General features: G+C 37.9%; 4 protein-coding genes and 1 pseudogene across 4 annotated transcripts; 2 read left to right on the plus strand and 3 right to left on the minus strand.

Moving 5' to 3' along the window:
- Positions 1-14,112: 14,112 nt before the first annotated feature.
- Positions 14,113-28,940, minus strand: LOC125271868 (mucin-2-like). Its single transcript, XM_048196149.1, has 6 exons — positions 28,850-28,940; positions 24,763-24,834; positions 15,673-24,635; positions 15,452-15,513; positions 14,898-15,055; positions 14,113-14,737 (listed from the first exon to the last, which is right to left on the minus strand). Exons 2-6 carry the CDS (start codon positions 24,800-24,802, stop codon positions 14,616-14,618), a joined length of 9,345 nt encoding a protein of 3,114 aa, XP_048052106.1. The 5' UTR covers positions 24,803-24,834; positions 28,850-28,940; the 3' UTR covers positions 14,113-14,615.
- A 12,563-nt stretch (positions 28,941-41,503) lies between these two features.
- On the minus strand, positions 41,504-53,667 carry LOC125273132 (mucin-2-like). The gene is made up of 9 exons (XM_048198399.1): positions 53,654-53,667; positions 48,007-49,861; positions 44,500-46,143; positions 44,337-44,395; positions 43,870-44,021; positions 43,088-43,692; positions 42,772-42,833; positions 42,447-42,604; positions 41,504-42,230 (listed from the first exon to the last, which is right to left on the minus strand). The coding sequence occupies exons 1-9, from the start codon at positions 53,665-53,667 to the stop codon at positions 42,112-42,114; spliced, it is 4,668 nt and encodes a 1,555-aa protein (XP_048054356.1). The 3' UTR covers positions 41,504-42,111.
- Positions 53,668-54,868: 1,201 nt separating this feature from the next.
- Positions 54,869-72,219, minus strand: LOC125273133 (mucin-2-like; the record flags this gene model as incomplete). The annotated part of the gene is made up of 6 exons (XM_048198400.1): positions 72,155-72,219; positions 60,331-61,093; positions 59,686-60,132; positions 59,368-59,643; positions 58,149-58,511; positions 54,869-55,693 (listed from the first exon to the last, which is right to left on the minus strand). Coding segments are annotated over exons 1-6 (2,739 nt in total), but the record flags the coding sequence as incomplete, so codon positions are not given.
- A 3,813-nt stretch (positions 72,220-76,032) lies between these two features.
- LOC125273187 lies at positions 76,033-76,149 on the plus strand (annotated as a pseudogene).
- A 17,746-nt stretch (positions 76,150-93,895) lies between these two features.
- Positions 93,896-110,153, plus strand: si:dkey-121b10.7 (heparan sulfate glucosamine 3-O-sulfotransferase 6). Its single transcript, XM_048196150.1, has 2 exons — positions 93,896-95,053; positions 109,217-110,153. Exons 1-2 carry the CDS (start codon positions 94,566-94,568, stop codon positions 109,833-109,835), a joined length of 1,107 nt encoding a protein of 368 aa, XP_048052107.1. The 5' UTR covers positions 93,896-94,565; the 3' UTR covers positions 109,836-110,153.
- The last annotated feature ends 13,044 nt before the right edge of the window (positions 110,154-123,197 follow it).

Consider the following 123,197-nt stretch of genomic DNA (forward strand, 5'->3'; position numbering starts at 1 on the left):
TGAAGGTCTGGCTACACGAGACTAGGGCTGATCAGACCTACTTAACACTCCATTGTAGAGGCCTGCATTCCCGTGGCTCTCCTATGGGAACTGTGGGACCTGATCAGATTTCTTGCAGCGTGGGATTAAATATAAAGTTAAAGATGGTGTGGTCAGTAACCCTGGTCTACTTTGGACAGGAACAGGCAGTCTGACAATAGCCCGGCCACTCCCGATGTCCTTTGACAACAGTGTAACCATGCTTGAACTTGAAGTGAACAAACCTTTCTGCAGTGCCCAGATAGCATGGTGACATTGATACAATGTTGAGTTTTCCAAACCATCATTTTGGTTGAGATTGACATTTCAATGTTTAATGTATGTTGGATCAACATTGAAATTTTAATGAAAGCCGACAGCACACATGGGCGGAGACAGTGATATTGAACTAACAGTGATTTGTAGTTGATGACCACAATATTCTGCAGGTGTGTATCTCTGCAGAACACAAGTGGGTGTTTACCAATCAGTGGGGTGTTTTCAAACCACCAGGGGCAGACTAGCCATCTGGAGTTCCAGGAGTTTTTCCGGTGAGCCGCTGGACAATGTGGGCCGGCCTGTTGAATCGTAAATATATGAAGAATGATTTATAGTAAATTTACATCTATAGGCCTATAAATATACTCTGAATATTTCAGGGGGAAAAGCTTTTAAATGCCCTGGAGGAAGAAAATGTTCAAAATTGCTCTTTTTTATTTGTAAAAATTAGGGCTGTCAAACGATTAATCGCGATTAATCGCATACAAAATAAAAGTTTGAGTTTGTATAATATATGTGTGAGTAATGTATGTAATTAATATGTATATATAAATACAATTTAATGTATATATTTAAGAGAAATGTGTTATTCATGTACAAAAAATGTATTTATATATAATATAAATTATATAAAAATATAAATAAATACATATACTTGTAAATATTTCTCAAATATATACATGGATGTGTTTGTATTTATATATACATAATAATTACACACAGTACACCCACATATATTAGGCAAACTTTTATTTTGTATGCGATTAATCGTGATTAATCGTTTGACAGCCCTAGTAAAAATTAATGTAGCCATTTCTATTAAAAAAATCTAAAAATAGACTTATAATAACTGTAATTATTCAAACGGACAACTATAATTAACTGCTTTAAAAGAATATTTGACATAAAATGTCAATGACGCAAAATGACGTTTAGTGAAAAATGTTCTTGTAAATAAAAAGTAGATAAAAATAGCCTACACCTGAAAACCGGTTGACCTTCTGACATTGGAACTCACTATGATTTAATTTGTTTTCTTATTCAGTAGTCCTAATGTTCACCTAATTTGTTTGCAATTGTGACTACAGCCTATAGGCCTGTGTTTTTATTACATTAAAATCATTATAGGGCTATTGAAGGTTTCTGAAAAATTCGGTTTACAGGTTCGCAAGATTAGATTTATACATAATAAAAGCTTCCTTTTTAAAGAATCTTCTTGAAATGTGTCATTTGGTGGTAATAGGAAAACCAACAAATTAGGAAAGAAAGAAAACAAAAAGGAAAAAAAGAATTTGTTCGCTACTCCGGAGTGCAAGTCCACCTTCAGTGTTGTGTGGTAGGAAGATTTTTTGTGTTCATTTTTATTGTATATGCCAGTGTAAACAGCTCAGTAACTTTTTTATTTAAAGGCTGTTTATGCTGTTTAAACGAGTGTTCTCAGGCTTGTTGTGCTTCGCGGAGTTGACGTGTTTTATAGACTCGATATTGTTTCTTATTCATCTTTCCACACCCCTGATAATAAGTACAGTAATTTTATTTTAAGTGCCATCTTTTCTTATCAAGTCAAAAGAAGTAGTTGTCATTCTTCTCATTACAGTCAAGCCTAACACATGAATCCTTGGGTGTGGTGCATGTACAGGTGAACATCCAAAACTTTCTGTGATGCTTGTTGGAATGGAACACTTTCTGGAACTTAAAAGTGATGTTGTGTAATGTTTTCATAAATCTACGCAAGTGAGAATGTAAATAATAATAATAATAATAATAATAAGATTGGTATTTAAAATGACAAAACTGTAGGAATAAAATCCACATTCAAATAGTCAGTGGATTTTGGATGTCAGCGGATGAATTGATCGTTCACCAGCAAAATGTAATTCTTTCATCTATAGCAGCCAGTGTCCAAAATACTGAGTTTTTCTCTTTCTCAATCTTGCAGTAATTCATGAATATTTATTACAGTGGCAATGCAGAACTTTATTGAAATCCCACAATAAAGAATAACAGATTAAATTTCTACTTTTTCCATTCCTGGATTCAAACATTTCAACACAATTGGTTTTCCTTGCAAAACCGGTAGGCTATTCCCTTCAGGAAAATCAAATTAGTACAATAAGAAGAATATCAAACCCAATAATCATGATATTTGTATTTTCAGGCTCTCAAAAATCTTTCAATCAACTTCAACTTTCCTGTTTTGTTCCACACTTCGACTTGACCAACCAAACAGGATAACTGCAGATAAGATTTTAAATTAAATGACAAACCCGGAGATATTCAGGGAACAACATTTTGACTGCTGGTGAACTTGCACAATGCAGTTGGACTTAGAATCATGAAAAACTGAAAGGGCAAAGGTAGAAAGGCCATAAGGTGATCTAGGAAAAAGTGGAAGTGTTTTTCATTCCCACGCCTGGGCACTACTTTTTAAATGCATTTTTGCATAGACAACACCCTTATGGACTTTATGTTAAAAGTTCTCTGCAAAATATCCTGCAGGTTTTTGTCACAATCCATAAATGTGTATAATTGTGAATTAAAAAAAAAAAAAAAAACTTATGCTGCTGGTTTTGCAACATATGGCAATTAGAAAATTCATCATGTCATTGTTGTCATTATTCGCATTCTGCCAAGTGTCAGCCCTTTACATTTGTTTGCTTCTCTACTGCTACCCTTTTGCTCACATAATATATTTTAATACAGCGAAATTCCCAATAAAATGGTTTCATCTATATATTTTTTCTGTTTTTGTTGTCAGACAATATGAAATGACTGAAACGCATACCATTAAGATTACATACAGGGGTCAACATTAAGCCTTCTCATATGGATACACGTAAATCGGTCATTTTTGCGGTGGAAATATAAATTTGTTCTGAAGCAATATCCTTTCAAAATATTGCAGCTTATGTAAATCTGCATATTTTTGATTGATTACAACTGCATTAAATAATGTTATGTACGGAAGAGGATTAGGGCCAAGCAATAATAAAAAAATAAAACCATCTCGAGATTAAAGTTGTTAAATTTCGAGAAAAAAATCGTTAAATTTCGAGAAAAAAGTTTAAATAAAATGTTGAGAATAAACTCATTAAATTATGAGAAAAAACTCATTAAATTTCAAGAAAAAAGTCAAGACTGTAATGTCTGCTGTGTGTTCTCAAATGAAGAAGGGCGATGATCTAAATGCAAGCAGTTTATTCCACACTAAAACATTCACATGAATTCAAACTTGGTTCCAGGCATGACAAAGTAATCCACAGGTTTGCAAGGCATGAATCCAGGCATGGCAATAACATAAACTCCAGACAAGACAAGGCATGAACACCATAAAAGAACAACACTCAAACAATAACCAACAAATGCAGACTAAAACAGGGACCTATTTATACAGAGAAGGGTAACAATGTAACAAGGGGGAGGGGAAAATCGTCATGGCAACTAACAAGGGAGTGAGGACAAGCACAAGGTGAAGACAGACATGACAAGACAAGAATACACTTCAAAATAAGAGTCCTGAACTCAGACACGCCCATACTGAGTTCCTTACAGAGATAAAATGTTGAGAATAAACTCGTTAAATTATGAGAAAAAACTCGTTAAATTTCGAGAAAAAAGTTGAGATAAAATGTTGAGAATAAAGTCATTAAATTATGAGAAAAAAGTCGTTAGATTATGAGAACAAATTCGATAATTATGAGAAAAAAAGTCGTTATCACACCAATGTACATATTGTGCAACAGCAGATCAAAGTTATTAATTATTTAGGCTTTATTCAAAATAAACGGGTAGTATTATTTTTCTTCAAAATTATCCTCGAGATGTAATATAAGTCTAAGGTGTCCCCTGAATGTGTCTGTGAAGTTTCAACTCAAAATACCCCATAGATTTTTTTTAATAAATTTTTTTAACTGCCTATTTTAGGGCATTATTAAATATGCGCCGATTCAGGCTGCTGCCCCTTTAAATCCTCGCGCTCCCTGCCCCCGAGCTCTCAACTGCCTTAAACAGCATAAACAAAGTTCACACAGCTAATATAACCCTCAAAATGGATCTTTGTTCGTCATGCAACATGTCTAATCGCATAAGTATAGTATTTATTTGAATGTTTACATTTGATTCTGAATGAGTCTGATAGTGCTCCATGGCTAAAGCTAACAATACACACTGTTGGAGAGATTTATAAAGAATGAAGTTGTGTTTATGAATTAAACAGACTGCAAGTGTTTAAAAATTAAAATAGCAACGGCTCTTGTCTCCTTGAATACAGTAAGAAACCATGGTAACTTTAACCACATTTAACAGTACATTAGCAACATGCTAACGAAACATTTAGAAAGACAATTTACAAATATCACTAAAAATATCATTATATCATGGATCATGTCAGTTATTATTGCTCCTTCTGCCATTTTTCACTAATGTCCTTGCTTGCTTACCTAGTCTGATGATTCAGCTGTGCACAGATCCAGACGTTAATACTGGCTGCCCTTGTCTAATGCCTTGAACATGGGCTGGCATATGCAAATATTGGGGTCATACATATTAATGATCCCAACTGTTATGTAACAGTCGGTGTTATGTTGAGATTTGCCTGTTCTTCAGAGGTCTTTTAAACAAATGAGATTTACATAAGAAGGGGGAAGCAATGGAGTTTGAAACTCAATGTATGTCTTTTCCATGTACTGAACTCTTGTTATTGACTAAAATATCTTGTGTTCCAAAGATTAACGAAAGTCTTACGGGTGTGGAACAGCATGAGGGTGAGTAATTAATGACAGAATTTTCATTTTTGGGTGAACTAACCCTTTAACTAAACCGCAAAAGAAACTATGGGCATGCACTGTCCTTATTCTGTTGTAAATGAAGTCCAAATATGCGATTACCAAACATGCGATTAAAGCTGCCTCAAAACTGTGCATGCATGTATGCTGACATGGTTTTAAAGCTATTGATATCCATTTTGTTGGCCTTAAAATGTATTAAAATGCACATATGTACACCAAGGAAATCAAAATTTTCTCAGGGGACCATGGAGATTGGAGATTGTTGTTTGACCTACTGTATGTCTATAAATATGACCCCTCTTCCTGAATAAATCTGAGAATGCTTTGTACCACTTGATCTGTGTCTGCTTGGTCATTCTCCCGAGATCTCGCGCTGCTGCTGCCACACATCACAGGGGTTGAGGCGCCTGTTTCTAAACTGATGACTGAGACTTCTACCTATTATTGAGATTTTGATCTAACATCATGCTTCCCGCAAGTTACGTGAATACAGACGCCTCAGTAGAAAGCATATGTACACTGGCTTAATCGTTCCCTATCCCCTATAGTGCGTTTACCATGTAGAAAATAGTAAATGTGTGAACAAGTGACTGACAGCTTCAGTGTTTATTTATAAGGGCGGGGCACTTTAGATTAGTGATGTGTCGTTCTTGAACGATTCGTTCATTTTGAACGAATCTTTAATGTGACTCGGGAAGAACGAGTCGTCTCGGGGGGTGATTCGTTCAGTCGCGCATGTGCAATATTCTACAGGTTCTGCACTGCTAGTAGTAGTAGTTCACCTGATGATTCAATTGATTAGTTCATTTCATGAGTCTTTCGGGTTTTGAGTCGTTCCTTAATCACGTGACAGACCCATACGCTATGTTGTGTGACCCAAGCACATTATATTTATTAGTAAATAACGTTAACTCTCCAGTTTTGTTTGAGTTTGTGTTACAACTGTTAAAGCTGAAGTTATCATAACCTTGATGTTTTAAACTAACATTAATAATTCAAATTCAAAATGTTATTTGCTTTTAATTTATGTCATTATGTCCTTTTTGAGCAATCTTCTTATACATATATTAGACCAATATGTCAAGTCTGCCTAGGAAAAGCAATTATTATAACAGCAAACTCAAAATTGGAGTAAAAATGAACAAACTAGGCTATAAATACTTTGTATTGTAGGCTTGGATTATTATATTATTATATAGCCTAGTGTTTATTTACAGATAGACAGTCAAAAAGTCAAAATTAATCAATATTTTATTTATAACAGGGCTTTATTTATTTATAATAACACACCACAGATCCTCAGTAACAAAAACAGTGACAGAAATGTCAGAAATAGCCTATGGGTCTGTCACGTGATTAAGGAACGACTCAAAACCCGAATGACTCATGAAATGAACTAATCAGTTCTCTTTCCGGCTCAGAATGCATTGGTTTAGTGTATGGGTCTGTCACGTGTTTAAGGAACGACTCAAAAACCCAAAAGACTCATGAAATGAACTAATCAGTTCTCTTTCCGGCTCAGAATGCATTGGTTTAGTGTATGGGTCTGTCACGTGTTTAAGGAACGACTCAAAAACCTGAAAGACTCATGAAATGAACTAATCAGTTCTCTTTCCGGCTCAGAATGCATTGGTTTAGTGTATGGGTCTGTCACGTGTTTAAGGAACGACTCAAAAACCTGAAAGACTCATAAAGAGAACTAATCAGTTCTCTTTCCGGCTCAGAATGCATTGGTTTAGTGTATGGGTCTGTCACGTGTTTAAGGAACGACTCAAAAACCCGAAAGACTCATGAAATTAACTAATCAATTCTCTTACCGGCTCAGACTGCATTGGTTTAGCATGGGACTGCCTGTCACGTCATTAAGGAATGACTTAAACCCGAAGACTTGTCAGACAAGAGGTGAGGTGAGCTTAATCAGCTTGTCATAAACTGAAGACCCAGGTAATGAATTAATAATTTCTGAATCTTATAGCATTGTAGTTTTGTATTGTTTGTAGTGGGATCAGCGTTTGCATAAGTAGTAGATGTGTTGGGGAAGTAACACGTAACATTTTAATTACATTTTGCTAAAATGAACGAAATGAACGAAATGACTCGAAAAAAGATTCGTTCATTTTGTTGAACGAGACTCAAAAGTCAGAGTCGGTAAAATGATCCGAACTTCCCATCACTACTTTAGATGCTAGAGAGCATTTGATTGGACAAAAGATGTCATGTCAATGATGTCATGAAAATGCGTGGTCCATTTTAGCGGAAGTGAGTGACTTTTAAGTTTTGAATGATTATATCTCCTAAATGCAAATTTTGTCATTGTTTTGGAACACACCAGCTTACATAAATTCTTTGGGTGAAGCATCATAGCCGTGTTTTATCGTGAATAAAACACAGCTATTGACCAATCAGAACCAAGGACTGGAATTAACCGTTTTATAATCTAGTTTCTAGATATGGACAATAGTTCAAAATCAGTGAAACTTTATTGGTTTTACTCTCTGGACTGAAACACTATAAAAGCAGAATCTCCATTTTTGGCGTGAACCATTTCACATGGATGCAGACCCTCTGTGATTTTATGTTCTAATAGTTAGCTGTCAGTCACATATAGATTTACATGAGCGTTAGAATTTAAGGTAATAGTATAAAGATTATTCACTGGTGATTTTAACATTTGGGTGTAGCAGAGTGTGTATAATCTTTATAAAACAGTTCATTCTGGTTCTCAAATCTGATTGGCTGAGAGGTCTTTCCAGCCATGTGATATTCTACCAGTATCGCTACAGGAACCGTTTGACCATTTGAATCACTCCGCTTTCAGCATTCTCCCAGCGAGTGTCATGGCGGACGAGCACATCATATTTTTACAGATACTACTGTTATTTTGTCACAGAATGTAGTTTTAGGAGTTCTTCAGGTGAGAATGCAGTTGTTTAAACCTCAGATATGCTATGTATATGTAAACATAGCGTCTATTTGAAAATTTGTTTAGACGCTTTCGGAGATGTGAGCTCCAGGCCGCCAGCGGCCATTCAGCACTCATGTACCCGCAGAGAACAGCTTCATCTCGACCAGTTATTCGGGAATTTGCAGCTGGCTCTTATGTAGATCTTGTTTAACCATGAGGTATAATTCATTTTTGTTATATCAAATTGGCAATCTTAATCTATTACTTGTTCCAGAGCTAATAGATTTGGCTTAAGGGCTATATTAAGTTTAATAACGTTATATTTACATTGAACTTAAATCCTGTACTAACTAGAGCGCTTCTTTTGTACGTTTGAATGAACAGTTTGCTTGTGTTTATTTCCTATTGTACAAACTTCTTACACTGTTATAATGGCTATTGTTGTTCATTTAAATATTATTGTTCAGTAAATAATATTTTTTATAAATGACATGCCATATTTGGTATTGAGAAAGTGTTTGTTAATGATGATTTTCGACTTCAGTGAAAGTTACATTAATGCGCCATTACATGTCAGCAGAGACTGTCTCTATGAATGAGTCAGTTGCAAAGACTTTCATATTGAAAGGGACTGAAACAAGGACATTGTTTTTACTTTAAACAACATCTTACAAGACGCAGCTGACATGCATTGACTAACGCTGTCATAAGAAATCCCCATAAATTTTAAAAGAACAAAGACAAAGATATCACAACGGACTCCCTAGCAGACATTCAAACTGATTTTGAGATTATGAATATAAGATTGATGACCTGAAGAATAGCAGCTATACGGTGTTCATTTTAGGACATCCTTAGACCTCAGTCATACAACAAAAAGGCATCATGCCTCAGACTAAAAGGCTTTAGTCATTGGACAAACTGGCGTCGTGCCTCACACTGAAAGGCTTCAGGTCTCAGGTAAAAGATGTCAGGTGTCAGGTCTCGTAAAATTAGGTATCAGACGAAACAGCCTCAGGCTAAAAGGCATCAGATGAAACAGACTCGGACAAAAAGGCATCAAACGAAATTTTTCTTCTTTGTTTAGGGTAAAACAAAGTTGGAAATAATTTTTAGAGCAATATACAACATCCCAACCCCGCCCACACTACTTTCTATAAATATGTGCACACAACAAAAATGAAAGCAGCTCAGAAAATATCTGATCATAGAGATGCGGATATTTGACCAGCTCTGCATTTCAGCCATCTAGTCTAGTCACGTCACGTTTATAGCAGGCCTACTTCATACAATAGATTACTTTATTATTTTCTGTTTCTACTATAAACAAGGCTATGTTTTTTTGGATAATTTTCTATTGGCTGTTATCCCATCATAATGCCATCCTTTATTTGTCTTTTTCTTTCTACCCCTTTTTTAATATTTAACTTTAACAATTCCTAAATTGATGTAAAGTGTGCACGTTAATTGCATGTTAATTATGTAGAATCTATCTATTGATGGTATTCATTTTATGTAGGCTATTTATGAAATCCCTAATCAATGGTCTTTGTGTTATTGTTATTCGAGTATTAAAAACAAATAAAAAAAGCAGAGAGGGAGAGAGAGAGAGAGAGAGAGAGAGAGAGAGAGAGGGGCAGACGGTAAGCTACCTGATATTGTATTCTTACAGCTTTAATTAAATATTACACTGGTTAGGTTCTATACAGAAAAGAACATGGCACTTTTCACAATGGTCTGCTGAAAAACAGCAATGGGCTGAATGAAAACGTAATCGACTCTCTGACAGTAGGTGGAGCTGGAACAGCTGAAATAAAGCTGTTTCCCTGGTGGTAACCCCTGTACACTGTCTAATAGCTTGAAAGATTTTTTTTTTACTTCCCTTATGAAATTTAACTATGGTTTTACTACAAATAAAACAAAAAAACATGGTTATTGTAGTTAACCATGGTAACCATAAATTAACCATGGTTTTGCTACACTATAGTTTATTGTATTTGTAGTGAAAAAATTTTATACAAATAGTATCAATCTGACAAAAAAAAAATCAGTTACCACACTAGTACTATAATAAAACCATGGTTAATTTTCGTAATTGTTGACAATAGTTTGCAATGCAAGCTAGTTGCAGTGTGTTATTTAGCTAACTTTTTATACATGCAAATAAAACTAGCGAATAATACAAATTTAAATAATCTCAGTGTGATATGTTTTATACAACTTAGTGTAACATTTAACAGTTAGAAAACTGCGTGCATGTGACGTCACAATAATGAGGCAGGGAAAATTGCTTCCTTAAGTCTGTTTTGTCAGATGCCTTTTTGTCCAAGACCGTTTCGTCTGATGCCTATTTATCTGAGCCTGTTTCGTCTGGTGACTTTTATTCTGAGGCTGTTTCATCCAATGCCTAATTGTACGAGACGTGACACCTGACGTTGTTTTTCCTGGGACCTTAACCCTTGGATTTGGGGCTTGGAGAAGTTTTGACATGCCCTGACATTTGTGCTTTTTTCAGTTGTTCATAAACATATAAATGACAAAAGTGTCATTACACTGTATTCAGCACAAACTAGGCTACAATAATATGTGAGGAACATGTATGTACATGTTTGTATTTTTGAAGGAATAATGTTTATGCGTGGTTATTGAAAAAACAAAAAACTTAAGTCACTGAAATAAAGCCAAAAAAAGTATATTATGTTATATTATTATGTTCACAAGACTTTTGGGTATTGGAGGTTGTAGACTAGAGTTTTTGCTTCAGAATTATGTAAAAATTATGCTGCCTACTCCTTCATATAAAACAATATATTGATTTAGTTTTTGTAAGACACTTTTTGTCAAGAAACACAGTATGCGTGGAGGCGTGAATCTGCATGAATAATGGGCCATTTACACCTGAGAAGACAAAAGAATCACATAATAATGACCTGAAATGACTTGCATATTAATAAGGCCTTTCAGTCAGGTAGGCTGTGAAAAAAACCCTCTGTAATAATGTCTCAGCTCATCATAAACAGCAATACTGTGAAATATTATTACAATTTAAAATAATGGTATTCTATTATATTCTTTAAAATATAATGTATTTCTGTGATGCAAAGTGTCTGAACAATTATGTTACCTCTATGGCATTTCATATAGGCTTTTAGCTTAAAAGCATGCACATTTAGAGAAATATTGATGGATTCTTATATATTTATGTCAATTTTCTATACTGAGAAGTAATATTTATTGTCATCACTATGAGTGCTGGATACTGTGTTTTCAATTCATACTTGCAGCCGGAGGGCGCTCTCTGTACACCTTTAGTCCACAGATTATTCTAAAGAAGAAGAGGACATTTCAGGAATGGTGTTTTCAATTCATACTTGCAGCCGGAGGGCGCTCTCTGTACACCTTTAGGCCACAAATTCATATAAAGAAGAAAAGGAACTAGGAACTAACGGCATGTCTTCTAGAGATCGCTAACCATTGCTTTAACATCCAAATAAACACTTTTCAAGACAATAAATACACGATTGAGATGATGAATGCATGTATTGCCTCTGAATTTGCGTCTGAATAGCGCTGGCTCCGTGGGCGTGGCCGCATTAGCGGATAATGAGCTGAATCACAGACTTCTGACATGGCTCTCTTTTCATACAGATTACATAAACACAGAATGTTTGTTTTCGATTTGACTTGCACGATTTAAAACCTGACATTTCAACGTTTCTTTAGACGTAAGTGTCATTTTTTTTGTCATTAGTATTCATACATACAGTTCATTTTCTGATAACTATCAGATTGGACTTCGTTCAGAGGGAGAGGAGAGATCACGCATCATGTTAGTTTTCTTTATTTTACAAAAAGCACAACATTGTGTTTTTACTCTGAGTCAGAGGTTGCGTTAGACTTTAACATTGTCCGTCATTTTGACGGACAGGGTCGTAAAAATTCTGTCATAATCTATTACTACCCGTCATTTTAATTTTCATATTTTAATTATAATTTTTTAATTATAATTATAATTTTTGTTCACAAATAAAAGCAATAAAATTTGTTATAGCATTTGAACAAAAATAAAAGCAATTAAATGTGTTATTATAATTAAAATATGAAAATTAAAATGACAGGTAATTCACACGTGAAATTTCTCTGTACTGTACTATAGGCTACGATGGTAGCCATTAAAGAAAACGTAGTTTCATATTTATGTTTAAATAGTCCTATGTTATATTTTAAATTCATCTATTTGATTATGAAAAGTGAACAGCATGAGTAAGATGCATCATAAGATGTGCAAATATATCGGGAGACATGGAGTGGGTCAGACATGATTTTAAACACTTCATTAAGTTTTATTTTGTAGAAAGCCTTTCTTTAAAGTGAATTTCGTTTGGTAAAAATTGTATCTTAATTTTAATCAATGTTTCATTAACCAATTGCCTGGATGTAATAAATAAGAAGCAAATATAGCAGACAATATAATCATGACATGGAGGCGCGGGCGCGATCACTGGCGCGTGAACTGGAACGCGTCAGCTAAATGAACCGAAACTCAGCGGCTGCTTGCCTCACAGACATGAGAAATATATCTACAGAAAGCTTTAAATACCTACTTTAACGAAAACGAATTAATTCAAAACGAAAAGAAATAGGCTACCCTGATTATGTAGACTAAACCGAATGAAGTGCATTCTCTCTCTAGCGCATCATGAGGAGATGATGAGAGTCAATATCAACTTCATCTTTGTAGCCGACACTGATTCAGAAAACATTACTTTATTAATAAACAATTAAAATGTCTCCTTGCTGTTTTGCGCATTCATGAGACCAATATCGATTCGTAAATCACAATCGATCTCTTGGTAGGCTATATGCTGTTTTCAGTTGATGATTAAACAGTGCATTGTGCGCCTCCCATCCAATAAATCGCAATAGGCTTAACGCTTTGAGTTGCTTTTGATATGGAACAAAAGTCTCAGATTTCAAATTCTGTCCATTTCATTAAGAAATTCAAGCAATAAATACCGTTTTGGCGCTCTTTAATGTGGCGTGATAGAGAGTTGTAGCTTCTGGGTACTCGCCTGTGCGTTATCAGTATCAAACGCATAGCAAAAGATTCCTGCCAGTTTTATTTTTGTTCTGGATCCAGTGCTCTGCTGCTACACTGGAGCGCACTCGCCACCAACTGGACAGGGGTGTGAATTACAGTTACGATTTACAGTAGATCACCCTCAGTGTAATCTGTCACCGTGACGGACGGCCTTCAGATTTTTCCGTCATTGATAAAAAAATTCCGTCAATGACGGAAAATTTTCGGTTAACGCGACCTCTGCTCTGAGTGTACACAAATAAAAGAAGACATTCTATAGTTTCAATTGATATATTACTTATGTCTCTATGACAAGAAATGACAGAGTATTTTAAGTCTGTTTTGCTGCAATGTGAAAAAAATCCTGCAAAACGCGCCGGCGCGTTTTCAGACCTCAGGGAGTTAAGCCTTTCAGTCTGAGGCACGATGCCGTTTTGTCAAATGGCTGAAGCCTTTTAGTCTGAGGCATGATGCCTTTTCGTTGTATGACTGAGGTCTGAGGATGTCCTAAAATGTATACCGTACAGCTAGATGCAGGTTATGCACTTAGTCACTCTCTCTCTCTACATAATAAAATATGCTTCAATGAAGCAACTCAGAGTTTCTTTGTTATTAGTTTTAAAGTGACGTTTTAGAATTAGTAACGGAGGCTTGGGCTCATCTGTTAAACTGTCAACTTGAGATTTGAATATGTGACAGAAGGAAGTAGTTCCTCACAAAAGAGGGTTTTTAAAGACAGTTGTTGATTCTTATTCATTTACACACTTGTGCCATCGAATTGTTGTATAAACACAATATCACACTCGTAGCACTATATCAGCACGGCTGTGATTACCTACAGCTGAATTTTAGCCGTGCTGATATAGTGCCATATTGCATGGCAACGAGTGTAATATTGCTTAGCCTATATGCCCCATCCTTAAACCCATACATACAAACACATACAACTTGTTTCTTTGAAAGCTGCCAAAAATCCTCTAAGAATAATTGGATTGGAACATGTGTTTATGGCCATGAGAGTGAAACACTTTGCCCCAGACATATTGTTAGTTTTAATGCCAACTCTTATCAACAATGCACACAAAAAGCCATTTTCCAGCTTTCAGCTCTCCAAATGTATTGCTTTATTAAAGCATAATTACAGTACAGAAACACTGACATAATATTTTAGGAAACTTAGTCTAGTTAGAAAGCAAAATATTTCGGACCATACAACCTTAATAAATAGTTTTATTTGATTAGAATAAAATGACATTATAACTACAATATTTATCAATTGTATAACCAGTATTTATCCTTGAAACAGCTAAACAATTTTTATAATATGTACACTTGAAAGCATACAGGAAATACATGAGGAAAAAGATCCACTTCTCCCTCCTAGAAAACAGCCTGCTGTTTAATGGTGCAAAAATGCATTATCAAGCTTATTTTTATATTGCCCTATACCATTATTGGAGAGTGTGCTACAATGGCAAATACTATATATCATGTAATAAAAAAATACATTTGCTCTTTGTTTGATTTGTTACAGCATGTCTTGGACCTATAGGAAGAGCCTTAATATTTTTGACATAATAATAAGGCATGTTGCTTGAAGCAGACTTGATTCAATCTTTAATCCACTTGAAGCTGTAGTTACTGTAGGAGCGATAGTTGTTGTTGAAGCTGTAATAAAAGAGATGCAAATTAGTTGGATCTCCCAATAAAAAATATTTTTGCTTCATTCCAGTGAAAATAAGAAAAAACAAGAACCATTATATAAAAAAAAGTTTCCATGATAGTTATGTTATTGAAGACTATAAATCTATTGAGTAATCAAGCTTACCTGAACCATTGACTGAAACTGAACCAGGAATTATGTTCAGTGGACTGACACCTCCTGTAGTCACTGCTGTCAAGAGGGTGTTTGAAATCTCTTGAACGGATGGAACTGGTTGGTCGAATCTGAAGACTATTTTAGTTGTTGTGATGATTGACCCAGCTCTGGAATGTATAAATGTTGAAATTATTGTTAGTTTAAAAATTTAGTTTATTGGATTTGCTCTCTCTTTCACAGAAACACACAAATGTTGGGTTTTCATGTTTTATGGAGGCATTCCATAGACATAATGATTTTTATACTGTACAAACTGATATAGTATCCCCAAACCCTAAACCTACCCATTACAGAAAACATTCTGCAATTTACTTTTTTTTCAAAAACCATCATGATTTGTAAGTGCACACACACACACACACACACACACACACACACACACACACACACACACACACACACACACACACACACACACACACACACACACACACACACACACACACACACACACACAGTATACTGTACATAAAATAAGCAGCTTTGCAATATGCTGTATTTACCTGAATCCTGTGACAATCACTCTGACGAAGTTAACATACTTGGGTCTGTAGATTCCTTCAAGCTGGAAAAGATAAGCAATTACAGACATCAAGTACAATACAGTATGGTAATATATGAGTGTTGGTTACGTAATTGGTGTGTCTTATATTAAGTATGAGTTTAAAAATCATGTAAAGCATTTGTGTGTCCCAGTAAATTCAGTAAACAGATTTGAACTCACCTGATCTATAACAAGCTTAGACCTATTCTTGAATTCCTCTGAGGTTTGATTTCTGAGTGCATCTTGAAATGTGTCCAAAGAGCGAAACTCCAAATCAGTTAGCACCTCAGGTATTTCTGCAGTAGTTGTAGAAGTTGTAGATGCCGTAGAAGCTGTAGATGTTGTAGATGCTGTAGATGCTGTAGAAAGTGTAGGTGCTGTAGAAGCTGTAGATGCAGTAGATGCTGTAGAAGCTGTTGCTGTAGAAAGCGTAGGTGATGTAGACGCTGAGGATGCTGTAGATGCTGTAGACGCTGTAGACGCTGTAGACACAGTAGAGGCTGTAGACGCTGTAGACGCTGTAGACACAGTAGAGGCTGTAGACACAGTAGAGGCTGTAGACGCTGTAGACACAGTAGAGGCTGTAGACGCTGTAGACGCTGTAGACACAGTAGAGGCTGTAGAAGCTGTAGACACAGTAGAGGCTGTAGAAGCTGTTGCTGTAGAAAGCGTAGGTGATGTAGATGCAGAAGATGCTGTAGACGCTGTAGAAGCTGTAGTAGAAGGTGTAGATGCAGCAGAAGCTGTAGATGCTGTAGAAGCTGTAGCTGTAGAAGGTGTAGACGCTGTAGACTCTGATTCAGCGGGAACTGTTGTGGTCGCTGAGGAGACTGTTGTTGTTGTAGGTGTTGTGGAGGATTCAGCTGTTGTAACACTAGTTTGTGGTGCTGTTCTGGTTTCTCCTGCTGTAGTGGTGGATGTTCCAGCAGGAACTGTAGTGGTCGCTGAGGACACTGCTGTTGTTGTAGGTGTTGTGGACGATTCAGCTACTGTAATAGTAGTTTGTTGTGCTGTTGTGGTTTCTCCTGCTGTAGTGGTGGATGTTTCAGCAGAGACTGTAGTGGTCGCTGAGGACACTGCTGTTGTTGTAGGTGTTGTGGACGATTCAGCTACTGTAATAGTAGTTTGTTGTGCTGTTGTGGTTTCTCCTGCTGTAGTGGTGGATGTTCCAGCAGGAACTGTAGTGGTCGCTGAGGACACTGATGTTGTTGTAGGTGTTGTGGAGGATTCAGCTGTTGTAACGCTAGTTTGTGGTGCTGTTGTGGTTTCTCCTGTTGTAGTCGTGGATGTTTCAGCATGAACTGTAGTGGTCGCCGAGGAGACTGTTGTTGTTGTAGGTGTTGTGGAGGATTCAGCTGTTGTAATTGTAATTTGTGGTGCTGTTGTGGTTTCTCCTGCTGTAGTGGTGGATGTTCCAGCAGGAACTGTAGTGGTCGCCGAGGAGACTGTTGTTGTTGTAGGTGTTGTGGAGGATTCAGCTGTTGTAACGCTAGTTTGTGGTGCTGTTGTGGTTTCTCCTGCTGTAGTCGTGGATGTTTCAGCATGAACTGTAGTGGTCGCCGAGGAGACTGTTGTTGTTGTAGGTGTTGTGGAGGATTCAGCTGTTGTAACGCTAGTTTGTGGTGCTGTTGTGGTTTCTCCTGCTGTAGTGGTAGATGTTCCAGCAGGAACTGTAGTGGTTGCTGAGGAGACTGTTGTTGTTGTAGGTGTTGTGGATGATTCAGCTGTTATAATTGTAATTTGTGGTGCTGTTGTGGTTTCTCCTGCTGTAGTTGTGGATGTTTCAGCATGAACTGTAGTGGTCGCCGAGGAGACTGTTGTTGTTGTAGGTGTTGTGGAGGATTCAGCTGTTGTAACACTAGTTTGTGGTGCTGTTGTGGTTTCTCCTGCTGTAGTGGTGGATGTGCCAGCAGGAACTGTAGTGGTCGTTGAGGACACTGCTGTTGTTGTAGGTGTTGTGGACGATTCAGCTACTGTAATAGTAGTTTGTTGTGCTGTTGTGGTTTCTCCTGCTGTAGTGGTGGATGTTTCAGTAGAGACTGTAGTGGTCGCTGAGGACACTGCTGTTGTTGTAGGTGTTGTGGACGATTCAGCTATTGTAATAGTAGTTTGTTGTGCTGTTGTGGTTTCTCCTGCTGTAGTGGTGGATGTTTCAGCAGGAACTGTAGTGGTCGCTGAGGAGACTGTTGTTGTTGTAGGTGTTGTGGAGGATTCAGCTGTTGTAACACTAGTTTGTGGTGCTGTTGTGGTTTCTCCTGCTGTAGTGGTGGATGTTCCAGCAGGAACTGTAGTGGTCGCTGAGGACACTGCTGTTGTTGTAGGTGTTGTGGCCGATTCAGCTACTGTAATAGTAGTTTGTTGTGCTGTTGTGGTTTCTCCTGCTGTAGTGGTGGATGTTTCAGTAGAGACTGTAGTGGTCGCTGAGGACACTGCTGTTGTTGTAGGTGTTGTGGACGATTCAGCTATTGTAATAGTAGTTTGTTGTGCTGTTGTGGTTTCTCCTGCTGTAGTGGTGGATGTTTCAGCAGGAACTGTAGTGGTCGCTGAGGAGACTGTTGTTGTTGTAGGTGTTGTGGAGGATTCAGCTGTTGTAACACTAGTTTGTGGTGCTGTTGTGGTTTCTCCTGCTGTAGTGGTGGATGTTCCAGCAGGAACTGTAGTGGTCGCTGAGGACACTGCTGTTGTTGTAGGTGTTGTGGACGATTCAGCTACTGTAATAGTAGTTTGTTGTGCTGTTGTGGTTTCTCCTGCTGTAGTGGTGGATGTTTCAGTAGAGACTGTAGTGGTCGCTGAGGACACTGCTGTTGTTGTTAGTGTTGTGGAGGATTCAGCTATTGTAATAGTAGTTTGTTGTGCTGTTGTGGTTTCTCCTGCTGTAGTAGTGGATGTTCCAGCAGGAACTGTAGTGGTCGCTGAGGACACTGGTGTTGTTGTAGGTGTTGTGGACGATTCAGCTGAAGTAAGTGTAGTTTGTGGTGCTGTTGTGGTTTCTCCTGCTGTAGTGGTGGATGTTTCAGCAGGAACTGTAGTGGTTGCTGAGGACACTGGTGTTGTTGTAGGTGTTGTGGACGATTCAGCTGTTATAATTGTAATTTGTGGTGCTGTTGTGGTTTCTCCTGCTGTAGTTGTGGATGTTTCAGCATGAACTGTAGTGGTCGCCGAGGAGACTGTTGTTGTTGTAGGTGTTGTGGAGGATTCAGCTGTTGTAACACTAGTTTGTGGTGCTGTTGTGGTTTCTCCTGCTGTAGTGGTGGATGTTCCAGCAGGAACTGTAGTGGTCGTTGAGGACACTGCTGTTGTTGTAGGTGTTGTGGACGATTCAGCTACTGTAATAGTAGTTTGTTGTGCTGTTGTGGTTTCTGCTGCTGTAGTGGTGGATGTTTCAGTAGAGACTGTAGTGGTCGCTGAGGACACTGCTGTTGTTGTAGGTGTTGTGGACGATTCAGCTATTGTAATAGTAGTTTGTTGTGCTGTTGTGGTTTCTCCTGCTGTAGTGGTGGATGTTTCAGCAGGAACTGTAGTGGTCGCTGAGGAGACTGTTGTTGTTGTAGGTGTTGTGGAGGATTCAGCTGTTGTAACACTAGTTTGTGGTGCTGTTGTGGTTTCTCCTGCTGTAGTGGTGGATGTTCCAGCAGGAACTGTAGTGGTCGCTGAGGACACTGCTGTTGTTGTAGGTGTTGTGGCCGATTCAGCTACTGTAATAGTAGTTTGTTGTGCTGTTGTGGTTTCTCCTGCTGTAGTGGTGGATGTTTCAGTAGAGACTGTAGTGGTCGCTGAGGACACTGCTGTTGTTGTAGGTGTTGTGGACGATTCAGCTATTGTAATAGTAGTTTGTTGTGCTGTTGTGGTTTCTCCTGCTGTAGTGGTGGATGTTTCAGCAGGAACTGTAGTGGTCGCTGAGGAGACTGTTGTTGTTGTAGGTGTTGTGGAGGATTCAGCTGTTGTAACACTAGTTTGTGGTGCTGTTGTGGTTTCTCCTGCTGTAGTGGTGGATGTTCCAGCAGGAACTGTAGTGGTCGCTGAGGACACTGCTGTTGTTGTAGGTGTTGTGGACGATTCAGCTACTGTAATAGTAGTTTGTTGTGCTGTTGTGGCTTCTCCTGCTGTAGTGGTGGATGTTTCAGTAGAGACTGTAGTGGTCGCTGAGGACACTGCTGTTGTTGTTAGTGTTGTGGAGGATTCAGCTATTGTAATAGTAGTTTGTTGTGCTGTTGTGGTTTCTCCTGCTGTAGTAGTGGATGTTCCAGCAGGAACTGTAGTGGTCGCTGAGGACACTGGTGTTGTTGTAGGTGTTGTGGAGGATTCAGCTGTTGTAACACTAGTTTGTGGTGCTGTTGTGGTTTCTCCTGCTGTAGTGGTGGATGTTTCAGCAGGAACTGTAGTAGTTGCTGAGGACACTGCTGTTGTTGTTAGCGTTGTGGAGGATTCAACTGTTGTAATAGTAGTTTGTTGTGCTATTGTGGTTTCTCCTGCTGTAGTAGTGGATGTTTCAGCAGAGACTGTAGTGGTCGCTGAGGACACTGCTGTTGTTGTAGGTGTTGTGGACGATTCAGCTATTGTAATAGTAGTTTGTTGTGCTGTTGTGGTTTCTCCTGCTGTAGTGGTGGATGTTTCAGCAGGAACTGTAGTGGTCGCTGAGGAGACTGTTGTTGTTGTAGGTGTTGTGGAGGATTCAGCTGTTGTAACACTAGTTTGTGGTGCTGTTGTGGTTTCTCCTGCTGTAGTGGTGGATGTTCCAGCAGGAACTGTAGTGGTCGCTGAGGACACTGCTGTTGTTGTAGGTGTTGTGGCCGATTCAGCTACTGTAATAGTAGTTTGTTGTGCTGTTGTGGTTTCTCCTGCTGTAGTGGTGGATGTTTCAGTAGAGACTGTAGTGGTCGCTGAGGACACTGCTGTTGTTGTAGGTGTTGTGGACAATACAGCTATTGTAATAGTAGTTTGTTGTGCTGTTGTGGTTTCTCCTGCTGTAGTGGTGGATGTTTCAGCAGGAACTGTAGTGGTCGCTGAGGAGACTGTTGTTGTTGTAGGTGTTGTGGAGGATTCAGCTGTTGTAACACTAGTTTGTGGTGCTGTTGTGGTTTCTCCTGCTGTAGTGGTGGATGTTCCAGCAGGAACTGTAGTGGTCGCTGAGGACACTGCTGTTGTTGTAGGTGTTGTGGACGATTCAGCTACTGTAATAGTAGTTTGTTGTGCTGTTGTGGTTTCTCCTGCTGTAGTGGTGGATGTTTCAGTAGAGACTGTAGTGGTCGCTGAGGACACTGCTGTTGTTGTTAGTGTTGTGGAGGATTCAGCTATTGTAATAGTAGTTTGTTGTGCTGTTGTGGTTTCTCCTGCTGTAGTAGTGGATGTTCCAGCAGGAACTGTAGTGGTCGCTGAGGACACTGGTGTTGTTGTAGGTGTTGTGGACGATTCAGCTGAAGTAAGTGTAGTTTGTGGTGCTGTTGTGGTTTCTCCTGCTGTAGTGGTAGATGTTTCAGCGGGAACTGTAGTGGTCGCTGAGGACACTGATGTTGTTGTAGGTGTTGTGGATGATTCAGCTTTTGTAATTGTAATTTGTGGTGCTGTTGTGGTTTCTCCTGCTGTAGTCGTGGATGTTTCAGCATGAAATGTAGTGGTCGCCGAGGAGACTGTTGTTGTTGTAGGTGTTGTGGAGGATTCAGCTGTTGTAACACTAGTTTGTGGTGCTGTTGTGGTTTCTCCTGCTGTAGTAGTGGATGTTTCAGCAGAGACTGTAGTGGCCGCTGAGGACAATGTTGTTGTTATAGGTGTTGTGGAGGATTCAGCTGTTGTAACACTAGTTTGTGGTGCTGTTGTGGTTTCTCCTGCTGTAGTGGTGGATGTTTCAGCAGGAACTGTAGTGGTTGCTGAGGACACTGGTGTTGTTGTAGGTGTTGTGGATGATTCAGCTGAAGTAAGTGTAGTTTGTGGTGCTGTTGTGGTTTCTCCTGCTGTAGTGGTAGATGTTTCAGCGGGAACTGTAGTGGTCGCTGAGGACACTGATGTTGTTGTAGGTGTTGTGGATGATTCAGCTTTTGTAATTGTAATTTGTGGTGCTGTTGTGGTTTCTCCTGCTGTAGTCGTGGATGTTTCAGCATGAACTGTAGTGGTCGCCGAGGAGACTGTTGTTGTTGTAGGTGTTGTGGAGGATTCAGCTGTTGTAACACTAGTTTGTGGTGCTGTTGTGGTTTCTCCTGCTGTAGTAGTGGATGTTTCAGCAGAGACTGTAGTGGCCGCTGAGGACAATGTTGTTGTTATAGGTGTTGTGGAGGATTCAGCTGTTGTAACACTAGTTTGTGGTGCTGTTGTGGTTTCTCCTGCTGTAGTAGTGGATGTTTCAGCAGAGACTGTAGTGGCTGCTGAGGACAATGTTGTTGTTATAGGTGTTGTGGAGGATTCAGCTGTTGTAACACTAGTTTGTGGTGCTGTTGTGGTTTCTCCTGCTGTAGTAGTGGATGTTTCAGCAGAGACTGTAGTGGCCGCTGAGGACAATGTTGTTGTTATAGGTGTTGTGGAGGATTCAGCTGTTGTAACACTAGTTTGTGGTGCTGTTGTGGTTTCTCCTGCTGTAGTCGTGGATGTTTCAACATGAACTGTAGTGGTCGCCGAGGAGACTGTTGTTGTTGTAGGTGTTGTGGAGGATTCAGCTGTTGTAACACTAGTTTGTGGTGCTGTTGTGGTTTCTCCTGCTGTAGTGGTGGATGTTTCAGCAGGAACTGTAGTAGTTGCTGAGGACACTGCTGTTGTTGTTAGCGTTGTGGAGGATTCAACTGTTGTAATAGTAGTTTGTTGTGCTGTTGTGGTTTCTCCTGCTGTAGTAGTGGATGTTTCAGCAGAGACTGTAGTGGCCGCTGAGGACAATGTTGTTGTTATAGGTGTTGTGGAGGATTCAGCTGTTGTAACACTAGTTTGTGGTGCTGTTGTGGTTTCTCCTGCTGTAGCGGAGGATGATTCAGCAGGAACTGTAGTGGTCGCTGAGGACACTGTTGTTGTTGTAGGTGTTGTGGAGGATTCAGCTGTTGTAACACTAGTTTGTGGTGCTGTTGTGGTTTCTCCTGCTGTAGTAGTGGATGTTTCAGCAGAGACTGTAGTGGCCGCTGAGGACAATGTTGTTGTTATAGGTGTTGTGGAGGATTCAGCTGTTGTAACACTAGTTTGTGGTGCTGTTGTGGTTTCTCCTGCTGTAGCGGAGGATGATTCAGCAGGAACTGTAGTGGTCGCTGAGGACACTGTTGTTGTTGTAGGTGTTGTGGAGGATTCAGCTGTTGTAACACTAGTTTGTGGTGCTGTTGTGGTTTCTCCTGCTGTAGTAATGGATGTTTCAGCAGAGACTGTAGTGGCCGCTGAGGACAATGTTGTTGTTGTAGGTGTTGTGGAGGATTCAGCTGTTGTAACACTAGTTTGTGGTGCTGTTGTGGTTTCTCCTGCTGTAGTAGTGGATGTTTCAGCAGAGACTGTAGTGGCCGCTGAGGACAATGTTGTTGTTATAGGTGTTGTGGAGGATTCAGCTGTTGTAACACTAGTTTGTGGTGTTGTTGTGGTTTCTCCTGCTGTAGTAGTGGATGTTTCAGCAGAGACTGTACTGGCCACTGAGGACACTGTTGTTGTTATAGGTGTTGTGGAGGATTCAGCTGTTGTAACACTAGTTTGTGGTGCTGTTGTGGTTTCTCCTGCTGTAGTAGTGGATGTTTCAGCAGAGACTGTAGTGGCCGCTGAGGACAATGTTGTTGTTATAGGTGTTGTGGAGGATTCAGCTGTTGTAACACTAGTTTGTGGTGCTGTTGTGGTTTCTCCTGCTGTAGTAGTGGATGTTTCAGCAGAGACTGTAGTGGCCGCTGAGGACAATGTTGTTGTTATAGGTGTTGTGAAGGATTCAGCTGTTGTAACACTAGTTTGTGGTGCTGTTGTGGTTTCTCCTGCTGTAGTAGTGGATGTTTCAGCATGAACTGTAGTGGTCGCTGAGGACACTGTTGTTGTTATATGTGTTGTGGAGGATTCAGCTGTTGTAACACTAGTTTGTGGTGCTGTTGTGGTTTCTCCTGCTGTAGTAGTGGATGTTTCAGCAGGAACTGTAGTGGTTGCTGAGGACACTATTGTTGTTGTAGGTGTTGTGGAGGATTCAGCTGAAGTAAGTGTAGTTTGTGGTGCTGTTGTGGTTTCTCCTGCTGTAGTAGTGGATGTTTCAGCAGAGACTGTACTGGCCACTGAGGACAATGTTGTTGTTATAGGTGTTGTGGAGGATTCAGCTGTTGTAACACTAGTTTGTGGTGCTGTTGTGGTTTCTCCTGCTGTAGTAGTGGATGTTTCAGCAGGAACTGTAGTGGTCGCTGAGGACACTGTTGTTGTTATAGGTGTTGTGGAGGATTCAGCTGTTGTAACACTAGTTTGTGGTGCTGTTGTGGTTTCTCCTGCTGTAGTAGTGGATGTTTCAGCAGGAACTGTAGTGGTCGCTGAGGACACTGTTGTTGTTATAGGTGTTGTGGAGGATTCAGCTGTTGTAACACTAGTTTGTGGTGCTGTTGTGGTTTCTCCTGCTGTAGTAGTGGATGTTTCAGCAGGAACTGTAGTGGTCGCTGAGGACACTGTTGTTGTTGTAGGTGTTGTGGAGGATTCAGCTGTTGTAACACTAGTTTGTGGTGCTGTTGTGGTTTCTCCTGCTGTAGTGGTGGACGTTTCAGCAGGAACTGTAGTGGTCACTGAGGACACTGTTGTTGTTGTAGGTGTTGTCGAAGATTCAACTGTTGTAACACTAGTTTGTGGTATTGTTGTGGTTTCTCCTGCTGTAGTGGTGGACGTTTCAGCAGGAACTGTAGTGGTCGCTGAGGACACTGATGTTGTTGTAGGTGTTGTTGAGGATTCAGCTGTTGTAACACTAGTTTGTGGTGCTGTTGTGGTTTCTCCTGCTGTAGTGGTGGATGTTTCAGCAGGAACTGTTGTTGTTGAGGGCACTGTTGTTGTAGCTGTAGGCGTTGTGGAGGATTCAGCTGTTGTTTGTGGTGGTATTGTGGTAACTACAGTACTAGTGAATGTTTCAGCAAGAGTTGTGTCTGCTGATGACATTGTAGATGTGTCAGCTGTACTAACAGATGATGGTGATGATGTTGAATCTGTTGTTGTGGTCTGAGTTGTTTCATTTTGAACTGTTGCTAGAAAAAAGAAAAGTTAGTGTACTTTTAAAGTTTTTTTTCTACTCATGTTTTGGTCATGCATATTTTACATACAAGTGAATTCAAGAAATATATATTTTTTCTATGTATAATTAGATTCACCTACCAATAAAAATACAAATGATAATCAAAGCTTTTCTCTCCATTCTGTGAAGAGTCCAGTGGTGATAATAAAAGTCTGCAAAATAAGCAATATCCACAAAGTTTATATATACACACACACACACACACAGATACATGTATACAGTGCTGAGTAGTAACTGATTATATGTAATCTGGATTATGTAATCAGATTCCAAAAAACAAATACTTGTATTTAGATTATATTATGGTTTAAAATACTCAGACTGCAGTCACATTTTTATTGATTACATTATTACTTAATATTTACAAAATGGCAATCAATTATTCATAATTCACTGGATTTTCAATAATTTTTCTTTATTTTCTTTTAAAGTTTACATTTAAAACAGCATATTTCTTATATGTTTCCAGAAAGTCTTCCAGTTTTGTGGAATTGCAGAAGTAGAGACCACACAGCATGAAAAATTAAATAATTAATCTTTTTTGTTTTATTTTATATTTTTACATTAATATTTGCATTTCAATTTTTCTGGTTTAATAAATAATTATATTTTCATCAACTTACGAACCCCCTGCAGTTTTTCACAATTCCCACTTTGGAAAACCATACATAATGTAATGTTTAATGCATTTTATGTTGTTGATAACAAATTTTCATCATATTTTTTTTCTTCCTCTTTGTATTTTTATATCACTATGGTAGTGTTTTATATCCTATTCAAATCAATGTGATATAGGGAAGAGCAGGGCACAACCTAATACTTTTTGACTTTCTCAGTTTGTGTAAATCTACTTAGGGTTCAGAAAATTTCTTTTGTTCCATATTAATTTCACACGTCAAATATGTGGCTTTGTTTCGTTAATACAGTGTATACTTTTTTTTTGTTTATTTTCCCAGAAAGAAGGGAAGTGAAATGACAACATGTCCCATAGGTGGTGCACATTGTAACATGGAATGGGGCATGTTGTAACCATATGACAGCTTAAAATGTCATCTGATCTTATAAAAAAATATACATGACAAATTTGTCAATAAAAGACAATTATTTTTTTCATATAAAATATTTGCATTTTTTTTTTTTTTTTAGAAATTCACATTTAAGTAATTTTGTAGTTTGACAGTGAACACTGCAAAACACAGCTTATAAGGCCTAGGCCAAAACAATACAATACAGGCAAACAGATGAAGAAACATATTCAGACATTCAGAAAAACACAGAGCTGAACAAAACACTCCTTTCCCTCCTGTCACAGAACATGAGATTAATAGATGAGCCGGTACAAGTTCTGTCAATTTCTTGAAATAATGTTTTATGAAAGTTCAGGTTCTTCCTCTCTTTATTCACCTTTTTTCCATGGTTTCTCAACAGATATTCATAAAAGTTAATATGCCAATTATACCAGTAACTGTATAGAATAGCATAGTTATAATAGCGAGGCACATTGTAACGCAGTGTTACAACGAACCCTATGGAAGTAAATTAATGCCAAATGTCTTTGAAATAAAAAGCTTGTTGAATTGCACTAATTGAAAAAAAATATGCATTACATTAGCTGTGCTTGCATTTTGATACATTGTATTTTTAAGGTTTGCATTTTTATGGGCTGAAATTCAACATGGTTGTATATTTAAGCTGTGAATATTTCAATTAAAAATATTTCACACACATTTTCATTATAAAAATTCAATAATTTATTTTCACCTTTCAGATTTCACTTCCAAAATATTCATTCTGTTTAAAAAGACAACCTATAAATTTCGACTAGCAATTTTCAGTCCATTTTATTTCGCTTTACAAATTCGCTTCCACAAATTCAGTGGTTCAAATGCGGCAGAAAATTCAACATTTCACATCCGGGAACTGCAGGAAAAGCAGTAGAGTGCCGATGCATGATCTCCATCTGCTGTTAGTCTTCTTCACCAGCAGGTGCCGCTAGCGGCTGTTTAAGACCAGAGCAACGGCTAGTAAGTCATCATTCATTCATAAAAACAGATTTACAGAAATGGAGCAAGCGGTAAGTGAATGTGTGATGATTATCAGGGCCAGTATAAATGCAGAAAAGCTGATAAAGACACAAAAGCTGGTTTATGTTTAATTCAGTGTCTTTATGGTTACCTGTGTAGTCTACATGTAAGCAGCTTTCTCTCCAGTGAATGAGATTATAACGTTATTCTCCGAAGCTGATGTACAGATCAAACGTTAAATCTGAGGTAGACATATATTTCTCTCTGTTATTTAGTTTCCTTAACTTTATATGGCAGCGCTGTGTTGTAATACTAGGGTTTCCCTCATACGTCATAGGATTCCCCTGCCATCAGGACATATAAAACTCTTAACACAGCTTAATGGACTCGTACAGTGATATAAAAGACCAAACTCGCACCTCATTTGTGATGTAGGTTATACTATAGGCTCCAAGAAAGCAGATACTGGCATAAAGTTGTTTTGACGCTGAACGTTTGATATTCGCAAATTTAGGGACCGTCTCTAAAGTTACGACATTAGTATTAAAGGTGCCCTCGAATGAAAAATTGAATTTATCTTGGCATAGTCAAATAACAAGAGTTCAGTACATGGAAATGACATACAAGTGAGTCTCAAACTCCATTGTTTCCTCCTTCTTATATAAATCTCATTTGTTTAAAAGACCTCCGAAGAACAGTCGAATCTCAACATAACACCGACGTAACAGTCGGGGTGTACGTCCCAATATTTGCATATGCCAGCCCATGTTCCCAACATTATGAAAGGCATTAGACAAGGGCAGCCAGTAATGTCTGGATCTGCACAGGTGAATCAACAGACTAGGTAAGCAAGCAAGAACAATAGCGAAAAATGGCAGATGGAGCAATAAGAACTGACATGATCCATGATATCATGATATTTTTAGTGATATTTGTGAATTGTCTTTCTAAATGTTCTAGGGCACCTTTAACGTAAATACAATATATCAAAATGCAAACATAGCTAATGTAATGCATTTTTTTTTTTCAATTAGTGCAATTCAACAAGCTTTTTATTTCAAAAACATTTGGCATTAAATTACTTCCATAGAACCCTATCTGCGACACTGGAATTTAAACCTGGTTAGTGCCTTCTGCTAATAGTGAAGCATTAAAGAACTATCTAAACTGCTAAATAACAGATTGGAGATTATAATAATATTAAATTTGTCTAATTTTAAATAAACACAAAAAATATAGATGAAAAATTAACTTAAGTAAGAAATTTACTTTTGCTATTAAATAAATGTTCAGTTATATCTTCCAAAGATTTCTAAATTTTGACACATTTTTTTCTTTGACACAATATTGTCGATATGGCAACTAGTAAATACACTAAGTTTCATCATGCTAGCATGTGTGGAAGTATTAAAACATGTGTATTACATCTAACCCCATATTAGGTTGTGCCCCGCTCTCCTCTAAATATGGAAGCGACGGAATAAAAAAATTAATTGAGACTTTTTATCTCACAATTCTGACATTTTTTCTCAAATTCTTAGTTTAGATATAATCTCAGAATTGTCAGATAAAAAAATATAAAATAGTTTTTTTTATTATTCTGTGGAAAACAGAAATCTGGACACAATACATCTTGATATCATGATTCGTTTTTAACTTCTATTTATCATGCAGAATTGAGCACAAATTCCATCTGATTATTATTATCCAAACTACAATATTCTCTTATTATAACTCCTTAATATTAAAAAGAATATGGGTCAGTAAACGAATGGAGGCCTGATAATGTGCATGTCCAATGTCCGATAATGCGTTGTAATCAATATCAAGATAAATTAAGATTACTTTGTGAACAGAATATCATACTGTAACTGCAATTTCCTGACAGCTTAAATATACTGACCAGATACTTTTCATAAAAAAATACATTTAACTTACACAGACTACTTCAATCTCTATCAGACAAAAAAAAAAAAAAAAAAAAAAAAAAAAAAAAAAAACTGTTCCATATGCCATTAATTTAGTAACCTAATGCTTTAATTTTTATAATGTCTGTTTTGCAATATTTCCAGCTATAAAAACCGTTCTTTATAATATGAATACAATTAATACAAATATGTTTAGTGTAATAAAATATCCTTACCAATCCTTGGGCAGATTATTTTTATGATGGACACCTAGATTGGTAATCCGCTGTTGCCAAAGTGTCTTTAAGTGGGTACTCCAGTTTTTTCTCTTCTCCTGAATCACCTGTGGCGCTTCCTCTTAAATAGCACTTAATGACGTACTGAGCATGCTTTTTTTTACTTCACTGATATTCACAGATAAGCTATTTGGAATGTCCTTTGGCAGACACCGTGACAGGTTTTTTTTTTTTTTTAATCTTTTGTATAGAAGCTAGTCTGCGCAACAATGAATTATAGCCAGACTTATTTATAGAAACTGTTAAATAATTTTACAAATCCATTGTTTCACATTTTTAATTTAGAGATTTATGTCATTCACATATCATGGTTATCTCATTTCAATGAAACATTTTAAATCTGGCCAAAATTTGTGGGACAGAGCAATTTCTTAACATTTAATAAACAATTTGGTTTAAGAAAAAGTCTCTGAATATTTCATTATTACTTCATGAATATTAGTGGAAATGAAGTTATACAAAAAGTTTACACTATTCAAAAAAACAACAATAACATCAAAAATAGTTTCCCATGAATTATATATATAGGCAGATTGCGATTATAACAATGACGATCTTGCAGCAAGTTTTTTTTTTAAGGATCCTACGTCAAGTCAAAACAGTTAAAACAGTCCAAAACAAAACACAGCTTGTTTACCTAAGCATTCCTCACATTCTGACACATAGGTTGACTGGCTTCCTTGACGTTTCTCAGAACGTTTTCCCTCAATCATTTCTTTTCACTGGCCCAGTGTTCAAAACTCGTAGTGCTGAGACACACATATTTTTTTAGTAGCCTATAAACCTGGTTTCCTATACAGATATTTTAATTAACTGCTTTTAAGCAATATATGACATAAAAAGACAATGATCCACAATGTCTTTTATAGCCTATGATATAGAGAGAAATGTTCCCATAAAGGTAAAAATACCCCTGAAAATCAAATCGGTGGACCTTCTGACATTGGAACTCACTATAGTTTAATATGTCCTTTTTCTTAATAATTAGTCCTAATGTTTATCTAATTCATTTGCAATTGTGACTACAGCCTATGTGGTTTTTATTATATTAAAATCATTATAAGGCTATTTAAAAAAAAAAAAAAAAAAAAAATCAGTGAGTTTATAGTTTCTCAAGATTAGATTTATACTTTATCAAAGAGATGACAACTTTCCTTTTGGAAGAATCTTCTTGATTGTTTGGTGATAATAGGAAAACAAACTGTTTATAGTTTGAAAAACAAATACAAAATTATTTCATGAAATGACATTTGTTGAATTTAAGTAGTGAGATGCTATAGTAAGTAGCTGTAAGTGGGCTATAGTAAAAGCATAAGTACAGTCATTTTATTTTAAGTGCTATGTTTTATAATCAAGTCAAGAGGTGTCATTCTTCTCATTACAATCAAGTCTAAAGCATGAATTCTTGGGTGTGGTGCATGTACAGGTGAACACCCATAACTTCCTGAAAAAATGATGCTTGCGTGCTTGGTAATCAAAAATGATGTTATATAATGTTTTCATAAACAAATCTATGAAACTGAGAATGTAAATAATAATAATAATAACAATTAGATGTGCATTTGAAATGACATGGTGCCACCATTGACTTGATAGTCTGAATGGATGTTGATCCAGTCTAGATACAGAGAAATTGAAGGAATACATTTCACATTGGGTAAATTTTATCATGTAATTGTATAGAGAGATAATTTCAAATAGTCAGTGGATTTTGGATGACAGCGGATGAATTGATCTAAACCAGCAAAATGTAATTTTCTTTCATCTATAGCAGCCAGTGTCCAATATACTGAGATATTATCTTTCTCAATCTTGCAGTAATTCATGAATATTTATTACAGTAGCACTGCAGAACTTTATTGAAATCCCACAATAAAGAATATCTGATTAAATTTCCACTTTCTAAATTTCTTCCCCATTTCTGGATTCAAACATTTCATCACAATTGGTTTTCCTTGCAAAACCGGTATATTCCCTTCAGGAAAATCAAATTAGTACAATAAGAAGAATATCAAATTTGATTATCAGGATACTTGTATTTGCAGCGTCTCAAAAATCTTTTGATCAGCTTTCTTGTTTCGTTCCACTCTGAGCACACACGTACATGCTCGACCGACCAAACAGGATGACTGCAGATACATACCCGATAAATACCTGCAGAGATTCAAGGAAGTGGTTGTCAGGGCTTTGCTATGCAGTTCCTTCTCAGTGGTTTTTAGTTGATTTGTTTACTAGGGTTGTTTTAAAGGTTACCAGGGTTGTTACATACAGCTCTGAATCAGAAGAGTCCACCATTCAAGCCTCAGAATTAGTCTGGCCTCTATATAGATATTGCATCCCTCCTTACAGGTACACTTTGTAACTTTTGGCGCTCTAGTGGTTAATTAACAAAACTCAAAAAAAAGTCAGAGCTACTCTCTGTTTACGTATATGACGAGTCATGCAGGTGCTGGGCTACGGTCACCGTGATTTTGCCAAGTAAGACATGTTCCTGGATCAACATATTTTGTTGATCCTGGAACAACATTCCTATCCGAAAATTTTGTCCTAACCTTTCCCAATCCCTAAACCTAACCCTACCCATAACTTATCCCTAAAATCAGAAGGAAATGATAGTTGAATAACACTGTTATAGAAGCACCTAACCCATGTTGTAAGCGTAAACTTGACATAAATGGTAAACTTGTCCCTCAAATTTGTTTGGTTGATTGGAATGTTGTTCCAGGATCAACAAAGATGTTGATCCAGGAACATGTTGTACTTGGTGAAATCACATTCACTGCTGGGCTACTCCACAGCGGTTGGTGTCCCGCTCAGTCTAAAATAGTCTGAAAATAAACACTCATTATTGGCATACCGTAGTGATTCAGGATAAGACAAAAACACATTTTGGAAGATGAATTCATGATGTACTCACTCATTATATCAATTTTGTGAACTTTTAAGAAAAAAGTTACATAATGCAGGCTAACTTTAAATGATGCCCATTTATTGTATTTCAACGTTTTAATTAAAGGTCCCATTTTTCGTGGTTTTTTGAAGCTTTGATTGTGTTTATAGTGTGTAATATAACATGTGTTCATGTTTCGCGTGTAAAAAAAACACAGTATTTTTCACATAATTTACTTATCTGTATACCGCTGTTTCCACTGTCATAAAAACGGGCTGATGACTTCCTTGTTCTATGAAGTCCCTCCTTCAGAAATACGTAATGAGTTCTGATTGTGCCAGCGGTTCCTGTGTTGTGATTCGACAGCTCTGAGTGAACCGTGCCCGGAAAAGTCACGCCTCTTACCATAACGTGGAGATGCATGCGCTCAGTGTTATTGTAAACATGTCTTTAATTTTACCCTATCAATTTGAGCCGGAATTAGACCCGGTGATTGGACTGCGGGATGAAAATAACAGCGTTTCGACGACATGGCGACAAACACACTCTACAAACGCAACTCTTGTGTATTCCTGTGGGCGGAGGTTAGTCAAAAAACTGTTTTAGTGACGTCATTAAAGAAGGAAGTAGAGGGATGTAGTCCAAACTGGCCGTTCGATGTAGGCGACTTCTGTTAAATAAAATATCTTGCTTGGCATTGAACTTTGAGCTTTAAAATTTTACAGATTTTATTTATACTCTAACAACAACATTACACACTAACTAAAGTTTGAAACATGGAATCACGAAGAACGGGACCTTTAATAAACAGCCAGAGGTTCAGGGGTCAGAGAGTAAAAGTCCTGCCATATTTTTTATTCCACCCACTGAAGCATTAATGAGATAAATAAGTGTTTAATTGAGTGATGATTGAACATTATTGAAGACACCTGATGATAACAAGCAGAATCACCAAAGGAGAAAATCACTATTTTTAAGTTACCATCATCGAGGTCAGGGTTTGTTTTAGTTGAATAAAACTATGGCAGGACTTTTACTCTCTGACCCCTGGACAAGTTCCCTCCATTTGACAAGTTAGGTGTTTTGACATATCATTCATATCTTTAGCACAAAACTGTGCAGGATGACGAGGTACTTGTTTGTTCATATCGCTCTAAAACATTTTTAATAGTGATGCGCGTCTAATTGCTAGGGCTGTAATCAGCTGTGTTATTATTTATGCCTTGCACTTTTGATACTTTTACCTGAGTTAATTTCCAATAAAGGTGTCTTTAGTTAAACTTAAAGGATTAGTTCACTTTGAAATTAAAATTACCCCAAGCTTTACTCACCCTCATGTCATCCTAGGTGTATATGACTTTCTTCTTTCTGATGAACGCAATCGGAGAAATATTAATAAATATCCTGACACATCTAAACTTTATACTGGCAGTGAACGGGACCAATGAGTATGAGCTGAAGAAAGTGCTTCCATCCACATCCATCCATCATAAATGTGTACTCCACATGGCTCTGGGGGGTTAATAAAGGCCTTCTGAAGTGAAGTGATGCGTTTGTGTAAAAAAAAAAAAATCCATATTTAACAAGTTATGAAGTAAAATATCTAGCTTCTGCCAGACTGCCTTCTGCATTCAAATTACGGAAAAAAAAAATGGAACTGGCGTTGCGTCAGTTAAGCTTTTTCCGTAAATTGAATAGGGAAGGCGTAGGATGTAGCGTAAGCGTTTTGAACTGCCAGAGTTTTACACTTACTTTGTAAGTTGAATATGGAAGGCGGTCTGGAAGCAAGATATTTGACTTTATAACTTGTTAACTTTATAACTTGTTGTTGTACGTGCCCACCAATGAGTGCAAGTTGCCTTGTGTGCTTATTTTATAATAAGTAGGTAGTCCACAGTAACTCTACTAAATTTTGCAAACCTCTAAGGTGATTCTTTTGTTTATATGCATCAGTATGTTGAGACGGCAGCTCTCGAGAAGGTGCTCACTGCAGAGCAAATGGGTGGAGCTTATGTTGGCTCCCCCTCGCTAGGGGTAGCTAACGTAAGTACTGCTAACGTAAGGAGCGTATGTACAACCACACCCTAATCCTACCCTAACCCTACCCACAACTCTATCCCTCCACCCCACTGGATGTCCAGTAGGGGTGCAACGGTTCAGATTACTTACGGTTTGGTATGTATCACAGTTTTAGGCTCACGGTTTCGGTACAGTTCGGTATGTCAATTAAAAATAAAGAAAATAAGAACATAATCAAACAGCACAAATAAATAAAGTAAAGCAAAGATGGGCCAATCGTTTACGTGATGATCGCGTAAACGATTGGCTGATGTTTTTAAGGCCCTACCTCGTGCACAGATGATGTATATTAATATTATTACTTTCAGTGCACCTAATAAATAGTCTTTTATCCGTTAGTAAAGACAGTTTCAAGTAATATTGCAAAAATGTATAAAACAAAACATCTTCTTTAGCACCTTTAAGACATAATACACGGATCAGTACACTGACACTGAACACATGCGTTCTTTCTCGAGTGTATAAGTTCACTTAAGACATAACCGATTATGCTTGCTAGGATACTCGCCAAGACGGGCATGTTGACATAATTTTGTGTAAATTTGTCCGTTCAAACACAAGACTTGAAAGAGACCTCAATATTTGCGCGCTGGATGAGTGCACAAATCTTCTCACAGCGCGCACGTAAATTATCTTTAGCGCCTAGCACTCAAATGTTTAAACTTGCAAGGCTTATGAGTTTAGTTTAAACGTAGATAGCAACGTGCGCTGTTCAGGTCTCACCTGCGCTCGCGCGCTATCAACTCCCGGGTGGTGAAAGCGTAAATGACTGGTCAAATAAAGCATACGGCACTCGCATTGAACAAAGTTTAGGGGAAGCCAGAATGCGTATCCATCGACAGAAACAAACATTTGCCTAACTCTGTTTATCTGTTTTATTTATTTTCTACAAACCATATTGTAGATGCGCATGCGTTGTCAGATATGAGATGAACCACGGTGCAAGTGCGTGCCGAACCGAGTGTGCAGAACGGTACGGTTCGATTTTGTACCGAGAACCGTTTCACCCCTAATGTCCAGAGAGGAGGAGCTGGCCATCATAGACTCTGCAGTGAGTACCACTTGGATTTTTTCACAATTTTGATAACTTATTTCATTTACTTGGCGATTTTTTTTTAATCAATCAAATTTGGCTGGGTGGTCAATAACACATTTTTCTGTGGTGTGACAAACTCAGAACACATACTTTAATATGGCTTTACAGGGACTAAGCATTGGGTACTTTATGAAATACTAGTTTTATCTAGGACACTGTATTGAGCATAATGGGAATTATAAAGTCTTGTGACAGGTCATGGAATAGCAAATTGTTTGAGATGTACCTGTGTGTCTCAGTTGCTCTCTGACCCCATAAGTCCTACCCTTTTTTTTTTTTTTTTTTTTTTTTAAAGTTGAGCTTTGTTTGGCCAGCAGAGGGCAGACTTGACTTGACTTTAAAATACTACTGGTGGACAAACTCTTTAAGGTATTCTTGGCATAGGCACCTGTAGTAATATTTTTAATTTTTGTGTGAACTATCATTTTAAGTTTTGTACTGCAGGCAGGTATACAAAGAATATAAACCTTGAATAAAAAAAAAAAAATAAATAAATAAAAAAAAAACTGCTTAGGCTGATCACAATTCAGTGCCATCAAAGTAATTGCTTTTGTCAGTTCATCATCTACAAAAATATAATAAAAACACCTTTGGAAAAGACTTGAAGGTACCACATTACAGGACAAATATTCAAAGATTCTCAATTTGAAGTCTAATTAATAATAAACCTGTCTTCACAGAGAGATAAAAGGATCCTATAATTATCTGGGGCTGTAAACATCATAGGTTGTGCAATGTTCAACAGCAAAGAATGTGACCATATGACATTCCTTTGATGGTGACACTCTGAAAATGTGGGTGTATTATTTACCATTCATTGTAGGCTAAAATCTGTGTGAATCATTTTATAAAGAACTCTGTCAGCACCTAGAATAATATAGAAGGTGTGAAGGTGGAAGAAGCCAGAATCCCTCAGGCAGTGACCCAAGACTCGCTCCTTCAACAGTAAGACTGATCATGAAAGAAATGCTTTGTAATTAGAACACAGGAAAGACCTCCTAAAGCCTTAAAGATAAATGTAACCATACTTAATGTTAACCCTCAGGGGTCTGAGGATTTTTGGGGCCCTGGAGAAGTTTTGACATGCCCTGACATTTGTGCTTTTTTCAGTTGTTCATAAACATATTAATGGAAAAAGTGTCATTACACTGTATTCAGCACAAACTAGGCTACAATAATATGTGAGGAACATGTATGTACATGTTTGTGTTTTTGAAGGAATAACGTTTATGCGTGGTTATTGAAAAAACAAAAAACTTAAGTCACTGAAATAAAGCCAAAAAAAATATATTAAATCTTTGTTCACAAGACTTCTGGTTATTGGAGGTTGTAGACTAGAGTTTTTGCTTCAAAATGAGGTAAAAATTATGCTGCCTGCTTGTTCATATAAAACAATAGAGAGATTTAAATTTTCTAAAACATCTTTGGTCAAGAAACACAGTATGCATGGAGGTGTGAATAATCATGTATAGTGGTTGATTCTCACCTGAGAAAACAAAAGAATCACATAATAATGACCTGAAATGACTTGCATAATAATGAGGCCTTTCAGGCTGTGAAAAAACCTGTGAGACATTGGTCATGTCTCAAGCTCATGGTGTAAATCAAACATACAGAAAAAAACAGCAACACTGTGAAATATTATTACAATTTAAAATAATGGTATTCTATTATATTCTTTAAAATATGTATTTCTGTGATGCAAAGTGTCTGAACAATTATGTTACCTCTATGGCATTTCATATAGGCTTTTAGCTTAAAGGTGCCCTCGAATGAAAAATTGAATTTATCTTGGCATAGTTAAATAACAAGAGTTCAGTACATGGAAATGACATACAGTGAGTCTCAAACTCCATTGTTTCCTCCTTTTTATATAAATCTCATTTGTTTAAAAGACCTCCGAAGAACAGGCGAATCTCAACATAACACAGACTGTTACGTAACAGTCGGGGTGTACGCCCCCAATATTTGCATATGCCAGCCCACGTTTCCAACATTATAAAAGGCATTAGACAAGGGCAGCCAGTATTAACGTCTGGATGTGCACAACCAAATCATCAGACTAGGTAAGCAAGCAAGAACAATAGCGAAAAATGGCAGAAGGAGCAATAATAATTGACATGATCCATGATAACATGATATTTTTAGTGATATTTGTAAACTGTCTTTCTAAATGTTTCGTTAGCATGTTGCTAATGTACTGTTAAATGTGGTTAAAGTTACCATCGATTATTACTGTATTCACGGAGACAAGAGAGCCATCGCTATTTTCATTTTTAAACACTTGCAGTCTGTATAATTCATAAACACAACTTCATTCTTTATAAATCTCTCCAACAGAGTAGCATTAGCCGTTAGCCACGGAGCACTATCAAACTCATTCAAAATCAGAAGTAAACAATATAACAGTATACAATACTCACATATTAGCTGTGTAAACTTTGTTAAGGCACTGTTCAAGGCAAGCGCAAGCTCCGTGGGCGTGGACCACGGGATTTAAAGGGGCCGCAGCATAAAATCGGCGCGTTTATAATGATGCCCCAAAATAGGCAGTTAAAAAAATTAATAAAAAAAATCTATAGGGTATTTTGATCTGAAACTTCACAGACACATTCAGGGGACACCTTAGACTTATATTACATCTTTTAAAAACATAATCTAGGGCACCTTTAAAAGCATGTACATTTGGAGAAATATTGATAGATTCTCATATGTTTGTCAATTTTCTATACAGAGGAGTAATATTCAGGATTTATTGTCATTACTATGAACACTGGATACTGTGTTTTCATATGGGTACTGTGTTTTCATCATTCATACTTGCAGCCGGAGGGCGCTCTGCCCCTTTTGTCCACAAATGCCTGAGCACTAAAGAAGAACAGGCAATCCAGGAACTAACCGAACTAACAGAGGCCAGAGATCGCTAACTATGGCTATTCAAAACACTTTTCAAGACAATAAATACACGATTGAGACGATGTATGCATGTATTGACTCAGAATTTGTTTTCTTTATTTTACAAAAAGCACAACATTTTGTTTTTACTCTGAGTGTACACAAATAAAAGAAAATATTCCACAGATTAAAATGGTGTATAACTCTTAATTGTATGTGCAGCATTGACAGAGTATTTTGAGTCTCTTTCACACTGGTAAGAAAAAAAACGCGGTGATCATGCCGGCGTGACCGCCGACCCCAGAGTGTTAAACACAGTCTTTATTTCAGTCTTTTCCAAAACACACAATGGCATGATTAGATAAAGAAAAAACAACCTGCAAAACTGTTATGCAAGATGAGTCTTCTTTCTCCATTCAAATGAATGAATGAAAACAAATAACAAAGAGACGTAGTGAACATAAGATCTCAGAATGCATGCATAAAGATGTGGGTCTATATACTGTTAATATAGGCTTAAAAAAAATTGCCTTCTGTACAATAGCAAAACAAGTTATATCACTGCTAAATGGAACAGAGATGAGTAAAAAATAAAGTATAGGTGCTAGTCTTATGCTTTCTGTTGAGAAGCATAAGCCTTTTATAAGATTGCAACTTTTGTTGCATCTATACTTTTGCACTGGTTTATCAAAGCTGAGAGTAAATTGCATATCACTAATCACAAAGTGATTAGCCACAAATCCTTAGGTTTCAAGTCGAGTCTGTTAGGCAAACAAGCAAGCAAGACTGGTTCACCTCAACTACATCAAGTCCTGCCTAGCATGGGGTCAAGTCACAGTATGATAGCCTAGCCTACCTAGTAGAGTTTATATTAAAAGAAACACATTGTATGATTCTGTTAGCTGTGGATAGTTTGGTTTACAAAGTAGAAGTATACAAAAATTAAAAAAAAAAAAAAAAAAAGCTACATTATTTATTTTACTGAGTTACTAAATTACTGAGTGCAGCTTTAAATTTGGCATGACACGTGGACCTGCTTCTCTTAATTATTATTTTGATGAAAATGGATTTGTTAAATATTGCGAAAGCTTAGGCAGCTGACTTGTTGCCTTGCTGCCTTTATTAGGCAGTGACATTGCAGGCAGAATTTGCGCACAAAGGCAGCTGATGAAACTGATTTCGGACAGACTTCTGAGGCAGAATAATGCTTTAATTATCTACAACAAAATAGAGAGAGCTTTGGTGATGATTAAGCAAATATTTAATTACGTCAATATTAATTTCTTGCTAGAAACAACATCAAAAGTAGAAAGCCTTAGCAAAGACTATAGAATAACACAAGACGTGTCACTTGTATTGTTATGAATGGGAGAAAGTGCAACGCGTAATATGGCGGAATAAGTCCCGCCTTCTAAATAAGGGCCAATTGCTGACTGGTAAAGTCATTGCGTCACTGCAGTGGCCGTTAGAAGTTCCGGTTCCTATAGAAACAGTCAGACGTGCGCCTCCAAAATTAGGCACAAGAGACGCGCATTTAGGTCTGTGCATGCACATTAGCTTGGTCCAGCCTGAAAAATACATTTTTTTTTGTCATGATTCGAGCGTTTAGAATCAAAATTTATGAGACACTTGTTGTCAGATTTCATTGGTGAATACAAATATGAAATTTAATCGAAAGCTTGGCAAACAGCTTTGGAGAATTTGATGTTTCCCCATTCAAAGAGATGGAGCTGCACTTGCATGCCCGAGAGGCGTTTCAAAGATGGCCGCCGAGTGAAATGACTTGTCTTAAAGGGACTTTGGCCTTAGTCAATAATGTATATTTACACACGAACTGACTACCAACCGCAACTTTCAGATGGCATCTTTATTTTTGAGGGAACGTTTAGGGGCCGTTCACATATTGCGTCTAAAAACGTGTGGAAAGCGTGGCCATGCCGCTTTCTTCTTCTTTCCAAAGCGCTTTCGCTCCCGTGGCATCTACCGTTGCTATGCAACCATAAACTGTGCTCTCCACGGCGACGAGGAAGTTTCAGCAAAGCATAAATTGATTTCTAGCCCTTGCATTAGCTTTACTACTAGACTTATGGAGATGAGAGATAAAAACCACCCTGTACAGCAATGATCAGCTGTTCGGCTGAGCTTTAGATGTTTTGTTAAGGAAAGGTTAAGTTGATCAGTTGATCGGTTGGTTCTTGACACATGACCTGCAGTGCGCTTGCAGCATTCTGAAAAGTGGAGAATTTTTCATTTCGATGCGCCTGGAAAATGCACTGCATGTGCGTTGCAACAACGTCGCGACCACATAACTTCCATTATGAGTGGGTCTGCCGCGTATCTACATTTGAAATAACGAATTTGAGCGTGCAAAAGATGCGATATGTCAAAACGATCCCCATTCATATGAATCTGTGAAAATTACTAAAAACGCTGCATTCTGCTGCCAGGCCATTAGATGGCGATGAAACACCAGAGACTGAACATGCGATACACATGCGCATGACGTCATCGTTTTCACAGATTCCCAGTTTTGTTGTTTACATGGAGACCGTTTTCAAAAACGTGCACTTTGAAACACGTTTTCAAAAGTTTGCGTTTTCAAGCCACCAAAAGGCCGTTGTCGTGTGAATGAACGGCCAAAACGCATAGCTTAGCTCAACTGTCACAGAAAGGAATTTGCATTCAAAAATTTGATCAGATGAAGGTATCTCAGGAGACAGGAAGTGAAGTTAACATTGGATTCAATGCCTTCCTACCTTGGAATACATCCTCTGAAGGCAGCATTTTTGAGATATTGGACACGGCCAGTGATATCTCAATAATTCTGATTTTCTTTAATAAAAAGGTTTACAAATAAATCATAAAGTATAATTTTATTTCATAATTTTCAAAAATTCATATATAAATTTTATTTTATTATTATTTATTTTTTTTGCATGATGTCCAGTCATCAAAAATATAGAAAAGTGAAAATATAGGAAAATTCTTCCCATTGTGGCCGTGGTCTGTGCTCAAAGTTAACAAATGTACTTTTGGTCATCAAAGGGTTAGTTCACCCAAAAATGAAAAAATTTTCATTTATTACTCACCCTCATGCCGTTCCACACCCGTAAGACCTTCGTTAATCTTCAGAACACAAATTAAGATATTTTAGTTGAAATCCGATGGCTCCGTGAGGCCTCCATAGGGAGCAATGGACACTTCCTCTCTCAAGATCCATAAAGGTACTAAAAATATATTTAAATCGGTTCATGTGAGTACGGTGGTTCAATATTAATATTATAAAGCGACGAGAATATTTTTGGAGCACCAATAAAACCAAATAACAACTTATATAGTGATGGCCGATTTCAAAACACTGCTTCATGAAGCATCGGAGCATAAATGAAGTCTTACGGAATCTTACAGGTGTGGAACGGCATGAGGGTAAGTAATAAATGACAGAAATTTCATTTTTGGGTGAACTAACCGTTTAAGACTTTCTGGCAAACATCCCTTGCACACCAGAATGGCTACAGGTGGCTATGTTGGACACAGGCATTTACTTTATATAGAAATGGAAGTGCAATGGAAGAAATTGTGCACAGGTTAAAGTTACACCAAGTCTTTATTTAAATTAACATAAAACCTTGTACATAAATATACATACTTTACTATACATTTTTTTTAAATAAGCTTATGTTTTACAGTCATTGTGGATATATACAAATGTATTTCTTTAGATGTAAACGAATACATACAAAAGTATGTGTTTAAATCCTTCATATATTTATGATCTCTTCATTTTCATTTCTTTCTCATTTAACATAATCGATTTTTAAAATAATGATTTTATATCAAACAATTTTGGATTATATGAACTCAATAAATATGTTTATTTGATTATTTAAATATATAAGATATTGCAATGTTGGCATATACTAGACAAAATGGAGCTATAATGAGTCTTTAACCTGCAGACAGCTGAACAAAAGCATTACATATAAAAATACTGTGAGGGAAAAAAATCAAAATATGATAAATCTCAACAACCTCTAATATTTTTTCTCTTTATAAATTGTGCTCTTGAAAATCAATGCAATTTTAGGCTTCTATTTATATAGCCATTGTCATATTTTAAGATTTTGCTACAACAGTAAATAATGCATAATACACATATGTAAATAATGTAATTTGCGAGTATAATTCATTAGAGCATGCTTTGCTGAAATTGCATCCTTGGTTGATTCATTGTTAAAGGATCTATAGGAAAAGCCTTAATATTTTTGCCATAATAATGAGCCATGTTGTTTGGAGCAGACTGAATTCAATCTTTAATCCACTTGACACTGTAGTTAAAGCAGCTACAGTCGTAGCAATAACTGTAAGAAAAAGATGAACAAATTAGATAAACAGAATATAAGGTATTAGGGCCTTCTTTGTTTCATTCCACTCCAAATGTACTGTATGTTTTGTGTGTTATATCTGTATAGACTAGAGCTATAGAAAACTATAAATTCTACAAGATCTATGGAGCAAAAGTGCAAGGCACAGGTCCTGAGACCTTTCACATTTGCAAGAGATGTAATCAAATTTACCTGAACCATTGACTGAAACTGATGAAGGAATTATGTGCAGTGGATCGACACCTCCTGTTTCTACTTCTGTCAAGAGGGTGTTTGAAATCTCTTCAACTGATGGGAGAGTTTCTCGGGAGTTGAAAACTAGTTGTGTTTTTGTGATGATTGACCCTGGGCTGGAATATACAGTATAGAAGTATATCATACGGGATTCCATAATATGAGCATATTACCATTATATAATAAGTACTGTATATGGCATTCTATTTTTTTTTTTTCAATAACACCATCACACACACATAGAGCACATACATTAATCAGCATTGCAATATTTTATATTTACCTGAAACTTATGACAATCACTCTGATGAAGGAAAGATATCTGGCTCTGTAGATTCGGTCAAGCTGCAACATACAATAACGGGCAGTCAACCATGATGAGAATTAACTTTTTTTGTTTATGAAATTAACTATTGATTTCCAGAGGCATATTATTCTTCATGAAGGAAAAACAAAGTGTGTCATTTATTTATGGTAAACTAATCAATTAAACAACTCTTGGATTTGGTCTAAAATAACTGTTGTCTGTTCTCCTAAGTACAGTAAAAATATTATCTGTCTGCCTCCTGTGAATCTATAGTGAGGGAATTTTAACTCACATGTTCTATGACAAGCTGAGCCCTTGTCTTGAAGGCCTGAGAATTTGAATCGTTGAGTTCAACAATATATATGTCAAAAGAGCGGAACACCAGGTCTGTTAGATACACGGGTACAAATTTTGTAGTTGAAATTGTAGTCACTTTAGTAGTGGAAGATGTTGAGGGTCTTGTTGTTGTTGTTGTTGTATTAGTGGTTAAGGCAGTGGTTGTATTAGTGGTAGGGGCACTGGTTGTATTAGTGGTTGAGGCAAATGATTTTGTTGATGTTCTAGTTGTACTTCCAGTAGAAGTCTTAAATGTAGTTGAAGAGGGAGTCAATGAAGTAAAAACAGAAGTTGTTGATTTTGGTCCTGTGTTCATTGCTGCACTTGTGATACTTGTCATGAGAGCTGAGAATGCTGTTGTTGGTCTTGTAGACATTTCAGCTGTACTAATATTTGTTCTGTCAAAGGCTGTTGAGGAGAGAGTGGTCGAGGTCAATGAAGAAGCTGTTGGTTGCACTGTAGTGGTAACTGCTAAACTGCTGGTGGATATTACAACAAGAGTTGTTGTGACTACAGTTGTTTCTGTTGTTGGAGCAGTAGAGGTTGTCACTATTGTAAATTCTGGAATTAGAATATGCATATCAGTTTAGATGGAACTTAATTTTGAGCATGACAAAGGAAGCATATTTGAATGAGTATAAAAAAATAATATGTTATCAATTGTATTATAAAATGTACAGTCTTACAGAAATAAAAAGATTCTTAATACAATTTGATTTCAGATATTTTCAGACCTACCTTTATCATTAACCATGACAGAATTAGAACTCATGTTCAGGACCTTGACAGCTGTTGTATTACTCAATAATGAAGTTGCGATATCATGGTCTGATGGCACAGACTGTGAAGAGTTGAAAGCTAGTTCTGTTGTGGTAATGACTGATCCTGGCCTGGATAAAAATTTTCACAATGAGAATGAGCTTTAGTGCAAAGAATGTTTAGACACACACACACACACACACACACACACACACACACACACACACACACACACACACACACACACACACACACACACACACACACACACACACACAAGGAATTTGTCTTGGTGAAGTCAAGAAACACTGTCATATTGGATGTCCTCCTAATGTGCATATCTGATCATTAAATATTTTGTTTATTGTACGTTCCTGCTTTCTCTGTCACAGTTTCAACAACAGTTTCTACATAAAACAAGAAATATTTCAAAATGATATGTTTACCTGAATCCTAGGACAAGGATATCTATGAAGGAAGGATACTTGATATAGATGGCTTTAAGCTGTAAAAAATACAGACAGTTACAATATCATACAATGTAATACAATACATTATGTTTTTAATCAAGAAAAATTGAGAGAATATGGTAAGCAGGTTTTAACTCACAATGTCTATAACAAGCTGAGCCCTGTTCTTGAAAGCTTGAGAGTTTGTATTATTGAGTTCATTTATGAATGTGTCTACAGAGCGGAACTCCAGCTTTGCTCGCACGTTATGATTTGCAGTTGTTATGAAAGAAGATGATGAAGTTGTGGTGACTGGTGAGAGTGTTGGTGTGGTTGTTTCATATGTTCTAACAGTTGGGCTCTCAGTTGTTGTGGCTGATGTTGATTCTGTTGTTATGGCTGGTGTTGTTGTTTCAGTTGTACTAACAGTTGTGCTCTCAATTGTTGTGGCTGTTGACGATTCTGTTGTTGTTGGTGATGGTGTAGTTGTTTCAGTTGTGCTCTCACTTGTGGCTGGTGTAGATGTTTCAGTTCTACTAACAGTTGTGCTCTCAGTTGTTGTGGTTGGTGTTCTTGTTTCAGTTGTGCTAACAGTTGTGCGTTCAGTTGTTGTGGCTGATGTTGATTCTGTTGTTGTGGTTGGTGTAGTTGTCTCAGCTGTACTAACAGTTATGCTCTCAGTTGTTGTGGCTGATGTTGATTCTGTTGTTGTGGTTGGTGTAGTTGTCTCAGCTGTACTAACAGATGTGCTCTCAGTTGTTGTGGCTAATGTTGATTCTGTTCTTGTGGTTGGTGTAGTTGTCTCAGCCGTACTAACAGTTGTGCTTTCAGTTGTTGTGGCTGGTGTAGTTGTTTCAGTTGTACTAACAGTTGTGCTCTCAGTTGCTGTGGCTGGTGTAGTTGTCTCAGTTGTACTAATAGTTGTGCTCTCAGTTGTTGTGGCTGATGTTGATTCTGTTCTTGTGGTTGGTGTAGTTGTCTCAGCCATACTAACAGTTGTGCTCTCAGTTGCTGTGACTGGTGTAGTTGTCTCAGCCGTACTAACAGTTGTGCTCTCAGTTGCTGTGGCTGGTGTAGTTGTCTCAGTTGTACTAATAGTTGTGCTCTCAGTTGTTGTGGCTAGTGTAGTTGTTTCAGTTGTACTAACAGTTGTGCTCTCAGTTGTTGTGGCTGATGTTGATTCTGTTGTTGTGGTTGGTGTAGTTGTCTCAGCCGTACTAACAGTTGTGCTCTCAGTTGTTGTGGTTGGTGTAGTTGTCTCAGGTGTACTAACAGTTGTGCTCTCAGTTGCTGTGGCTGGTGTAGTTGTCTCAGCCGTACTAACAGTTGTGCTCTCAGTTGCTGTGGCTGGTGTAGTTGTCTCAGTTGTACTATCAGTTGTGCTCTCAGTTGTTGTGGCTGATGTTGATTCTGTTGTTGTGGCTGGTGTTGTTATTTCAGTAGTACTAACAGTTATGCTCTCAGTTGTTGTGGCTGCTGTAGTTGTTTCAGTTGTACTAACAGTTGGGATCTCAGTTGTTGTGGCTGATGTTGATTCTGTTGTTGTGGCTAGTGTTGTTATTTCAGTAGTACTAACAGTTATGCTCTGAGTTGTTGTGGCTGCTGTAGTTGTTTCAGTTGTACTAACTGTTGTGCTCTCAGTTGTTGTGGCTGATGTTGTTGTGGTTGGTGTAGTTGTTTCAGTTGTACTAACAGTTGTGCTCTCAGCTGTTGTGGCTGGTGTAGTTGTCTCAGTTGTACTAACAGTTGTGCTCTCAATTGTTGTGGCTGGTGTAGTTGTCTCAGTTGTACTAAAAGTTGTGCTCTCAGTTGTTGTGGCTGGTGTAGATGTCTCAGTTGTACTAACAGTTGTGCTCTCAGTTGTTGTGGCTGATGTTGTTGTGGTTGGTGTAGTTGTTTCAGGTGTACTAACAGTTGTGCTCTCAGCTGTTGTGGCTGGTGTAGTTGTCTCAGTTGTACTAACAGTTGTGCTCTCAATTGTTGTGGCTGGTGTAGTTGTCTCAGTTGTACTAAAAGTTGTGCTCTCAGTTGTTGTGGCTGGTGTAGTTGTCTCAGTTATACCAGCAGTTGTGTTCTCAGTTGATTTGTCTGATGTTGATTCTGTTTTTGTGGCTGGTGTAGTTGTTTCAATAATATTAACAGTTGTGCTCTCAGTTGTTGTGGCTGATGATGATTCGATTATTGTGGCTGGTGTAGTTGTTTCAGCTGTACTAACAGTTATGCTCTCAGTTGTTGTGGCTGGTGTAGTTGTGTCAGTTGTACTAACAGTTGTGCTCTCAGTTGTTGTGGCTGGTGTAGTTGTTTCAGTTGTACCAACAGTTGTGTTCTCAGTTGATTTGTCTGATGTTGATTCTGTTGTTGTGGCTGGTGTAGTTGTTTCAATAGTATTAACAGTTGTCCTCTCAGTTGTTGTGGCTGATGTTGATTCGGTTATTGTGGCTGGTGTAGTTGTTTCAGCTGTACTAACAGTTGTGCTCTCAATTGATTTGTCTGATGTTGATTCTGTTGTTGTGGCTGGTGTAGTTGTTTCAATAGTATTAACAGTTGTCCTCTCAGTTGTTGTGGCTGATGTTGATTCGGTTATTGTGGCTGGTGTAGTTGTTTCAGCTGTACTAACAGTTGTGCTCTCAATTGTTGTGGCTGGTGTACTTGTTTCACTTGTACTAACAGTTGTGCTCTCAGTTGTTGTGGCTGCTGTAGTTGTTTCAGTTGTACTAACTGTTGTGCTCTCAGTTGTTTTGGCTGATGTTGATACTGTTGTTGTGGTTGGTGTAGTTGTTTCAGTTGTACTAACAGTAGTGCTCTCAGTTGTTGTGGTTGGTGTAGTTGTCTCAGTTGTACTAACAGTTGTGCTCTCAGTTGTTGTGGCTGATGTTGATTCTGTTGGTGTGGCTGGTGTTGTTATTTCAGTAGTACTAACTATTGTGCTCTCAGTTGTTGTGGCTGATGTTGTTGTGGCTGGTGTAGTTGTCTCAGTTGTAATAACAGTTGTGCTCTCAGATGTTGTGTATGTTGATGATTCTGTTGTTGTTGATGCTGGTGTAGTTGTTTCAGTTGTACTAACAGTTGTACTCTCAGTTGTTGTGGCTGATATCGATTCTGTTGTTGTGGCTGATGTTGATTCTGTTGTTGTGGCTGGTGTAGTTGTCTCAGTTGTACTAACAGTTGTGCTCTCAGTTGTTGTGGCTGGTGTAGTTGTCTCAGTTGTACTAACAGTTGTGCTCTCAGTTGTTGTGGCTGGTGTAGTTGTCTCAGTTGTACTAACAGTTGTGCTCTCAGTTGTTTTGGCTGGTGTAGTTGTTTCAGTTGTACCAACAGTTGTGTTCTCAGTTGATTTGTCTGATGTTGATTCTGTTGCTGTGGCTGGTGTAGTTGTTTCAATAGTATTAACAGTTGTGCTCTCAGCTGTTGTGGCTGGTGTAGATGTCTCAGTTGTACTAACAGTTGTGCTATCGATTGTTGTGGCTGGTGTAGTTGTGTCAGTTGTACCAACAGTTGTGCTCTCATTTGTTGTGGGTGATGTTGATTCTGTTGTTGTGGCTGGTGTAGTTGTTTCAATAGTATTAACAGTTGTACTCTCAGTTGTTGTGGGTGATGTTGATTCTGTTGTTGTGGCTGGTGTAGATGTCTCAGTTGTACTAACAGTTGTGCTCTCAATTGTTGTGGCTGGTGTAGTTGTTTCAGTTGTACCAACAGTTGTGTTCTCATTTGTTGTGGGTGATGTTGATTCTGTTGTTGTGGCTGGTGTAGTTGTTTCAATAGTATTAACAGTTGTACTCTCAGTTGTTGTGGGTGATGTTGATTCTGTTGTTGTGGCTGGTGTAGATATCTCATTTATTCTAACAGTTATGCTCTCAGTTGTTGTGGCTGGTGTAGTTGTCTCAGTTGTAATAACAGTTGTGCTCTCAGTTGTTGTGACTGGTGTAGTTGTTTCAATTGTACTAACAGTTGTGCTCTCAGTTGTTGTGACTGGTGTAGATGTCTTAGTTGTACTAACAGTTGTGCTCTCAATTGTTGTGGCTGGTGTAGTTGTCTCAGTTGTACTAACAGTTGTGCTCTCAGTTGTGGATGATGTTGATTCTGTTGATGTGGCTGGTGTAGTTGTCTCAGTTGTAATAACAGTTGTGCTCTCAGTTGTTGTGGCTGGTGGAGTTGTCTCAGTTGTAATAACAGTTGTGCTCCCAGTTGTTGGTGCTGGTGTAGTTGTTTCAGCTGTACTAACAATTGTGCTCTCAGTTGTTGTGACTGGTGCAGATGTCTCAGTTGTACTAACAGTTGTGCTCTCAGTTGTTGTGGCTGGTGTAGTTGTCTCAGTTGTACTAACAGTTGTGCTCTCAGTTGTTGTGACTGGTGTAGTTGTCTCAGTTGTACTAACAATTGTGCTCTCAGTTGTTGTGACTGGTGCAGATGTCTCAGTTGTACTAACAGTTGTGCTCTCAGTTGTTGTGGCTGGTGTAGTTGTCTCGGTTGTACTAACAATTGTGCTCTCAGTTGTTGTGGCTGGTGTAGTTATCTCAGTTGTAATAACAATTGTGTTCTCAATTGTTGTGGCTGGTGTTGTTGTCTCAGTTGTGCTCTCAGTTGTTGTGGGTGGTGTTGTTGTTTCAGTTGTACTAACAGTTGTGCTCTCAGTTGTTGTGACTGCTGTCAATTCTGTTGTTGTGATTGTTGTAGTTGTTTCAGTTGTACTAACAGTTGTGCTCTCAGTTGTTGTGGCTACTGTCAATTCTGTTGTTGTGATTGGTGTAGTTGTTTCAGTTGTACTAACAGTTGTGCTCTCAGTTGTTGTGGTTGGTGTAGTTGTTTCAATTGCACTAACTGTTGTGCTCTCAGTTGTTGTGACTGGTGTAGTTCTCTCAGTTGTACTAACAGTTGTGCTCTCAGTTGTTGTGGCTGATGTTGATTCGATTATTGTGGCTGGTGTAGTTGTTTCAGTTGTACTAACAGTTGTGCTCTCAGTTGTTGTGGCTGGTGTAGTGGTTTGAGTTGTACTAACAGTTGTGCTCTCAGTTGTTGTGGCTGGTGTAGTTGTGTCAGTTGTACTAACAGTTGTGCTCTCAGTTGTTGTGATTGGTGTAGTTTTTTCAGTTGTACTAACTGTTGTGCTGTCAGTTGTTGTGGCTGATGTTGATTCTGTTGTTGTGACTGGTCTAGTTGTTTCAGTTTTACTAACAGTTGTGCTCTCAATTGTTGTGGCTGGTGTAGATGTCTCAGTTGAACTAACAGTTGTGCTCTCAGTTTTTGTGGCTGGTGTAGTTGTCTCAGTTGTAGTAACAGTTGTGCTCTCAGTTGTTGTGGCTGGTGTAGTTGTTTCAGTTGTACTAACAGTTGTGCTCTCAGTTGTTGTGGCTGATGTTGATACTGTTGTTGTGGTTGGTGTAGTTGTTTCAATTGTACTAACACTTGTGCTCTCAATTGTTGTGGCTGGTGTAGTTGTTTCAAATGTACTAACTGTTGTGCTCTCAGTTGTTGTGGCTGATGTTGATACTGTTGTTGTGGTTGGTGTAGTTGTTTCAGTTGTACTAACTGTTGTGCTCTCAGTTGTTGTGGCTGGTGTAGTTGTTTCAGTTGTACTAACAGTTGTGCTCTCAGTTGTTGTGGCTGCTGTAGTTGTCTCAGTTGTACTAACAGTTGTGCTCTCAGTTGTTGTGGCTGGTGTAGTTGTTCAGTTGTACTAACAGTTGTGCTCTCAGTTGTTGTGGATGATGTTGATTCTGTTGTTGTGGCCGGTGTAGTTGATTCAGTTGTTCTAACAGTTCTGCTCTCAATTGTTGTGGTTGGTGTACTTGTTTCACTTGTACTAACAGTTGTGCTCTCAGTTGTTGTGGTTGGTGTAGTTGTTTCAGTTGTACTAACTGTTGTGCTGTCAGTTGTTGTGGCTGATGTTGATTCTGTTGTTGTGAGTGGTCTAGTTGTTTCAGTTTTACTAACAGTTGTGCTCTCAATTGTTGTGGCTGGTGTAGTTGTTTCAGTTGTACTAACTGTTGTGCTGTCAGTTGTTGTGGCTGGTGTACTTGTTTCAGTTGTACTAACAGTTGTGCTCTCAGTTGTTGTGGCTGGTGTAGTTGTTCAGTTGTACTAACAGTTGTGCTCTCAGTTGTTGTGGATGATGTTGATTCTGTTGTTGTGGCCGGTGTAGTTGACTCAGTTGTTCTAACAGTTCTGCTCTCAATTGTTGTGGTTGGTGTAGATGTCTCAGTTGTAGTAACAGTTATGCTCTCAGTTGTTGTGGCTGGTGTAGTTGTTTCAGTTGTACTAACTGTTGTGCTCTCAGTTGTTGTGGCTGATGTTGATACTGTTGTTGTGGTTGGTGTAATTGTTTCAGTTGTACTAACAGTTGTGCTCTCAGTTGTTGTGGCTGGTGTAGTTGTTTCAGTTGTACTAACAGTTGTGCTCTCAGTTGTGGCTGATGTTGATACTGTTGTAGTGGTTGGTGTAGTTGTTTCAGTTGTACTAACAGTTGTGCTCTCAGTTGTGGTTGGTGTAGTTGTTTCAGTTGTACTAACAGTTGTGCTGTCAGTTGTTGTGGCTGGTGTAGTTGTTTCAGTTGTACTAACAGTTGTGCTCTCAGTTGTTGTGGTTGGTGTAGTTGTTTCAGTTGTACTAACTGTTGTGCTCTCAGTTGTTGTGGCTGGTGTAGTTGTCTCAGTTGTACTAACAGTTGTGCTCTCAGTTGTTGTGGCTGATGTTGATTCTGTTGTGGCTGGTGTAGTTGTTTCAGTTGTACTAACAGTTGTGCTCTCAGTTGTTGTGGCTGGTGTAGTTGTTTCAGTTGTACTAACAGTTGTGCTCTCAGTTGTTGTGGCTGGTGTAGTTGTTCAGTTGTACTAACAGTTGTGCTCTCAGTTGTTGTGGATGATGTTGATTCTGTTGTTGTTGGTGTAGTTGTCAGTTGTACTAACAGTTGTGCTCTCAGTTGTTGTGGCTGGTGTAGTTGTTTCAGTTGTACTAACAGTTGTGCTCTCAGTTGTTGTGGCTGGTGTAGTTGTTTCAGTTGTACTAACAGTTGTGCTCTCAGTTGTTGTGGCTGGTGTAGTTGTTTCAGTTGTACTAACAGTTGTGCTCTCAGTTGTTGTGGCTGATGTTGATTCTGTTGTTGTGGCTGGTGTAGTTGTTTCAGTTGTACTAACAGTTGTGCTCTCAGTTGTTGTGGCTGGTGTAGTTGTTCAGTTGTACTAACAGTTGTGCTCTCAGTTGTTGTGGCTGGTGTAGTTGTCTCAGTTGTACTAACAGTTGTGCTCTCAGTTGTTGTGGCTGGTGTAGTTGTTTCAGTTGTACTAACAGTTGTGCTCTCAGTTGTTGTGGCTGATGTTGATTCTGTTGTTGTGGTTGGTGTAGTAGTTTCAGTTGTACTAACAGTTGTGCTCTCAGTTGTTGTGGCTGGTGTAGTTGTTTCAGTTGTACTAACAGTTGTGCTCTCAGTTGTTGTGGCTGATGTTGATACTGTTGTTGTGGTTGGTGTAGTTGTTTCAATTGTACTAACTGTTGTGCTGTCAGTTGTTCTGGCTGGTGTAGTTGTTTCAGTTGTACTAACAGTTGTGCTCTCAGTTGTTGTGGCTGGTGTAGTTGTCTCAGTTGTACTAACAGTTGTGCTCTCAGTTGTTGTGGCTGGTGTAGTTGTTTCAGTTGTACTAACAGTTGTGCTCTCAGTTGTTGTGGTGATGTTGATTCTGTTGTTGTGGTTGGTGTAGTTTCAGTTGTACTAACAGTTGTGCTCTCAGTTGTTGTGGCTGGTGTAGTTGTTTCAGTTGTACTAACAGTTGTGCTCTCAGTTGTTGTGGCTGGTGTAGTTGTTTCAGTTGTACTAACAGTTGTGCTCTCAGTTGTTGTGGCTGATGTTGATTCTGTTGTTGTGACTGGTTAGTTGTTTCAGTTGTACTAACAGTTGTGCTCTCAGTTGTTGTGGCTGGTGTAGTTGTTTCAGTTGTACTAACAGTTGTGCTCTCAGTTGTTGTGGCTGGTGTAGTTGTCTCAGTTGTACTAACAGTTGTGCTCTCAGTTGTTGTGGCTGGTGTAGTTGTTTCAGTTGTACTAACAGTTGTGCTCTCAGTTGTTGTGGCTGATGTTGATTCTGTTGTTGTTGTTGGTGTAGTTGTTTCAGTTGTACTAACAGTTGTGCTCTCAGTTGTTGTGGCTGGTGTAGTTGTTTCAGTTGTACTAACTGTTGTGCTCTCAGTTGTTGTGGCTGGTGTAGTTGTCTCAGTTGTACTAACAGTTGTGCTCTCAGTTGTTGTGGCTGGTGTAGTTGTTTCAGTTGTACTAACAGTTGTGCTCTCAGTTGTTGTGGCTGGTGTAGTTGTTTCAGTTGTACTAACAGTTGTGCTCTCAGTTGTTGTGTTGCTGTGTGTGCTGGTGTAGTTGTTCAGTTGTACTAACAGTTGTGCTCTCAGTTGTTGTGGCTGGTGTAGTTGTCTCAGTTGTACTAACAGTTGTGCTCTCAGTTGTTGTGGCTGGTGTAGTTGTTCAGTTGTACTAACAGTTGTGCTCTCAGTTGTGGCTGGTGTTGTCTCAGTTGTACTAACAGTTGTGCTCTCAGTTGTTGTGGCTGGTGTAGTTGTTTCAGTTGTACTAACAGTTGTGCTCTCAGTTGTTGTGCTGGTGTAGTTGTTCAGTTGTACTAACAGTTGTGCTCTCAGTTGTTGTGGCTGGTGTAGTTGTCTCAGTTGTACTAACAGTTGTGCTCTCAGTTGTTGTGGCTGGTGTAGTTGTTCAGTTGTACTAACAGTTGTGCTCTCAGTTGTTGTGGCTGGTGTTGTTGTCTCAGTTGTAGTAACAGTTGTGCTCTCAGTTGTTGTGGCTGGTGTAGTTGTTTCAGTTGTACTAACAGTTGTGCTCTCAGTTGTTGTGGCTGTGTGTGTTGTGTTGGTGTAGTTGTTTCAGTTGTACTATCAGTTGTGCTCTCAGTTGTTGTGGCTGTCATTCTGTTGTTGTGGTTGGTGTAGTTGTTTCAGTTGTACTAACAGTTGTGCTCTCAGTTGTTGTGGTTGTTGTAGTTGTTTCAGTTGTACTAACAGTTGTGCTCTCAGTTGTTGTGGCTGATGTTGATTCTGTTGTTGTGGCTGGTGTAGTTGTTTCAGTTGTACTAACAGTTGTGCTCTCAGTTGTTGTGGCTGGTGTAGTTGTTTCAGTTGTACTAACAGTTGTGCTCTCAGTTGTTGTGGCTGATGTTGATTCTGTTGTTGTGGCTGGTGTAGTTGTTTCAGTTGTACTAACAGTTGTGCTCTCAGTTGTTGTGGCTGGTGTAGTTGTTTCAGTTGTACTAACAGTTGTGCTCTCAGTTGTTGTGCTGGTGTAGTTGTCTCAGTTGTACTAACAGTTGTGCTCTCATTGTTGTGGTTGGTGTAGTTGTTTCAGTTGTACTAACAGTTGTGCTCTCAGTTGTTGGCTGTGTGATTCTGTTGTTGTGGCTGGTGTAGTTGTTTCAGTTGTACTAACAGTTGTGCTCTCAGTTGTTGTGGCTGGTGTAGTTGTTTCAGTTGTACTAACAGTTGTGCTCTCAGTTGTTGTGGCTGGTGTTGTTCTGTTGTACTAACAGTTGTGCTCTCAGTTGTTGTGGCTGGTGTAGTTGTCTCAGTTGTACTAACAGTTGTGCTCTCAGTTGTTGTGGCTGGTGTAGTTGTTTCAGTTGTACTAACAGTTGTGCTCTCAGTTGTTGTGGCTGGTGTAGTTGTTTCAGTTGTACTAACAGTTGTGCTCTCAGTTGTTGTGGCTGGTGTAGTTGTTCAGTTGTACTAACAGTTGTGCTCTCAGTTGTGGCTGGTGTAGTTGTCTCAGTTGTACTAACAGTTGTGCTCTCAGTTGTTGTGCTGTTGTTGTGGCTGGTGTAGTTGTTTCAGTTGTACTAACAGTTGTGCTCTCAGTTGTTGTGTTGGTGTAGTTGTTTCAGTTGTACTAACAGTTGTGCTCTCAGTTGTTGTGGCTGGTGTAGTTGTTCAGTTGTACTAACAGTTGTGCTCTCAGTTGTTGTGGCTGATGTTGATTCTGTTGTTGTGCTGGTGTAGTTGTTTCAGTTGTACTAACAGTTGTGCTCTCAGTTGTTGTGGCTGGTGTAGTTGTTTCTAACAGTTGTGCTCTCAGTTGTTGTGGCTGGTGTAGTTGTTTCAGTTGTACTAACAGTTGTGCTCTCAGTTGTGGTGATGTTGATTCTGTTGTTGTGGCTGGTGTAGTTGTTTCAGTTGTACTAACAGTTGTGCTCTCAGTTGTTGTGTGATGTTGATTCTGTTGTTGTGGCTGGTGTAGTTGTTTCAGTTGTACTAACAGTTGTGCTCTCAGTTGTTGTGGCTGGTGTAGTTGTTTCAGTTGTACTAACAGTTGTGCTCTCAGTTGTTGTGGTTGGTGTAGTTGTTTCAGTTGTACTAACAGTTGTGCTCTCAGTTGTTGTGGCTGATGTTGATTCTGTTGTTGTGCTGGTGTAGTTGTTTCAGTTGTACTAACAGTTGTGCTCTCAGTTGTTGTGGCTGTGTAGTTGTCTCAGTTGTACTAACAGTTGTGCTCTCAGTTGTTGTGGCTGGTGTAGTTGTTTCAGTTGTACTAACAGTTGTGCTCTCAGTTGTTGTGGCTGGTGTAGTTGTTTCAGTTGTACTAACAGTTGTGCTCTCAGTTGTTGTGGCTGGTGTAGTTGTTTCAGTTGTACTAACAGTTGTGCTCTCAGTTGTTGTGGCTGATGTTGATTCTGTTGTTGTGGTTGGTGTAGTTGTTTCAGTTGTACTAACAGTTGTGCTCTCAGTTGTTGTGGCTGGTGTAGTTGTTTCAGTTGTACTAACAGTTGTGCTCTCAGTTGTTGTGGCTGGTGTAGTTGTCTCAGTTGTACTAACAGTTGTGCTCTCAGTTGTTGTGGCTGGTGTAGTTGTTTCAGTTGTACTAACAGTTGTGCTCTCAGTTGTTGTGGCTGGTGTAGTTGTTTCAGTTGTACTAACAGTTGTGCTCTCAGTTGTGGCTGATGTTGATTCTGTTGTTGTGGCTGGTGTAGTTGTTTCAGTTGTACTAACAGTTGTGCTCTCAGTTGTTGTGGCTGGTGTAGTTGTTTCAGTTGTACTAACAGTTGTGCTCTCAGTTGTTGTGGCTGGTGTAGTTGTTTCAGTTGTACTAACAGTTGTGCTCTCAGTTGTGGCTGGTGTAGTTGTCTCAGTTGTACTAACAGTTGTGCTCTCAGTTGTTGTGGCTGGTGTAGTTGTTTCAGTTGTACTAACAGTTGTGCTCTCAGTTGTTGTGGCTGGTGTTGTTTCAGTTGTACTAACAGTTGTGCTCTCAGTTGTTGTGGCTGGTGTAGTTGTTTCAGTTGTACTAACAGTTGTGCTCTCAGTTGTTGTGGCTGGTGTAGTTGTCTCAGTTGTACTAACAGTTGTGCTCTCAGTTGTTGTGGCTGGTGTAGTTGTCTCAGTTGTACTAACAGTTGTGCTCTCAGTTGTTGTGGCTGGTGTAGTTGTTTCAGTTGTACTAACAGTTGTGCTCTCAGTTGTTGTGGCTGATGTCTGTTGTTGTTGGTGTAGTTGTTTCAGTTGTACTAACAGTTGTGCTCTCAGTTGTTGTGGCTGTTTCTGTTGTTGTTGGTGTAGTTGTTTCAGTTGTACTAACAGTTGTGCTCTCAGTTGTTGTGGTGTTGTAGTTGTTTCAGTTGTACTAACAGTTGTGCTCTCAGTTGTGGCTGATGTTGATTCTGTTGTTGTGGCTGGTGTTGTTTCAGTTGTACTAACAGTTGTGCTCTCAGTTGTTGTGGCTGGTGTAGTTGTTTCAGTTGTACTAACAGTTGTGCTCTCAGTTGTTGTGGCTGATGTTGATTCTGTTGTTGTGGCTGGTGTAGTTGTTTCAGTTGTACTAACAGTTGTGCTCTCAGTTGTTGTGGCTGGTGTAGTTGTTTCAGTTGTACTAACAGTTGTGCTCTCAGTTGTTGTGGCTGGTGTAGTTGTCTCAGTTGTACTAACAGTTGTGCTCTCAGTTGTTGTGGCTGGTGTAGTTGTTTCAGTTGTAGTAACAGTTGTGCTCTCAGTTGTTGTGCTGTGATTCTGTTGTTGTGGCTGGTGTAGTTGTTTCAGTTGTACTAACAGTTGTGCTCTCAGTTGTTGTGGCTGGTGTAGTTGTTTCAGTTGTACTAACAGTTGTGCTCTCAGTTGTTGTGTTGCTGGTGTAGTTGTTTCAGTTGTACTAACAGTTGTGCTCTCAGTTGTTGTGGCTGGTGTAGTTGTCTCAGTTGTACTAACAGTTGTGCTCTCAGTTGTTGTGGCTGGTGTAGTTGTTTCAGTTGTACTAACAGTTGTGCTCTCAGTTGTTGTGGCTGGTGTAGTTGTTCAGTTGTACTAACAGTTGTGCTCTCAGTTGTTGTGGCTGGTGTAGTTGTTTCAGTTGTACTAACAGTTGTGCTCTCAGTTGTTGTGGCTGGTGTAGTTGTTCAGTTGTACTAACAGTTGTGCTCTCAGTTGTTGTTGTTGATTCTGTTGTGTGGCTGGTGTAGTTGTTTCAGTTGTACTAACAGTTGTGCTCTCAGTTGTTGTGGCTGGTGTAGTTGTTTCAGTTGTACTAACAGTTGTGCTCTCAGTTGTTGTGGCTGGTGTAGTTGTTTCAGTTGTACTAACAGTTGTGCTCTCAGTTGTTGTGGCTGATGTTGATTCTGTTGTTGTGCTGGTGTAGTTGTTTCAGTTGTACTAACAGTTGTGCTCTCAGTTGTTGTGGCTGGTGTAGTTGTCTCAGTTGTACTAACAGTTGTGCTCTCAGTTGTTGTGGCTGGTGTAGTTGTTTCAGTTGTACTAACAGTTGTGCTCTCAGTTGTTGTGTTGATTCTGTTGTGTAGTTGTTTCAGTTGTACTAACTGTTGTGCTGTCAGTTGTTGTGGCTGTGTAGTTGTTTCAGTTGTACTAACAGTTGTGCTCTCAGTTGTTGTGGCTGATGTTGATTCTGTTGTTGTGGCTGGTGTTGTTTCAGTTGTACTAACAGTTGTGCTCTCAGTTGTTGTGGCTGGTGTAGTTTCAGTTGTACTAACAGTTGTGCTCTCAGTTGTTGTGGCTGGTGTAGTTGTTCAGTTGTACTAACAGTTGTGCTCTCAGTTGTTGTGGCTGGTGTAGTTGTTTCAGTTGTACTAACAGTTGTGCTCTCAGTTGTTGTGGCTGGTGTAGTTGTCTCAGTTGTACTAACAGTTGTGCTCTCAGTTGTTGTGGCTGGTGTAGTTGTCTCAGTTGTACTAACAGTTGTGCTCTCAGTTGTTGATGCTGGTGTAGTTGTTTCAGTTGTACTAACAGTTGTGCTCTCAGTTGTTGTGGCTGGTGTAGTTGTCTCAGTTGTACTAACAGTTGTGCTCTCAGTTGTTGTGGCTGGTGTAGTTGTTTCAGTTGTACTAACAGTTGTGCTCTCAGTTGTTGTGGCTGATGTTGATTCTGTTGTTGTGGCTGTGTAGTTATCTCAGTTGTAATAACAGTTGTGCTCTCAGTTGTTGTGGCTGGTGTAGTTGTTTCAGTTGTACTAACAGTTGTGCTCTCAGTTGTTGTGGCTGGTGTAGTTGTTTCAGTTGTACTAACAGTTGTGCTCTCAGTTGTTGTGGCTGATTGATGTTGATTCTGTTGTTGTGGCTGGTGTAGTTGTTTCAGTTGTACTAACAGTTGTGCTCTCAGTTGTTGTGGCTGGTGTAGTTGTTTCAGTTGTACTAACTGTTGTGCTCTCAGTTGTGGCTGATGTTGATTCTGTTGTTGTGGCTGGTGTAGTTGTTTCAGTTGTACTAACAGTTGTGCTCTCAGTTGTTGTGGCTGGTGTAGTTGTTTCAGTTGTACTAACAGTTGTGCTCTCAGTTGTTGTGGCTGGTGTAGTTGTTTCAGTTGTACTAACAGTTGTGCTCTCAGATGTTGTGGCTGATGTTGATTCTGTTGTTGTGGTTGTGTAGTTGTCAGTTGTACTAACAGTTGTGCTCTCAGTTGTTGTGGCTGGTGTAGTTGTTTCAGTTGTACTAACAGTTGTGCTCTCAGTTGTTGTTGTTGGTGTAGTTGTTTCAGTTGTACTAACAGTTGTGCTCTCAGTTATTGTGGCTGGTGTAGTTGTTTCAGTTGTACTAACAGTTGTGCTCTCAGTTGTTGTGGCTGGTGTAGTTGTTTCAGTTGTACTAACAGTTGTGCTCTCAGTTGTTGTGGCTGGTGTAGTTGTCTCAGTTGTACTAACAGTTGTGCTCTCAGTTGATGTGACTGGTGTTGTTGTCTCAGTTGTACTATCAGTTGTGCTCTCACTTGTTGTGGCTGGTGTAGTTGTTTCAGTTGTACTAGCAGTTGTTGTGGCTAGTGTAGTTATATCAGTTGTACTAACAGTTGTGCTCTCAGTGTTTGTGGCTAGTGTAGTTGTTTCAGTTGGAATGTCAGTTGTAATCTCAGTTGTGGCTGGTGTAGTTGTTTCATTTTTACTAACAGTTGTGCTCTCAGTTGTGGCTGGTGTAGTTGTTTCAGTTGTACTAACAGTTGTGCTCTCAGTTGTTGTGGCTGGTGTAGTTGTTTCAGTTGTACTAACAGTTGTGCTCTCAGTTGTTGTGGCTGGTGTAGTTGTTTCAGCTGTACTAACAGTTGTGCTCTCAGTTATTGTGGCTGATGTCGATTCTGTTGTTGTAGTTGGTGTAGTTGTTTCAGTTGTACAAACAGTTGTGCTGTCAGTGTTTGTGGCTGGTGTAGTTGTTTCAGTTGGACTGTCAGTTGTACTCTCAGTTGTGGCTGGTGTAGTTGTTTCTTTTGTACTAACAGTTGTGCTCTCAGTTATTGTGGCTGGTGTAGTTGTTTCAGTTGTACTAACAGTTGTGCTCTCAATTGTTGTGGCTGGTGTTGTGTTTCAGTTCTACTAACAGTTGTGCTCTCAGTTGTTGTGGCTGGTGTAATTGTTTCAGTTGTACTAACAGTCGTGCTCTCAGTTGTTGTGGCTAATGTTGATTCTTAGTTGTGGCTGGTGTAGTTGTTTCAATTGTTCTAACAGTTGTGCTCTCAGTTGTTGTGGCTGGTGTATTTGTCTCAGTTGTACTAACAGTTGTGCTCTCAATTGTTGTGGCTGGTGTTGTTGTTTCAGTTCTACTAACAGTTGTGCTCTGAGTTGTTGTGGCTGATGTTGATTCTGTTGTTGTGGTTGGTGTAGTTGTTTGAGTTGTGCTCTCAGTTGTTGTGGCTGGTGTAGTTGTCTCAGTTGTACTAACAATTGTGCTCACAGTTGTTGTGGTTGGTGTAGTTGTCTCAGTTGTACTAACAGTTATGCTCTCAGTTGATGTGACTGGTGTAGTTGTCTCAGTTGTACTAACAGTTGTGCTCTCAGTTATTGTGGCTGGTGTAGTTGTTTCAGTTGTACTAACAGTTGTGCTCTCAGTTTTTGTGGCTGGTGTAGTTGTTTCAGTTGTACTTACAGTTGTGCTCTGAGTTGTTGTGGCTGATGTTGATTCTGTTATTGTGGTTGGTGTAGTTGTTTGAGTTGTGCTCTCAGTTGTTGTGGCTGGTGTTGTTGTCTCAGTTGTACTAACAATTGTGCTCACAGTTGTTGTGGTTGGTGTAGTTGTTTCAGTTCTACTAACAGTTGTGCTCTCAGTTGTTGTGGCTGGTGTATTTGTCTCAGTTGTACTAACAGTTGTGCTCTCAATTGTTGTGGCTGGTGTTGTTGTTTCAGTTCTACTAACAGTTGTGCTCTCAGTTGTTGTGGCTGGTGTAATTGTTTCAGTTGTACTAACAGTCGTGCTCTCAGTTGTTGTGGCTAATGTTGATTCTTTAGTTGTGGCTGGTGTAGTTGTTTCAGTTGTACTAACAGTTGTGCTCTCAGTTGTTGTGGCTGGTGTTGTTGTTTCAGTTGTACTAACAGTTGTGCTCTCAGTTGTTGTGGCTGGTGTTGTTGTTTCATTTTTACTAACAGTTGTGCTCTCAGTTGTGGCTGGTGTAGTTGTTTCAGTTGTACTAACAGTTGTGCTCTCAGTTATTGTGGCTGGTGTAGTTGTTTCAGTTGTACCAACAGTTGTGCTCTCAGTTGTTATGGCTGGTGTAGTTGTTTCAGCTGTACTAACAGTTGTGCTCTCAGTTGTTGTGGCTTGTGTAGTTGTCTCAGTTGTACTAACAGTTATGCTCTCAGTTGATGTGACTGGTGTAGTTGTCTCAGTTGTACTAACAGTTGTGCTCTCAGTTGTTGTGGCTGGTGTAGTTGTTTCAGTTGTACTAACAGTTGTGCTCTCAGTTATTGTGGCTGGTGTAGTTGTTTCAGTTGTACTAACAGTTGTGCTCTCAGTTGCTGTGGCTGGTGTAGTTGTTTCAGTTGTACTTACAGTTGTGCTCTGAGTTGTTATGGCTGATGTTGATTCTGTTGTTGTGGTTGGTGTAGTTGTTTGAGTTGTCCTCTCAGTTGTTGTGGCTGGTGTAGTTGTTTCAGTTCTACTAAGAGTTGTGCTCTCGGATGTTGTGGTTGGTGTAGTTGTTTCAGTTGTACTAACAGTTGTTGTGGTTGGTGTAGTTGTTTCAGTTGTACTAACAGTTGTGCTCTCAGTTGTTGTGGCTGATGTTGATTCTGTTGTTGTGGCTGGTGTAGTTGTTTCATTTGTACTAACAGTTGTGCTCTCAGTTGTTGTGGCTGGTGTTGTTGTCTCAGTTGTACTATCAGTTGTGGCTGGTGTAGTTGTTTCAGTTGTACTAACGGTTGTGGTCTCAGTTGATGTGACTGGTGTAGTTGTTGCAGTTGTACTAACAGTTGTGCTCTCAGTTGTTGTGGCTGGTGTTGTTGTCTCAGTTGTACTATCAGTTGTGCTCTCAGTTGTGGCTGGTGTAGTTGTTTCAGTTGTACTAACAGTTGTGCTCTCAGTTGTTTGACTGGTGTAGTTGTTTCAGTTGTCCTAACAGTTGTGCTCTCAGTTGTTTTGACTGGTGTAGTTGTTTCAGTTGTACTAAGAGTTGTGCTCTCAGTTGTTGTGACTGGTGTAGTTGTTGCAGTTCTACTAACAGTTGTGCTCTCAGTTGTTGTGGCTGGTGTTGTTGTCTCAGTTGTACTATCAGTTGTGCTCTCAGTTGTGGCTGGTGTAGTTGTTTCAGTTGTACTAACAGTTGTGCTCTCAGTTGTTTTGACTGGTATAGTTGTTTCAGTTGTCCTAACAGTTGTGCTCTCAGTTGTTTTGACTGGTGTAGTTGTTTCAGTTGTACTAACAGTTGTGCTCTCAGTTGTTGTGGCTGGTGTAGTTGTTTCAGTTGTACTAACAGTTGTGCTCTCAGTTGTTGTGACTGGTGTAGTTGTTTCATTTGTACTAACAGTTGTGGTCTCAGTTAATATGGTTGGTGTAATTGTTTCAGTTGTACTAACAGTTGTGCTCTCAGTTGTTGTGGCTGGTGTAGTTGTTTCATTTGTACTAACAGTTGTGGTCTCAGTTAATATGGTTGGTGTAATTGTTTCAGCTGTACTAACAGTTGTGCTCTCAGTTGTTGTGGCTGGTGTAGTTGTTTCAGTTGTACTAACAGTTGTGCTCTCAGTTGTTGTGACTGGTGTAGTTGTTTCATTTGTACTAACAGTTGTGGTCTCAGTTAATATGGTTGGTGTAATTGTTTCAGCTGTACTAACAGTTGTGCTCTCAGTTGTTGTTGCCAATGTTGATTCTGTTGTTGTGGTTGGGGTAGTTGTTTCAGTTGTACTAACAGTTGTTATGGTTGGTGTAGTTGTTTCAGTTGTGCCAACAGTTGTGTTTTCAGTTGTTGTGGCTGTTGACGACACTGTTGTTGTGGCTGGTATTTTTGGTTCAGCTGTACTAATGGTCATGCTTTCAGTTGTTGTGGCTGGTGTTGATTCTGTTGTTGTGGCTGGTGTAGTTGTCTCAGTTGTACTAACAGTTGTGCTCTCAGTTGTTGTGGCTGATGACGATTCTGTTACTGTGGCTGGTGTAGTTGTTTCATTTGTATTAACAGTTGTGCTTTCAGTTGTTGTGGTTGTTGACGATTCTGTTGTTGGTTCTGATGTAGTTGTTTCAGTTGTACTCACAGTTGTGCTTTGAAATGCAGTTGAAGAGGGAGTCACTAAAGTTGATAATGTTGTTTTTATTTCTGTTGTGATATGTGATGAACTTTGAGTGATAGAGATTTCCACTGTACCTACTAAAAAAATAGAAAATGTTTACTTTCAATGGAACTTCATGTGAGTAATCCCAAAAAATATTGAACTTTAAGTCAATTAATGAACAATGTCAAATAATTTACTAATCATAGGCTAAAACTATCATTTGCATGACAATAAAATGTTTTATTAATTGTCCTATATGTTCGGAAAGCAAAATCGAAACCTTAGAAAAATTAATAAGAATCTTGTTTTAAAATGTTATATATAAATCTGTCATTAACTATGCTTAATGCAGAACTTGATTTCAACAAGTGCCACATGTTCCTGGATCAACATCTTTATTGATTCTTGAACAATATTGCAATTAACCAATCAGATTTAAGGGACAAGTTTACAGTTTATGTCAGGTTTTAGCTTACAAGCAGGGTTAGGTGCTTCGACATCATTGTTATCCACCTATCATTTCACTTTGAGTTTAGGGATAACTTATGGGTAGGGATATGATTATGATTAAATTTTTGGAACGTAATGTTGTTTCAGGATCAACAAAATATGTTCACCCAGGAACATGTCTAACACGGCAAAATCGGGACATGCATGAGGAACAATGAAACTAATTGGTTAAGGAAATGAAGCTGTATACATTTGACAAGAATCAGCCACAAGGTGGCATTATAATATTTACAGTCTCAAGAACAATACGGGATAATTATGGGGTCAGATTCCCGCCAATAGTATTGCGGTCACGGATCAAAAAATAATAAGCGTGAATCACAAATTTAAAAACACATGTAAAAATATATAGCACAAACTTAAAAAAATAATGCAAAATGATCGGAATGGCAAAGGACATGGTCACGGATCAAACTATAATAAGCGTAAATCGAAAAATCAAAAGCACATTTAAAAAAATAACAAGCATGAATCAAAATTTTAAACACATTAAAAATGATATTGCACAAATCTTAAACTTGTGTTTATGTGTTCTTAAAAGTTGTTTTCCTTGCTTTTATTACTCTTTTTTTTCTGCTCTCTTTACATTTTCTGCTCATATTCTACTCTTTTGTGCGCTTGTGCAGTTTTTTTCTTTGCTCTTCTTTCTACGTTCTGCTCTTGCTTTTCCAAATGTTGCAGTACGAGTTTCATGTAAATTAGGCCAGGCTTAAGCGCCACCATTGGTCCACTAGTTCTAGATTGACAGCTCCTCCTCTAGCCAATCAATCGAAGAGAGGGAGATGACATCACTTCACATGGCTACTGATGCTCACACTCATACAGGAGAAGATAACCATCACAGCTGGCAATTTCCGAGCTGGGGTAAACTCTTTCTGTTGCAGGACACCGGTATAATGTATATGTACCTGCAACTCGACCTGTCACCGGTATATACTTCTACCTGGACAATCTTTTATTGTTAAATTTACCATCCTAACGACAACCTGTCACAGTTGTGCCTGTCTGACGATCTATCATTGTTATATTAATCTTTAATGCACCTACCGCTGGACTTGGCACCGTGAAACGCAGCGTCCACCATGCAGCAGCCTCACAACATCACTCTTATGTGTGCCTGGCTCGTCTATACCTGTTATGTTACTGTTAGATATTTTTAGTATTCATACAATAATATTAATAAATATAGCTGCAAGCAGCAATTACGGGGCCAAGCACAAAAAGGGCACAAGAAGCCAGCCAACATGGCTGGGAGCATCAGACCAACAGCAGCAGTGAGCAATTAAAGACCTATTAAGATCATTTTATGCAAAATAGCTGAAAAATGATAAAAAATGAGGATTTACTGGTTCATCACTTTCGACCAATAGGTGGCGCTGTGTCCAAATTGTTTTGGTATGGTCAGAGTGAGGTGACAATGACACTTGCAAAGTTTGGTGTCAATATGTCAAAGCACTGAAGAGATACAGCTTCAAGAGTCGTTTTTGCATCATGCCTCAAATTCTTTGCTCTGGTATACGAAAAAGGTTTGACATATCGACTTGAAATCCATAACTTTTTGTCGGCATGGTCTGAAGATGATACGGTTCAATTTTGGTGAAAATCGGAGCAACTGTCTAGGAGGAGTTCGAAAAAGTAGCTTTTTAAAGAAAAACAATACAGCGGACAGGAAGTTCAGCTAACTATGGCAAATTTAATATCATTGTTCTCAGCATGACCCACGGAATCTACTGAGACCAATTTCATTACAATCGGTTAATATAGACAAAAGTTATTAGCATTTTTGTAAATTTTGTTATAACTTTTGACCACAAGGTGGCGCTGGTCCGAAACTTCTCAGGCTCCTTCAGGACATTGTGCTGATGACCCATACCGAGTTTCGTAACGATATGCTAATGCGTTCGTAAAATACAGCATTTTAGCACAAATTTCAAAATGGCCGACGGCCAAAATGGCCGAAGTAGGACAATTGGATATCATTCGACTCGGCATGATTCCCCGAATCCAACGAGACCAAATTTATGGTTTTTGGACAAACCCATAAGAAGTTATAAGCAAAAATAGCCATTTTTCATATCTCCGCACCAGTAGGTGGCGCTGCGCCAAAACACTGCATGGTGCCTCAAGTCATGCTTGTGATGACATGTACCAAGTTTGGTCTGAATATGATAAAGTGTTGCAGAGATACAGCCTTACTTCTATTATCGCAAGCGCTACGTACAATTCGTTCGTGTGTTTTTCGAAAACGGTTTGAGCAATCAACTTGAATTCCATAACTTTTTGTCAGCATTGTCTGAAGATGATCTGGTTCAATTTTCATGAAAATCGGACTAACGGCCTAGGAGGAGTTCGAAAAAGTAGGTTTTTCAGAAAATTCAAAATGGCGGAAAATTTTTCATGACGGAAAATGACGTCATATGGTACATTTGAATCGGCTTGACCCAAGGAATCAGAGGAAAAAAGAATTTTGTTTCTAGCCCTTAGGGTTCAAAAGTTATTAGCATAAACATAAGTGCAAATTTGGACAGCTGGTGGCGCTAGAGGGATTGAGTTAGAGACTCTAAATTAGCATTGGACACAGTTCAGACTGTCCTCTAACTGTGTGCCAAATTTCACAACTTTTTAAAATACGGTTCTATGGGCTGCCATAGACTTCAAGAGCGGAAGAAGAAGCGGGAGAATAATAATAAGCGTACGGAACGCCAACAATAACAATAGGTGCCTAAGCACCTTCGGTGCTTGGCCCCTAATAATATGCTTGCTTGTTGTCTCTTTTATTCCTGTCTTTTGCACAAGAGAATATAACATATGAAACCTACCTTACTAGGCTAATATATTTGCTCGTGAATTACATTTAAAGTAAGAAATGCCATGGCAATTGTTTAGATCAGTAGTTCCCAAACTGGGGTACGTGAGGTGACAGAGGGGGTACGTGAACAAAATGCAGAATTTTGCCATTCATTTAATTCTTCTCTACATTAAAATAACATTAAAACTGATTATGTATTTTCTAAAAGGTACAATATGCCATATGACATCCAATCAAAATACCACATCTTTTGCGGTCAAATCTGACAGAGTCCATTTCCACATGCAGCGCACATATGGGTGCATATACAGTATAGGTTGCGTGCGGAGTCTGCAGCCTGAGCAAAATGCGCAACATACTGCCATTCTGTACCTGCAGATTTAGCACTTACTAGCACGAAGAACAATAGCCTGGCACAAAACGGGCTTAAATATCAATTTAAGATTCAAACTCTTGATACAAAACATATAGCCTACCTTTTGTGAGTTCTTGTTTTTAATGTTGATAATATTATATGAGCAAGAATGCAAATCCAAATATCCACACAACAGTTCAACAAACAGTATTGTCAGTATTTGCTCTATTTTGCAACGAAAACAACAGCAGGATTACAACACAGCAGTGTTTCGAGAACGAATCTGCAACTTTGAACGAATTGTTCATGAAAGTCATGATTCATTCATAAATACAGCCACTTGCTTCTTTGAATGAATGACGGAATGACTCAGGCATTAAGACAGTGACTTACCGCCATCTACTGGTGGTTTTAATATTTAAAATAATCACTTTTCACGTTTTTAGCATTGCATATTTCTCTATTGAACATTTTTTAATTTAAAACATTATTATTGTTGTAAAGGTATTTATAAAGATCAAAAACTGCACTAGAAAGTCAATTTAGGGGGCAAATATTGTCCCTTAATGGAAAATTTACTATCTAAGTGGAAGAGAGGGGGTACGCAGAAGGATGGTAAGTGTCTCAGGGGGTACTCCACTCTGAAAAGTTTGGGAACCACTGGTTTAGATAATTGTATGTTGCCCATAATTGTAAACTGTCTGCATATTTTGTCATGTATTGTTTTCCTGTAAACAGATTTATAGATTTTGTCTTCCATGTAGAGTATGTCGTTGACACGGGTGTTGGTTTATGAATTTGATCACATTTTAACACTGAGATTATAAAATTATAAAGTTAAGCAATAGCCTTCACATCAGTGTTTTCCCCAATATTAGAGCGATTGCAAATGTTTATTGAGCTGTTGTATAAATCAATATAGCTCTGAGTTAATTTTGAATGTGTTTTTGCACTATTTTAATGAAAGGAGTATCAAACAAAGTCACAGCTTTTCTCGTCTCTGAGCAACACAGCAGTGTTTCATTAATGAATTCCTGATTTGAACGAGAAGTTTGAATTAACTTTTCGCCACCTACTGGCCATTTAAATTCTTATTTCTATAACATGGATGGGCAATGTCAGTCCTGGAGTGCAGTTTAGCTTCAACCCTAATCAAACACACCGTAACCAGCAAATCAGTGTGTCTTCAGGATTATTAATACTATAGACAGGTGAGTTTCTTATTTTATTTTATTTTATCGGGGTTGGAGCTAAACTCTGCAGGACAGCGGCACTCCAGAACTGATGTTGCCTATCCCTGATCTATAATTTTGTTTTTATTTAAAACATTAATCTTATAGTATTGTGCAATTATGTAGTTATGTAATTAAACACAATAAATGTGTGAATAAATCACTGCATATCAAATCCACCTGGTTTCTGTAACTATCTTCTCTGTAACACTATCGTAGTCAATGCAGAGATGATACATTCAGTCTTAGAATTAATTTACCTATGATCGTTTAACAACAATTAAGAAGTATATTAGCTACAGTAGCCTTAGCATATTAGCACCATGAGCCAAGTCATATTTTAACACCAAATACCATATATTATGAACATAAAGATTAACAATCATAAGTAGACTGCACAATAAAAAGAGTATCTCAAAAAGAGGAATTATTTGTCCATAGTTCAGATAACTTTACAGATTAAAAGTCCTTGTAAAGTTTCAGATTAAACTGTTATCTTCTCCTGTATGAGTGTGAGCATCAGTAGCCATGAGTCGCATTGAAGTGATGTCATCTCCCTCTCTTCGATTGATTGGCTAGAGGAGGAGCTGTCAATCTAGAACTAGTGGACCAATGGTGGCGCTTAAGCCCGGCCTAATTTACATGAAACTCGAACTGCAACATTTGGAAAAGCAAGAGCAGAACGTAGAAAGAAGAGCAAAGAGAAAAACTGCACAAGCGCACAAAAGAGTAAAATATGAGCAGAAAATGTAAAGAAAGCAGAAAGAAAAGAGTAATAAAAGCAAGGAAAACAACTTTTAAGAACACATAAACACAAGTTTAAGATTTGTGCAATATCATTTTTAATGTGTTTAAAATTTTGATTCATGCTTGTTATTTTTTTAAATGTGCTTTTGATTTTTCGATTTACGCTTATTATATTTTGATCCGTGACCATGTCCTTTGCCATTCCGATCATTTTGCATTATTTTTTTAAGTTTGTGCTATATATTTTTACATGTGTTTATTTTTATGTTTATTTTTTTTTTTAAAGAAATGAAAGAAATGAATACTTTTATTCAGCAGGGATGCATTAAATCGATCAAAAGTGACAGCAAAGACATTTATAATGTTACAAAAGATTATATTTCAAATAAACGCTATTCATCAAAGAATCCTGAAAAAAAAAATATTGTACACAATAAATGTTTCTTGAGCAGCAAATCATCATATAAGAATGATTTCTGAAGGATCAATGTGACACTGAAGACTGGAGTAATGATGCTGAAAATTCAGCTTTGCCAACATAAGAATAAATTACATTTTAAAATATTTTCAAAACAGCTATTCTAAATTGTATTAATATTTCACAATATTACTGGTTTTACTGTATTTTTCATCAAATAAATGCAACCATGGTGAGCAAACAAAACTTCCTTTAAAAACATTAAAAATCTTACCGATCCCAAACTTTTGAAAGGTAGTGTATATATGTATATAACCTTTTCATCCATTTTACACTAAATTTGCATCTAAAATCTACACACACCAAAGTCATTTAGCAGATTTTTCTTTTTAAATAAAATATCTGTACACTGTGACCACTATATCCAACATTCAGAAAACTTGGTTTACATGGACACCAGACAATTATTACATACAAAATATTACATTTCAGATGATAGAGGGCGCTATAAATTTCTTAGAATATGTCACTTCAGATTTTGAAATGAGAAAAAAATTCCCACAAAAATATTTTTGCTTGCAGCTGTTTTTAATCAATTAAATAATAATAAAAATAATTCACTTACAGATAAAAATCCATATTATAAATAAAGCTCTCCTCTCCATCCTGAGTCAAGTGGTGAAGAAGAGAGTCTGCAAAGTAAGCAATATATCACTGAGGATACACATACACATTTTTCATCATCAAAGATATGCTGGAGGAAAACAAAGCACAAACATATAAATACAGTACTGCAGCCTATAGAGGAACAACCAGTATCGGTTCATACAACTGTCTGTTATCTGCTAGAATAAACCTAAAATAAAACAGTACTTTAATTTTGTGTAACAATTTTCCAAAAGTTTAAACAGCATCAGAAATAATAGTAAAATTATCCCCTCAAAATTATAAGGTTCTATCTGATATATTTGTCAAAATTGAGTATGTTCACATATTCTTATTCTGTGACAACTTATTTACATTATGTGATGTTTTTGGTAATGTTGAGTACATTTAGGGACTTTTTATTCAAAGTCGAATTAAACTCTGCAAAAACTCTGAAGCTCAATATCTTAAAACCGTTCAGAATGCAGATAGAACCTTATAATTCCAAGGGGGCAAAATATCTGTTAAAAATGTTACAGAGTTTTGAAAAAATCAAGACCGTGAATAAAAAGAAAAAATTAATATTGAGCACCTTACAAATTAAAAAGTAGTAACAGGACACATTCTACACACCTCTACTTTAATCAACTTTTTTACATACTTCGTGAAAAGTCTCAGACTACAGCAAATCTACACAATTCCCCAATTCCTGTCATGTTATCCTTTTAGCTTATTTCTGATTATATACATTTAGTATTAAAATTTCCCGCTTAAAATTAAAATGAACACAAACATGTGCTTACCAATCCTTGAGCAAAAATATTGAACACTGAACTGTAAAACGAAAATTGTAAATCCACTTTTGGCTCAATGGCTTTAAGTTGGCTTGCAAGTTGTGCTGTGCTCAAGTTTTAGCAATTAAGGCTCACCTGTGTCAATACTGCCTTTTAAAGAGAATGGGATGACGTCCTGAGGGTTGCCATTACTGAAATGCATAAATGAGCAATGGAATGCTTCTTGACAGAGTCTGTGATTGATTTTTTTTATTGATTTTTTTTGTATTATTGTCTGTCAACGGTATGTATTGTTTGCATACCAATTTATTATAGCCATGGTGATGATGCTAAAGAAAAATGACAGGCTTATAAATAAATAGAGGCTGTTAAGCAACTAGACAAGCCTTGTTTTCAAAAGGCTTCAAAATGTGACAATATCATATGATATGGCATTTTTATAGTGCGCATATTGTGTTATGGAAACCTGAGATTACTACTTTTTTTAATCTATTTGTAACTAAAAAGTATGTGTACAAATTAAATGATAAATTAACATAGCTCAGTCTATCTACTATTTTCTAAATCTATATACATTTAGCTAATGTCACCAAAAGACATTGATTAACTTTAAAAATGAGATTGAAGTACATTTTCTATTTATGATCTTGCAATGTATGGACATTACAAAACAATAATAATTATAATAAAGATGATTGAGATAACCAGTTTATTCTTTTTTAATGATACAGGACAAATTACAAGCCTACATTTAGTTTTCTTAGAATTAAACAATAAACAATAATTTGCAACTAAAAACTGGAAGACTTGGATTCATGTCAGGTGTCAACAAACATGCATGTTTTCATTTGGATCATCATACAGCACATTTGCATATATATGTTTATTTTTCCTATGTCAAACGCTCATGCTTGCTCCACATGAAAGATGTCAAAAGACACCTAGTTAACCAAAGCATTCTTCACATTCACTGCTTCTGGGAACGTTTCCCAAATATATTTTGAAAGTTTCAATTCTCAATAGATAAACTCTTAGTGGTGATTGGGTAGAAACGTATTTACTTGTGGTGTTTTTTCATATATCTGTCTTCCAGTTAGAATATTACAAATAACACACTGGTATTCTCTAATTTAGTGTGTCAGTTTCTTATTGATCAGTCATACATTTACTGGTGTGTTCATATTGTGTAATTTGTTCGCACTTTTGACCTAGTTTCATTAAAATCATTATTAGGACATTAAACATTTCTGAGATATTTGATATATATGCAACAAGCAATAAGCAGCAATATAGTTAGTCATAAAAGTATAAGAATGAAGAAGTTTAGTCTTCATGTCATTTTGTGTTTAAATGTCACCTTGCTTATCAAGTAAAGTAAATCAATCAGTTGTCATTCATGTCATTACAATCAACTCTTAGAAGTGAATAGATGGGTGTGGTGGGTGTTACTGTGAACCACCCTCCACTTTACACTTACTTAAAGCATTTACTGATGTGGTGGACACAGATGATGTGAAACCAGTTCTCTGAGAAGGGGTTTATATAACATAATATAATATAATATAATATAATATAATATAATATAATATAATATAATATAATATAATATAATATAATATAATATAATATAATATCCAGCAGGTGTGGAAAAACACAAATCTTCAACAGCACTATGTTTTCATTCTCACATTGTGGACCTGCAATGCAAAGACATTTTAGGATTGTTAAACATGAATTACACAAATTACTTGTAAATTACTAATTAATTATTGTCAGTTTTTTAATAAAACTCTCTGAGAAAGCTTTAGATCATATTAACAATGACTATGCATAATTTTAATGATTTTAACATTGTTAATGTCTACAAATATTACCACAGTCATAATGTTATCAATATTGTCTACAAATATCATTTGATGTAATGGAACGGTCATGATTATGGTCTTGTGTTCCCATGCCTTGTGTTTAAGGACTTTTATGTTTAAAGTGCCCCTATTATGCTATTTGAAAGGTTCCTAATTCTGTTTAGAAGGTCTTACACAACAGGTGTACATGCAAAATCAAAGGTCAAAAAACACTTTCATTTTCTCATAATATACAATGCACATCACCACATTTTTCAATAACTCATCGGATGAATCAGCCTCTCTAACTCCCTCCTTTCCGCGAGCCTGCTCTGATTGGCCAGATGGCCCAGTCTGTTGTGATTGGTCTACAGCTTACATTCCTGGAGCTTCCTAAAGCTTAGCGATTGTACACACTGTAAAGACAGTAACAATGGCATTTATTTTAGCATATCAATCTGACCATGACGATCAAATATTGAAAGAACTAGTTATTTAACCCAAACCTCCATAGCAAGTATGGCTTGAGCAGGACGTTTCTCAGTGATGCGCTACTCAGTTTGACGTTCATCGTGAGATTTTGCAACTAATTCCTCACCATCAACATCAACAAGTGTATCTCCAGACCAATGTGTATATTTCTAATTTATTGCGGTGCACATGTGGGAACTGTATTATTAACAGAATCAATAACAGCGCATACGTTAGCCGAGCACTAACTTGAATGACTGATGTAGCATTAAAGTTTGTAAAACAAATCTTGCTCCATCCTTTATCATTACTCAAAGTAGTAAGAACAACAGACAATCTGCAGAAATGGACACAGTTTTAGGTAATAGTGTCCCTCAGCTGATTATCAGAAGTCTTTCAGTAACACAGTAATAACATGAGTTAGCCGGTGTTATTTTGAACACTCGGAATAAAATACATCAATAATTAATCACACTTACAGTGTGTGATTCTGAGGAGCAAGTTGGTACAAATAAAGCAGGTACTGTCCCATCTTTAACCACTGATTCTTCACAGTTTTTGAACCATTGCACCCCTAATTTAAACCCCAATGTTTCTCATGTTTATATCGTGTGTGTGTGTGTTGTTCGGTTCAGTTTTGCCTACCTTGTCTTTGTCTGAATTTACCCTGTTTTCCTGCCGTGTATGGATTTTCAGTTTTTGCCTTCATTTCATGGTCCTGGGTTTACTTTTGGTATGTTTTGTTAATAAATATCTAACTGCATTTGGATCTGTAGCTCTCATTTCTGAACCATCATGCATTACAGAAACCCACATTCTTATTACAGTTCTTTCAGTCAATGACTGCATCCGAAATCGCATACTCTTGAGGTAGGTACTTATTTTGAATAAGAAATCACTTTGCGACCATTAAAAAAAGTATGTATGAATGTAATGTGGACATAGTACATTCGCCATGTTGCCATTATCATGTGACCTACCAGCCTCAGTTGTGTCACTTCACTGCATTTCACAAATCCTCCTGTGGCCTCATAGGACAGTAAAGTGTCCATCGAATGCACACTTCAGAATCTCGCCAGAAGTAGTAGGTCATCTGGGTACTATTTCCTACTCTATGAGTACTGTGAATTCACTTATTTTCTCACATATACTATCACCTACTATATATTAGGGAAGTATGTGATTTGGATGCAGCCAGTGTCAACAGGAAATCATTCCACAGATTAATATGCAGAAAGGGAATTTGTATGCATATTTAAAAGTGCCCTAGAACTTTTTTTTAAAAGATGTAATATAAGTCTAAGGTGTCCCCTGAATGTGTCTGTAAAGTTTCAGCTCAAAATACCCCATAGATTTTTTTAAATTCATTTTTTTAACTGCCTATTTTGGGGCATAATTAGAAATGAGCCGATTCAGGGTGTGTGGCCCTTTAAATCCAGTGCTCCACGCCCCAAGAGCTCGTGCTTGCCTTAAACAACATAAAAAAAGTTCAAACAGCTAATATAACCCTCAAAATGGATCTTTACAAAGTGTTCGTCATGCAACATGTCTAATCGCGTAAGTACAGTGTTTATTTTGATGTTTACATTGATTCTGAATGAGTTTGAGGCTATGCTCCGTGGCTAACGGCTAATGCTACACTGTTGGAGAGATTTATAAAGAATGAAGTTGTGTTTATGCATTATACAGACTGCAAGTGTTTAAAAATGAAAATAGCGACGGCTCTTGTCTCCGTGAATACAGTAAGAAACGATGGTAACTTTAACCACATTTAACAGTACATTAGCAACATGCTAACGAAACATTTATAAAGACGATTTACAAATATCACTAAAAATATCATGATGGATCATGTCAGTTATTATTGCTCCATCTGCCATTTTTCACTATTGTTCATGCTTGCTTACCTAGCTGTGCACATCCAGACGTTCTGCCCTTGTCTAATGCCTTTCATCCAGACGTTAATACTGGCTGCCCTTGTGTAATGCCTCAATCATGGGCTGGCATATGCAAATATTGGGGGCGTACACCCCGACTGTTACGTAACAGTCGGTGTTATGTTGAGATTCGCCTGCTCTTCAGAGGTCTTTTAAACAAATGAGATTTATATAAGGAGGAAACAATGGAGTTTGAGACTCACTGTATGTCTTTTCCATGTACTGAACTCTTGTTATTTAACTGTGCAAAGATAAATTCACCCTGCGTTCCAATGTCCATACTATCCATCCTAAATAGTATGTGAGATTAGAATAAGTGTGTCCCAAAGCATAGTATGTTGAAAAGAGTATGCCAAAAGTCCCCGGATGGTCTACTATTTCCGGTTTATTTTCGAAGTGTGGATCAGTGCACACTATAAAGGCTAATATTGCCCACAACCCATTGCGCATTGGACGAGGATTCAGTTCAGAACTACAAACACGAGTAAAAAGTGTTAAAAACTACAAAACATGGCGGATATACGCGATCGACGCTGAGAGATTTGAGTGACTAATAATCAGTTTAACCTGATAGAAAATATATATTTAATGTTACCCGTGTTATTTTTCATCTGCAAATACCAATGTGGACTTTTATAAAGATCCGAATGGCCATTAACTTTTAAATGCATCATTATTTGTTAATATGAGGAGAGTTCTCCACATGAAAGACCCGCGACTGCATATCAACGTGCTGCATTTCTCTCCGATACGGTAGGAAATTAACTAAATGAAATGTGGAGGATGTAAGATGATTGACAGGCCAGTTTACGGTGACAGGATGCGACAGAGAGAAAAGACGCGATTGTATGACGTGTTAGTATGTCCCAAAGCTTGTCTACTCTTTTGCTACACACTCAAAAGTAAGTACTTTTTGTTCACAGAAAGAGTACATACTTTTAGGGCGTAGTATAAGTAGGCGAATTGGAACGCAGCATCAGTTTTTAATTCTAGGGCACCTGTAAAGTAAAGAATTGCAGCTCTTTACGAGACGTCAATTAATTATTGACAAAATGGTTTACAGGATGTATCTCACCCGGAGGAAACTTTATTTATTGAAAATTTCCTCATCTCATAATTGTACTTTAGAGTGAATAAAAAAAAAAAATAGAGTGAAAGAAAAAATATGACTAAATAACCAAAAGAAATCTAAAAGCTCAAATACATTAAGGACATAGCAACAATTTCAGCACATTCCCACGCAGCAAACTATTGCAAAGATATAGGCTTGTCAAAATTGTCATCCTCACCGTCACGCTCATGATGCATTTCCTCAGGAATGGCATATTTGCATTTTGCAAGCATTGGTATTTCATTGAGGAAGTTCAGTTCTACAGTATTGTTGCTGTTGTCATTATTTAAAATAACAAGAAACTGTATAGAACTTGACAAGCAGGATACTTGTGCATTTTTATCAGCATATCAGAAACAGCACAGATGAGAGATGTGTTTTCATCTGGACTTTGAAATAGATGACACACAGGTGCAGGCCTCCAATTAGACAGGTAGCATTCCAATGAAGGGGTGTCCAAAAATTTAAAATGCCACTTACAGATCCCCCCCCCCCACACACACACACACACTCCTCAAAATTTCTACTTATTATCTGCTTAAATATGTTAGAGCTTGGCATAGCTAGACATATATATGTTTATTATAAAAATAACAAAATATGAAGTACCTAGTTTTTTAGTTGTTTTAGCTTATTTCCATGCTTGTTTGTCTTGTTTTAAACAATTTTAAGTCATCTTAAGGCCTCCTTGGAAGTTTGAGTTGAGAACCAAACTTAAAGCATATAATAACGCCTGTAAATTTGACATGGGTGGAGGTATGTGAATTGCAGACCAAAAAAGGAGAAATTATGAGAAATAATCTTGTTCTAAATGACTAGGATTTTTTAAGTTAGGTGGGACAAAGTTAGGTGTTTTAAGTTAGATGCCAGCAGCCATATCACCCTGTAGCCCAAGACTGGTTTCCCACTGAAGCTAAGCAGGGCTGAGCCTGGTTAGTACCTGGATGGGAGACCTCCTGGGAAAACTGGGTTGCTGCTGGAAGAGGTGTTAGTGAGGCCAGCAAGGGGTGCTCACCCTGTGGTCTGTGTGGGTCCTAACACCCCAGTATAGTGATGGGGACACTATACTGTCAAAAAGCACCGTCCTTCGGATGAGACGTTAAACCGAGGTCTTGACTCTTTGTGGTCATTAAAAATCCCAGGATGTCCTTCGAAAAGAGTAGGGTTGCCAAATTTGCCCATTGGCCTCTGTCCATCATGGCCTTCTAATCATCCCCATACACTGATTGGCTTCATCACTCTGTCTTCTCTCCACCAATAAGCTGGTGTGTGGTGGGCGTTCTGGCGCAATATGGCTGCCGTCTTATCATCCAGGTGGATGCTGCACATTGGTGGTGGTTGAGGAGATTCCCCCTTCTGTATGTAAATCGATTTGAGTACCCAGAAAAGCTCTATATAAATGTAAGGAATTATTATTTATTATTATTAAGTAAAAGACATGTACAATATGCAACATGAAGATGTCTCAACCTTTAGCAGGAAGAAATAAAAACCAAAAACACAAAGAGAGACTGTCATAGAAAGGTGCTGCTCACTTATCAAGGAGTTTGGCAATAATCGTGTTACAGTTTGTTTCACTGACTTGACTTGGAAGCAGACAGACTGGTCTAACCAAACTACCTCTAGGCGTCACATAGGTCACATTGATTTACATGCAGTGACTTTTTACAGTGCTATTCTTGGCATCACTCACAAAGTTCACAAAACAAGCTTAATTCATGTGAAGTGCTTATACTGAACATGATAACATGTGGTAAGTAAAATGATCTCTTTTGTCTTTAGTTCTGTCACTGTATGTACAGATCCCCAGGGCACAAATTTGCAGCTTTCCATTCAGATCATTTTAAGGTTATGGAGACTTGGTGACTAAATTCTGACCTGGAGTCAATTCCTCTGAATATGGAGTTGATGTTGATATAATATGCCACAGAGAGGTAATTTTTCAGACCTACATTTTGTAAGCCCAAAAGATGCCTGTCATGACATTTGTGCAAAATAATAAATATTACGTTGTATAAATAATATAAACATTATCCGTATAAAACCATTTACAGACAAAGCATAATGAAATCATTTACTTACGATTTGTCAGATCCAATACAGTTGGCTGCGTCATCTGTCAACAAAAGTTTATTTTCGAACTCATTATTACACTGTGCCTTCTTTACAAAACAATCTGCAGTCAAATTCTCTGAACAAACATATAATCCTCCGAAACAATCAAGGACACCATTAAAAATAAACCATCACATGTTCTTGACCCTGGTATTGTTTTCAAGTCTGTACAGAGATGCAGACGAACTGTTTAAACAGGATGCGTCAAACCGAATGTTTCTTTAGGCTTCTATGAAAACCAGGGAACATCGATGCTCACTATGGCTGTGTCATAGTGTCACAAATTGACTATTTTAACAATGTTTTCCTGGTACTTTTCTGGACCTTGAATGATGGTAATTACACTGCATTCTATGGGGATAAAAAAAAAAATATTAATAAAAAAAACCTCTTGGATTTCATCAAAAATAACTTAATTTGATGAACGACGGTCTTACTGGTTTGGAACGACATGAGGGTGAGTACTTAACAGAAATTTAATTTTTGGGTGAACTAACCCTTTAAACACACAGAAAGAGTAATCAACTGAACAGAAACAGTTGCATGGAGCTAATTTCCAACCAAGGAAACTAACTAGGGAACAAAAGCAGGCAAAACAGGGACAGAACACAGTAAAAACTAAACCAAAACTTAAAACACATTACACACAGTTTAAGTACAAATATCTATACTTTTGACTTTAGTGGGCCACTAGGAAGCATCAATTTTAGATTTACAAACATTCCTTTTAAAAATTTGAGATTTTTGTATAAAAAAGGAGTCCTACAAACAACAGGTATGGTCCACATAGAGATCTGATCTCACCAAGTCTGTCTGAGATTACATGAAGAGACAGAAGAAAATGAGACAGACTAAATCCATAGAAGAACTGTGGCAACTTCTTTAAAATGCTTGGAACAACCAACTTGCAAAGGTACAGTACTGTGAAAAGTATCAGGCAGCTGTCAAAAACGCTATAAAGGAGGATGTTTTCAAAAATAATTTGAACAATAGTTTGTGTGTGAGACCACCCTTTGACTTTTTGAACCATTTTTAAGGTAGGCTAGCTTACAGGAAGGTTGTTCCAGTCATCAATTTCAATTATTATTGTTTTTTTGTTTTTTTAAGATTTATTTTTGATGTTTTTGCCTTTATTATGATAGGACAGTGATTAGACAGGAAGTGAAGTGGGAGAGAGAAAGGGGGATGGGATCAAGAAAGGACCACGAGCCGGGACTCGAACTCGGGTCGCCGAAGCGCGTTGGCGCTTCTGAATTTCTAATTTTTTGTCCCAATTAGTTTGGGATATATATTTTAGGTTACCTAACAAAACAGTACACAGTATAATTGAGTGGGTGTGACACAATGTCACAGAACCCTTGTTTCCCTGGACTTCAATTCCCAAGATCCTCCTGTTCTCCACACCTGCACTCACTTCCCTCGTCAGCTCCTCATCAGCACTCATCACCTGCACCTGGACTCTATTGTCAGCACTCCCCATATATTGCACTCACTCCCTTCACTCCTCGTCCGTTCTCTGTTGTGTTAACGTTATGTTTGGTGTTTCCTTGCCTTTGTTTGATTAAAGCTCTATGTTATTGTGGAAATCCGTATCTGCCTCATCTCTACACCACCATACCGTAACAGAAGAACGGACCCAAAAACGTTGGATTTCCACAAAGGAAAGATGGAGACTTTCCCTGGCTCCCTGGCTCGTGCTCCTCCTATGCCCCTCATCCATCTGTCTACCGGCGATCGTCTCATCGGGCTCTTGCAGGTTGGTCGTTCGCTGGAGAGGTATGTGGAGGAGTTCGTTGAGCTTGCTTATTTGTCTGACTGGCCTGAAGCATATTTGATCTCCCTGTTTCTGGATGGATTGGATGACGACACTATCCGTTTTGATGAACCATATTATCGTTTCTCCTTAAGCGAAACTATCAATTTAATTTTGTGTTTAAATGGCTCCAAATTCTTCGTGGACACGGTTCAGGATAAGTGTTGTCGTCCAGTCCATCCAGAAACACGGTTGGCCGGGCCAGTCAGTCAACCTCCGGCTTCCTCCGCATACCCCTCCAGCGAACTCCCTGCCTGCCCCATGCTGGACCCACATTCCTCTACTGGGCCCAGTAAGCGGAGGAGGAGGAAGAAAGCGGCTCCAGTCTCTCCAGAGCCCGTTCCAGTGTCTCTAGAGCCCGTTCCAGTGTCTCTAGAGCCCGCTCCAGTCTCTCCAGAGCCCGCTCCAGTCTCTCCAGAGCCCGCTCCAGTCCCCACAGAGCCAGCTCCAGTGCCTGTGGGGATTTTAATTGTATTTGAGGGGATGAACGAGCCCTCTGCTCCAGCCGCCGCCTACGAGCCCTCTGCTCCAGCCGCCGCCTACGAGCCCTCTGCTCCAGCCGCCGCCGCCGCCGAGCCCTCTGCTCCAGCCGCCGCCGCCGCCGAGCCCTCTGCTCCAGCCGCCGCCGCCGCCGAGCCTGCCGCTCCAGCCGCCGCCGCCGCCGAGCCTGCCGCTCCAGCCGCCGCCGCCGCCGAGCCTGCCGCTCCAGCCGCCGCCGCCGCCGAGCCTGCCGCTCCAGCCGCCGCCGCCGCCGAGCCTGCCGCTCCAGCCGCCGCCGCCGCCGAGCCTGCCGCTCCAGCCGCCGCCGCCGAGCCTGCCGCTCCAGCCGCCGCCGCCGAGCCCTCAGCTCCAGCCTCTGCCGAGCCAGCCGCTCCCATTATGAACTTTGTAAAGACTGTTCTCCCTCCCTGCCTCCCTCTCCCGCCTCCTCCCATTTATGTATACACTGAACCTTCACCTCTAGCCCCCTCGCCCAGATCTCCACCTCGGACCTCTGGGCGATTACCGTCACCCCGGCTCCAACCTCCCTCTGCTCCACCGTTGTCCATCAGGCCACTAGTCTCACCAGTCTCCATCCTGCCTCCGCTCACACCTTGGTCCCTCGTCTGCCTGCCTTCCCCTCTGGACTGCACTCCTCCGTCTCCGCTCCGTCCCTCCGTCCCTCAGTTCCAGTTGGCCTCCTCACTCCCCCGGTGTTCACTTTGTTGTCTGTCATCCTTGTTCTACTGCGGCCTTCTGGAGCCCCGGCTGCGCTTCGGTCGGCGGAGCCTTCGGTTCCGCCATCACCCGCCAGTCCTTCAGCGACGCCTGGGCTCAACGCCTCGAAGGCTTCGGCTCCTGACCCGCCATGGCTGCCCGCTGCACCTGACCCGCCATGTATGCCCGCTGCATGTCTGCCCGCTGCACCTGACCCGCCATGGCTGCCCGCTGCACCTGACCCGCCATGGCTGCCCGCTGCACCTGACCCGCCATGTATGCCCGCTGCATGTCTGCCCGCTGCACCTGACCCGCCATGGCTGCCCGCTGCACCTGACCCGCCATGGCTGCCTTCAGCCCCTGACCCGCCATGGCTGCCTTCAGCCCCTGACCCGCCATGGCTGCCTTCAGCCCCTGACCTGCCATGGCTTTTGAACCTGCCCTGGAGACCTCCACTCCAGTTTGCTCCTCCCCCTGCACCAGCTTGAGGTCTCCAGGGCGCCCGCCCCCCTCCCGGTTGTTTCATCTACGGCGCGAGGACGCGCCTACCGGGAGGGGGGGGTAATGTCACAGAACCCTTGTTTCCCTGGACTTCAATTCCCAAGATCCTCCTGTTCTCCACACCTGCACTCACTTCCCTCGTCAGCTCCTCATCAGCACTCATCACCTGCACCTGGACTCTATTGTCAGCACTCCCCATATATTGCACTCACTCCCTTCACTCCTCGTCCGTTCTCTGTTGTGTTAACGTTATGTTTGGTGTTTCCTTGCCTTTGTTTGATTAAAGCTCTATGTTATTGTGGAAATCCGTATCTGCCTCATCTCTACACCACCATACCGTAACACACATAGCATGTCAAAACATTAATAGAAAAATCCAAATAATTGTTCAAGCATTACAAAAAACTTCTCTCTCTCTCGCTTTCAAACATTAGAATATACTACTTTCTCTTTCATTTAGAAAGAATTGTAAAATGTGAAAGATAAAACTTGATGAGCTACACTTATTAAATTCATCACACAGCTAGATTGCCAGAGTTACTTAAGAAATTCCCACAGTATTCTTTTTTTTTCCCATATACAGTTGTGAACTGATTTAAGATATAAAGGCTGTTTCAAAACCTATGGTGCTCCCTACATCTGCGTAAGTCCACAGGTTTCCCCTCCAAAAACCAGTACAGAAAGTTCCATTCAACCCTGTGTTTACCAGCCTTAACCACTACACCCACTCCACCCTATTTAACCTATACCACAGAAGTGAAAGACAAGATGAGTATCAATGGGTATAGAGATGATGACTAAATTATAAATTTAGTGCTATAATGTATTATAAACAAGTGGTTCTCAAATGGTGGGTCATGACACAAAAATGGTAGCAAAATATTACATTTCACAAGCACAAATCTATGGTTGGTTGCACTTTAATATTCACATTTAGCATTGTTTTCATAACAAAATAAACAGGCTTATCAACTTTAAGGGAGGAGAAAATGCTTTGTGGCCGTGCATCCGATCAAACGTGGTAGTTTCACACACTTATAAAATAATATGGACAATACTAACACAATATCTGGTCCAGTGTTTGTTTGATAAATTAATTGTATCGGTTGAAGTATGAGTGCTAATGAATACATAGAATAATTTATCAAGATTAAATGTGTTACATACCATATGTACATCATACACATTGTCAAAACCCATTAAAACAGAGATTCTGCGCTTGCATGACTGCAAGCAAATTCTGATGCTGAAATGGGGTAAACAGATAACTTAGCTTCAAGGATGGGGTGTTGGGGAGTTTCAGAAAAGTGAACTACCTCACTGTTAACAAGGAAGAGATGGCTATCATGGCAAACATGCTAAGTATTGATTTTAAATTAAGATTTGATGTCAGGTTTGAAGGGATTCTTATTTGGGAAAAAAAAAAAAAAGACCATGAGAATAAGAACCACACTTAAGAACCAAAAATAGCTGATTGCTGAGCTTGACGTACATGGCCATCCTTATTATTTTGTTATTATTATTTTAATATTACCTTTTTAATGTAAAATAGTTTTGTTTGAGTGTTCTAGTTTGGAACCCCTAAGGGGACATGATGACAGAAAAAATGTCACCATGTTATGATGAAAAAAAATATTTCAAATTTTGTGCATTCACTCACAAATGTCTTGCACTGACAAATGTGGGGGAAGAGGATGGGTGCATTCTATAGCCCAGGGGTGTCCAATCTCTGTCCTGGAGGGCCACTGTCCTGCAGAGTTTAGCTCCGAATTGCCTCAACCAAAGTCCCTTTAAGACAAGTCATTCATGTAAGTGCAGCTCCTATCTCTTTGATTGGGGAAACATCAAATTCTCCAAAGCTGTTTGCCAAGCTTTTTCAAAAACAACAACTGTCTCACAATTTTGTTTCTAAACGCTCAAATCATGATTAAAAAACTGCATTTTTTCAGGCTGGATCAAGCATAATGCGCATCTCTATAGGAAGCGTGCGTCTGACTGTTTCTATAGGAACTGGAGCTTCTAACTGCCGCTGCAGTGATGCGATGACTTTATCAATCGGCGATTGGCTCTTATTTAGAAGGCGGGACTTATTCCGCCATATTGCATTTTGCAATTTCTGCAATTCATAATAATACGAGTACACCGTCTTTCTATATATAAAGTCTTTGCTTCTACAAACCTGCCTGCGTTCAGCATTCGGTTAGTGAGGTCTGATCGCGCTCTGACAACGGAAGTGATGTCTCGCGTTTATACTTCAATGAGTGCGAGACATTACTGCCATTGTCAGAGTGCAATCAGACTTCACTAAGCGAATGCTGAACGCAGTTGGACATAGTGGTGTTTTAGAGGTAAAAAATGATATAAATACTGTTCGGTTTCTCGCACAAACTGATTGTTTCGTGTCTTAGGACATCAATGTGTCGTCACGAGCCGGAGGGTTTAATTTGGATTTGTCTATGCAAGTTTTTTCGACTCTTATTGTTCGAGTTCCCATTGACTCGCATTATTTGACTGACAGACTGTGACGGTTGGAGTTAAAAATCATCATTTGTGTTCTACTGAAGAAACAAAGTCACCTACATCTTGGATGCACTGGGGGTAAGCAGATAAACATCAACTTTTCATTTTTGGGTGAACTATCCCTTTAAGTGCAGAGGTGTTGTGTGCGCTGTGTTAACATGATGGTTAAATATGCTTTTCCTTCAGCCTGAGGCTTATTCATTTAACTTTTGGTGTTAAAGGGCCTTAACGTTTGCCAAAAATAAAACTTTTTTTGTTGTTAATAAAAAAAAACAAAAAAAACAAGCAAGCCCAGCCCAGGTGAGAAAAAGTAAAAGTAATGTAATGCATCGCTTTTCATAAAAAGTAACCAAGTAACGCAATTGTTTTACAATAACACAATATTGTAATGCATTACTTTTTAAAAGTAACTTACCCCAACACTGATTACAAATTGCCATGAGAGTGTGTTGCCTATTACTAAATTCTAACAAAAAATGGATGTGGATTCAGGAACACATTGTACTTGGTAAAATCATTGAGGCTGTATAGCATTTTGGTGTTGTTGTTTTTTTTTTTTTTTTTTACCTTGTTTCCTGTTTGTATGTGTTCATATCACCCACTTGGCCCTTTTTCAAATGAGCTTGAGGGCACTTCTGTGTAATATACTAATACTGGTTGAAGATTATTGTAAACCTAAACCTGGCTTTATACATGAGAATGACAGCTCTTTACATGTCTGAGCATAGTTTTATTGACATGAACACCTGTCTTAATCACAATACAGAACAAATCAACACAAAGAAGCTTATATTTATTATCACTCATAAGGAATGTGTCACATGCCACTGAACCAGATCCCATAGTAATTGGCCGTGAAAGGTGATACAATTGGTTGTGCAATGTTATTCAACAGCAAAGAATGTAACACAGGAACCTTGTGACATACCTTTCATCGTGACATTTGACTATGTAGGCGTTTTATTTACTACAAATTGTAACATCTGAATCCTCGTGCATCAGGTTTATATAAAGATCTCTGTCAACACCGTGTGATCAGTGTGCCAGTTTATTGGGACACTTTTTCCAGGTCATCTTAATGGCAAGAAGTGTCCCATTCCCTGCAGAGTCCAAAATGAACTCTTACTAAGTGCCAAAAGTGTTTCAGATTTGGCTTTGGTGAGTAAATAAGTATCTATCACTTACATTAGGCCACCAAACATGCATGTAAAGAAATGTTTTTCCTATTAGAGACATGATGCTGTGAGTGACACAATGACCTGGGATGTCATAAAGAAAAAAACAACTAAATAATCCTATTTTAATCGTTTTATTTAATTTCATAATCTCATTTTAATAGGTACAAAATTGATTTTTAATAAAACTGGTGCAAAATATAGATAATTTATTATACATTTTGTCAAGATTCCATGTATTGGCATATAATGATTAGAGACACTTTAGTCATATAGGTGAACTGTTACTTTTTTGTTGGTAGAGCATGGATTAGTGTCTAATCCGTGCTCTACCAACACAAATCATAGAAAAACACTTTTTTCTATTTTTTTTATGTTGCACTTCAAAGCAGGAATGTTTTGAAGAAGAAAACACTGTTGCCTCACAGCAAGAAGATTTGAGTCCCGGCTGAGCCAGGAGGCCTTTCTGTGTGGAGTTTGCATGTTCTTCCAGTGTCTCCCTGTGACTGTGTGGGTTTCCTCCAGGTGTTCTGGTTTCCCCCACAATCCAAAAACATGCAGTACAGGTGAATTGGAGATACTAAAAATTGTCTGTAGATGTGAATGTGAGTCCCAAGCCATGTAATGAGGAGAGTTGGGGAAAGACCTGGCAACTGGAGAAATCGTCACCAAGAAAATTCATGGACAGTCTCTTGTGTATGGCAAAAGATGAATCACTAAGAAGTAAGGAAGTTAAGTTTATATAAGTTTTAAGTTTTATGATGTCTTTGTTCATCATTTTTATAGTTGATAGAAATAGGTCTAATCCGTTGAGGAAGCTATTCTACATATAATAGGCATAATTACACTGTAAAAAAAATTAGGTAAAAACGGCTCAGTTGTGGTACCTGAGGCCTCATTTATAAAGCGTGCATATGCACAGATTTGATCTTAAAGTGTGCGTACGCTCAAATCCACGCCAAAGCTCATATTTATAAAAATGGTCTTTGACATGGAAAAGTGCTTAGCGCCACATCAGGGTCTGAGCAGATGTACGCACGTTTCCTGGTCAAATTACTACAGGTTTTTGGAAATAGAAGCTATTCTTACAGCTCGCCATTCTAAATGGATTTGGACGATGACTGGTGATCTTTTATATGTAAATGACATTAATTAGGTGTTGTTTACAATGCGGAGAACTGAAATCATTCAGCGGCGCGCAAGTTCAAGATCATTTGCGATTTATAGATTTCACTTCTGAAAGAGAGACACACGCTTTTGTTCTGTGTGTACATTCATTCTACGAATCACACGTTCGCACATCTGAGAAATGATCATAAGATCAAATGTAGGACGGTTTCTGCACAACATTTTATTAATTGAAGCCCCAGAACTTTACCGTAAAAAATACGGTAGCAACGTTTTAGGTATTACGGGACAGAACTTAGTTTACTGTCTATTTAACAGTTCAAACCGTATCATTTAAAGGCTAATATTCTAATAATTACGGTTCATAACTGTTTATTTTATACACTGTAAAAAAATCTGTTAAATTTACGGTAAAAAACTGTATTGCCGGATATAATGTTAATTTACCAACCTATTGAAATACTAATATCTGTTTTGTACCTTTGAAATACCCTGACAACCACCAAACACAGTGGTGATGAGAGTCACATGATGAATCAAAGTTCATCACAAGCTGAGAAGGACAATACTATTACGTAGAAGGTGCACACAGTGTCATTCACACAAACACTAAACACCATCATGGTAACACACATGAAATTTTAAAAATGCAATAAACATTCATTTAACAACATTAGATGTAATATAAAACCCTAATGTACATAACTGATTCGAAAAAACTAAGAAGAAACAGAGTTATTTCAACAAAAATACATCAAATGTGAAGTGTCACGCAGGAAATTGTGTGTTATGTGGCTGGGATGAATTCAAATTCCAAAATAATATCCTGTGGCTTGTAAACTTCCTGTTTGTTGTTGTTGTTTTACAACAAGGAGCATGATTCTTGTTTCCTTTCTTTTATACACATCTAAAACAGCATATGTTGATCTTTAGACTCTAACTGTTTTTTTTTTTTTTTAAGAAGCTTTTTTTAATTGTGGAAATATTGATATGGCAGCACAAAAAAGAATCCTTTGATGACTATTAAAGCTGTTAAAACAACTGACATTTATTGGATAATAAAAAAGCACTTTACTACTGTTAACCGCAATAAAAAACAATTTATTGGAGTCAGAGATTTATGGATCTTGTACTTTGCTGTCTCATTCAACATCTCCATTCCAATAAATGTTTTCTGCACCTTAGAATCACCATGTATTCAAAATTCACTATATTAATACATGTTCTGAGTCTTATTGTGATCAATTCATCTGTGCAGATCATTCCAAAGAAAATAATCATTTATCTTTTTATTCTTCAATCATGTAATAACTTCCTTTGCCTCAGAAGTAATTTTGTTTCAGGTGACATTATACATAACTGTTTTTTTGTTTTTGTTTTTGTTTTTTCAACACCTCTGCCCAATTCTGGTAAGGGCAACTTTTTCCAGTAATTTTCAGATGGATACAATGATGTTCTAATGTTTTTTTTTTTTTTTTATATCCCATTTCACTTGCAAATACAGCAGAGTAAAATAAGCAGCATTTCACATTGACTTTAAAGGTAAAGTGTGTAATTTTTGCACTATTAGCAGCACCAAACTCAAAATTTGTTCTAAAACAGTGATTACTTTTGAAATTCTGTTTCCGCCACAGAAATTACACACTTTACCTTTAAGGTTCCAAGGTGCTTTGCAAGATGTCCTGCCCCGACATGCCAAGTGAAAATCCCTTTGAGTCTGTCTCTTTCTACTTTTCTCTCCTTCCTCTTTTTCTTGACTGCTACACCCATCCACTGTAATGTAATTCATGTCTTCCCTATACTTAAGGCTAACCACAGGCCTTCCATACCATGCACTGTAGAGAGACTGGCTTTGCCACCATAGACTTCAGCTTTCATGTGCAAACACTGTGCTGAGGTCCAAGAAAGGCACGCTCAAAGGCACAGTGTTTTTCAGGCAATTGCAGCAGTGTATTTTCACTTGTATGAATGCTAAAGACACTTTGTTTTCTTTCAGAAAACTTCAAAGTGTTAAACTAACATCTAGCTGTTGTGGGTGATCCTCAGCTGGCATCTCTAAGATGCCACAATATCCAGGTGTTGTGCAGAATATGTACTTATCTCTTCTGCATTGTGAGGCAGGTGACTTTGGAAAGTTCTGCACATGCTGTTGTTTTTTAACCATTAGCGTGATGCGATCTGCCCTCATTCACCCTTTACCGATTGTGCACGCAGATTAAATTGTGTTTGAGTGTCAGTATAATGTGTGTGTGTGTGTTTGTGTTTGTGTGTATGTGCAGGCAGGCAATATTGAAGAAACTCCTCCCCAGCTGTGAAAACAAATGCCACATCTGGCTGAAGGTGATTAAGGACATTAGCAAAAAAAACATGGTAACGCTTTACAATAAGGTTCACTTTGTTAACAGTAGTTAATGCAATAGATTAAACAAAATAAAAATAAACAATGGGTTATTTAAGTTATATATTTGATGCATTAACCTGTCCCTGTAGGAAATAGAAATAGGCTAATAGCAGGTTTTTGTTTTTGCCTTTTGTGTTTATGCACTCTAAAAAATGGCCTTTAAAAATAACCCCGGTTTGAGTTAGTCCTGTGCAAACTGACATGCCATTAAAAAATCTGCCGTCAGCAACACGTCCACCCTGTGAGCTCGTCGTTGTTTGTTTGTTTGTTGTTATACAAGTCTGAGGTGGGTTAAAGGGTTAGTTTCACCCAAAAATTATCCCATTATTTACTCACCCTCAAGCCATCCTAGGTGTATATGACTTTCTTCTTTCAGACGAACACAATCGGAGTTATATTTAAAAATATCCTTAGTCCTCCAAGGTTTAGGCCCGATTTTGAAGCAAACAAAGTGCATCCATCCATCATGAAAGTACTCCACAAGGCTCCGGGGAGTTAATAAAGTGTTTTGAAGCGAAGCGATGGGTTTTTGAAAAAAAAAAAAAAAAAAAAAAAACATATTTAAAACATTATTAACTCTAATAACTAGCTTAAGGCAGACAGCAGTTCACCTCGATTTGTGGTGGAAGAGTGACCTCTGACCTGACGCAATGACGAATTGACAAAAGCCGGAGGTGCAGAGGATAGAGCAAAACAAAACACCGGTCATGAATTAGAAGTCTAAAATGACACATTTTAAAGAGAAATGTCAGAGTATTCCGATATTCGATATTTGGATAGAGAAGAGGAGCTTAAATTTGTTGCCTAGCCCTATTTGATTAAATCACGAGAGCTTACAAGCTTACGACTAAGCTTACGATAATCCTAAATCCTGCGTCATACATCGCATCAGGGGTTACTCATTTGGCACAAGTCGACTTGTGCAGTATGCGTATGGATGACTGGTATAAGATATAGTTATTTTACTTTATAAAGTTTTAAGTATGGATATGTTTCTTACAAAAACCCATCGCTTCACTTCAGAAGGCCTTTATTAATCCCTCGGAGCCATGTGGAGTACTTTTATGATGGATGGATGCTTTTTTTTTTTACTTCAAAATCGGGACCCTACCATTATAAAGCTTGGAAGAGCCAGGATATTTTTAAATATATCTCAGATTGTGTTCATCTGAAAGAAGATAGTCATATACACCTAGGATGGCTTGAGGGTGAGTAAATCATGGGATCATTTTCATTTTTTGGGGAACTAACCCTTTAAAGTGTGTGTACTGTTTTTATGTAATATGCACTTGTTTTCTGTGGAACTGATTTATAGATTAAATGAACTAATTTAATAATTGATGATCTTTACAACAGAACTGAATCAACGCTGAACTGATTTCAACTGAATAACACTGGTTTCTTTTAGAGCTTCTGTACACCCGAAATAAACTGTTTGCATCATTGAATCACTTTTCTGTTATCACTGTAAAGCTGCTTTGAAACAATCTCTGTATTGTATAAAGCGATATATAGATAAAGGTGACTTGACTTGATGACTTTTACCCAAAGGAAAGCACATAACCTCAAGTTATTTCAGTGAACACTGTTCCTGCTATTAGCGTACAGTACAGAAGTTTGCTGTGATTGACAAGCATTTGCTAAATAGCATGTACAGGTAACCAGTCCAGCATTGTAAATCTCAAATAAGCGCTCACAAAAACTGCTTATTTGAGGCAAAATACCATGTCTTCAATAAATTTGACAAACTAAAAGAAGATGCTATTTTTAATCTAGTGCAACCAGTCTGACCTGCAGTGGTACATAGCTTTGAGCATGCAATCATTATACTGAGACGTTCCGCGAGGTCACCTCCGTTCAGTGTTAAAGAACTGGTTTGGTAGCTGTTGTTCAAATTTTGACACACATAATGAAATCAACTGTGACTAATTACTCACAGATTAGTATTGCTTATTTGAGATATATATCAAATATACTGTGTCTAGCTTGAAGCTACATACATTTTTGTATAATAAAACCCCTTTAAAATAATTATATGATTTGTTTTTCAATTGTTGTCTTTGTAGTGACAGCTCATGTTTTCTGTCAGCAGGATTAAGCTTGAGTTCATTCTGTGTGACACCACAAGATAATGATATAATTTTGGCTTGAACTATAGATGCTGAGTAGAAAGGTTGTCTGGTCATCAGTCATGCGTATGATACATGTTTGTGGGTGGCAGCTCCCTGGTGGTCTTCCTCAAATATGTAGCCAGAAACACTACTTGATTCTTCTTGAGGAGTCTTATTTTTTCTGTTGCAGACAACGATTATCTCATACAGGTGGTTTGGGGCACATGAACAATATCTTGGGATTTTCATTTGGCATTACTGTTTACAATAACCCAAACTGACAAATCTTTATTGTAATCTGGGTGGATGCTATGGACAGCTTTAAAAGACCCTTCCCAATATCTCTGAAATTATGGTCCCTATAGAAATATAACGTGTCTTCTTTAAATGTAAATATACTGTAAGGGAATATTTGATGATTATTCTTATGTCTTGATGCTTAGAAAGGTAATAGAACTAAAATTCTCATTTAAAGTTTCCTTTTCAACACTTTAAAAAAAGGGGTGGTGTAGCGATGTCAAATGGGAAACATTTTGGGTTCCTCAAAAAAACTTTTCAGTAACCATTTTTAAAAGTCTAAAGAACCTTTTTTCACTATGAAAAACCTTTTGTGCAATGGACAGGTTCCTCATGGAACACTGGATGCCAATCAATAACCTTTAATTTTAAGAGAGTAGGTCTAGAAAGTTTGTTGTAGACCCATGTGATAGCATTTCCAAAATGATGCTGAGTCAAAAACAAGAGTAACTAGATCATGTGTACATTATTGCAAAGCTGGGACAATTAGCCCGATCTTGTTGATTTCATGGTTTTTGTAGAGTCAACATGCTATTGCTGGGTCTAAGAACAAGAGGATTTTGGAACATTTGAAGAGTTTTTTGAGTCTAGAACTGAGTCTTAATGATCCCATTTTATGACATAATCCTGAGTTTGACACGGGGGTCCTGTTTGGCCACAGTCGACAGTGTTGTTTTTAGCCTTGCTGCAGGCTCCGTAGAGTCTGGACCATAATGACACCTGTCCTCTAGCGTTAACAAGAGGAAAGACTGTCAACCAAAGTAAGACTGTGTTGCCAAAATCATCTTTTTTGGACAATTTCTAGATTGACAGAAAAGTATCCGTAATTGTGAGGGCAATTGTGCATATTTTGCACCAAAACCCATATTTAAGCTGCACAAGTCAGCAAAAGTTCCAAACTACAATTAAAGTGATAGTTCACACAAAAAAGAAAATTTTGTCATCATTTACTCACCCTCAAGTTGTTCCAAACCTGTATGAATTTCTTTCTTTTCCATACTATGGAAGTCAGTGGGGTCCTTCAACTGTTTGTTATACCTACATTCTTCAAAATACAGAAGAAAGAAATTCATTCAGGTTTGGAACAATTAGAGGGTGAGTAAATGATGACAGAATTTTCTTTTTTTTTTTTTTTGGTGAATTATTCCTTTAAGAGTTGTGTGTACAACAGAGTAAGAATATTTTTGATCTTCACGTCTGGTTGACTATTAAGAGCAGTGATTTTCAAATTCGTAAGGGGTTAATAAAATATTGGAGAGAAAAGGTTTTGCAAATCGATTTTAGAAGTTTAAAGGAAAAATCCAGACTAGTTTTGTGGAGGGAAAAATATATTTTTAAAGCTACAATATTTAGATTATTCGCCACTAGAGGTCGCCTATTCAAAATGTAGCTTGATGATGCCGAGTCACTGAAAAAGAATCGGGACGGGACTCGGGCAGAAATTAAATTCATGGATGAGATTATTAACTTTACTCTAAAAAATGCTGGGTTAAATATGGACAAAACCAGGGATTGGGTTGTTTTCACCCAGCCACTTTTTTAAACCAATTTTGGATTAATTTTTTTATTCAGCAATATATTAATATAGTAAAAGGCTGTTTTACTCACCCTCAAATAGGGGCAAATTTGTGGGGTATTTTAAGCTGAAACTTGACCAGACCAGAGACTTATATTACATCTTGTGAAAGAGGGCATAATATGTGCCCTTTAACCCAGCCTGCTGGGTTTGTCCATATTTTACCCAACTTGGGTCGTTTTAACCCAGCATTTTTTAGAGTGTTTACTGTAGTATGAAGCAGAGCAGGGTGAGTGCTGTTGGAGCTGAACGAGGCCGCTGGAGCGATTGCTAATGAGAGACGAGCGTGACACGCCACGCGAGAAGCAGAACTTTTATTATGCCACAGTCACCGCTTTCACTTCTTCCGCTCAAGCGTATGTGGGGTAACGCAGCACTGTTTATCATATCAGATACATTTGAGTGTGTTGAAAATTATGTTATAACGTTACTCTGTGCGTTCGCTCAGCGGCTGCTATGAGACAGTTGTTGCACACTGCAGTAAGATAGATCGATATTAGAATATCATATTAATAAATGCTGGATGGCTTGTGCTGATAAATGGCATGCAATTAATTTTAAAACATATTGTATAATGGAGAAAATGCTGTATTCGTTACTTGACAAAATAGCGTTTTTCTCTGAGGCATGGTAAAAGCATTGTACTCTCGGAAAATCAAGATAACTAGACTTAATGAGACTAAACGTGTTGAGCAATATAACAATAATTAGTTTTCTGTCTATAAATGTAACCAAACAGTTGTTCCCTTGCCTAATAAAATGTAATATTTTAAAGCGTCTTTGGTGTTTCCATGGTTTCTACAAAATAAAACCGGAAACCGAGGGTAACGCGGGTATGACGCAATTGACAGGCGACTCCTCACACGTCCAGGAGCCTTGGTTAAAATCACAATTTTCTCACCATTTACAAATAGTTGGAAACATTTGGGATATTGTAAGTACTCAAGTGAACAACATATATAACACTGGCCTGCTTGTTTTTGAATATTTTACTGCAAAAATCTTACATATTGTGTCTTTAAGAGCTCATTTCTTCAATTCACATACTGTATGTTCAAAGAGTTTGGCAGCATCTTCTCTGTAAACCTGATTTGAAATCATATTTATTGTGAAATCTAAATTGAAGTGAAATATTTTTCTTATTTTCTACAGTAATACTGGGTAAAAAGATATATTGTCCAGACAGCATTTTAAAAATTTGCTTTTGCTTTAGTACAGTGACAAATAAAAGTCTTTAAATTATTTAATTTTAATTAAATGTTGTGTTTATAATACTACACTTGCTTTCTCTATGTTCTCAGTATAAATTAATGTATTAAAAAATATAGCCTTATATTTATTTTTGATAGGGGACCACTGCAAAGGTATAACCATATTTGTGACCCTGGACCACAAAACCAGTCATAAGGGTCAATTTTGAAATTGAGATCGAGATACAACTATTTGAAAATCTGAAATCTGAGGATGCAAAAAAAAAAAAAAAAAAAAAAAATCTAAATATTGAGAAAATTGCCTTTAAAGTTGTCCAAATGAAGTTCTTAGCAACACATATCCACTCACAAAAATAAATTTTTTATATATTTATGGTAGTAAATTTACAAAATATCATCATGGAACATTGGCATAAAAGAAAAATCTACAATTTTGACCCATACAATGTATTGTTGGCTATTTCTACAAATATACCCTTGCGACTTATGACTTATTTTTTGGTCCAGGGTCACATTTGAGGTTTAATTTTTTCATTTAAAAAGTTTAGAAACCCCTGGTTTATTTCTTTTTTATTTTTTATTTTCTTTTGTTATTTTCATATTGCTATTATTTATTTTATTGCAACTACGGTCACAATCATACCAATAAAGTACTTTAAAAATGAGTTTTGCAGTGTGTGTGTTTGCAATAAATGAAGTGATTGTGATTTTTACGTCTACAGAGACCAGATCAAGGAACAGACTGTCTCCGCTGAGTGTGTGGCCTCCAGGACAGGTGTTGCTCCCTCACTGACCTCTTCATTTGTACTGCCTCACACTGCAGCCTATGAAGGAAAGTACATGCCATAAAAATACCTGAGATAACATTTCACTATTATGCAGTAAGGGATGTGAACTTTGACCTGTTCTTTTCTTATCCGCAAAAAATAAGCTCTCTAGCTCTCATCGATTGTATGGTGCTTAATGGATTTGTAACTGCTTAGGATAGTCATAAAAGTAATTTGAGCAAAAGGGGTGGGACTCCGAAGGCAGGGCGTGGATTCACACCAGAAACGGGTGGGAGATGAATGGGTAACCCTGGCCACCCGAAGCTGCACGACTGCGAGAGACCAAGCCAAAGAAGTCATATCAGTCCAACAAAAAGAACATGACAATTTATAATTCGTTATGTGACGTCTCTGTATAAGACATGATCGTGCAAATATGGCGTGCAGTTGATTTAGTGTTTCTGAGGCGCAAAAAACAGTAAATCTCACTAAATGTTTAGTCTTGCAACCAAAAGTTATTCTTTTACATTTAATACGGCATGATTCCTCCGTTTAACGTGTTATTTCTTGCGAAGCAAAGACACTCATGGGATGTTGGACAACGACTTTCGACTTCGGACACCTGAAAGCGCATTCCAAGGTGTCCGTGTTCTTTACCATGCTCCTTATATTCACCTATTTATTCTACTGTCTCACTGGATACTGCGATTCCATACCGAGTCCACTGTACGTCCATCAAAGTTTCAGAAGCAAACTTTTCCCGAAGGAAGGGAAGAAACTCCAGCCGGACGCGCACTGGAACGGCTCCATCGTACGCGAACTCCCCGATCAGGATGCGACAGACGTGGAAGATGAGAAGAGGCAGCGAGGCTTAGGCTATGACACTTACAACAATATTTCTGTGTCAAACAATTTTGGCACCAAAGAGTTTCCTCAGGCGATTATTATCGGCGTGAAAAAGGGGGGAACGCGCGCGCTTCTGGAGTTCCTGCGCGTTCATCCAGATGTGAGAGCCGTGGGCGCAGAGCCGCACTTCTTTGACAGGTTCTATGAGAAGGGTCTTCAGTGGTACAGGTACGTCGTCTGCTAATAGTTGTGAATAATAGTATCGCTTTTACTATATAGGGCGAGGTATTATCAAAACCCCTAAATGTGTTCAAATTCAGTATACAGACATAACATGTTGCATGGACACTTAAGGCACACGTGTAAATTTATAAATGCCTTTGCAATACCAGAATAATGGCATTTTTCTTAAAGAAATAACGGTATATTTGCAGATGCTATATGGTTTTGATATGCTGTATCTAATACAGTGACCTTTTTATTTTTATTTTTTTTTACTTTTTTGAACCACTTTGCGTTGAAGCATCAACGCCTCTCACAGAAACTGAGAAATATGTTTTGTCATTTATTTATTTGACTCGGGCCAGCATGTAACTAATCTCCATAGCAACCACTCTCCCCCAGTAACTGCATAGCAACGTGCTAACAACCACTCCTTAGCAACCAATGCCCTGGCAACCAACCATTCTAGTACCACCAGAGCTCGAAGTGGGAAACGCAAAAACAAAAAAGTGAAGGTATGCTACACATTAAAAAACAAAAGTGCCGGTGTTGTGTTTCGACCCCCTGCCAGATTATTACCCCCCTAGTATTGGTAGGTTTAGGAGTAGGTGGGTGGGGTTTAGATTAACCGAATTCTGACCCCCGCCAAATTATTACCCCCCATATTGGTTTAGGATTGGGAGTGGGGTTAGAATTAGGCAATCAGGTAGCAAATTCAACGACGGGGGGTAATAATTTGTCAGGGGGTCGAAATTCGCTACCTGTACTGCGTTACAAACCAATCACAAAAAATAGCCTTATCTGTCTATGTAAACTCTGCCTATGATTTTGATTCTTGGAGACTGCAATTTTCTTTATCCAAGATACCCACTTAAAATCTTAAGAGTGGTAATCAAGTGAGCCACCAGATGTTTCATCTCACAGTAGCCCAATTTTATAACAGACAGTGTAATTTATCTAGACCGAAATGCATATGCAGCACTCGTCGTAAAATCTTCCAGCAGAGATCATTGGTTTAATTAACTCCTCAAAAGAGTTTACACACTGAGACTTCTTTCAAAACTGCATGTTTAGACTCTCTATTTTAATGCCACTTGGTTCATTAATATCAGCTGTCAATAACCTAGCCAGTTTAGAGCCATGTCTCATTGGCAGGACATTCAGCCCTCTGCCAATATAATGTCTGTGGATTGACTGTCTCTCTTTCTCTCATCTGTCTGTCGCTCATCTCCACGTCATCCAATCTGAAATCCGACAAATGGGAAATATACAGTCTTAAACACATCTTTCGAGAAATACTAAGGCCCAAAATGAAAATTCTATTATTTACTCACTTTCCAAAATAACTGCTGTTATTTTTTCAGAGAACATCTATGGGTTTGGAATGACATGAGGGTGAGATGATAGAATTTTTATTATGGAGTAAAATATTCCCTTAATAATCATGGATATGGGCCGTTTATGATGCATTTCCTCTCTGCTGAAGACTTTGAGGCTTAGTTTGATGATTTCTCTCTCTTTCTCGCTCTTGCACACACATTTGTTCCAGCATGTGGTGACAGCCTTATGTAAACAAACTACCCATGTACAGGGTTTTTGTAACGTATAATTCAATATCAGCCTTGTCAACACCACGGGTATCCTGTGTGTGTGCAGATGTGTAATGACAGCTGAGCCATTGTGCGTGCCAGCTTGAAGCCCTACATGGACGAGCTTTGTCACATGGCCACTGTGTGTTTGTGAGAGGGAGAGAGAAAGCACACAAGCTTTGTAAGTGACCAGGTGCTCATATACTTTACTTATTAAAAGGTCATGACTGTTGCCCATGTGAAATATTGTACAAATGATTGCTACATTACCCTACAAATATTGTATACATTACATACAGGTGTTTGGTCAAAGATTTTATTTTGATTATATTTTATTTTGATTAATAGTATTCTAATAAAGTGAACATTTTCTAAATGCTTTTCATTGTATTTAAAAAATATATTTATTAAGTATTAATTAGGGCTGTCAAACGATTAATCGCGATTAATCGTATACAAAATAAAAGTTTGAGTTAGCGTAATATATGTGGGTTAATTATTATGTATATATAAATACACACAAATTAATGTATATATTTAAGAGAAATATGTTATTTATGTACAAAATATTTTTATTTATATATAATATAAATTATATAACAATATAAATAAATACATATACTTGTAAATATTTCTCAAATATATACATGAATGTGTGTGTATTTATATATACATAATAATTACACACAGTACTCACACATATATTAGGCAAACTCAAACTTTTATTTTATATGCGATTAATCGCGATTAATCGCTTGACAGCCCTAGTATTAATTATTCATTATTATGAGAAAAGTAAGTAAATATTAATTTGTATTATGCAAATTAAATAAAAAATAATTATATATTATATTAAATAAAATAAATATTTATTTAAAAGTATAATATTACATTATAATTAATACATTCATAATTTCTAATATAATGTAATAATAAAAATATGAATTAATTTCATGATTATATAATTTAATGAAGAATTGTAATCTCTATAAACTAAAGAGCATAAAAATCTTCTTCTTTTTTTTACTATTTTTTTCTTTGCTAATATGTTCTGATTGCATTACATGTTCTTAATTCTGTTCATTATCCATAATAATCCTTCCTCCCCCACCTGACTCTGGTAGCACCTTTTCATGACTCCATAAATCACCATGTGGAATAAAAGTCACCTCCCAATCAATGATGTGTGCAGACGTGATGCTTATCGATTCTTCCTTAACCAACTTTATTGCACTTAGGCATAGAGACAGATAATTAACCTGTGCATATTCAATCTTTCTGACAAACTGCTGCTGCCTTTTCAGCTCTTGAGATTCTTTATGATGCTCCAAGGTGCTTGGCTATAAAGGTTTACAGTATGTTTTAAGACCTGCGTTAAGAGAATACTCCCTTTTTGTGTTAGATAGGTTTATCTCCTTGTTGTCTTGTGAGTGCTGTGTAACAGAAGGCCCTTAGAAATGAGGAGGAGAGATATTTAAATGACTGAAATTGATCCCTAAAGCAGAAGGTAAATGTGGTTATATATATATATATATATATATATATATATATTAGTAAATTTCATTATTTAATAATTTAGATAGAAAGATTTGTGTTTGTTTATTTATTTTATGCAAAGTTGTCATAAAAAATAATTAAAACAACTAGAATTCTAACAAATTGTCTTAGAAAAAGCATTAGCACTCAATCCATTCCACACAAAAGCAAATTGTTCTTCACTTAACCTGTCTTTCATGTTAATGAATACATTTACATTTCGCATTACACATTCAATTTGGATTTTAAAGCCATACATTTCATGATGTCAGAGAGGCGATTTAACACGCTTGATTTCCCATATGACCCGGGTCTCTAACATTAAACTAGCCATTGATTGATCAGGGCTGAGGGTAGTGGTGTGGAAGAAACCATCACGCCACACATCAACGGTGCAGTACAGAGATAGATGTGTTATCTATATCCTCAGAGTGACTCACAGCCTCGTAATGAAGAATAAGAGCCAGGTCATTTTTGGAGGAAGCAACTGATGAAAATGACTAAAACAATTTGTTGCACCAAATGTAGGATCTATAGATAATACTTAAAGAAGATCTGCTTATATATGGCACTAAACAATCTTATTAGATCTCAGATATATCTCAGATAGATATAAAAAGAAATAGCATTGGAAGGGAGGCCTAGACTTTTAAAAAAAAAATGAAGGTTCTTTATTGTCATCGATGGTTTTGTGAAGAATCCATGGAATCTTTCCATTCCACAAAAGGTTCTTTATAGTGGAAAAAGGTTCTTCAGATTATTAAAATGTTCTGATCATTGAAAGGTTCCTTGGGGAACCAAAAATGGTTCTTCTATGGTACCCCCCTTTTGAAACCTTTATTTTTAAGAGTGTTTCATTAATTTACTAATTTGATAATCACAGGAAAAGCTTTATAAGCTCATTTTATTGGCATGCCCTCTCTTCAAACCCCACCCTTCAAACATACTTAAGCCAATCCTGTCAGCAAATCTGAATATGCAAAATCATGACTGGCAGAGAGGGTTTCTGATTGGCTAGCTTAATCAACTAGTTAGTTGACTATAGTGCTTGTTTTTGACTTTCTGTGTCTTTTATGGACACACCTGACTGTGAGAAATGTGTTTAGCTTTGCTTTGCTTGTGATTTTTATTTAATTTTTGTTTAGTTTTTTTATGATGTGGTTAGCTGGATAATCATTTCCTAAGAAACAACTTGGAGGTATTCAGTGGGTAAGTTAGAGTCTAGGCCAAGAGAAAGAAAGCCTTGGCTTGTCCCAAGCTGTTCACCAACCCACAACGGCATAGATAGTTGTTTTTGACGCATGGCTTCTCAGCAGAAATGCCTAGACTTTTACTGCTGAAATACAGACATGCTATAGAGAAAAGCCCAGTCTGTTCCTTCTGAATACTTCCAACAAGAAAAGTACGATTAATCAGGCAAAAAAAAAAAGTATTTGAAGACACTAATCATACTAACCTCCCAATTCTGCAGCTGCAGTTGTTCTTCTGCGACTGACTGTTAAAGCTGCACATACGGTGGGCTGTTAACCAAGCCAGGGATGTGGTTTCCTCTAGGCTGGTCTTAAAGGTTCATTATGCTGCTACACACTCCATATTGAGTCACTTAAAATTCTGTGTGGCGCATATTTGAACAGATTTCCATTGTACGATCTGTTTTTACTTTTATATTCCTTCATGTGTGCATTGTAACTTCTAGCTAGAGACGCTATCTGGTCTCATATAAATTTACATCGGTTTTATAAATGTAATTCTGCTCTTTGGCTTCAGTTCAGTCAGCAATTACACATTTGTCACAGAAACAGTATTCACTGCACACACCGCCATAACATATAGTTCATTGAATATTGTGCCAGGTCTTTTTTCCCAGGGTCCTCCTGCCAAATTTATACCGTAAATTTATGTCAGGCGTTTGTGGGCATTTAGCAATGTCCTGATACTGGACTATTTCCAGAAACTGTGACACATCCTGAATCTCAGATGCATTAAATGTACAGTACTTTAATCACTGTATAACTTTTAGTGCAAAACTTAATGCAAACAAAGTTTTATAGCTTAGTTTATAGCAAGTTTAACCTTTATGCAAATGATGCAATGCTGAATGTCAGTTTTCATTGACTGATTTACTTGTTTACCAGCAATGTACCATCTGCAATCAGATTTCTGAAATCTATGGCCAGTTTTGCTGCCCACCAGAAATATTATATCATCCAGCATTAGGAACGGCCATTGCCAAAACATCCACTCTGACCACCGGTGATCTGCAGCCAAGGATTTCTTCCTCCTTGTTGTTTCCTGTGACTGATCCTTAACACAACATCAAACACTTAATATCTAAAATTTTCAGCCAGTCTGATTAGATAATTAGGAGCCTCAGAAGCAGATTAAAAAGCAGGAAGAAAAGGAAGCACATCCTGCCAGGGCTTCAGAGACTATTCAGGAGGATGTAGGTGGATTTGCAGTGCGTTCAGTGTTTTGATGTTTTAGAAATATACATTTTGTGGTTTCTGTGCAAGAAGAAAGAATGGCGATGTGTAAATAAATGGTAAAAATGAATATTTCCAATAAAAATCTTAACATATATAATTAAAATATTTGTAAGTATTTAATTACATACTTTATTATAAATAAATAAATAAAAAAATATAATTGATATCTATTATTATTATTATTATTAAGATATTTTAAATGCCATGTACTGCTTTTATTTCAATTGGCAGCATGTTCCAGTTGAGAGTTGGGAGCCTATTAGAGAAAAAGCTCTTTATATTATAAATTTTATAAAATGATTTGATTCATTACTTAAAGGCACAATATGTAACTTTTCACCACTAGAGGTCACCTATTCAAAACAAAGGCGTAGCTTGATTACGCCGAGATTGAGCGTGGAATCATGTCGTCTTCACCTCACAGCCAGGGGAAAAGAATCTGACAGGACTCGGTCAGAAATCATGTTCATGGATGAGATTATTAACCCTTTGATGCGTACGATCACACCGCTGTGATTAGAACGTTCAGTGCATCATGTGATCAACTGCCAAATTCAAACGTGCTTGCGCGCTTTGGCTGGCGGTGAGCCAGAGACGAACCTCTCTGCGCTTTTCATATATCACAAATATGCAGTGTTTTCAACTACATACTGTTTATTTTAGGTTTCAGACATTTAAAAACACATGAGTACTAACAAAACAATACATTTAGAGCTTGTAAAATACACACTGATGTCTATAGAAGCAGCAATAATATCATTTTCAATATAATTATATTCATGTAAGATACACGTTGTGTAAGTAACTTTAAAGGATTAGTTCACTTTCAAATAAAATTTTCCTGATAATTTACTCCCATGTCATCCAATATAGATTTCTATTTCAGATAGAATTTAAGAAGGCAATGTTTAAATACAACTGTAGTTGTCTTTTTCTGCTATTGTGTCTTCATCTTTGGGTGTGGTCATCCGGCTGCTGCTTCACAGATAAACCCACGCAAACACACTCACAGCAGCACTGCTGATTTTCCCACATGATAGGAAGGGCAATTAGTTTCCGTCTCTCTCATAAGCACACACACACACACACACACACACACACACACATTCTGATTTGCCGCTAGTCTGTTTCCTGTTAATGCGGGACCTCCCTCTCTTTCGAGGATGTCAGCATTTAAATCCCGGTTTCTCCTTTGACCTGTGGCTTTCCTTCTATGCCACACATGCAGAGTTAAAACCTGATGTTTCAGAGCAGGCTAAATGTTTCTAAAATTAAAATATTTTATTGCTCCGATGTTTCTCTTTCAGAGCTTAATAAAGAGCTCAAGTACCAACTTTCCTCTAGCAGTCATTTGGAGAAAAGCTCAGATCATTTGGTCTTGAGTTCATATTAAATTCTTTGTAAGGTGTGACAGAAAGTCTAGAGGAGACACTAGATCACTAGGATCTGTTCTCAGGAGATAAAACTGTGAAGAAGTCTCTATTTAATCTAATTGATGTCTAAAAGAAACAATTGAGATGTTCAAGAGGACTCCTCTGTGATTTTTCTTCCCTAAGGGCGTGTTTTGTCTCTTGTTTTCTGTCCGTTTGCATGTTTGAGCAGTTTTTATGGTGCTTTACTTGTTATTTCCAGCTGACATTTAATTGCTTCCCACAGTTTCTAGAAGCTCCCATTTGCTCTGTAATGACAAGCCTGTGTCCTCAATGTGTTCTCAATAAGAAGGTCCTGCCGTCCTCGCTACAGTGTGCACTTAACTGAGCGCTGTGTCTATATACAGTTTTTTGGTGCATTCAAACAGTCTGAAGAGTGTGGGACCACAGAATATTTTATGTCACATATAGTGGTTTCTGGATATATACTTATGGGTTTTTAGTTTTTAAAACAAATTAGAATTTAAACAAGTAATTTTTGATTACCCCACTGACAGATTGTTTTTATCACTCAAATACCACCAAAAATTATTAAAATCTAAAATTATTTTAATCTACATTATTATTTCAATTATTAATACTTGTTTTTTACAGGTTTTTTTTTTTTTTTTCAGTAAAATGTAAAAATGTAATCTTTCAGCATGTCAATCAATCAATCAATCATTCAATTAGTCAATTTATAGACCACAAATAAATTCAACAACTGACCACTGTGTTACAAAAATAAAATATACAAATAGAAAATTAAAATAAGATGCTAATTGTATATGATAATATACAATAAAAGATCTTTGTAACATGTATTTTGTAAAATTTACATTTTTTGCATGGGCTTTTTTGAGTTTTACTTGCTTCAGTTGAGATAACTTTTTAATTTTGTCCTTTCAAATATTGGACAAATCAACATTTCAGAGACTCGTTTCAGGCCCATGGTGAGCCCTTAATGGGAAGCAACTTCCTCCCTGAGACTCATTGCTGCCAGATGTGGCAGAGATCATACAGGAACATCCCGGGTCACTGCTGCCAGACACAGGGGGTGTTCTGTCTGGATGTTTTCCTCTGATATATGGTGGTTCATTTAAATAAAGGAGAGAAGATCCCGCTCTGTTATGAGATGTGTAATGCAAACAGCTAAGAGGAAGAGGTAAAATAGGAAGAGCTTGTCGTGTAATCAGGCATGACTTACCGCACTTTGTTTATTGTCTCTTTTTTTATAGTTCAGCATGTTTTTGGTTAAAAAATGTATTTGAATATTTTGAAAAGTAACCCACAGAAATCTAAACCAAACAGTGGTGGTCAGTCAGTATATTTGTGTGGTGTCCGGTATGAAACCATGTTCTTTTGTTAATAATTTTTCAGGAATATTCTTTACAACAAAACAGATTTTTATTGTGTACTGTAAGTGATGCAGATTTTTCATGGGAGTAAAAATAAATGAATAAAATTCAAAATAAATAAAATTAAAGATAAAAAAAAAATCTATCTATCTATCTATCTATCTATCTATCTATCTATCTATCTATCTATCTATCTATCTATCTATCTATCTATCTATCTATCTATCTATCTATCTATCTATCTATCTATCTATCTATCTATCTATCTATCTATCTATCTATCTATCTATCTATCTATCTATCTATCTATCTATCTATCTATCTATCTATCTATCTATCTATCTATCTATCTATCTATCTATCTATCTATCTATCTATCTATCTATCTATCTATCTATCTATCTATCTATCTATCTATCTATCTATCTATCTATCTATCTATCTATCTATCTATCTATCTATCTATCTATCTATCTATCTATCTATCTATCTATCTATCTATCTATCTATCTATCTGTCTATCTATCTGTCTATCTGTCTGTCTGTCTATCTCTACAGTGGGTACGGAAAGTATTCAGACCCCCTTAAATTTTTCACTCTTTGTTATATTGCAGATATTTGCTAAAATCATTTAAGTTCATTTTTTTTCCCTCATTAATGTACACACAGCACTCCATATTGACAGAAAAACACAGAATTGTTGACATTTTTGCAGATTTATTAAAAAAGAAAAACTGAAATATCACATGGTCCTAAGTATTCAGACCCTTTGCTCAGTATTTAGTAGAAGCACCCTTTTGATATAATACAGCCATGAGTCTCTTTGGGAAAGATGCAACAAGTTTTTCACACCTGGATTTGGGGATCCTCTGCCATTCCTCCTTGCAGATCCTCTCCAGTTCTGTCAGGTTGGATGGTAAACGTTGGTGGACAGCCATTTTTAGGTCTCTCCAGAGATGCTCAATTGGGTTTAAGTCAGGGCTCTGGCTGGGCCATTCAAGAACAGTCACAGAGTTGTTGTGAAGCTACTCCTTCGTTATTTTAGCTGTGTGCTTAGGGTCATTGTCTTGTTGGAAGGTAAACCTTTGGCCCAGTCTGAGGTCCTGAGCACTCTGGAGAAGGTTTTCGTCCAGGATATCCCTGTACTTGGCCGCATTCATCTTTCCCTCGATTGCAACCAGTCGTCCGGTCCCTGCAGCTGAAAAACACCCCCAAAGCATGATGCTGCCACCACCATGCTTCACTGTTGGGACTGTATTGGACAGGTGATGAGCAGTGCCTGGTTTTCTCCACACATACCGCTTAGAATTAAGGCCAAAAAGTTCCATCTTGGTCTCATCAGACCAGAGAATCTTATTTCTCACCATCTTGGAGTCCAAGTTTTTTTAGCAAACTCCATGTGGGCTTTCATGTGTCTTATATAGACAGGTGTGTGGCTTTCCTAATCAAGTCCAATCAGTATAATCAAACACAGCTGGACTCAAATGAAGGTGTAGAACCATCTCAAGGATGATCAGAAGAAATGGACAGCACCTGAGTTAAATATATAAGTGTCACAGCAAAGGGTCTGAATACTTAGGACCATGTGATATTTCAGTTTTTCTTTTTTAATAAATCTGCAAAAAATTTAGCAAATGGCTGCAATATAACAAAGAGTGAAAAATTTAAGGGGGTCTGAATACTTTCCGTACCCACTATCTGTCTGTCTGTCTGTCTGTTTATCCGTTTGTCTGTCTGTCTGTCTATCTATCTATCTATCTATCTATCTATCTATCTATCTATCTATCTATCTATCTATCTATCTATCTATCTATCTATCTGTCTATCTGTCTGTCTGTCTGTCTGTCTGTCTGTCTGTCTGTCTGTCTGTTTATCCGTTTGTCTATCTATCTATCTATCTATCTATCTATCTATCTATCTATCTATCTATCTATCTATCTATCTATCATCTATTTTTGAACTAGAAATAGTTGATTATGTAGTTGATCATGTGATTATGATTTCTACCAGTGACAAAATACATGCAGTTTTGTTTATCAAGTGAATTTATTTTGCTGTAAGGATGTTCAGATATGTTAGAACAACAATGTTAATGTATTTTTCTTAACATTTTAAGGCTTATTTCATAACCAATCAAACTGAGTTTGTTGATATTTTTAGAGGCCCTTTTTTTGCACCAGGCCACCCGCAGCCGTGCCTTCTGTACTAGTAAACAGAAATAAATTGTTGCCAGGTTCTGAGCTGATAAGCTCACATGTACTCCCACATTCCCGGCCCAGATGCTAACTACTAACGCTGTGCTAGGTGTGATCAAAACAAACAGCATGGATGCTAGCCGCTTCATCACCTTGACAACCACACAGGTAACAGCAGCTGCTTCAAAGCCTCCCGATCAAGAACAAAACACACAAGCACACAATTGGCGAGAGATCAAAGGTTGTCAGAGGTCGCTAGTCAGCTGCGTTTGCAAACCTGGTCAAAATGAGGGCTTTATCTTGCTATGCTTCTTTGGAGATCAAATGGATGGACCAGAGTGTGTGGGCCATTGGCGTGAATTGAGAAAAACCCAAACTATTCAATGATTACCAGCTTGCTCTCCCCAGCGTAAACATGATGTCAGCAGACACGGCCAGTGTCATTATGGCTTCCATTAGCTTGATTACTCTGAATTAAACATGCACTTAGCTGTGTGTACATAGCCAAACAGTGCTTGCACTTTAGATGCAGGGTGAGAATGACAACATTGACATTAACCATGACATTGTGAATCCACTTTAAAAGGTTTGCATGTAATGCTTCAAGATCACATCTCTAAAAGCAGGCACTGGGAACATGCATCATGTAAAGATACTTGAAACACTTAAAGAAATTTTAAAGAAATGCTGCATGATTGGAATAGTTACATTTCAGTTATTGTATGGCTTCAGAAGTTGCATGGGCTAATTTTATGGTTATTTTTTTTTAATTTAATTTTCTTAGAGCTTAAAGTCGGCATGAAACAATATTCCATTAAAAACTCAAGAATTGTCCATTTTGATTTCATGGAGACTTTAACAAACTAAAAATGATCATTGTTTGAACAAGCGATGCATGAAGAGTCCTCATAAATTCTCCTTAAGTAATTAAATACACTTTGGAATAATACCAGAGTGGATAAATAGTGACAAAATGTTGTAATTTTTGGTGAACTGTTCCTTTAAGAGCATTGCGGGTCAAATAATATGGCAAATCCAATTTCAATGTTATCCTTCAGTCTATTTCACTGTCAGCATGCCACTGGCACTAAATAACCAGTCGGCCTAATTCCTCTGATTCTCGTCTCTGTGGTAAAGCTCTCATAGAGGAATATGATTCTCATTAGAGTTCAGTATTAGCCTCATGGCAAAGAGATGATGGCCAGCCTCAGAGGAAGAGACAGAGAGAGAGAGCGACCACTTTCCAAACGCCATCCCAGACCAATGAAGAGTTAATCTACTACATATGTTCGCTATGGAAATAATGAGAGTTAGTGTAGAGACTTTTCCATTTGATGCTGGAGCTATTGGACATTCATTGAGGAGATTAAATGAACCTTTATAACCAACAACAACCATAATATATCTATACTTGTTTATATGTATTAATTTATAAAATGAATTTATAAATGCAAAAGCTGTTCAGAATTATGATTTTTTTAAACAAATTTCAATCACAAATTGCTAGTAAATTTCACATTTAATTACAAAGAAATGGCAAGTAACACTGAATTAAATGTGAATTTTTTACAGTGACATTACAACTGCATTCATTCCACTTTGTGGTAAAAACAAACCTCATGTTTTAAATGAGGATCTCACAAAATCAGCACGAAACGTGCTTTGGATAAATCAAGACACATCTGACAGACGTTCTGGGGACAAAACCAATCAGGAAATGACTGCTAAGAGCTGTTATGGTTTTGTGTTTTTCTTTCTTTTATAGCAACTCACCAACTCCCTTCTCATTCATTTCACAAGGCTGGTTTTTAATAACGTCAACTTTTATGTTTATTTAACAACACTTTGCATTACTCAGGATAGAGTGAGTAATTCAACAGTGACCTCATCAGAGAAGTGCTTGTTTTATATTTGATAATAAAAAGAACATCTTTCATCAAAATGAGCTGAAATGCAGAACACTTGTGACAGCTTCATCCCCTGGCAAGAGCTAAAATGGTGGCAATTATCATGTCTCCAGGGTCACTTTTAATAAAGTTTTTCATTTTGCATTATTGCTTAAAATTGCAGTCCAATATTTTGTTTGGTGAAGCTACACATAGTTTCTGTCCCAAAACCTAATGAGCTGCCTACTTAGACGACATTTATGTGCGCTCCAAATGCAAATGCTGTTCTGAAAGGCAGCATCATTTGATTTTGGCCTGATTCTAATGCAGCATTGTATTCCTAAAGGCACAGTTCTTCGAAAACTAAAATTCTGTCATCATTTTTTCATCCTCATGCCACTTCCAAGAATATATGACTTCTGTTACACAGAAAAAATGTAAGTCATGCAGGCTTGAAACAACATGAGGGTGGGTAAATAATGACAGAATCTTCATGTTTGGGTAAAAAGAAAAGACAATCCCACAATGCACACACATATTTTATTTGAGTATTGTGCCTTATTAGACTCTATCGAGTGCCAAAAGTACCAGCCCAACTTTTTAGCGGCCTTGGTTCTGGAAGCATTTTCCCCATTTCTTTCTTTCTTGCAGAATCATGGGTAATGTAGTTTTTCCTTAAGAATTCCATTTTTAAACACGATTATTATAAGTTGAAATGTTCTACCGAAGCATACAGTATACCATTGATTAACAACCTTGTAGCTCAGAGTATGTCTGGCTTTAATGATTTATAAATTATGGTTTAAAATTAGTTCCCCTATAGAGAAAATGAATGAGATTTTTACTTCTGGAATCCTAATGTTGCACTCCATTGGAATCAACTGTGAGTCGAGTCTCTCGTGCTCATTTCACAAACACATTTGCACATTTCACATGTGCATAATGACCGCCTACAGGCAACTTTGGCCCATCCTCCAAAAACATTTGGAAAAGTTGGGCATTTTTCACTGCAAGGGCAAAAAACATTGTATGGACTTCCGGTATCAACGCCATAGTTACCTTACAGCTGCTCATGAAGCCTCAGGAGCTGAAGCTCGATTACGGTAAGGGGTGTTACATTTCAAGTGGTTGGCCAATTAATCACAACAGACTGGGCAGCTGACCAATCAGAGCAGACTAGGCTTTTCAGAGAGGTGGGCTTAAAAAAGACAGTAACTAAGGCCACATCCACACGAAGCCAGAGTATGAGCATAAACCTTGCGTGCCGAATACAAACTTTGGTAAAGCTTAGTAATAAAGCTTTACTTTAGTAAAGCTAATAGGCTCAGTAGCTTCTGTGGCACGAACACAAGCATGTAGTCCACTATTGTTGTTGTTGCTGTTGTGTGACGTAACTATATCTGACTAGAGTCGAGACGTGGGGTAATGACATCATCGTTTCACAAAATAAACGTATTGGCTGTACACACGAAAACGTAAGGGTGTCATTTTCCGATTTATCCACTCTGGGACGAAACGCCAATATGATGCAGAACTTTTATGTATACAGCTGGGTATACGTAAAAAATGTATACTACCAGACTACCAGTATATCCTTGTAAATGAGTATTATTCGAGCACTTTAAAACTCTTTTAGAAACCATGTTTGATCACAGACTTCTAATAAAAGTGACCTCCATTATGACCGATGTCACTTTCTCTTTTTTGTAGGAATCTAATGCCTCGTACTTTAGACGGCCAGATCACCATGGAGAAGACACCCAGCTACTTCATCACACGTGAAGCCCCTTCCCGAGTTTTCTCCATGAGCCGCAGCACTAAACTCATCGTGGTGGTCCGTGATCCCGTGACCCGGGCCGTGTCGGACTACACTCAGACTCTGACCAAAAACCCCGGCTTGCCATCTTTCCAGAATTTGGTCTTTAAGAACTCCACCACGGGTCTGATCGACACATCCTGGAGCGCCGTGAGGATCGGCATCTACGCCAAACACCTGGAGAACTGGCTCAGGTATTTCCCGCTATCGCAGCTTCTCTTCGTGAGCGGCGAGAAGCTGGTGACGGACCCCGCGGGAGAAATGGGCAGGGTGCAGGACTTTCTGGGACTCAAACGGGTGGTGACCAATAAGCACTTCTACTTTAACCAGACTAAAGGCTTTCCCTGCCTCAAAAAGCCAGAAGGAAGCAGCAGACCGCGATGTCTGGGGAAGACGAAAGGGCGACCGCATCCGCACATACCGGCAGAGGTGCTGCACAGACTCAGGGATTTCTACAGGCCTTTCAACATGAAGTTCTACCAGATGACTGGGCAGGACTTTGGCTGGGACTAAAGAGCTGCAGCCAGGACCCTTTTTGATAATGCAGAAAGCTATGAAACGGTCTTACTGAATTTCACTCTATGCACAGTCAAAGCTCACAGTGCATATAATGTGTACTGGCCCAGAAAGACAATGAGAAACAAAAATAATTTAGAATTTTGAAATCACAAACACAAAACTTTTGCAAGAGAACACAAAAGCATTGAAATATATTTTTTCCTTCCATTTCATACTTTTTCATCATCATGTCACTTTAGGGGCTCTGTATGGAAGCTTGTTTTTGCCACTAAATAAAAAATAAAAAAGGTAATTGCGGCTTTTTATCTTACAATTCTGACTTCTTTTCTCAAAATTGCGAGATAAACTCACAATTGCGAGTTATTGTGAGATATAAACTCACAATTACAAGAAATACATTTTTCTCGCAATTGCGAGATATAAACTTGCAATTCTGACTTCTTTTCTCAGAATTGTGAGATATAGACCCACAATTGCGAGTTATAAAGTCCAATTCTGAGGAAAAAAAGACTGAATTTTTTCTCAGAATTGCGAGTTTATATCACGCAATTCTGAGAAAAATGTCAGTTTCGAGAGGTAACCTCACAACTGTGAGAAAAAAATCACAATTACCTTTTTTATTTTTTATTCAGTGGCGGAAACAAGCTTCCATAGCTCTGTAATATAGCGCTTTATATAATACAGCTTGTTTTAAAGCAGCTTCACAGTAATAAAGAGATTAACAGAATCAGTGATGCAAACTTCATCAAATATGCAACAAATTCTGCTGTAAAGCATCTCTACAAAGACTATAGTGTCGTTATTCAGCTCAATTCAGTTCAGTGTTGATTCAGTTTAGTCAAGCTTAATTCATTTCAGTGTTGATTCAATTCAGTTGGGTGTAAAGTTTACTGTGTAAAGTTACTCATTATGAAATGAGTTCAATTGAGCTATAAGCTGCTCTACATAAGACAGTGTCAATAGTGTCATTATTCAACTCAAGTTTTGTTCTCATCTGATCAGCGCACTCGACTCAAATATTAAGTGTCTTTTAAACCCCAAATTAATGCATTGAAGCATTTTTACTTCAACACCCAAACACTCCTCCTCATTAAATGCATTTAAAACAGGCTTTTTCAAGTATACACAGCAAAATCCCCAGAGTTAAATCAACTCTGCTCAGAGAACATATGGTCCCTCCCTCTACATAGAGTTAAAATAACACTGAAGCAGAGTTAAAGTTAATGAGATAACATGCTGTTTGAGGAGTTGTTTAATTAGATTTTATGTCTTTTATCTTTAGTTGATTTCATCTAAGGTTGTGGCTGAAGTCAGTTGTAGTTCTTGTGTTTCTCTTCAGTGATTCTGCTTGTTAACAGCAGGTGTTCATCACTAATGCTCAATCATAACTTAATTAATCACTTAATTATCTCATTAATTTTAACTCTGCTTCAGTGTAACTTTAACACTAAGTAGAGAGGGACTATATGTAATCTGAGCAGAGTTATTTAGAGTTATTTAAAATAGCTTCTATTTTTTTTTTTGTTTGTTTGTTTGTTTGCATCTTGATTCAGCTGAGAACGATCTCAAACTGAACAGAATAACAGCTCTGATGTCTGCTGCCTAAACGGTCCCTTGTTTCAGATGCCCATAATGATACAGCTCAAAACACATTTGTTCTTTGTGATTTATTGCTGCCAAAAAGAGCAAAACTTGGAGTTGTCATTCAACCACTGTTATGTAACAGACATGAGACTGAGGAAAGAAAAGAGAGACTGGGAGGGAAGCAATAGAAATGTGCTATATTTATTTATTTTGTGTAACTTTGCTCATTAAAAGGCATTTTACGAGAGATTACAGTAAAAACTATGACTTTAGCTATTTAATGTGTACTCTTTGGTTTAGATTTTGAACCACACATTGTTTTTATGCCACATATTTGTTTTTGTTTTTTTATGACAGATGATTATTCATGTAATTCTCTTAGAATATGTTTTCATAGTGAATTAGCTATTTAACCCTGTCTTAGTTTAAATAGTTTATTTTCTCAATAATTATTCAAGATGTTATACAGGGATGAATACTGGACTATGCATTATTCTTAAGACAATATCTGTTGACTGAAAGATTTGCTTCTGCTGTAAATCGCTATTATTTATATTTATGAATGTAAAGAATTTTTGATCTGTCAGTGTCCAAATATATATTGAAATGAATGAGCAGCTTTTTTTCTACAAACATTATAATAAATAAACATGATAGGAACAGTGTATAAACACATTATATTCATTTTACTGTTCTCTGTGTTCAAATATTGCTGAGATTTGTATTGGCTAATTAATTTAACAGCAGTTTTCCAGTAAGTATACATAATGAGTAGGAAACACATGTATATTCCCTGTTTTTATAACTTCAGTATACCAGTTGGAAAGAAGAAGATGTAAATAAGTGTAGCTGTCAGTGCCAACCAGGCTAAATGTGAAGTTAACATTCTGAGCTGATTTGCAATCAATTTGCAAGGGTCATGGAGACCTTTAGGTTGGTAATCTTTGACCCTTGACCCCTGGATGACCTCCCACGCCATGCCATATTAAAGCACTGACCACCAAAGCTGAGCAGACAGACCCTTTTCTCCTGCTGCATTAATGTTACCAATCTAGAGCCTCTTCATTCCTAAAAAAATATCAAAATCAATAATTGTCTGTTTAAGTTTATAGTTCCACTGCGGTGTGCCATCATCCATTTAGTCCCCCGTCATCATGATTTAATCCAGATCGAGTGCTGCTCGCTTCCAAACATCCATAAAATGCTATTTAATGGAGGATTTACAGCATTTTCCAAATCCTGATAGATTAATATGGCCTGTGTGGGTTTATATGAAGACGTGGATAGCTTAAACCATGATTTTAATCTACTAAAAAGACATATGGTCCCCTCTTTAGTATTTTTTAAATATTATCTGTTTATCCACCTGTAACCAAGCAAAAAGGAGATTTTGGGAATGTTTGGGGTCAGTAAGATATTTCTGAAGAAGAAAGTAATACTTTTATTCAGCAAGTATGAACTAAGTTAAAGGGTTAGTTCACCCAAAAATGAAAATTATGTCATTAATGACTCACCCTCATGTCGTTCCAAACCCGTAAGTCCTCCTTTCATCTTCAGAACACAGTTTAAGATATTTTAGATTTAGTCCGAGAGCTTTCTGTCCCTCCATTGAAAATGCATGTACGGTATGATGTCCATGTCCAGAAAGGTAATAAAAACATAATCAAAGTAGTCCATGTGACATCAGAGGGTTAGTTAGAATTTTTTGAAGCATCGAAAATACATTTTGGTCCAAAAATAACAAAAACTACGACTTTATTCAGCATTGTATTCTCTTCCGGGTCTGTTGTTCATCCGGGTTCACGACTCGGGTTCAGTGAACCGCAGCGCACTGCTGACGTAAGACGCTGCTGACGTGTTATCTGGTGCGCCAGAGTTTCGTTTACAGTCTGAGGGAGACGCACGCTGTATTCAAGCTATTTTTTAAAATGATGCGTAAGTGTGCATGTCGCGGATGTCCTAATCGCCAAAAATAACGACGTAAAAGTGCATCACCAATGCCGACAGATGAAAGGATTCAATGGAATCAATTCAATGGAATCAGTTCAGTGGAATCAATTCAATGGAAAGGATTCCGGAAGAGAATACAATGCTGAATAAAGTCGTAGTTTTTTGTTATTTTTGGACCAAAATGTATTTTCGATGCTTCAAAAAATTCTAACTAACCCACTGATGTCACATGGACTACTTTGATGATGTTTTTATTACCTTTCTGGACATGGACATCATACTGTACAAACACTTTCAATGGAGGGACAGAAAGCTCTCGGACTAAATCTAAAATATCTTAAACTGTGTTCCGAAGATGAACGGAGGTCTTACGGGTTTGGAACGACATGAGGGTGAGTCATTAATGACATAATTTTCATTTTTGGGTGAACTAACCCTTTAATCAAAAGTTACAGTAGAAACATTTATAATATTACAAAAGATTTCTATTTCAAATAAATGCTGTTTAAACTTGTGTTCATCAAAGAATCCTGAAAAAATTATCATGATTTCCACAGAAATATGAAGCAGCACAACTGTTTTCAACATTGGCTGCTCAAGAAACATTTCTGATTATTATCAATCTTCATATTAGAATGATTTCTGAAGGATCATGTGACACTGAAGACTGGAGTAATGATGCTGAAAATTCAGCTTTGATCACATGAATAAATTACATTTTACAACACATTCAAATAGAAAAACAGTTACTTTAAATTGTTTGTATTTATTTTCAAATTTCTTCTTATAAATACTCAAAACTAATTGTTCAAAGCAAGAGAGACATCTGCTTGTGATTCCACAAAGTGTAAAACAGAAATATTGTGAAATATTATTACAATCATCAACTCATTTCATAAAATTGCCTAAATTATCAAAAGTTGAGGATGATGGCTGTCGATGTGTGGTCTCAGAGAATGTGACCAAATGGATAAAACAGTCCTGGTATCTGAAGTGACGTTCTGATGTTCTTGAGAAAGGTGGAAGGTGGTTCTTTGTAAAGCTGGACATGCAAATATAGTCAATTAAAGAGCACTTGGTTGGCTAGAGGAAAATAAAAAGAGCATCATTCAAAGCAGGAATCAACACCCAAGAAAAATACAACAGCTATTTCTGTCTTGAAACATAAGCCCCGTCTTCTGTCTTTCTACTGAAATGGACTTGAGGAATGTCTTTGAGTGCTTCCCTCTTGTAAAGTCTTCTTTGTATCGCTGTGGCCAGCACCAAATCAGCGAAAGCTGAGATGTTATCCTGTTCTGCAGCTGACTGCCTGCATTCAAATGCAAACAGGCTTCGCTTTGGCCCCTTCATCTCATCAGACTCGTGTGTGTGTGTGTGTGTGTGTGTGTGTTCAGCTCCCTCTTTGTGTTTCATGGCTGACGTTTAGACTTTTCTTGCTGTCAGAGCTCTGGACTCTAGTGAGATTAGACTAGTGCTAAAATCTCCCTCAGATTAAAACTTTTCATCAAAAAAAAAAAAAAAAAAAAAAAAAAAAAAGAACAACCCGTGACCCTGAAACTAAAGGTCAAGGATCAGCATTCAAGTGTTGGAGAGTCTCTTAAGTACCTAACACAATGATATTCATGGTATTCCTGCTGACAATCACACAAAAGTTATCCATCGGCATACTTGAGGATAATCTGTTTTTTGTTTTGTTTTTCTCTCAGCTGTCAGTATGAAGAAAAGGAAACTGCAGATAGTTTGTTTAGTTTATTTTGCACAATAAATATATACAACAAAAAGCAAGAAAATACATTCTTTAAGCAGGGAGAGGCAGAAAACCCTTTAGGGCTTATTTAAAGCCTCCACCTAAAAAAAAAAAAAAGAAAAAAATTGCGCAATAAATACAAGTCTATATTTCTATTTTATGTATATATATATATTACTACAAGTCTATATATACATTATATATATATACACACACACATATATATATATAATGTATATATAGACTTGTAGTAATATATATATACATAAAATAGAAATATAGACTTGTATTTATTGCGCAATTCTTATATATATATATATATATATATATATATATATATATATATATAAATACCCAATTATTTGTCCTCATTTTTACATTTTTTATAAAAAAGATATATATACTTTGAGCTTGGAATCTAAATAAACATGTAAGATCATTGCAGAATGTGCATTCTTCAAAACTTCTTTTGTGTCCCAAGGAAGAAATACCAGCATGCAGGTTTGGAGTGACATGAGGGAGGGTAAATAATGGCAGAACTATTCCTTTAAGGATATGCCATGCAAAGTAATGTACATCAGAACTAAAACACCACCCACACAGCCACGTGATCCTCCCTCCTTCACGGGGGCCGAGAGTGTCATGGTGACCTTTGAGTTCAAAGGGGAAAGTGCATTCCAAACCTCCACTCACGTCCTGCTTACATACTATTCTCAGAGTGACGTTCAGCTGCTCACCTTGTGTTGGTTTACTACATATGATGGATTAGAGACAGCAGGTTTAAGATGATGATGAGACATTTCAAATTTCTCATATCGATGATTTAGATACAATCATCCGTTCTAGACACACGTTTTTTGACAGCGTCAGGAGCCACAACATTCTTAAAAATAAATACAATTTTAAAAAATACAAAATTCTATAACTAAACTTGAGTTGTTTGTCTGTGCAAAATTTGCTGACATGATGCTAGAGTCTTCTGATCTTCAGAGATCTTCGATTTCTGTTGTAATGATATATAGGATCGAGTTTGGCCAGTTGAAGCAGGCCATAGATCAGCACAAGGGCCTGTTTCTCTGAGAAAGGACCTATTGCTGACCTCTGACCCCTCTCGTTAGCCGTGTCAGTGCTGATGAGGACTGGTCATCGGCCGAGATTCATCTTCTCTAACAGACATGTTCACATTATAATCTCTCTCGCTGACATGACCATGATAACTCAACTTCAAGACGACTTCATTGCTTTACTTGCTTTAATTTGAGATGACTTTTTTCAACTGGATAAACACAGTAACTTAAGTTTAGTTTACTAAAATCAAAAAAGATGGTAACACTTTACAATGGTTAGTTCATGTTTAACTAATAAACCTTATTGGAAAGTGTTAAAGATTTTACAGTGTAGTTTTTATTAATTTCATTACTGCTGTCAAATCGATTAATCGCGATTAATCGCATCTAACAATTGTTTTAAAATATATTATATATGTGTGTTTGTGTGTGTGTGTATATATATATATATATATATATATATATAGCGATGAATCACAATTTGACGATTCATTTTGATCAATTTAAGTTGTATCTTTTTTTTTGTTAGTTTTAGTTATTTTAGTATTTCAAATTAAACTAATACAAAATGTTGTCTTTGCAACTAAGAAATAAAATAAGTTTTAGATTTTAGTTAATTTAATCTTTATTTTGTTTCGAGTATCATTTTTTAATGGTTTTAGTTTTAGTCTTAGCAATTACCCTGGTAATAATAGGTGACTGACTCAAATGTGTTATGATTCACCCTTAAAGTCAATATAATCTGAAGTATTTAAATGTGAAGTACAAAAAATGTAGAGTAAGACTTGATTTTATTCATCAGAAATTGAGTGAAATGTGAACTATTGATAAATAGACTGAAAAGACTTTAATGCGATTAACGCACAACAAGACCAGAAACATTTAATATTGACTTGAAGTCATTTCAAAGGAATAAAAAACTACCATCTGCAATGTTTTTCCAAACCAACTGACCCATTGCTTTAGCTGTTTGGTGGATCTGGCACCACAGCAGATCTGAAGTAGCTGTTTCTGACAAAAGCACAAATTGTTTCCAAGATCTCTAAGTGGGAGGGTTGGTCTTTCCTTTCCAACACCCAATAAACCTTCCAGCTACATTATGATCAAATCAGCAGAACTCCCTATATAGTGTGGACCACAACTGCCGTCTGGAATAGAATTTGGAACTTTTGATGATCCAGAACAGTTCCATTTCATGTCGTCACTTCTTATATGGGCATGTGTTGGATTCCACATTCAAACAAACTTCAAACAAATACACTCACTGTACATTTTATAAGGTTTCCATGCAAAAATGAGTATAAACACAACAACAAAAAAGTGCTGGTGGGTTAGAAAATGCATTCCTTTGATGGGTGCAGTTGCACTCATACCTCTGTAATTATAAAAACCTGATCACAAGAACAACCCAATATGCATTTCTGTTATAGAAAAGGGCACCATTTATGCATTATATTTTATCATTAGGCTTATTTTATGTTTGTATTCTGCTTTAAGAGATGCATCTGCTTATGAATGTTTCGTATGTTTGGTAATGTGCACTAGTGAAACACATTGGGTGGTGCTTGTTTGGCTCCTTGATGCCTATTGGCATTGTGGGGGGGGGTGTGACATGAGATCCCACATGACTAACATGATATACATTACTGTTCAACGTTTGGACTCAGTGAGACTTTGTAATGTTTTTAAAAGAAGTCTTTTATGCTTACCAAGGCTGTAGTTATTTAAAGGTACACTATCTAACTTTTTTTCAAAATTAACAAAATTTGTATAATGAATTAATACTTCATTAATCCTTCTTCCAAAACATGATTTTGTCTTACCCTGATTCACTATGGTAAGCCTATTATAAGTGTTATATTTTGGGATGGTTTTCGTGGAAATTGCACACATGCATCACTCACCTGTGTGTGTGTGTGTCTTGTCATATCTCTAAATAGAGAAAAGTGGCTCCTGCTACTTTGACGCGTGAATGGTGTGGGAGTGGCATTGGTTAGTTGTCCAAATGAGTGAGAAAGGTTGACATGGAGCAGCAAAATCTCTAACATTCATCTAAACTGGTTATTATCTCTTAAGTCTAGTAGTGAATGTTTTATGAGCAGTAGGATAATCATATTCATCCGCACAGTCACGCAGAGCCAAAGCACAACCAAAACAAATGTTCTTCCACAAAATGCATGCAGTTTTGTTTTTTACCACTAGAGGGTCAAAAGTTGTGTACCTTTAATCAAAAATACAGTTTATTTACAAAAAAAGTAGTAATGTGAAATGTTATAATTTAAAATAACTGTTTTCTATTTTATATATTTTTTATATATTTTAAATGTAATTTAGCTGAATGGAGCTCAACAAACATTGCTTTTTATTATCAGTGTTGAAAACACTGCTGCTTTTGTTAAAACCATGATTTTTTTTTAGGATTTTTTGATTAATAGAAAGTTCAAAAGAACAGCATTTATTTTAAATAGAAACATTTTGTAATATGAAAAATCTCTTTACTCTCTATTTATCAATTTAATGCAGCCTTGCTGAATAAAAATATTAATTTATTATTATTATTATTATTTTTTAATCTTACTGGCCCCAAAGTTTTGGACATTAGTGTATGATGTCCAATGCTTTGCTTTGCTTTTTCTCATGTATGTGTCATAGTGTGCATTTTGCATATTCTGGCTAGAATATGCCACAAAGTGGACGAGACTTTATACAGATAGTTAAAAGTGACAACAATACGCTGCAAATGACTTTCCATTACCAAGTGAACTATGACGGAAAAGAGATTAAACTGAACCCATACAAGTGGACGCCAATAGAGACTCCAACCAGACACGCTGTTCTGTGATTCTGTTACAAATGCACTGTTGATGTGAAGTGACCCAAAACCAGGGGTGGAGAGGCTTCTAGATGCTTTCCATGACCTCTGACCTTATATCAAAAGCCCTTTTTGGCCTGAAAGCCATGGCATGGCTGATAACAGGAGTTAGGCAGGCAGACTACTCGGATTCATTAAAAAGCAAGCAGGCAGGGACAATGTGTGCGTCAGAGGTTTCTGTGGTCATGAGTGAGCAGTTCAGGTCCCTAAAGACGCTCATTTCCCTGTTCTGTGGTCACTCTGTGAGTGTTTTCCTGAATTAAACAGCGGTACCTCTCGCTAGCCAGCTGTATCTTATCTGCCCGTTAACCCCTCTTACCCCACATCCTGCGCTCTACACCCCTCACCTCACACAAACTACACCCGCTACAGAAAACCTACACCTGCCCCTGATACATCTAACATAATGCAGTGGTTAGAATGTCAGGCATAACATTATGACCACCTTCCTAATATTGTGTTGGTCCCCCTTTTGCTGCCAAAACTGCTCTGACCCGTCGAGGCATGGACTCCTCTAGACCCCTGAAGGTGTGCTGTGGTATCTGTACCAAGATGTTAGCAGCAGATCCTTTAAGTCCTGTAAGTTGCGAGGTGGAGCCTCCATGGATCGACTTGTTTGTTCAGCACATCCCACATATGCTAGATTGGATTGAGATCTGGGGAATTTGGAGGCCAAGTCAACACCTCAAACTCGTTGTTTTGCTCCACAAACCATTCCTGAACCATTTTTGCTTTATGGCAGGGAGCATTATCCTGCTGTAATATTGTTTCCGGAATATGAAATAATGAAAGGCTGTACATGGTCTGCAACAATGCTTAGGTAGGTGGTACGTGTCAAAGTAACATCCACATGGATGGCAGGACCCAAGGTTTCCCAGCAGATCATTGCCCAAAGCATCACATTGACTCTGCCGGCTTGCCTTCTTCCCATAGTGCATCCTGGTGCCATGTGTTCTCCAGGTAAGTGACGCACATGCACCCGGCCATCCATGTGATGTAAAAGAAAATGTGATTCATCAGACCAGACCACCTTCTTCCATTGCTCTGTGGTCCAGTTCTGATGCCCACTGGTACTTTCACAGTGCAGCAAACTGATGCACTGTGTATTCTGACACCTTTCTATCAGAACCAGCATTGACTTCTTGAGAAATCTGAGCTCGTCTGTTGGATCGAACCACATGGGCCAGCCTTCGCTCCCCACGTGCATCAATGAGCCTCGGTCGCCCATGACCCTGTCGCCAGTTCAGACCGGGAACACCCCACAAGAGCTGCAGTTTTGGAGATGCTCTGACCCAGTCTTCTAGCTATCACAATTTGGCCCTTGTCAACTAATGAACCTTGTAAAGTGTTACCGTATCTTTTATATAAATACAGCCTTGGTGAGCAGAAGAAAATTTCACCAACCCTAAACTAAAATAAATATATAAATAAAACCCTGAATTTAAAATTAGATTTTTAGAATTGCATCTCAAATGGTCTAACTGGATTTCAAGTGTATCTGTCATTTTGCGGTATAAAAGCAAAATCACACAGTTACAGCTCTGTTTCAACATCATTTGGTGTCCAGATTCACATATTTTCACTCACTTAACTATGTGGGATTTGCTCTGTGAATAAGTGAGTGTTTCAGACAGCTTGTGCATGAATGTATAAAATACATTAATGCAATGTCTCATGCATGACATGATGGACATGAGCAGAGCCAAAGTTGAAGTTTTCCATCCTCTCTTTCCATTCCGACGCCTGATTTCAGATGTTGAAGCTGTTTGCCCTCATACTCATATATTAGTCTCAGACGACACACAAATGCACCGCCCAGATTCTGATCACTGAACATCTGATGTATATTGCACACAAAACCGAAAATCACAAAATCGGATAATCGGACAACAACACAACTTCTTGTAGTTACACTCTTAAAAATAAAGATTCTAAAAACACAGCAATGCCCTTAAAAAAACATTTTGGTCCCCCAAAGAACATTTTAGTGAAGGAAATTTTAAGCATCTAAAGAACCTTTTTTTCCACTATAAATAATCTTTTATGGGATGAAAAGATTCCGTGGATGTTAAAGGTACTTTATGGAACCACTGATGCCATTAAAGAAGCTTTATTTTGAAGAGTGCAGGGTGCATGTTTACATCAGAATGCCAAGAAACAAAATGTTGGCAAAAAGTTTACCAGATTACTAGTTTAGTCTTTGAAAGAGATTCATAGTTTTGTTTGAGACTGGCAGCAAGCAAACTAGGAAAGATGGGTTTTGAGAAACAAACAACATTTTCGTGAGGTAGGGTTAGAGTGCACTGTGAGTCAAAAGACATGCTGAATTTTAGTGACGTGTTTTCGGTGCTCACAAACATCACAGAGCAGATAATGACTATGTAGAAGAAACATAAGTAATAGATTGCAGAGCGTTTCAGCTTAAAGCACAATGGAGTGTTACTTTAAATGCTCACTGGCTCAGAAATTTGACCGCTTCAAACAAAACCTGATTAGCATTTGACTTCCCTCCTCCGCAGTAAATAGATGGCTGCTGTGAATTGTTAACTCACCCCAGCCAGGTGTTGTATGGTAGGAAGGCCTCATGAATGTGTGTTTCTGTGTGTCCTGGTCCAGTCTCAAATTTAAACCCACCTGCTTTATTCTGATCAAGAAAAGGTAACAGGATAGTCACATTCGGACATCCTCCCTTGGGCGTGTAAAAAGACTCACATTCAAAATGAATCTTTCCTTCAGTCAGTGTATTGTTATATTGTTTTAATGGAGCATTTTACAACTTCAGACACAGACATGCGCAACAAGAACCCAAATATGAAAAGATTTAATTCAGCATACACTTTTATCCAAAGTGAATTACAAATGAGGAACATTACAAGTGTTTTTATTATAAGAGCCAACAAGGTTTTAAAGGTGCCATCGAACATTTTTTTACAAGATGTAATATAAGGTGTCCCCTGAATGTGTCTGTGAAGTTTCAGCTCAAAATACCCCATAGATTTTTTTTTATAAATTTTTTTAACTGCCTATTTTGGGGCATCATTAACTATGCACCAATTCATGCTGCGGCCCCTTAAATCGCACGCTCCCTGCCCCCTCTGAGCTGTCGACTATAATACAGTGCATTTACAAAGTTCACACAGCTAATATAACCCTCAAATGGATCTTTACAAGATGTTCGTCATGCATGCTGCACGCATACATCGATTCTTGTGAGTATAGTATTTATTTGGATGTTTACATTTGATTCTGAATGAGTTTGATAGTAGCTAGGCTGCAGCTAACGGGCTAAAGCTAACATTACACACTGTTGGAGAGATTTATAAAGAATGAAGATGTGTTTATGAATTATACAGACTGCAGGTGTTTAAAAATGAAAATAGCGACGGCTCTTGTCTCCGTGAATACAGTAAGAAACATTTACCCACATTAAACACATTTTAACGTAACTTTAACGTAACCACATTTAACAGTACATTAGCAACATGCTAACAAAACATTTAGAAAGACAATTTACAAATATCATTAAAAATATCATGTAATCATGGATCATGTCAGTTATTATTGCTCCATCTGCCATTTTTCACTGTTGTTCTTGCTTGCTTACCTAGTCTGATGATTCAGCTGTGCACATCCAGACGTCCTGCCCTTGTCTAATGCTTTGAACATGGGCTGGCATATGCAAATATTGGGGGCGTACATATTAATGATCCCGACTGTTACGTAACAGTCGGTGTTATGTTGAGATTCGCCTGTTCTTCGGAGGTCTTTTAAACAAATGAGATTTATATAAGGAGGAGGAAACAATGGAGTTTGAGACTCACTGTATGTCTTTTCCATGTACTGAACTTTTGTTATTTAACTATGCCAAGGTAAATTCAATTTTCAATTCGATGGCACCTTTAAGTTTCTTTTCAAGCTGTTTACACACATTTTCAATAAAAAAAAAAAGTGATTACATGTTAAATGTAAGCATGTTCATGCATTAATTAATCACTTTTTTATTGAAAATAAAACCTTAGGTGTAGGTGACGCTATAATCACATTTCCGCGGTACTGTCCGAATTATAGCAATGGTTCAGACAAAGTTTCATGTCAGTATCAGTATGCGCTCAATAATAAACAAAAATGACAAAATA

This window comes from Megalobrama amblycephala, linkage group LG7 (assembly GCF_018812025.1).
Source record: "Megalobrama amblycephala isolate DHTTF-2021 linkage group LG7, ASM1881202v1, whole genome shotgun sequence".
NCBI classification, from domain to species: domain Eukaryota; kingdom Metazoa; phylum Chordata; class Actinopteri; order Cypriniformes; family Xenocyprididae; genus Megalobrama; species Megalobrama amblycephala.

Coding starts and splice junctions, on each gene's coding strand:
- si:dkey-121b10.7 (XM_048196150.1), top strand. CDS start 94,566: ATGGGATGTTGGACAACGACTTTCGACTTCGGACACCTGAAAGCGCAT. Junction 95,054..109,216: donor AAGGGTCTTCAGTGGTACAG/GTACGTCGTCTG, acceptor TCTTTTTTGTAG/GAATCTAATGCCTCGTACTT.
- LOC125271868 (XM_048196149.1), bottom strand. CDS start 24,802: ATGGAGAGAAAAGCTTTGATTATCATTTGTATTTTTATTG. Junction 15,056..15,451: donor GTGATTGTCACAGGATTCAG/GTAAATACAGCA, acceptor TATACATTCCAG/AGCTGGGTCAATCATCACAA. Junction 14,738..14,897: donor AGTTTCAGTCAATGGTTCAG/GTAAGCTTGATT, acceptor CTTTTATTACAG/CTTCAACAACAACTATCGCT.
- LOC125273132 (XM_048198399.1), bottom strand. Junction 44,022..44,336: donor ATCCTTGTCCTAGGATTCAG/GTAAACATATCA, acceptor ATTTTTATCCAG/GCCAGGATCAGTCATTACCA. Junction 42,834..43,087: donor CTCAGCTTGTCATAGAACAT/GTGAGTTAAAAT, acceptor TGTATGTTGCAG/CTTGACCGAATCTACAGAGC.